Source organism: Saccostrea echinata, unplaced genomic scaffold (genome assembly GCF_033153115.1).
Source record: "Saccostrea echinata isolate AGI-Se365-2 ecotype Australia unplaced genomic scaffold, CSIRO_AGI_Sech_v1 ptg000001l, whole genome shotgun sequence".
NCBI lineage: Eukaryota > Metazoa > Mollusca > Bivalvia > Ostreida > Ostreidae > Saccostrea > Saccostrea echinata.
Window position 1 is genome coordinate 42,430,163 of NW_026889750.1, and position 144,179 is coordinate 42,574,341.

The 144,179-nt window shown below is 32.4% G+C and overlaps 3 protein-coding genes and 1 long non-coding RNA gene across 4 annotated transcripts; 2 read left to right on the top strand and 2 right to left on the bottom strand.

Moving 5' to 3' along the window:
* Window positions 1–6,979: 6,979 nt before the first annotated feature.
* Window positions 6,980–9,882, bottom strand: LOC133179671 (uncharacterized). The gene is made up of 4 exons (XM_061314373.1): window positions 9,782–9,882; window positions 9,093–9,195; window positions 8,101–8,196; window positions 6,980–7,504 (listed from the first exon to the last, which is right to left on the bottom strand). The coding sequence occupies exons 1-4, from the start codon at window positions 9,860–9,862 to the stop codon at window positions 7,149–7,151; spliced, it is 636 nt and encodes a 211-aa protein (XP_061170357.1). The 5' UTR covers window positions 9,863–9,882; the 3' UTR covers window positions 6,980–7,148.
* A 20,258-nt stretch (window positions 9,883–30,140) lies between these two features.
* Window positions 30,141–64,363, top strand: LOC133191995 (prominin-1-A-like). Its single transcript, XM_061327809.1, has 25 exons — window positions 30,141–30,389; window positions 33,838–33,896; window positions 34,108–34,313; window positions 34,598–34,718; window positions 34,913–34,982; window positions 37,840–37,911; window positions 38,153–38,253; window positions 38,370–38,411; window positions 38,674–38,728; window positions 38,816–38,901; window positions 41,707–41,786; window positions 41,968–42,120; window positions 43,352–43,484; window positions 43,663–43,745; window positions 43,880–43,988; window positions 47,035–47,190; window positions 57,238–57,285; window positions 57,627–57,662; window positions 57,904–57,957; window positions 58,089–58,160; window positions 58,261–58,329; window positions 63,123–63,215; window positions 63,720–63,844; window positions 63,970–63,996; window positions 64,117–64,363. The coding sequence occupies exons 1-25, from the start codon at window positions 30,170–30,172 to the stop codon at window positions 64,148–64,150; spliced, it is 2,304 nt and encodes a 767-aa protein (XP_061183793.1). The 5' UTR covers window positions 30,141–30,169; the 3' UTR covers window positions 64,151–64,363.
* On the top strand, window positions 50,412–54,479 carry LOC133192001 (uncharacterized). Its single transcript, XR_009721770.1, has 3 exons — window positions 50,412–50,735; window positions 51,034–51,274; window positions 54,223–54,479. It is a non-coding gene; the product is annotated as an uncharacterized LOC133192001 (long non-coding RNA).
* Window positions 64,364–81,608: 17,245 nt separating the features above from the next.
* Window positions 81,609–92,091, bottom strand: LOC133192007 (hematopoietically-expressed homeobox protein HHEX homolog). The gene is made up of 4 exons (XM_061327831.1): window positions 91,565–92,091; window positions 83,654–83,838; window positions 82,362–82,412; window positions 81,609–82,205 (listed from the first exon to the last, which is right to left on the bottom strand). The coding sequence occupies exons 1-4, from the start codon at window positions 92,040–92,042 to the stop codon at window positions 82,038–82,040; spliced, it is 882 nt and encodes a 293-aa protein (XP_061183815.1). The 5' UTR covers window positions 92,043–92,091; the 3' UTR covers window positions 81,609–82,037.
* Window positions 92,092–144,179: the final 52,088 nt, after the last annotated feature.

Consider the following 144,179-nt stretch of genomic DNA (forward strand, 5'->3'; position numbering starts at 1 on the left):
GGCAGATCCAGCACTCACTCGCGCGCGTCGGTATCCCCCCCCCCCCCCCTCCCCTTGGAATTTTTTTCTTTTTTGGCTTTCGTAAATTATGTTTGCTAAACTTGTATACACTTTTAATTTATCAACACGAAACGATCACGCACATATAGTGTCAGGCCTGATTATGAATCTACCCTCCACGAAACCCCCGATTTTCCAGTTTGGACAATTTTTTCGAAGGAAATTATTTGTGTACTGTCCCCACTACCTCCTTTCTAAAATTTTTGAATCCGCCACTGGTAACGTTACGTTGTAAAATTCTATTCTTAATTCATCTCAAATTTTGAATAAATACTTACAACGCTATCATGCGATTTGATTGATTCTTATGTCTATATCACTTAAAATACGGATTAAGTTTTCCGTCATCGCTAAAAATAAACCGTACTGTATCGTTGATATTTTGCAGATACAGTACAGTTTCTGCTTATTTGCATAAGAAACCCCCACTAAAAGTGTTTTGTATCGCAGTTATTGTACGGCTGACTTCTAAGGAAAACTCGCCGGGTCATGTCACAAGCTTGATTACTGTTCGTTATTTCCATATTTGATTTATTCTCTTTGGCCACTTAAAAAGGCGGAGAAAGGAGTATTGAAAATATGCCCCGACTTCTTTCACCCACTTGGTGGAACGACTTAATCCCAGCCTGAGAATGGTAAATGATAGCCCCATGAACCCCCTTCCTTATCCTCAATCATTCCTTGATGCACTCTTTAAAGATAAGGAGGATACTAGTTATCTCTAACACCTATCTTACTATGCATCGACAAAGTTCGGCTATATAATGTTGACAAGGGACATTTTTCAAAGCTCCATATCCTTCCCTAGTGTTCAGGTCACCTAAGAAAAAGGCTCAAATTAGCTTTTCTAAGCGAAGTTTTTCAGATTTCCTTCTATCGACCGTCGTTTTTGGGTGTCCTCTGTAAACTTTCTATATTTTTACTTCTTCTGTGTAACCACCGAATGAATTTCAAGCAAACTTTCAATAAAGAATCCATGTGAGAAGGCATTTTAATTTTTTTTTTTTCATGAGAAGATCCATGCCTTTCTTCAAGGGGAGATTATGATGAAAATACAAAATATGAGGACGTCGATTATTGGGAGTTGTCTGTGAACATGGAACATTTCAACTTCTTTTACAGAACCACTGAATGAATTTCAAGCAAACTTACAACAAAACATCCTTGTGTGAAGGTTTAAGTTTTATTCATATAAGATCCAAGCTCTCATTCAAGGGGAGATGATTAAAAATATACAAAATATGGTGTCATTTTTAATTTATCTTTCCAAGGACCGTCTAGTCAGAAAATACAAGAATCAATTGAGGCTTCCTCACATAGTGTAAATCCAAAGTTGCTGAAACCATGGTCACCGGATGGAGATGGGGCCACAGAAGTAGTTCAAAGTTTAACATAGAAATAAAGGAAATGATATTTTAAATCATCATAATTATCAGAAGACAATCAAGGCAATAACTAGTCATGTCCATATGCAAGCATCCTAAGGTATTGCACATTTAAGTTTGTTCAAATCATGGCCCCCAAAGGTAGGTTGGGCCACAATATAGGAGATGGTTTTACTAAGAAATTATATTGGAAAAAAATCTTTAAAAATTTTCTCGGGGCCAAGGTTAGTGATATCAAATATGCAGACATCCTCATGTATTGCATATCTATTTTTCTCAATTCATGGCCCCCGGGGATAGGTTAAAGCCACAATAGTGATGGAAATTTTATATTGGAATGTATGGGGAGGCATTTTTGTTTTTAAAAAATCTTTTTAAAAACAATAAGAGTAGTCCTCTTAAAATGTAAAATGCGTAAAGAACAAGTGCAATTATTGACCCGGTAAAGTGTGAAAAAATGAAGATTCAAATTACGCATAATACTCATCTCACATCATCAACTGATTTCTAAACCATAAGATTCAGCAAGTTTTAGCGCTGAAATTCGTGTACATTTGAAAAAAGCAAAGCCATACAATGTGGTGGGAATCAGCTGACATTCGTGATTTTCTATAGTAAATAGAAGACTGGTATTCATTTCAAAGCCTTTATTTATTGTCAGCCGTATGATGTGTAATCTAATGCTAAAGATCAAAGATGAATTAAACATTTGGAAAAGTTGTGTGTGAAATTAGGAAATTTGCACAACATAAGACTGGTCTATAAAATACAAAAATGTATGAAAAGTTCATTATTTTTCCTATAGCAAGCGAGAGCTATTTACCTGTGTGACCCGTATTGAACCCACCTGTGGAATAAATTATTATGAATAATCACGTGAGTTCTACCAAGGTAAACCATTCATCAAAGGTGTTCACCGTAAAACATTGCCACGTTTAATATCGTTCGCCAAAGTCGTATCGCTTTAGAGATGTTTGCACCTATTTAATTTTATTTTTAAAAAAAAACAAAAAACGGGAGGGTAAAGGCTTAGTGTCGTTTTAATTGTCATCATACATAAAGATGGCATTTTACCATTCACATTGAAAGGCGATGATACCGGTATTGAAAGTCATTTTGTTATGCTTCTATAGATAAATACAATAAATTACATACATGTACATGTATTTGATATCATGGTAACCCATCAAAAGCTCAAAAGCTTATTTTCTATGAGTTCTTAAAAATACAGATGGAAAACATAATTAACCAATAATTAATTAAAGTTAATTTTCACAACTCTAAATGAAAATGATTTGCACAAACTTTTTGACCCAATGTTTCATACATATGACGCTTTACTGGTTTTATATAACATTGATAACAGTATGGCAGTGTAAAACACTTTGCCCCTTCTGCATCTAAATACCTTAAGGACATACGCAACGTAGTTTGAACTTTATTGTCTTTTTCCCAGGAGCTGAAGAGTTCCAATATTTAAAGGAACTTTGTGCTACATTTTAATGCCTGTATATGCTGTTGTAAACTTCTTCTAAAAAAGTTTGGATAAACAAAACAACTAGCATATATGTTTAGTAATTTTGGTATATTTTTCTTTGAATTATACAAAAATTTTCATCAACTGATATCTTTCCAAAACCCCTGGTAATGCATGCTGATTTTTTGTCTACGAACATCTGATGACACTATAATCTTAAATTAAGAATATCTTGAAAAATTATCAGTAGGTAAGGTACGTTGCGTATGTCCTTAAAAATTGATAAACTAATATTAATCTTTATTGTATTATTTCGAATGTAAGCGTGCAAAATTCTTAGTTTGGTCATTATTGCTACAGGCAAATACACAGATTTATTCGATTTTTTCATAGATAAACTGGCAAGAAGTATCTTTCGGAAAACGGGCCCATTGATCCACCATCAGATTGTTCAAGTGTCGATTTAAATGCGCCCCCCCCCCCCAATTAAATATAAGTTCGGTACGACTTTTCCAGATTTACCCCGGGGTATGTATAGGATTTTAAAATCTACAAGTATTTAAAATCCTTGATGATTTTGGTGATGTTTAACGTGATTTTAAATTAGAACTATCCACCAGTGTTTAAGTTTTACCGAAGGAGAACGATTTGGTAATATTTTCTGGATTTAAGCGGCAATGAAAAAAGACCCATTCGCTATTGCTTAAGTGCACTTGTCCTTTGATAAAATCGTTAACGCAGTGACTAGAGCGGGGCCAAAATATAGGATCAAAATTTTTCATAGGAAAATTGTGGGGAAAAAAATCTTTCAAAAATATCTTTCTGAAGAACAGCAGGGCTAAAGTGAATCGGGTCAGCGTTGTGACCCATGGGCCGCTGATTATTTCCTTTTGTGGCTCAAAATGGCAAAAATTAAAGGTTTTTGTCCCCTTCCAAATGTACCACTTTGTGGTATATTTACAGCTCCAATCCAGACTGAGAAAAGTAAGCCTTTTGTCTCAGGATAAGGTTGATAAGAAACGACCACTATTACCCTTCTCAGTAAGCAATGTGAAAAAATGACTGCCTTGGGTTAGCCAATTAGCTCGTTAAGCTCTGCTCTGCCCTCTCAGAACTGAAAAGGGATATTTACCAAGAACCTCTACTCTTCTGTAGTATTCTTTATTTAGTTGACTCAAGATGGTGGATATATAAATGGTGAAAAAAAACGGCCCAATTTTTGTAGTATAGTCCACTCTGAGAATGGAGTTGATAGTTCTATGTGCCTATTACCCTGGCCAGGTACTGCGATATCATCATTGTTTTTGGGGGAAAATGTTCGTGCATTTCAAGGATTTTTTTCCTAACCCCCGAATTTACATCCCTACGAAGGATAACTCTTCAAATTATCAGTTTATTTAGTAAACTGCATATGAGTTACAAACGAAATTAAGTCTCCACAAACCATTAGAATTTTGTTTGCCCCCAGATATGACCCCAATGGTTTAAAATGATTCCACAATCATGTCCCCATTTTCTTGTGGAGAAATAAATGTTTGAAATGTTCGCCCGTCCTCTGGCACCACTAGGTGTTACCCCCTACAGTCATAATAGTGGGAAGCGAAAGCCATATAAACTTCATTACCCTTACATGATAATTATTTTATGTACATAACAAAGATAATGGGCATACCCCAATCTCACTCTATATTCTGGAAAAAAATCCCATTGAGGTCATTGGCTATGTCAAGCCTTTTCTAATCCATTTAATGTAATAAAGTATGTAAAAATTTCTGTATCTTTTTTTTATAAAGCTAAAAAATAGTAAAGAAAAAAATTACACTCATTATTAACTGTCTCAATAAAATAACCGTTCTGAATGGCTTTAATTCTTTCATGGATGTGTTTTTTTAAGTTTGTTTTATAGCTTACAATATTTGAATTTTTCAATTAATAATTGTCCTATTTGTGTACCGTTTTGGTGAGTTTGAATTCCTTCAATTTCAGAAACGGTATTTTATTTTAGGATCAATTTCAAAGAAGTTAATTATAAATTATATTTACATGTATTTTATTTTTTCTACATTTATATTACTTTATCTGATAAAATTAAAACCATTTCCTTATCTAATCAAGATTAATTGACTCGAGCGTGTCAATCATCATGCATATTGGTATTACATTCATTATGATGAAATCTAATGTTCCATCTGCATGATCTGAGTACTCTCAGTATTTTTAAGAATGTCCTCATTGACTGTTAACTTCTATATAGCCGCTGTTAGTGCCTGCTTACTTCATCCTCGTAAAATTATTTGAATAAACAGTTATATAAAAAAAAATGAACAGTTCTAATTAAGTCAATTGTATATCTTATTATAACTGGTCATGGTGGCCTAGTGGTGGGGCTTTCGCTTCGTGAACGGGAGACCCAGGTTCGATTCTCGTTCGCCGCGCCGCGTCAAACCAAAGACGTAAACATAGATAGTTACTGTTCCTTCGCCAAGCGTCCGACATTACATGAAAGTCACGGGTCTTTCGGATAAGACCTTAAAATCCAAGTTCCTGTGTCACGGTAGGCGTTGGCACGATAAAGAACCCTCACTACTAAAAGGCCCTGAGTGCCGAATATAGGTCTAAATTTGAAGCCCTTCACAGGTATAAGTTGACGTCTCTATATGATTTATTATCTTGCAATTACATCGCAATAAGGACTTATCTTCAGATTGCTTATTGATACTCTGGATTTTCAGCATTTTAAAAACATTTTCCGATAGGCCTACTTGTAAGGTTAGTGAACATATGCTTATATTATTGTACCATGTAAAAGGCATAGGAAATAAGAGACAGTTTTTATGAATATTGCCGGGACATATAGTGTTTGTCATGTCCGTCTACCGTCCTTCCGTTTTTCTGTCCTTCTGCCCTTAATTCCGTCACACTTTGCGTATAGCTTAGTTTAAAAAAAAACTATTTAAGATATTTTTATCAAACTTCATACGTTGATACACATTGATGAGAGCTATTCAACTGCTTCAACATATTTTGACCTTAACCTTCCTTTTGGTTTTGACCAGTGGTCTGCTCAGTTTCAAAGAAACTCTTCAAGATATTTTTACCAATCCTTATATTAGGGTTCTCCATCGTTTATAATTATACGGTGTCGCAAACTATGCACGATGCACAAATATTCGCGGAATTCACAGCCATTAAATTCGCACAGCTTTTTGTATTGCTACATTGAATCAGAATTGCTATGATTGTGCGTATTAATTAGATATCAATTAATACATATTAAAAAACAATTTGAATGTTACCAATATATAATTGTGAACATACTATTACACAAGCGATCTGATATTCTAGAGATACAAGTGAAACGTAGTGGAAACGTAATAGAACCATGAAAGGGAATAACCTGAAACCTCTTTGGAAATATATTGTTCTAAGGGTATATAAGTCAGTGCAGCTGGCATTTGAGGCGGAATGTCTGTGAAGTCTGCTGAGTGCGGTTGAAAGACGAAAGGTATATTTAATAGCTGAAGAAGTAAGGCTAGGGTAGAATTTGAATTAGCTCACTAGCGGTAGTGGTATTTGGGGAATTAATTTGTGTGTCAGGAGGTAGTAGATCTTATTAGATCGAGGCGCCTGATTCACTATATTAATAGGAACCCTTATATCAAGAATACGCGGTGACGGGTTACCCAGTCACATTTAGTACTTAAAAAATACTGTAGCACCGGTAAAACCTCTGATAGTTTAATTGTCTTCTAATTATATATACAGAATCATTATACTCAGGAAGAGTACGAGGAAAATCAGATCCCTTAAAAAGAACCCTGGTTAAGATATGTTCAGATAAACACGTTACACAAGTAATTCACAATGCGAGCTGTAGCCAGACAATAAGCTCTAGTTAAAACATGATATTTCAGCAAAATACTCAGTCCCTGCAAATTTTACTTCTTCTAACATTCTATAGTTCATTTGATAAAACTTTCACAAGCGAAAGTCTAGAAAAGTATTCAACTTTTAAGAATAAAAGCGAGGGATTGTATCAAAAGTAGTTCCGCGCTGAAGTAAAAATTTTGTTTCATTCAATAGGATTTAATCCACCACTAGAATGAGATAAATATGTTTATCTTCATACAATTTTTTTTCAAAACTTTCTGTTGATGATTTTTTACACTTTGTAGATAATTAAATAACACTGCTTTCAAATTGACTTTATGATTTCCCTTTATTTTTTAACCAATGGAGGCCCAGCTCCCCCATTCTGACCATCCTCTCCATGACTGCAATTCGTCAGAGCATTCCTCCTTTGGAGGCCTCTTCTTGGGTCGTTTTGGTCTCGGTCTTCTAGGTCTCGGTCTCCCAACTCTCGGGTTTTTCCTTGGTTTTTGTTTTGGTCGTCTCGGCATTTTCAAACCAGGGGCTTTCGGTTTCTTTTCTCCTTTGTTGTTTTTTCTTATCCTTCGTTGTCTTCTGTTTTTTCTTTTTCTTCCGAAAAACCGTCTCAACTTCTTTTTAACTTTATATATTTTTTCTTTTATCTTTTTGATGACTTTCTTTAGACCTCGTTTCATCTCTGATCCATCTCCTTCTATCGGTAGTACATACAATATTGAATTAATACAGCAAACAATGGTGTTATTTAATTAAAAGTATGTACATGAACATTACATGATTTTTGATACCTCGGAGTTGAAACTATTGCATCAATTTTTATTATTTTATGTAAATCTAATAGTGTTCCATATTAAAGAGTGTAGCATATTATTAACACTTCTACTCATACATACATAAATTTATACTTTTTTTCTATTCCTTTTATTCTGTACTTGGGTATATATGTTACATAATTCCAGATAGCAATTTTGAGGCATCCAGTCTGTAATTGTACCATGTTTATTTAGCATTTTCAGGTGAAATGAAATTTAATTTTGAAATTATAGACTAGTCGCATTTTTCAGTATAGAATATATGTTATCTTATATATATTTTCCTATAACAGATTAACATTCTTATGCATACTTCGCCTTATCCTCAGGTATTGTAAAATCAAGTTTGTTCAAAACATGACCCTTGGGGATAGGATGGGTCCCAAATGCTCCATCAAGTTTTACATAGGAAGAATGTATTTCCATTAGTACACGTACTTAAATTCTTATTTAACAAACTGATTTAATATTGACCTACTTGTGACACAGACTTCAGCGACTCTTTCCTCAAACGGGCTGTAGACACAATCACAGTCCATTCCCTTGCAGCTTTGACATTCAAAAACTTCCCTCACTGTAAGGTCAAATAAGTGAATGAATATATAATAGATAAATAAATAAATAGATTCAAGGAGTAGAATGATTTTAATTCACAGAATCATTAGACACACACATTGAAAAACAATAAAAATTTCAAAAAGTTAGACAATTATAACAGGAAATCCCAAAAGACAACATAAATGTGACAAACTTGATGACTTCAGCGTTTCAATTGTCAACTTCCCTTATCTATATAGTCATATTCCACTTTCCACTGCATATGGTGTTTATGTATCCCAGCTGATTCGGTTTCCAAGAGCATATGTTCTGAGAAGAGTCAATTTTTAAACCAAAACAGGCTATTAACAAATAAGTTGATGTTACATGACTTTCAACGATCTCTGTTAATGTCAGCATTTTGAAAATTTGCTTGCTAATACAAGCATATCGATGGGTCGTATTTTGAATGAAATGTTTAATTTCCTACCAGTAGGTCATTCTTTTTCTATCAATATCAGCTACATATTACCCGTTTACCAGATCAATAGAGAGGGCTCACGGCGGATATTACAGGGGATGCTTAATCCCTCTAGATAGCCAAGCCCGTCTCTGGTGTTTCCAGGATTTTTACCTCGTACTTGTAGTGAATATATATATATATATATATATATATATATATATATATATATATATATATATATATATATATATATATATATATATATATATATATATATATATATATATATATATATACAAAGAATTTATGAGATACATCGCCATTGACAATGTAAATAAAATACAACTACACGTTTATTTTCCTTTTAATGAAGCATTAAACCTGAATTCCAATAGTTTTATGCCAGTCTGTAGAATCACTTTCTAGTTAGAGGTTATAAACTTGAATTACTAAACAATAAGAATTCTTACCTGAACAAATCTCATCTTCACACTTGCTCTTGATTTGGTTGCATTCTTTATCCGATTTCATGCAAGTACAGTCCATAAGAGACTGCTGAGTCTGTTCAATATTCTGGAAATTAATTTGGTTTCTTTAATAGTTTCACCATTTTTTTCACCAATGAACCAAATTGCCTACTTCATTCATCATTTCTTTAAAATGATCTTAGATTTGAAATTAAACAAGTTATTTAAATCTATCAAATTTTTAAATTTTTATGTGATAATGGTTGACGATAAATTATATTCTCTTCAAGACACAATATATTACTGACTACATGATAATATAGAGACTTGGTAAGGAAGCATCAAAAGATACTGTCTTGAGTTTTTGAAACTTTTTGACCCGTACCATCCTGTCAGGTCATAAGATAGCTATGAAATGAATTAACCCATCGCTGGCTAATTCATCAAAATTATTGAATTTTTGAAAATAATAACAATATAAAGGACATATCGGAGTAAAGTAACATAATTTTGACACCTCAGAAGTGCGCATAAGACGTTACAATTGTTACTCGTTTTCTGGCGCATGTAACCCGAAAAATAATTTGACAGAGACCATGTATAAGATACTCACAGTGTTCCGCGGAAAACAAAGGAAAGAGGAAAGAAGACATTGACTTTGTACCACTACAAGACTGCATACTTTAGCATACCTCATCTCCCTGTGCTTTTGTTTGTGCGATGAAAAGGCAAAGTATCCACAGGAGACCAAAGACTCGGCCGTCCATCTTCATGGAGGATCCAAGTCGTGATGATGCTAAGGCTGTATGTAAGAGTGAAATATATACACCTACAAAAATGACATCTTCCAATCAAAAGTTTACAAATCAACGATCTCTTAATCCCAAGCTTTCTCCTAAGGATGTTGCGCCATAATTAATATTCATGTTTTTTTTTGTTTTTTTGTTTTTTTGCTGGAAATGAAACTTTTTTACTGGTGGATTTTACATAGATCCCTATCAGTAATTCAGAGCGTATCTGAGAATCCTTGAACCACAGCGCTCACCTCTGTTTCTTTGTTTATACTGAAAAATAACAATATATAATTTATATAATCTTATCCTGACTTTTTCCTAAATTTTCGACCGTTATCTCACTTAAAGATCGAGAAGCTATAACACAATTAAATGCTTCTTTTCCTCCGTTTCATTTGTGTCTTTACAAATAAAATGAAATAAAGCTTGTTTAACAATTATGATACTCAACAATCTTACGCACAATTTAATGTTCAGATAGTCAAGCAGGATATTGAGTAGAATCATTTTTGTATATAAACGCTTTCCTCTAATGTTTATTTTTAAACCCGTCATTTTGAAATGCGCGGTTATACTGACATAAAGCCTTAACGATGATTATTATGCTGTTCTTATAAAATAATGAACTAGTATCTTCAATACTCACAAGAATTAAATTTAGGAAAGGGAAAAAATCAGTGGGAATGTTAATTTATATAACATAGAACTTCATAAATGGACTTTAGAAACACCTTTTGTAAGGTAGTGATTGCCCAGTACTCTAGTTAAGTCATATATGAACTCTTATGACAACATATGTATATATTTTAAATTGATTTGTATTATTTGTAGTTTATTTTAGATCGATCACTGTTATCTTCTCCTATTTCATTTGTTACCCTAACTTTCCTCTTATGCCTACCTGTTTGAGAGGACATTTCACTGAATATGATGTCCCTTTACCTGTCGATATATATAGGAGTACAATTAGTGCCCCTCGAAATTCCAACCTATTGTTTGAAGAAATGGTTTCTAAAGACTACATAGATGTTGTCAATGAGGAACTTTAAATATAACCCTCAGAGTACCGGTGTAAAGAATCTTTTTTACGGAACAGGCAGTTGTGTTAACAAAAAGACTAATTTTTACTTTATTGTGATGCTACTGACTTAAGAAAGAAATGTGATCTTTAATTTTCTAAAATTCTCTGACATTTTTTGAGAATTCACGTTTGATTTACAATGCATATTACTATTCTTACAATCACGAGTGACTACTAAACAAAAACTTATATAAAATAGTATTTCGGAGTTTCTTTGCTTTAAATTCTCTATACTAGCTAGTTTAATATTTTTTGTATGTTTTTTGTACAGCAAAAATTCTTTTTCACTTAATTTTAAATGCAAGATTTTAATTTTTTTCCTTGTAAGTTTTCAACTGAATCACTTAGTGCATCTTTATAATGAATGACTTTTATGCTGATAACTTTTTCAACCTTCAGTAATTTTACTATAGATATAATCATGCCCATAATAGGTTATAAGCACTTTCCACAATCTTTAGAAAACTATAATAATTATCTCTATAGGTCAATGACACAGAACCTACCCATCTGGGTGTAGTCTCACTCTACATCCGTCAATCCAACAAGTCCTATATTGCATAATTGCACCATCAAAGAATCAGAGAAAATACAAACATGTATTTAGTGTTTTCGTTATGGTTAAGGCAAAGGAATATCCATTGTCTTATGATTAAATTCAATTCATAATTCAAATATTTATCATTTGTCAAGTATATTTTTATTTCGGTCAAGTACTGTGACAAGGAACACGTGACATAAATGAATAAAAATATGAATTAAAGATTTCAAAGAAATAGTTGAAACTCCTTCATTCAATCGAATATTTTATTTTCTTCATTAACCACGAAGGCAGAACAAAAGGGTACCATTAACCTTATCAATGCAATAAATAAGAAAGTTAAATATCTTCTTCTTTTTTTTTTTTTTTTTAAAAATCTGTGACCCTACACGTAAAAATATGCTTATTTTCCAATAAGTTTTTGTATTGGTTCGAGCACGAGGCACATTATTTATTTCATGATAAATAAAGATACATGAAGATTTATTAACCCATGCAAAATCAAATTCTTTTTTTAAAAGAATATTGAACTATAAATTAGACTTCAGGTTCCCTCTTGTCCGAGTTTTTAAATGTGAAAATGTTAAACAAAGAATTTATTAAAGAAGCAAAGAAAACTATGTTTTAACTGATCAAATCATAGAAAGAAGTAGAATAACTTTAATAACATTACATAAATCTATTTCTCCAAAAATTCTTAGTACAATGAATTTGACAAGTGACCTTGCTTCCATGGATCAATTCTTATTCATTGATTTAATAGATGACTATCGTAACATTATGTTACAAAACCCTTACATATATCAGATAAATACTCTTTCCTTTTTCTAATGTTCATTATCGGGTCTAACACATTATAAAAGAAAGACACTGTAAGTCAAAATATAATTAAAAGCTTTGATACTATCAAAGAGGGGGGAAAAGAGAGAAGGTGTCATGTTTAAAGCATAACTCATCAGGATTTTTTGTCTATCATCATTTACCATCTATACCTATGAAATAAGTTTATAAATAACTCCGAAATGCATGCATCGAATTTCATGCTTATTCCTAAAATATCATACTTAGTAAGATGATGTCCATAAACTATATTTAGATTTTACTCTGAAATTATCGTAAATTTAATTAAAAGTCAAATTTCGTTTTCGATAAACAACTGAGAAATAGCAAGAAAGAAAGCGCGGGTTCTAAGTTACTAGCAATTTTAAAGTATGAGGTCTTGTGAAAGACTTGCGATGGATCTTTCAATACACTACTTAACACGCAAAAACACGTCGTTTTAAATCAGAGCATGAGACATCTCGGACTACGGAATATTCAGTCTACCTGATCAATTCAATACTTAGTGCTCACGGCGAGTTTGACTGGTCTACAGGGGATGCTTACTCCTCCTAGGAACCTGATCCCTTCTCTGGAATTTCCAGGGATCCGTGGTTTATGCCATATTCATAGATCTATATTGTTAGTAGTATATTTTAGATCAAACACCGTTCGCTATCTTCACATTTTTCACTTTATTAATTTGAATCTTTGCTTTTTGATGATACAAAGTAAATTATTTTCATATGGTGTTCTCGCAGTCCATTTAATATCACATCATAGATTTACCTGAAGTACGTATTGGAAATAAAACTTGATTGTGAAGCATGCGTTATGTTTGTACTGTTCATTCTTTAGCTTCTTCTTTTGCTAACTCCAAAAACAATCTATTTATTTGCCTGATAAGTGTCCCATTCTTTTTTGGAGAGAAAAAAAAAAACAGTCCATTCTTTTTAAGAACAGAAAGTTTTTTTTCAAAAAGCATTGGACAGTTATAAGAGACAAAATGGAGAGATAGAGGTATATGTTGAAAACTACCTAAGAACAATATCTAAAACGAGTCAAGTTATTGATGAATAAGTTGATAAAACAAGAATATCAACAGTCCTGTTTAAAGTCAACATTTCGCTAATTCTATGGTCGACACAATGCCCTTATCAGCAAATACAATCTATCATTAAGTCAAATGTTGACTGATGTTTTTCATTCAAAATCTTTATAAATAGTTTATTTTTTTACATTAATTCTATAGGTCATGATTTTTCTCCACTGCAAATCACGACAGAGTTTTAAAGGCATATATCTATGCTTCATATAAATTTGACGACATGAAATGTGAAGATAAAACGGTAATCATTCTCAATATTCAATTTAAACAATACAAAGTAAGAATAAAGCCAACAGACCTCTGGAACAGAGGGATTGGGTACCGCGGAGGAGTAATCATCCCCCAGCAGAAATAATTCAATTCTCAAATAACAATATGCATCAATCCGCGTGTACTGTGTATTAAGAGTTACACTTCATACAAGCTCATCTTCAATGTCATCATGTACATGTAATTTTGATTAAATGCTTAAGCTTGGCATTAGTAATTTAGTTAAATCAAACTGACTTTTGATGGAGTATTAAAATTAAGCCATTTAAGATATTTACTATGCTGAATTTTTTTTCAAGCATAATAATTCTCCCTCTTTACAAAATTCCGTCTTTTTTCCCAAGTTTTGGAAATGTCGTATATATTTTAAAATCAATCACAATTATATAATCTTTCATGTATAAGAAATTCTTTTGCAAGCTAAAATATAACAATAAATAAAACAAAATAATTTGCTCTTACTTTTTCGTCTTCTAGATGCAAAAACAAATTCATTGATTTAACGTTTGCCAGGGAAACATGATACGATCAAGCTAATATATAAGGAAAATAGGGAGAAAATTGTAAAATGTGTTCATTTCAAATGATTTGAAAGAATTTTATTTTGGATTAAACAAGGATATCTAACAGTCTTTTTTTAAATCATCATTTCGTACGTTCTATGATCGATACAACGACCTTGTCAGCAAATACAATCTATCATTAAGTCAATGCTGAATGACGTTTTTCATACTTAGGCCGTTATTTACACACTGAATTGTGTACGGATTTTTCCCTTTGCCCGATCATGAAAATAAGCACACGGTTCGTTTCCATATTTCATATATTCTTTTGATTATGACCTTAGATTGAAATAATTGAAAATGCATTCATTTCTGACAGAAACTTTTGCTTTTAAAAGGAAGTCAATATCTTACCATAAATAATTATGGGAACTTTGTTAGCTCGGAAAATATTTATGTAAGCCTTCATTTAGAGAATGAATTATTTTTAATTCTTAAGAGTTACAAAATTACAATTTCCTGATATTAAACGTTCTATGTACGTGCTTTGTATTTGTTATGCCCACTATATTGTAATCAAATTCTTTGGATAGGTCTCTGATTAACTATCTATATGGTAACAGACCGACAACCATGCCAAAAACCATTATTTCTATGCCAGTCGACGGAAACAGTGAAGCCCTGGAAAGAGTTTTTCGATTTTATAAGAGTTCATATTGTTGACACCCATACTTTGCTCTGTGAGGATACTTCACTTGACTTGTTGCTAAAAATGAAGATTTTTTTCCCTATTGTATATTTATGTATTAAACATTCTGGTAGATTTAATTAATTATGCTTGCGTATTTTTATGATATATTAGCCTTATTTTAGCGGTATATAATTCATGTTGTTGAATTAATCTAATTTCTTCTACACAATTGTGTGGCACATGTAATTATTTTTTTAAATTTCATGTAGGGATAGGACGAATCAAGTTTTAAGAACTTGTACCCAATCGCATTGTATATATTTATTACAATAAAATACAATGTGTGTTAAAATCGATCATTTATAATTTATATAAATTAACAATAATTATGGAAGTAGTCGGCCATGTTATTAAAATCATGAGAGCAAAAAAACGAACTGAGTGTATTGAACTTTTGATTAGCGTTCCTTATTGTCTGTCTGTTTTTTTCTGTTAATCCGTCTGTATATTTGAAGTTAAGAATTGTTCACATTGATAATAAACCTAACACATATATCAATAATGTTGTCTTTTGATTGTACTATTCTGAAATAGCTTTCATCATTGTGACACATGGTGCCTTACACGAAAGGTTGAGGACTTTGGGTCAAAAAGCTGCAGTGCACAAGCAATCACATCATAAATAATATCAAATAATTCAACAAATTCATCACATTCAATATTGCTTTCATATTTATAATACTTTGTTGATTAATCTTTTTTTTTTCTGTGAGTAGAGATGGTAATCTGTTATCTGTATGCTATTTAACCGATAATTTAGCTAGTACATAGCTTATGTGCATGCTAAATTGATGACTTTTTTCCTGATAATACCTAATTTCAAATTTTTATCCTGTGAAATAAAAAATGATAATACTTGTACGGACATTTCAAAATCTCATTTACAAATAAATTCAGCTGAATTCTGAAATTGTAACGTTCAATATTGATCTTTAGAGTACATATTTTAAAGGTGCTTGGACACAGATTTGAAGTTAATATTTTCTCAGATTTTCTGTATAATTTCATGACTTATATGTTGCTATAGCATTTCATACTAAAATATAATAAAAATCTTATTTCATCTCGAAGTTATTAGAACTTCGAATTTCTGGACGCGTTTGATTGACACATCCTTGCACTTTCACAATTTTTAATTTTATTCTTAATACTTAAGAAAAGTGGCAGTTTTGTTGTGTATAAATGAAAAGTATTAAAACTATAATCCAGAAAATTCAGAGTAGAAATGTTCGTAAGCAAAACCCACTCACAGTATTGTCAGTCCGTGCTCAGTGGTGTGTGCAGACTTTAACAATTGAACACACCCGGGAATCGTAAACATTAACAATAACAGAGCTCGTGCCCTGTTTACAGAAACAGTTTACGTTTCACGGGTGTATTCAATTTGTTAAACTTTGTACACAACACTGAGCACGGGCTGGCGATATTAGTGAGGGGGTTTGCTTTCGCACATTTCTATTCTGAATTTTCTGGATTATAGATGCAATGTTTTTCATTAATACAAAACAAAATCGCTTCTTTTCTTAAATATTAAGGATAAAGATAAAATTTGTGAAAGTGCAAGGATGTGTTAATCAAACGCGTCCAGGAATTCGTAGTTCCAATAATTTACAGATAAAATAATTTAATTATATTTTCGTGTGAAATGCTATTGCAATATATAAGTCGTGATATTTACAGAAATTTTGAGAAAATATTAACTTCAAATCTGTGTCTAAGCACCTTTAATACCTTTCTCGTAGAAATTTTAATTTGTTTATTAAATTTAATTACCGAAAATGCCAATCCTTAAAATAGCTTTAATCCTGATATAATTTTCGCAGCATATGTCATACATGGATAAATACCAATATAACCATTACAGTACAAAAAATATAAAAAATATGCTAAATACTCAGATATATAAGCCTCGTCGCTATCAGTGGGATTTCAGCATGAATCACCACAGTACATTTTGATTTCTATCAGGTATGGATCCTATTCAATTAACGGACGAGCGGACTTGGCTGCACTTACGAATTTATTTTTCTTCAATTAAATTTCTCAATAATTTATTTATCATAAAGTTCCCATATTTTACACTAAATCTAGTAGCCTATGCTTATAGAAAGTAGTACATAGGAAAAGAATCTTCTCCTGAGTGTTGGTTGTGTAACATGAAAAAGATAAAGATAGCGAACAGTGATCGATCTCAAAAAATCCACAAACAATACAAATATGTGAAGAGGGCATAAAACACGGAACCCTGGAAATCCCAGAGGTGGAATCAGGTGCCCAGGAGGAGTAATACAAAGAACCATTTTACAAAGTGAAAGAGCTATGGTATCAAAATGCTGTAATTCATGTCTTTCTGTGTTTTGTAATAATTAAAATAATCATTTAGGGCTCGGGTTTGACCGGTCCACTGTTGCTGCTTACTCCTAATGAGCACCTGATCCCACTTCTGGTTTTTTAGGGGGTCCGTGTTTTTGCCCTGGTCGCCATTTGCTTTATTTCGACTGGATTTATGAGATTAATCACTATTTATTATCTTCACTTTTTTACACCTTTTGTTACGGTATTATTTATAAGTACATTATAAAGATTATATAATGTATATAATACAATATTTAGTTATTTATTACAATTGCAAAGCAATATTTACAAACGTCTAAAAACATCATTAAAAGACATAATGATAAGTTAGAACCGTGTCTTTTAAAAGAAATAAAAATATCATGTCCCCCTTTATTAACCTTACTCACTGATTCTGTGTACATGTGTATATTGTATAAAAGGGGGGGGGTAAAGAAATCTTCTGGTAGTTTACTAAGTCCATGATTTCATCATAAAGAGAAGAGAGATTGTAAGGTAAATGATTAAAAACACGTGAATTGAGACATTAGATTTTGTTCACCCCTGTAAAGCATTTGTCGTATCAGGGTAACTTTAGCATAAATTCGATAAATTCTTAATAAAAATACCAAAGAGAAAAAATCGTTTTGGGATAATGTTTGATGTGTATAAATGTTTGATTTGTCAACAGAAAATGTCGATTAGTTCAAATGAAATAAAATAATCAAACAGAGAGAAAACTATATGAAAATACTTGTATTTGAATCATTACAATATCTTATATCTTAGATGTACCTCAAAGGCCATCATAATAGGTAACATTGACATTTGATTAATTTAATAAAAGTAAAAAAAAAAAAAAAAACATTACTTCATTATACGTGTAAGTGTAGGACATTTTCATGGTAGGGTATCTACGAGCTGGATCCGTGACCATTAAACTTAGACGAGCTCACTTTATGATCTCAATCACATTTACAGAGGAATTAATTGTGGGGAAATGAGACTGAGATAAAAAATAAACTAATCTATAGGATTCATGGTCTCAAAATCTCTCGTATGTTGTTTTTTAACCTTAAAGTTAAAAAAAAAACAAAGATATTAATTAGAATTTAAAAAAACTTCTTACTTTTTAATATATTTAAGGTCTTCCGTTTCAGTCGGAAGACCTTATAGTGATTGTACGGTTTATTATTATTAAGGTCTTCCGTTTCAGACGGAAGACCTTTTAGTGATTCTACTGTTTCTTCTTTTTATTATTTTTTTTTTTTTCCCCTTTTCTTTTCTTGGCGATTTCTCAGAGATGGCTGGACGGATTTTCTTGAAATTTTCAGGGATGATAGAGAATGAAAATACGCTCAGACGATTTTTTCACTTTTTCAAAATTCACTTCCGGTCGTCAGATATCTCCGATTTCCGTTTTTTTCAGAAATATTTTGTCCGAGTCATATCTCAGAAACGGTAAGAGATTAAGACACCAAACTTATATGAGTAATAGATCTTGAGGAGTAGGCAAATCCATTTGGGTTAAGAGCGTCAGCCGTCACTTCCGGTCGGCACAGGAAGTGATCAAAGAAATCGAAATTTTCAACTTTTCTTTTTTGATCTTATTCTTTCATCACATTATTGCATCTAAATTGTAGATTCGAAATATGTTGGTCCTACCAGAAACAAAAACGACAACTTCCGGCTATAAGCGAAAAACTGCATAATTTGAGTATTTTACTTTCCCATAAATACTTTTTATAGATAACGTATTTGAACTGATTTTTGAATATGTTATCAAGACTGCAAATGTCTAGAGTAACGTCAAATATCTTGGTAAAATTCACTTCCGGTTGCGCGTTTAAATGTCCGCAAAATGAGAACTTGTCCCAGTGATATCTCAGAAACTGTAAGAGATTTAGACACCAAACTTATAGGAGTAATAGATCTTGAGGAGTAGACAAAACCATTTGGGTTAAGAGCGTCAGCCGTCACTTCCGGTCGTCACAGGAAGTGATCAAAGAAATCAAAAATTTCAACTTTTCACTTTTGGAATAAGACTTGCATCATATAATTGTATATTTTTCACAGTTACGATAGGTGTTGGACTCACCCGAAACAAAAAACTACAACTTCCGGTTATAAGAGAAAAATTACATAATAGGGTTTTTAATTTTCCCATATATATCACCTATAGATAGAGTTCTTTAAATGATTTTTATATATGTTATTAAGACTTCAGATGTCTAGTGTGACGTGAAAAATCTCAGTAAAATTCACTTCCGGTCGCGTGTTTTCTTGTCCTCAAAATGAAAAGTTATTTCAGCGAGATCTCGGAATTGGCATGAGATTAAGACACCAAACTTATAGGAGTAATAAACCTTGATCAGTAGGCAAAACGCATGGGGATAAACGCGTTAGCCGTCACTTCCGGTCGTCACAGGAAGTGATCAAAGAAATCGAAAATTTCAACTTTTCATTTTAAAATTAGAACTTTAATCACTTTATTGCTTCTCTTTCGCTGTTTTGAAATATGTTAGATTCCACCGGAAACAAAAACTTTAAACTTCCGGTTAAAAGAGATAAACTACGTTATTTCGTGGTTTTACTTCCTCATAAATATCACTTATAGATAAGTATTTGAAATGTTTTTTTTACATATGCTGTAGATACTGCAAAAGTCAAGAGATTCTTATTCAGTTCACTTCCGGTCGTGTGTTTTCCTGTCCTCAAAATTAGAATTTGTTCTCACAATTGTTCGGCAACAGTAAAAGACTGAAATCGAAGACTTTCAGGACTTATAGTCAGTCATCAGTTCATTTGCATCGTGTAAAAATCGTGTGTCGTCATTACTTCCGGTCGTGACAGGAAACGAAGCAAAAAAGTAATTTTTAAGTTATTTTGTTTCTACATAAGTTTTAGGCTAATACTGACGTTGGAAAAGACATGTTGATGCAAACAGGAAGTAGTATAACGGAAGACCTTCTCATTGCTCGCAATGAGTTTCTAGTTATTATTATTATTTTTTTCCCCTTTTCGTGTCCCCCTCGATTTCTCAGGGATGGCTGGACGGATTTTCTTGAAATGTTCAGGAATGATAGAGAATGAAAATACCCCCAGGCGTTTTTTTCATTTTTTCAAAATTCACTTCCGGTCGTCAGATATGTCCGATTTCCGTCTTTTTCAAAAATATTTTGTCCCAGTCATATCTCAGAAACGGTAAGAGATTAAGACACCAAACTCTAATGGTTAATAGATCTTGAGGAGTAGGCAAAACCATTTGGGATAAGAGCGTCAGCCGTCACTTCCGGTCGTCACAGGAAGTGATAATAGAAATCGAAAATTTCAACTTTTCTTTTTTGAATCTTTTTTTGCATCACGTTATTGCATTTTATTTGTAGTTTTGAAATATGTCAGTCCCACCGGAAACAAAAACGACAACTTCCGGTTATAAGAGAAAAACTACATAATTTGGGTATTTTTCTTTCCCATAAATATTTTTTATAGATGACGTATTTGAACTGATTTTTACATATGTTATTAAGACTGCAAATGTCTAGAGTAACCTCAAAAATCTTTGTAAAATTCACTTCCGGTCGCGAGTTTAGGTGTCCGTAAAATGAGAAATTGTCGGAGTGAGATCTCAGAAACGGTAAGAGATTTTGACACCAAACTTTTATGAGTAATAGACCTTGAGGAGTAGACAAAAACATTTGGGTTAAGAGCGTCAGTCGTCACTTCCGGTCGTCACAGGAAGTGATCAAAGAAATCGAAAATTTCAACTATTCTCTTTTGGAATAAGACTTGCATCATATAATTGTATCTTTTTCACAGTTTTGATATGTGTTGGTGCCACCCGAAACAAAAAACAACAACTTCCGGTTATAAGAGAAAAACTACATCATAGGGTTTTTGGATTTTCCCATACATATCGCTTATAGATAGAGTTCTTAAAATGATATTTATATATGTTATTGAGACTGCAGATGTCTAAATTGACGTCAAACATCTTAGTATAATTCACTTCCGGTTGCGTATTTTCCTGCCCTCAAATTGAGATTTTATTCACCTAATTGCTCAGCACCAGTAAACGACTGAAGTCTAAAACTTTCAGGACTGATAGTCAGTCACCAGTTTTTCTACATCATGTGAAAATCGTACGTTGCCGTCAGTTTCCGTCGTGACCGGAAGCGATGCAAAAAAAAGTGAATTTTCCAAGTTTTGTTTTCTTTTTACAGAAATGTTTGGCTAATGCAGATGTTAGATAGACTAAAACCATGCAGATCATTTTCACTGGAAGTGCCGGCCTAAAAACCGGACGTTGTTTCAAACATGAGTAGTTTTTCATGGAAACTTTTAGGGATGATCAGTTGTGAATAATTTAGATGTAGAATGAACATTTTATTTGTTTGGAGTAATTTCAGTCTTGATGAAGTAAAAAAAAAAACATAGAAAGTAAATTTATTTCCGGGATTTTCTCATGACCTTGACCTTTGATCTTGACCTTGAACTTTGATGACCTTGACTTTTGACCAAAAGGTCAGAATCAATAATAAATTTACTCCTCTTTCTCCCCTCCCCTTCCCCAAAAAAATAAAAATAAAATAAAAAATAAATCAGATTAATATCAGCCTAGAATATTTCTCTAGAACTCATACAACACTTCGGATCGACATAAAATTTCGGGGTTTTGCAGAAGATACCTGAAAGAAAGTTTCCTGAAAATTTGACAGTGAATCTCTGAAGTATATAGAAATTATGAATGTTAACGGCAAACACTACATCTTTTTTCGTATCTGAAATTTAGGTGCTGATGAACATAAAAATTAATTAAAGCTTTTCTCGCTTATTTCTTCAGTTGTTATGAATAGCACTCGATTCTCTTGATATGATATGATATTTTAACACCAAGCATTCTTGCTTTCTCTAGTATGTGGAATTTATTTCAATTTTATTTAGAATTAATATTAATCGAATGAATGTCGAAAACAGCGATTTCTTCCTAGCAAATAAATTTTCACGCTCTCATTGACACATTTTTCTTTCTAAAATGCATATCTGAAATTTTGATTCATGCTACTTACATTTAATTCAGTCCACACAGAGATGCTTATTTTAATCTTACCTATTATTTCAGGATATTCAGTCACATCCGAACCCGATCCGACATTTTCATATATTTGTAAACAAAGTCTAGATACTGCAGTTCTAATGCATCATAGGCTCTGAATGATTAATTCAATGCATTCCAAATATAGACAAACTCAAATAATTTTTTAAACCGACAATCTGCATTTGCATTATACACCAATCGTGTTTCTCAGTCTATTCAATACTGATCACTACATTCCATAACAAACAAAAGAACACGTGCTTTTATTCCTATTTATTCTTAAACAATTAATTTACTACCTCCATCTTCATCGGAATACGTGGTCTAGTGGTTAACGCACAGGTCTTATAACCCGAAGGTTTTGAGTTCGATCCATGCTGGGAGAACTCTTTTTTTTTTTTTTTTTTTTTTGCATTTTCTGCTTTTTTTCAGAACAGTTGACAAAAGAATCAAGAAAACGGAAGACCTGTTATTGCCTAGGCAATAAGTATCTAGTTAATATATTTCTTATTGCATTATTTCTTTGACTGAAAATATTTTTTGATCAAATTAATGTAAGTAGAAATGCAGGTAAAAAAGAAAAACTGGTATTGATTTCTGGTATAATTTCTTTTTACTTTCAATCACCTCATACCACTGCTCTAGGCATCCATGCATGTACATGTACTGATAAAGAAGCTTTCAAATGACATTCTGAAGGAATTTTACTTGAATCAATTCTTTAAGATAAAACTACAAACGAATTACATGTTTTAGTATTCTCTATTTTTCCTTTAGAGTTTTGTAAAAACATGCACAGAAAGCTCTATCAAATAAATATTTCAGTCTTTTTTTAACTGACCTTTTTATCTAAACCATTTTATGCATCCTCACGATAGGTTAAGTAGATTCAAGTGTGTTCCATTTTTTTTTTAAATAATTATTCCCTATCTTGAAGGAGTATATTTGTCCGAAGTACTGCATACGGGAATTAAGTTGTCCTTTTAGTCATCTTCTCAAGAGTAATAAAATTGAACACCTTCAAATTAATAGAGCATAATTTGTCGATATATTAAGGGAGACACATACTTTTCAATCTCTTTTCGCGGAAAAGAACATATATTTATCTTTTAATATAAATCTGTCTTCCTTTTAATACACTGACGATAACACTGTTTTGTAGGAAGTCAAATTTACTTAATTATACTGTATGTTCATATTAGAGGCTAAAGGATACAGAAAGCAATGAGTATGTTATTCAATGTATAACTGATAAATCTGTCATTAAACGTCAGTGTTAAGCTGAAAACTTTCCTAACATTTTTTTTTCAAACTGAACTAAAAGTACAGGTGTAGATTCTCAATTGTATCGATTCTATACTCATCTAGACATAATAAATTATGTGTAAGTGTTCTGACTAAAATGCACTTTAATTGGGGGGAAAATAACCGCCACAAATCATGCTTTTGAAATCTTATAGTTGAATTGTACTGTAAATAAGACACTACAAATAATACGCTCATTTACAAACATATTTTTCTTCTAAAAATATGTCGGGGGTTTCTTTTACCTCTAATGCAAATTATTGGATAAATAAAATACATGTATATAAAAATATAGTGAACAATACTTTCCTATTTTACTGGATATATTGCAATGAACTTCATACTATTAAGGTAACTTTATTTGTTGAATGAAAAGCAATAAAGCTTATTTTAGATTAGCCCAATGTATCTTAAGGAGCACACATTATTATATAAACCAAACAAAAACATGATGCTGCAAGATTTTCTAATTTTATTGTCAAAACTAATACATTAAAAACCTCTAGTCCTTTTTTCAAATCTTTCGTATCTATCATTTTGTTCATCCGTTGGTGATTTCATTTTCGGACTACTTCTCCAGAACACAGGTCTTAATTCAAATCAAAGAGTCGTAAGCCTTCTATGAATGATTTTCCTTCCATCTGGGTTGTTAAATGCAAGTGTTTTTCACGTTTGACACCGTTTCTTTAATTTGTCACCCTAAGTAAATCAGAGTTTTCTCAATCGAAATCAAGATTTTAAGTGAGATCCTTGATTGTTTCAAAACTCATCAGGTGTGTCTGTCACTTGAGTAGTTTAATTGGCACGTATCGGTTAATGACTAGCCGTGTGCGAACTTGGTGCACTGCAATAAAGAAGCAGAGACTAAAGAATAACTGAAAACTAGTTTGACCTACTTAATTTTGCTTTTGCATTACAAATAAGCTAAGCATGTCATGCTAAAACGGAGGCTAGTGTTACATGAACAGTGGAGGTTAAGTTTCAACTTTCTCAATAACAAAAACAAACACCAGTCATCTTACATCAATAGCACTGTCTCCATTATCCGTAATTTAGGAGATGTTCAGATAAAAGTGTACTAACAACATCAATAAAAGAGAAAAATAGAACAACAGAATGAAAGTCATTCATTTCCAAAAGTATTCAATAAATGACAGTAAGTAGTTCTTTTTATATTATTTTGATTTTTTTTTTTTTTTTTTTTTTTTTTTTTTTTTTTTGGTTCAGTTTCAAAAATTTTGAATAATTGCCAAATGTTATTTATTTACTAATGTTAAAGGGGTCTTTCCTTTTTTTTTTTTTTACCTCGGAAGGGGGGGGGGGTCCGGTGGGGAAGCCTCTGGATTTCTGACATTAAGGGATAGTTACCCTATTATTAATGATGGAAAGTTTTCCGTGATCCAAATTTCGTCTGCTTGAACTTTGTCGGAAAACATTTTGTACTTTCGACTTCTCCAAAATGCAGGGTTTAGAACTAAATCTTTTTGCAAATCTTTTGTTTTACAATGAAATATTTCAAGCGCCTTAATTATCCAAGAGAAGATATGAAATACTATTGGACTAGACAAGGAACGTTTAAGAATCTTCTTAAAACCTTAGGATCAGAGAAGACGGACTTATGCCAATTTTCCTTACGTTAATATATTTATGTTGTTGAGGGTCACTGACCACCAGGCTATATTGTGAGGCGATGGAACAATAGCGGTCCAACTATTGAATAGGGTTGCTTTAGAAAATTATTTATCAAATCTTCGTTTTAAGAGCAGTATGTAGGCACTTTAGCAGCAAACATTTTGCAAATACCATCTCTAATTTTTTTAATAGGAACAATGCTTGAAAATTTTATTTCTTTAGAACAGATGAACAAACGTGAAAATACAAAATTCCAAAAGCATCTCAAAAATAGTGCAGTTACCGGTTAGTCTATTCGTTTCAATGTGGGGATAGCGTTAAACTGATTTATAGGAAAATATCTGATTCCCTTTTTTCTACACTTTTTACAACAATTCCTCACGATAAATTAAAATCTATACTTTTTGAAATCATAGACAACTGCTTTAATAAAAACGGAACTCTGAAATTTTCACATCTTGTGATTGCTAATCAGCAGAATTCGTAAAAAAAACATTCTGATTGTGCAGAAAAGTTCTCTGAAGTTGATATTAAAGACGTACAACACATGGGGGAGGTAACTCTTGCGATTTCACTTAAACGTTTAACGTGACGTCAAATTGACGGTAATAATAAAGCGTCAAAATGACAAGCGATATGATCCCTATGTATTAAAAGTAGAAACAGAAAAATGAGATTAGGGGCTTGATTGTTATTTCTTTATGAGTACCAAATTCTATCATTGATTTTTTTTTTTTATTAAGCCCCTCTACGAAAAGGAGTAAACGAAAGATCACCCCTTAAATTTCTTTAATTTCATATTTTGTAAACCGTATCCATGATCAATGCACAACAATTTTCATCTGAAAAATTTTATGTTACATTGTTTTCCCCCCTTCTAGTTAACTACATAACATTCCAATTACAGGTCTATCGTATAATTATGCATTCACCAAATAAATATTGCTTTGTTCTTCTTATATACATATACATAAAAAACAAACAAACAAATAACGGAAAAATATTTTACAATGTAATTATCGATACCGTTCTCAGAAGCTGACTGGTCAAAGAGAAACAACTCTAAAAATGTGGGATATGTTTGTCCCCCCCCCCCCTTTAGTTGAGTTATTCCTCCTGTTTTCCGAACAATTATGTGGGGTTTTTTTTTCAGATACATTTACAGTCAGACCGACCTGATGAATTCGGGAACTTTAATATATACAAAGTAAGTATCGAAAGTGAAAAGGAATTGTTTTCAGAAATTATTTAAATTCATGAATATCTCATTGCAAGCTGACCGACCTTCTGTCACTGTGAACAGTGTCGGTTCGCATTTCCTCTAATGAAATATGTGGAGATAACAAACAGTATTCGAGCTCAAAAGTCGATTAAACATTACAAAACACGAACAGAGTAAATTCGGACCTCTAAGACATCAGAGGTGGGATCAGGTGCCATGGAGGAGTGAGCATCCCCTGCCGTCCGGCCACACCCGCCTTGTGCTCCTTGTCATGATCGGCAAATATCGGGAAAATCCATCGACAATTTAGTATGTAAATAATAGCCTAACAAATAGTAAAAAAAGTATTCTTGTTTCATCAACTTGTTTATCAGTAATTAACTTACCTCGTTTTAGAAATTGTTCATACGTAGAGCATGCTCTTGCGTATCGAAACAACTGAGAGATGGGTAGATATAAACCCCGTATGCAAGTGATAAGGGTATATTGCTGCATAAGTAAGGGAAATTGGAGATTGAAAAGTTAAAGTCATCACGTTTATCATAAAGCTTTTTGTTAGATTACAATCAACGTCTTTTTCTTATAAAATATCCAAATATGAAACAGATGTGTCAGACTCTGTGGTATCTTTTATCTCAAGCCTACCGGAATATATCGTGTCGACATAAGAATGGAAATAACCATTGTCAATTGACAATACGTCGTCGATATATGTAAATGTCGAGTTTAAGGCCAGAGCAAGTTTTTTCTTCTTTTCACGTAAAAAATTTTGAACGATTTCTGCTGCATATGAATACAAAATATGTCTGCTTATAACGATGCGCAATTGGTACCCATGGGAATCAATGCGAATCAAAACAAAACGTTTTATATCACTGTACACATGAATCATTTTAAAATGAATTAAGAATTTAAAGTTTGATACATTGAAGTTTATATGTATGGAAAAACGAAATTTCCATTTTATCTTAATAAGCAACTGATGTATACATACAATGGGGGGGGGGGGGAGGTAATCCCAAACACTCCGGATCCTTTGTTTGAAAATATAAAGAAACTATAAATATTCCATTTATATCACAGGGCAGTTGATCATTCGTCATTGTGAGTTCACTTTAAAAAAGAAATGACATTAAAATTCATTAAATAAAAGTAAATTTCAATGTCAGTTGAATTTCATATCCAGGTATGCAATATGAATGCATACGTATTGAGTGGACTACATGTATACGGTTACGGGATACGTGGACATAAAATCCTAAGTAAGTTTAACTTAAATCAAAACAAATTAGTGGTCAATATTTAATATGCATACACGAATAAACAAATTAGTACTTCAGGAATTCGATGGACTAAATATATTTGCAATGTATGCGATGCTTCATCAAGCTCGAATAGTCTGTCACCAAAAAAAGTAAGGGGGGAAAATGGGGGTCGTAGTAAAGTAAATCCCTATAAATCAACATTTAAATGTGCTTTACATTTGAAAACTCTGATCAAATTAAATGTAAATATCATTTTTAAAACAAAAGATATTTTCCAACTTGGAATTCTTTATGTGTATTTGTAGATTCATAGCATTTTATCTTCCCAAGTCTGAAAGACGCTTGAGAAACGTGATTTAGGGAGAAAGGCGGACTGGGTGATTTTCCGCTTTAAATTCAAAACGGATCGTTAAAAAAAATTACAAAAAATTATGAAGATTATTTTTGCAACCCGCTACATAAATAAAGTATTTTTTCCAAAATTAACCTATAGGTTTTTTCATAAAAAAAATTTAAATTGAAAAATAGGCATTTTTCAAGGCTAAGATGAACAATAGTTTTTCAGTTTAAGGTCTTCAAAAAAAAAAAAATTGTGTCGATATATACTTCTACAAAATTACTTTATTTGTGTGTTACATGGTCAAACGAATTAGTCGATGAAGTTTAATAGCCTGGCCACCCGACTTTTTTGAAAATCAAGGATTTTATAGTTGGTTGATTGAAAATTTCTTCTCGTGGACAGCTAAAGGGGGGGGGGGGTAACTTTTGGAACTTCCTGTCCAAATACGACGACGATAAAGGCTTATTAACAACTTAATTGTATGACAAACGAGATGAATGAAGTTTTTCTATCGTCAACTTTCCTTATTTATGTAGTAAAATTCCACTATCAACTGCTTATGGTGTTTTTGTCTCCCAACTTATTTGCTACTCAAGAGCGTGGTCTGAGTACGATGAAGCTATAAAGCGAGGCAGGCTACTCACTGATAAGTTGATGTTACAGGGGTTTCAACAGTTTCGTTTAAAGTCAGCATTTCGTAAATTTTATGGTCGTTATAATGACCTTGTTAGCAAATATAACCTATCATTGGGTTGTATTTTGACTGACTTGTTTAATACCAATTGTTAGGCCTTTGTTTTTGTACAGAATTGACCACGGATAGCTCCGTCTACCTGATCAATACAGAGGGCTCACGGCGGGTGTGACCGATCTACAGGGGATTCTTTCTCCCACCTGATCCCACCTCTGGAATTTCCAGGGGTCCGTGTTATACATCCTCTCCACATATTTGTATTGTTTGTGGATTTTTTGAGATCGATCACTATTTGTTATCTTTACCTTTACATTTCAATATTATTAGGGCCACAATAAGTCAAATAAAAATTATAGTACATGCGTATTACCATATTCGGAAGACTGCAGTTCAAATCATGACCGTTCGATTGTGGATAGAATCACAAATACATGTAATTTTTCATATTGACACGTGATTATAATCATTCTCATTAATTTCAGACGCCACTGTGTGTAGATACAGAGTTTCTGAAGCAATATCAGGCCACGCATTATTTGTCGAGAAGGCGCCCACGTGCGTTATGTAGCACATAGGCCTGTTGGATTGGTTGTCAGTTCATAAAAGAAACCAAATGCGTGTAGTCCATACGAAGGTAAGGTCCTGTCTTTTACTGTTGCATCAAAACAGTTGTGATTTGTCAGTTATTATAACATTTAGACAGCGATTTCTTGTGTTAAAATTGTTCAGAATAAGAAATAGATTTTTCTTTTCAGTACTGACCCACTAACCTTACAGATTATACTTTTTTTTGCAATATTTCATCTTATATATGATATAACATGAAAGAACACAAACTGTAATGAATTCAGTTTGTTACATTTTGCTTTAGAATTATTACATTTTGCTTTGCTTTACGATTACAGTTTTATCGCTAGAATGCAATATCTCATGTATAAATCTGTATTGATCTTCTTTCGGAACTGTTTGCACAGACAGAAACAAAACTGATAACCTTGTCACTTTGATAATTCTGATTGAAACTTTAAGCAGCAATCCTACTTTTACAATTTCAAGGGAATGTTTTCTAAAAGCATTTCAACTTTTAAAACGATGTATATCCAAAATTAGTTGTCTTACTCATCAAATGTAATTTTTGTCTTTATTTTTTCGAAAATGATTAAATGTCTTATCCGGAAGTATTCCTTGATCGATTGAGAGGTTTAATCTAATCCAGGGTGTTGACAAAGGGTTTTCAATGTGTCTTATCTCTTCTCTCACTAGGAGAGGATATGAGTTTTGTGCTGTCAAACAAGGGCAGTTTAAACATGGTCTAACCAGAAGATGAAATTGTGTGCTTTCTTATTCGGTTTCTGCATCTGGATTGTGTGTTATTGCACACAAGTGGCGGGAAATGGAGGATTCACCCTCGCGCCAAGTCCCTCCTCACCTGACTACAAGGCCGATGAAGCTAAATATGAGGATGGGGGAATGGCACCTCTTTTTAACTTCGCCCGGAAATTTATAAATATGTGTTTATCTGATATCAAAGATGTGATACAAGGTATATTTTTCATGTTTTAAGAGTAAGTGCAAATATCATTTTAAGGCTATCACGGTTCTCCAGAATATTCGAAAACCGCGGTCCAAGTTGTTCGGTTCGGTTTCCGTTACATTTATCCGGATTGTGGTTCGGGTCTGGTTTGTATATGAGAATCCATTTTTACAAAAATTGGCGTCGAAATCGAAAGAACGATGACGATAACAGTGATAAATAAACATCACAACTGAAATCTACTTCATTCCATGACAAAAGATTTCTTACGAAAGGATTAGATAATTATCAAAACGAGGAAGAGTGGTCATGTTGTATCTAAAAGTCGGCCTAGTATTCCTGAACACTGGTGTCAAGACGTTTACATGCTTAAGACCTGTTTTCAAGGTTAATTTAACGTAACAAATAAAGTTTTTTCAAGTCTATTTCATGAAATTTAGGTTTACAATTCATGTAAATAACCGAACCGAAAACACTTAAACCGAAAATTTACATTAACGACCCGACCCGAAAATTTTGGAACCGTGATAACCCTATCATTTTTTGTTGATGTTTCGACCAAAATTGTTCTAAATTGATATATTTATATAATACATTTATAACAAATCTACTTATATATATAGTTTTTCTGTAAATTTTGAGAATGGAAGAAATTGAGTGATGTTGGTTTCTAATATATCGAATATAACACTTAATGAAATAGGTCAGATGAGGATTTACTTAACAATCATTACAACTTTCTAATTTATGAAATAGAAAAAGGTTAAAAAAAAAAAAAGAAATACAATAAAAACGAAATATTGCACTATGTATAAAGTAAATCTAAATTTCTCTTATTTTAAAATTAATGTATAAATTGATAGGACTTAGTTTTAGCTTTTAAAAACAACATCAGCAAAACTTGATATCTTCCAACGTATACCAGTAAAGACATTACCTTACATACATCTTAGGAATGCTTTTTCTAACATTAAGTGATATTTTTCTTTTCAATTTCAAATCTGTAAATGAAGAGGGATAATTAATGTCAGATTAATGAAAATACGTTTCATCCTGTTAGTATTACTTTTTGGTTGCAAGTTGCTGTTATTCAATTTCATTCACTTCATTTACCTGTGCATAGCAACTGCATTTAACTGAACCATGATTTAACAAGGTTCCATCATATAAGTGTGTTCAAAATACATAGCCATCGATAAATCCTAACACGGAATGGCTGTACGGAGTTTTTCGAAAATATTTTTATAATGTGGTTGCAAAAACATATACGTGTATATAAAACTAACAATTGAAAATATTGAAACATAGTTAATAAAGATATAAGATACTGTAAATCTACTTTTATTTGCGATACATTTTATTCGCAATTTATCGGTTATAAATTTATAAATTTAGTAGTGACTTAATTTTCGCGACTGAGGAAAAAAAAAATAACAATCTACACAGATACACAATAAATTCGAAATAAAATAGATATATTCGTGAAACTCGCTGATATTTTTCGCTCTCGAAATTAAATTTGGTTTTACACTAGATAGTGATGGAATGTGCATTCAGATAGATTTATGACGTCAACAGGTGCTCGAAATTCTTTTATACGTTCTTCTTGTTGTTCTGTTTAGGAAATACACTTAAGATACAAAGCATATTTCTTTTTTAAAAAATCGATTGAATTTAGTTGAATTGTTTGGTCTTTCAATCATTCTTACCAAAAAAATCTATAAAATGAAAATCTCTGAATAAAGAAAGATTACGATGTTGTTTGAAAACTTGTGGGTTTGACGAATATCAATAAAAAGAAATGTTAGAATTATAATTTAGTGCATAGATACAAGTCTATGTACAGCTCAAAGATCATAACATTTTGAGGGGAAGTAACGAGTCATTAATTTTCATAACACTAAATCTAAAAGCTTCATCAAAACTAATATGGGAACAATGTACTGCAATATGGTCATCATGAATATAATTACCCTAAATTACGTTCAGTGGATAAATTCACATTTTGACTACGTAAAGAATTTAAAGGTTTCTCTTCGTAAGATGACTCAATGGTTTTTGCTTTAGAAGGAAACTCTTTCTTCAAAATTTTGTCTCAAAAGAAAAAAAAACTTTTTTTTATTTTGAAAGAAAAGTAATCAGATCAGATCTTTATTCTCTTGTTGACATGTTACATGTGTTGTACGCGGTTATAGAGGATTTACTTGTTAATTTTTGCTCTTGTTGGTGTTGATAGTCGTTGTTATTGCTGAATGAAAAAGGTGAAGATAACGAACAGTGATAGATCTCAAAAAATCTATAAACAATACAATTCTGTGAAGAGGGCATATAATACGGACCCCTGGAAATTGCAGAAATGAGATTAGGTGCCTAGGAGGAGTAAACATCCCCTGTGGAAGTAAATGTTCCGCTTTTGTGTATGTTTTTGTTCTTTTGACATATTTAATGCCGATTTTTTTGTAACCAACAGAGTTCTTGTTTTTATTCGGAAGTAATTGTACAAAAGACAATGAGCCCCAATCTTTCAATTGGCGGTAAAACTACATTACTTATATGAATTCCGTCAAAGATTTCGCCAGACATTGGGAGAAATATGAAGGGGAAGACATAAACACCTGGTCAGAATGGATTAAGTGTTTTACAATTGCATTTAAGAATCATGTTAGAAAGTTAAAAGGCAATATGTGAACCATTTATCCTTTCGTTTTCACTAAACAAAAGGTGATAAAAGCATTAGAAAGACTACATGAACAACATGTTATGGTTCCAGAGACAAGACCTGTTACAATAGTCTTCCAACAAACTGCTGGAATTCTGATGGGCACTAATTGTATTCCTTTATTAACCGACCTGTTTTTATAATCATATGAAACATTTATTCAAAAACTTCTACATCAGAAGGGGAAGAAAACCGGCTGTTGCCTTCAACTCGACATTCAGATATATCGATGACGTTTCATCAATTTAAAATATAGCCTATCATTGGGTCGTATTTTGACATATTTCATACCAAAAGTTAGGCCTTTGTTTAAGTACTAAATTCGACTATGGAATATTCCGCTTACCAGATTAGTACATATGGCTCACAGCGGGCGTGGAAGGTCCAAAGGGGATGCTTAGTCCTTCTAGGAACCTGATCCCATCTCTGAAATTTCCAGGGGTCCGTGTTTTATGTCTGTTCACAGATTTGTATTGTTTGTAGGCTTTTTTGAGATCGTTCACTGTTCATTATCTCCACCTTTTTCATTTTCACCAAAACAATTTTTATCGATTTATTCAGTTTTTCATTTTCTACGTGATAATTTGAAAGTAGATTGACTTCAATGGACACATTTTTTTTGTAAAAACAAAAACAAGAAGAGAAAAAAATCTAGTCGGAATAATCTTATAAATTATATACTATTTATTCTAAGGAAGTAATGATTGATTGATTGATTGATTGATTTATTTATTTTAGTTATCAAAGATGCTATAAAAGGTAATATTGGTCAAAATGTAGAGGATATTCTCCACATGGTAAGTTTCCTCATATGATTCTATATATTTTAATCATCTCTCCTTTACAACTTTTGTATGTAAAATAGAAGACGAAGTTGAATGAATTTCATTTCTCTTTATCTCAAGATATCTTTGAATTTCATAAAGTTACAATATAGATGATGGTTATTCAGAATATCAATGATATTTGTATGTTTAATTTAGCTTTTGATATTTGCTTGTTATTTAGGTAAGGGACAACTTCCTGGGATTCTCCATCTCTGTGGTTGTAGGACTTTTGTTCATTGTCATCTTCCCGATCGTGGGTTGCTGTTTCTGTTGCTGTAGACTGGGTTGCAAGGCGTGTTGTGCACAACCAGAGGAAGAAGACCCTAATGTGTCCTGCAAAAAAGCTATTTATGGAACTATCCTCTTCGTTTTTGTGGCGTTTACGGCGTAAATATTTTTAACTTGACAGCTAATCTCCGGAATTTTTTTGCTATGTATGAAAAACAGAGAAAGCAGTTTTATTTTTGCATACAGAATAAATGTGATTATAACGAGCCAATACAATGTTAATTATGAGGTTCTTTTATTGAAAGAGTTTAGATCTCAGATCAAGTTAAATGTTTTTAGAATGGCTTACAGTGACACTGTTGAAAACAAACAGTTAATTAATACATTTCCTACACATTTTTTACACTGAAATAATCATAAAGCTTCTTTAACGTGTATTGTAGAGCTGGTAATATCTGCGTATATGTATCAAACGACAGAATTTCGTTGGCCCTGACAGAAATCGTAGACAATGTAGACACAAATCTTGACGACTTAAAGTTGTTCATGGACCACACAACAAAGGTACAGAATGTCCTAGAATAATCATTAACTTCATTGTCAGTATCTTTTTTGAGATGGAAATCAGATTTTTTTTTCACTGATCACTGCATAAGAGTTTCTGGTACATGGTTGTTTAATTTTTTTCTGATTTTGTATTTTCATTTCTTATTGCTTAGAAACTTCAGTTAATTAATTCTATTCCCTTTTTACAACAGCAAATAGATTTAATCCGGACAAATTTCCAAGCAGCAAAGAACGAAATCGACAAAAAACTGGACACAACAAGTAATGTTATATTTAAGGCTAAAGTAAATAAAATAGTCTGTACAGGCTTTATTTTTGCTGAAAAACATATTTACAGTGGTGCCTCGTTAATCCGGACGCCTCTGTCCCCAACAAAATCGTCCGGATAAATGAATCGTCCGGATAAGTGAATCACTTCTTAAAAGACGTACCCTCTCAAAGCATGTACATATGAACATAGTGGTATCAAATGTGAAGGCAACGAAAACACCTTTATTTTACCTTGACATTGATTTTATTTTTATAGTTTTAAAAGAAATAATAAATATATATAAAAAAGAAAAAGAATTAAAATGTAATTTACAGGATGAAAAATGGATAGGCAGTTTTATGTTGAGACTTCCTTTTCTAACACAGGAATCTTTACTTGCCTTCTATTTGACGAGTAGTTACATGGGCTGACCAAATTTTGATTTGCTACTGTTTTATTTCGGCACATTTCTTTTATTTATTCAAGCTCATATTAAGAAGGACTGTTAATTATCACCATTGAGAATGTTCAAATGACTAACCGCGTATATTCACTACATAGGGAAGTAAGTTAAACACTGTAATCAGTGTACGTATTGCAAACATTCAACGTAAACACAAGCCATATTCAGGATTGTCTATAAACTCTAAGTTACATACCTAGAAAAAAAAAACGTGATCGGCATTTATAACTAACGCCAGTTACGTATTTCTTAGTGCATCAAATAGAAATATATTTTCTTGAATAATGTATCATAATAAATTTGAGAATTGGAAAATCGTATTTTGATAAACTTACGCAACTCAATACCACAACGAAATCTCGTGATTTATTATTCAGTAAAAAAATTTATTTACAACTCTCCAAAATTCTCATAAATTTATATACCGTTCGCAATTTATTCTATTCTGAACGGATTTATATTTAATTAATGCACAGTATAAGGCTAGCTAAATTCTTCGGGCTTTATAATATAAAAGACGTGTGTTTTATCTGAGGTAAACACGCGCTAATTATAGACGCTTTTGTTTAGAGGTCACAGGTAACCGCCTTCAAACTGACTGCACGGACAATGTTTTTACAATAATTATCACTACTGCAAGAAAGGTGTGATAAGTCGTTCCTCGAAAAATCACCGTCCGGATAAACGAGTCATTTTTCAATGAAATATTACGCTTTGTAGTAGAAATTGACCGTCCGGATCCGGAACGCGAATTTCCGGATTAATGAGACAGAATAACGTGGAAAAATTCGGTTCCCAAAAAATATCGTCCGGAAGGTGAAGCGTCCGGATTATTGGCGTCCGGATTACCGCGGCGCCACTGTATTACGAAATTTTCCTATCCTTATTCTGTGGATAAGAATGTATAGTAAAAGAAAGTACCTGAAACATCATAAATGATGATCTCTTTTTTGTGAATTTCCTAAAATGTGACCATACAAAAATGATGATCATTCATTGATGCATTAAGTAGATATAGTCAGGATTTCAATTTCTCATATTATTGCGTTGAACTTGAAAGATTCAGAAATGAAGATGGCTTTATAGGAAGAGTATGTGATAAATACATGTATGTGTTTTAGATATACTAAAGCCTGCACAAACTGTTTTAAGAATTTCTACTATTACTTATCAAAAGTTTTCAGCATCTTATACATGTACTACGTCCTAATATGTCAAGTTAAAGGTGTAAAAGTATACTTTTTAAAATATTGCTTGTATATTATGATTCAATAAGCTAATTGCCATGATTAGATAATTAATTAATTTACCGTTGCCTACAAAGCTAAAAGAGAAATATATAGAGAATAATACATGGCAAAATCTGTATCACATCCCATATCAACCCGAGACTCCAATATATATCAGCCCGAGGGCCGAAAGCCAGAGGGCTGATATTGGTAGAGGGTGCAAATGTCAACTTTTTATAATATCATTTCTAAGACTTCAAAGAACCTTAAATCATATTGAGATGCATGAAATGAAAATTATTGCAAGAAAATATTTCAATTTCAAGCTTCATTTTGAAACCTTTTTAAATAAATAATAGATTTAAGGGTTTTCATTCCTAGCTGAGGATCGGATATCCTTAAGCATTTTTTTCTCATTTTGATCTAATTAGTAAAAGCATACTTTCCTGGACTGTCAGATCAGAAAATTACAAAAGTTAGGAAATAATGCAAATAATCACTAGAATATTATGCAACAGTCCTTTACATTTTGGTCTAGTTTTAAATATTTTACCTTTTTTTTGGGGGGGGGGGGGTGTTCTTATATTGTTCGAGAATATTATTTGGTTACAACTTTATAACTTTTGATTGAGCAATAAATTCTCTTTTCATGATTTACTATTTATGTCCTTTATGCATAATTATTGAAGAGGAAAAAGATTTGTTTTATACGCTCTAATTAGGCATATCTTTATAGTGATTTTGTTCGTAAATTTTCAATTTTTTGACTTTCCGCATAAAGTTCAAAGTAATTTGCTAAATATCTGTTAAAAATTAATTTCTCAACGAAATTTCAATTAATTTTGTCACGTAAATAGATATGCATGTACGTGTATCACGTATGTTCAGTTGGTAAACGAAAAAATAATGAATGCTACTTGCTAACCAGACATTACACTCAACAAGAAATAGATGAAACTTGCTGAACGACCACTCTTTTATGTCATATGGAATCTGTTTGAAATTCTAGTCATCACGGAATGTTTAATATTCTGCTCGCTATCACTCAATGTTTACGTTTTGGTTTGTTGACGAAATCGCCAACTTCATTCTAATTTTGCCTTTATTTCTATTTTTTCCTGTAAATTATAAAGTTTAAAATTTTGTAATTATCAAAATTCTTTTATTTATGAATAGAACTTTCTGAGGCTTTACAGAACAAGGCCGTATCACTTTTGACAGGGGGCGCTGTACAGGATCTCCAGACAGGTGATAGATGACATCATACGCAATAAACACTAATTTCTTAAAGAGTTGTTAAATAAATGTATATTAAAAATAAATTCTAACTGACATGGACATTATTTTTACAGTTATATTGACTTCTTTAATTTTATATATATTTTTGGCACTGAAGTTCACTTCATTTTCTTAAGAAAAATAACATGCATCAACTGTAACTCGGTATTCTGTCTGATTAAAGTTCTGTTCATGTTCTGTAATTTCACAGATATAGACCATCTAACTTCTGCCATAAACAACATCAACAGCGGAACACAATCATTTCGGACAGCATGCCAAGCACTATCACCAACATGTTCTGTGCCTACGGTTAGTATCCCTACTCACATTATATTTTCAAGACTCAAAATTAAATATACAGTTTTAATTGAATATAAAGATTATTCACATGATATATTTGGATATTTTCCTCTTTGCGCTTTCAGCCATCGCTACCAACAGTTCCAAATATCAATATAGCTGGAAAGGTATTAATTTTTATTGTTTTTACTTCTGAAATACCTGTATATTTGCAGGAAGACGGTATATAAAAAATAAAAGAAGCAAAATTTGTTTTCACTATCATTTTAAAAATATGGAACTTTTAATCTTCTATTTATCCTGTGATTATCATTACATCCTTTATGAATTTTAAATATATTTCTATACAATTCAAGATATGTGTGTTTTGTTTATCACAAGAGACAAGTGCCTTTAAAAAAGACCAACAAACTTTTTTTTTCACTTTAGGCCACAGCGAGTATAAAATCAACAATAGACAATGCTTTAAGTGGATCAACTGCAAGTAATAAAACTTTTTTAAAGGAGCATTTTACTGGAATTAAGTTCATTCAAAATTAAGGAAATTTTAAAGCATTACGTTGATTTTTAGCAATGAACCAAGCAAAAACACAATTAGACAACGCTAACACTGAGATCGACGACTTGGTGACGAACACAAAGAATGCTATACAAAAGGTATTCTATGTATTTATAAACTTTTTAATATAACTCTACTTTTATAACAGTTTTATAGTTATCTAGGAATGCATTAAGTTATATATATGCATTAAATAAATAATTTCTACAAACTGTTTGCAAATAGTAAAACATGTAAATTCAATGCAGAATGCACAAGATGTGTTGTGAAACGCTGATGTCCCCGCATGGAGCTTATGGCAAAGGTTAAAATTTCTCAAATGCACATTAAACTCCAAGGTCAATATCAAGAGATGTGTTACCCAAAGAAAGATCTTGTCTCAATAAATATACTGTGAAATATGAAAGCCCTAGCACTAACTATTGACAAGTTATGGCGAAGGTTAAAGTTTTTTTTTTCAAAAATAAGTCAAACGTCAAGGTCAAAATTAATGGTGCCCAAGGAAGGATCTTGTCACAAGAAATACACATGTGAAATATGAAAGCTCTAGCACCAAACATTCAAAACTTGTGGCCAAGGTTAAAGTTTTTCAAAAGTGGGTGAAATGCCAAGTTCAAAGGGTCATACTTGTTGGTACTTGTCACAAGGAATACACATGTGAAATATGAATGCCAAAGCCTTGTCATCAACTGTTAAAAAATAATGGGTTAAAGTTTTTAAAAAGTTGATCAAACTCCAAGATCAAGTTCAAAATTCAAAATTGTTAAAAGTCAAAGTTTTTTTCAAAAGTGGGTAAAACTCCAAGGTCAGGAAATCAAATATGTTTGTACCCAAAGAAATGTCTTGTCACAAGAAATACACATGTGAAATACGAAAGCCATAGCTCCAACAAATCAAAAGTTATAGACAAGTTTTTGCGAATAAACAAACAAACAGACAGAGATACAGACGGATGGACAGGGTAAAAACTATATGCCCCGAATCTTCGATTACTGAGGCATGAATATTATAAAAGTTTGATTGCTCCGGTTATTTAGCTACCGACTAAAACTGATATTTTTTTGAAGAAAAAAGGCATATATTATTTAAACCATACAGGTTTGCAAGAATATAAAATTAAAAATTACACAGCTTTTTATGCCCCCATAACCGAAGATTAGGGGGCATATAATTTTTGGTCTATCCGTCCGTCTGTCTGTTTGTCTGTTAATCTGTTTGACTATTTGTCCACAAAAACTTTAACCTTACCCATAACTTTTGAACGGTTGGTGCTAGGGCTTTCATATTTCACAAGTTTATTACATGTACTTGTGACAAGACCTTTCTTTCGGTATTAATATCTTTTACCTTTTGACTTTGACCTTGGGGTTTGACCTACTTTTGAAAAACTTGAACCTTGGCCGTAACTTTTGAATAGTTGGACTAGGGCTTTCCTATATTGAGTATCACATGTGTACTTCTTGTGACTAGACATTCTTTTGACCTACTTTTTTTCAAATTTTAGCATTGTCTATAACTTGAGGAGGGTTGGTGCTACATGTAGGGCTTTAATATTTCACTTCTGTATTTCTCGTGACAAGACCTCTCCTTTGAGTACGACCTACTTTTGAAAAACTTTAACCTTGGACATGACTTTTGAATGGTTGGTGCTAGGGTTTTCATATTTCGCACATATATTCCTTTTGACAAGACCTTTCTTTGTGTACCAACATTTTTGAACTCTTTATCTTGACCTTGGAGTTTGATCTTTACCCTTGGCCTTGAGCTGCCCTACGGGAGCATCAGTGTTTCACAAAGTTTGAATTAACTTTCATATGTTTGCTTTCTCTGTAAAAGCTTCCTCGTCTAGTGTGGATTCTAGTTTTCCTAATCATTTCCCAAATTAAGAAAAGGGGCATCAATTTTTCTTATTAATTTTGATTTTTTTAAGAGCAATAGATTAACAGTGAGTTAATTCATGTCTAACAATTCCGTTTCATTTAGTTACAATGTTTTGAAACAACATCCTGGACTAGGGTAGGGCGACAGAAGGGGGTCCATGTTCCGAAACCCTTTTCTGAAAAATACCTTGGTCACTGGAATAGACAAGCACTGCCAAATATGTTCAAAACATGAACCAAGTTTATGGTTTATGCCATAGAGAAATATAAATTGGAACATTTACTACAATCCTTATTCTTTAGAACAATCGACGATAATAAGAGGAAACAGTTTAGATAAGGGTTCAAAGCCTTGTAAACATGTGCCGAAAAAAACAGTATCAAAATGAATAGCAAGGTTACAATAATAAAACTAATATTCGAACATCCAATGTTATGCAAAGTCATTCAACTTGTCTACAGAGTCGAGGTAGATTATAGAAAGAAATTTACAAAGAAAATATTTAAATTTGTAGAATTATAAATTACAAAATATATTTGATAAATGGAAAATAAATAAAAGAAAAATATTCCAGAAATTTTGCTTCATAGGCGAGAGAAGAATTTTTAAACGTGAATTTACTTGCATCTCATATTGTCCTGATTTGGTTTCACGCAAATGAAGATCGTGGATGGGAAGTATTATCTGCGTTGGGGAACACACGGGTGTACTCAGTTAACACAAAAAAATACCAGTATATTGATAATTTTAAGGATGATATGAATACTGTTTGGCTTGTTTCATTGAATATTTGTTCAGAAATTTTGTTTTACGGTTACTAGAACTAGAACATTCAATGAATGTTAGTATATGTATTTCTTATTTTGAAAACGATTCCTTAATTGTTTTCCTTGTTCCTTAAAATCAGAACTCCTTAGTACGAACTTTATTGCTGTGATTTTTTACATGCTGCCTTATATTCCCGTCAAAAGTCTTCGGGTTTTTTTTTACCAAGAATCATATCATTTGTATCATGTATTCAGGGTGATGCAGTTAATATTAAGGGAACAAAAGAAATGGTGAAGGATCACTCTGATTTTATAAAACCATATGATAAATACAGGTATAGTATGCCGTAAGATGATTGGAATTTACAATTGTGATATGATATAGAATATTTGTTGAAAATATATTACAGCTTTTAAAGAAAACATGTTGTCGAAATATATACTTCTTAACTTGTATTGACTATAAAAGGAAACGTAAATACATTAAAATGCTATGCAAGAATTACATCTTACCAGATGGTATGCTGGAATTGGATGTGCTGGAGTTGTCTCCCTTATACTAGCTCTCTACTGTTGTGGATTGTGCTGTGGGTGTTGTGGAGGGAGGTCTGTAAATGACCCTCTGGAGAAAGGCTGTGTGTCTAACTGCGCAGGACGTCTTATGATAGGGTTAGTAAACACATCTTATAATAGGCTCGGTGACATCGTTAAACATATTGTAGTGCCCTGACTTCATATTCTTTCAAAATATGTTGACTTTAATATTTGTCATAAATTCAGGATCAAGGTTTTTTTTTACATCACAGACAACATACTGCTTTTTCTAATAAAAATGAAACTCGGGAATTTTCATATCTTGGTTATCTACAAAATTAGTTTGCTAAATATTATTCAAGTACTCAAAAGTTTATGTAAAAAAGATGCTGAAGTTCCTCACTGACAATATCTGTATGTGTGTAGTCTTCGGAGACAAAGTCTTCCAATAATATTCTGGAAGAAATGAACTTATGATAAAGGTGATGGATTCACTTTTAGATCTTCAGCTACCCTTATCTATGTAGCAATATAGCATAACCGCCTGCATTTGATGCTAATGTCTCCAAGTTGATTCGACACATAAGAGCATATTCTGCATATAATCAATTTTTAAACCTATGCAGACTACTGCAACATTCTCATTTAAAGTCAACATTTCAAAAATTCTATAGTGTCGCCCGCGTGGCGCATTGTTTAGAGCCGCGGCGTAAGGAGTTGATCCTATCAGTACGTAGCTCGAATTCACTGTGCGACAAGACCGGTAGCGTTTCAATGAGTGAAAAATCCTCGAAGGGACGATAACAACCAAATTAATACTGATCCAAAAACCTTTTTTGCAAAAATATCCTTTCGTTAGGTCAAATGTTCACGGACGTTTTTAATAGAAATAATTGTAAGGCCATTTTTTATGCGAGTGTGACCAATGGACAGGGGATGTTTAGTCCTCCATTGATTCCACCTCTGGTGTTTTCAGGATTCCATGTTTGCTCTGCTCTCAATTTTTAATGTTTAATTGGACTTTTGAGCATGACTTTTAATCGTTATCTTCACAATCCGTTTTTACAATTAACCTCAGTATTAACTGTGAATTGAGATCATACTCCAATGGAAAAAAAATAAGCCGATATTGCTCTAAAACTCTAAATTTCAATATCAATTAAACTTACTTTCATATAGTAAACTTTTATCAAACCAGTATTGTTTAATACATGTATGCAAGTGTTCCTTAAATTTCAAGTTTTCTTACATCTAATTTGTCAAAACTAACTAAAATAATAATGACAATTTCCCGTTTGTTTTCAAAATACCTTTCAAGGGGCACTGCTCGAAAAAGTATACTGTAAGACTTTTTTTATGACTGTAGGTCTTTAGTTTTTATATTTGTCTTCTGCCCGCTGCTGATGTTAATAACTACGACACTTTACATTCCTGGAGCACTCCTAGAAAGATACATTTGCCAGCCACTGACGGATCCAAAACTGGAGCTAATAGACGAAGTAAATATATCTATTCTCATATTTTTTTCCCCAACATAGTATGGGTATAATTCATCTTCCAATATTTAATAGTATCTTGAATTGAAAAAAAAACATGTTCTGACGCATTCAAGTTTTTCATGTTTTTTGCAAAATTCGTCTTTATTTTAATGAAATATAATTTTTTATATCTTTGAAGCTCATCGACGGATTTGAATACAGTCTAGAGGGTGTTTTGAAACATGAACAAGGACATGAAATGGATCTTAAAACCTTCTTCGGGTTTTCTTCTACATATTAGATTCACCCTCTAATAGCATGCATTTCACAGAAAGATTCACATTAATATCAATTTATTTTACTTACCTTACTGATCTTAAAATAATTCTTAAGACAAAATTTGTGTTCTTTTTCAGAAACTGTCAGAAAAACCAGGCAATCTACAAGGCATTAGATATAGAACATTTGACATTGTTTAATTTCAAGTTTTCTACTCTTGAACAAAAAGTGCAGGATATCATAAATGTAAGTGTGTCGTTATAATTAAAAGTATTCAAGATATTGTTTTCCTACACTTCTCTACACTATTTCTGTTTTTTGAAAGTACAGTTTATTTTTAAAAATTCCATCCTTATAACATTTACCTTTTAAAAAATATACATAAGATTGTAATTCTGTTTAGAATTCTTCTAAGACTAATTCAGGACAGGACCCCCCCCCCCACCCCCCACCCCCCCGAATATTCAAACCCATGGTCAGGTAAAAGCAACGGAAGTACACCAAGAACGATAACGTCCGAGAGAGTTTTGGCCTGACGTAATAATCTCTCTCGGGTGTTATCATAATTGGTAATATATTCTCTATGCACTTCCGTTGGTTTACCTAAGGATTTTTTAACGCACTGACTGCAATGTTGTTTAAGGATTAATTGTGGGATTCTTACGAGATGCAGAGTTAATCCGATAGCATGAACTAAGACAGAAATATATGTAGAGACAGTGTGAACCGATATTTTAGGTTAAAATAAAAGAAATACATGTTTTTAAACCCAGAAAGACCAGTGGGGGTACAACGTAAACAAACCGGAGTGGCATACCTTTCTCTCTTATAATGTATAGTGGGGTATTTTTGTGTGGAACGATTATTTTGGGGCTTTCACGGTTTTTTTCCTATGGTACACTTGATGAATAAGTGCAATAAATATAATTTGTGAAAAAAATGTCCAACAAGCCCCGGGGTTGAATATTCGGGGGGGGGGGGGGGGGTCCTGTCCATAAGTACCTGTGTACAAGACAACGTGATTTAATAGTCTGGGAATCATGTTTCGTCTTTCATGGGACATTCTTTATTCTATTGTAATCTTTTTGCACAGAATAGTGATGATATTTACAAATAAACACACACAATTTGACCTTACTGAAATAGACATGTTTTCATTTTTGAGTCTATATATATATATATATATATATATATATATATATATATATATATATATATATATATATATATATTAGGGATGGCAATCGAATACAGAATTGCCAATCGGTTAACCGTAAGACGTTCCGACCGATTAACCGGTTAATCGTAACAAAACACACTTTTCCGGACATTGTTTTTTAAAATTAATTTTATTGATACCCCCTTCCTAATAAATTAACATATAAATTAAAAAAAGAAAAGAAATACGCCATTAGTAATATTCTGTTTATGCGTGATCTGTATACTTTACAATGTACGTATTTTAATTCAATTTTGAAAGGAAAACCATATAAAACATCCACGAGATACATGTATGAATGCATTGATAGCTTACTGACGACCCCCAAATATTAAATACGGTCATTTTGTATTGTCAGCATAAACAAAAACAAAGTTTAAGGAGGTTGGATCCTGCTATCAAAAGTATTGAGAATTTTTTTTATCAAGTATATTTTTAGAATCTACACGCATAGCTCAATTAAATCATGGGGTTTTAATTGAATTTTAATTGAATATACTTTATTTTGCATTGTAGAATCCAAATTTATTATAAGAACTAAATAGAGGTCAAGACAAAAATCTTATCAAAAGCTTAGGAACGAACCTCTTTAAACTATTACTTAATTTACAATGTTTGCATAAAAATATAATTTGGCAGACAACTGCAAAAGATACACAATGTAATCAGTTCACAATACTCAACGGTGATTTAATTATTATCATTAAAGAAATATAGGACAAGCTGGGTAACGGCATTTTGTTTAAACGGCAATTAACACTGCACAAATTGACCAATTACCCCAACACCTCAGTCCGAAGAATACTGATAAATTATATCTAAATACATATATGTAAAAACGTTATAACTTATCTACATTCATAGATTTTTTTAAAATTGCAAACTGAATTTTAAGGAAATTTACACATATTTTTATTTTTTTCGACTAACCGATTACAGATTTCCTAACCGATTACCATCGTTCAGACCGATTAATCGGTTAACCGGTTACAAATTGCCATCCCTAATATATATATATATATATATATATATATATATATATATATATATATATATATATATATATATATATATATATATATATATATATATATATATATAGCACATATAACTGCCCTAAGTGAAGAAATATCAATATAGAAAGCACAAAGAAATTCACTTTTACATTGATACCCACTTCCGCCCCATCCCGGGTTTAAACTCTCGGCCTACGGAATCTGTCTCCTAGCAGGAACAGCGTGCTAGAGTGCTTGGGCATCTAGGCAAGTCTATAAAACTTGCTTCCGATGCCGATGGAATTCTCGCAGCGCTGTCCTACACTACTCAGCCATTGAGAATGGAAGTTAGATACAGTTATTTGAACATTAGTTTTATTAGAGGATCGTTACCGATACACATTGCAGGCCTAGGAAGCACTTTCAGTTTGGCGGGGGGGGGGGGGGGGGGGCACAACCAAACATCTTTAGTTGAGGGGGCACTATCAACTCCAAAAATTTCTTGACAAGCAAAAAAAAAAAAGGTCATCAGACGTTTTTTATTGAGGGGGCATTACAATGTAATGAATTAATTTTACTTATAACGCACATTTTACAACAAACTCTTTAACTAACATATAACTACCCTGAGTGAAGAAATATTAATATAGAAAGCACAAAGAAATTCACTGCCTAGATAACCGAGCGGTCTAGCACGCTGTTCCTGTACTGCTAGGAGACAGATTCCGTAGGTCGAGAGTTCAACCCCGGGTTGGGGCGGAAGTGGGTATCAATGAAAAAATGAATTTCTTTTGTGATATATATATATATATATATATATATATATATATATATATATATATATATATATATATATATAAAACTGAAGGAGTAAAATAAAGATTGTGAATTTCCTTATTTCTCTTTCAGTCCTTTATTTCCCTTTACGTTCATCCTTTATTATGATGGAAAAACCAAGGCATGAGTGTATAATTCTAACCACTCTAATCGTCAAAATTATATTTATCTTAAAATGATGACATTTAACTTCATTGTTAAGCATACTTTCATTGTTAACCATACTTTATAATTCATGCAGGAAATGAGAAACAAGGGATCCTCAGGGATGGGGGATATGCTGACAAATACATCAAAATATGGCTCTGCAAATTTACTGCCTACAGACCTGAAGACAAATTTAGACAACGTAAAAAGTCAGATGCAGAGTTTCGATCTAAGTGTTTTTGATGCAGCTGTAAGAGATTTGCAATACTCACAGTTAAACTTTTAACTTTAATGCATTTCTTTATGAAGCGATGTATGAAAAAAGGGATTCATTTTTAAAAATAAAAATGTATTTTATTTTGGTAAGATTATATTCCGATAAAAAGTTGATTAACTGAGAAATTTTAGTGCTATCGTCAGGGTATATGAATAAATATTTTGGTGCACAACATATAATTTAATTTTGTTTGTATTCTAACCTCTGATTGGTTAATATCCAAAAAGGAACACAAATTATTTCTGTATAACCTGGTTTGGTATGGGGACACACCCCCCTGACAACCAGCTGAATCATCTGTATCCATACAATCCTCTCAATTCCAGTCCTCGGGATTCATGGAAAATTCCAGATTTAATGAATGTACCAAACAATAATTCGATCTTACCACATGTAAACAAACAACAAGGCTGCTAGGCCTATGTATCAGTTTTTACCTCCCCTCGCTTCCCATTACTTCCGGTACTTCCGTTACTACGGTTGTATTATTGAGCGGCAAATTTGAACTAATAAAAAGCAACGAAATTTTACACCCATAGTTATTTAATGATTTTAAAATTAAATTATAAGGAATGACTCTAATTCTTGGCCAAATTATTCGCGTATAACCTGGTTTGGGTCAGTTTACGCTGTTTTATAATCCGCTTCGCGGATTATAAAGCGTAAACTGACCCAAACCAGGTTATACGCGAATAATTTCGCCAAGAATTAGAGTCATTCCTAAAATAATCAAAGGGAAGGGAAATACCTATTTCATTTGAATAAAATTAGTTTACTTTATCAAGTCTAATATTTCTCCGGATAATCTAATGGTCGAAAGTATTTTGATTAGATAAATTGTAACTTTAATTCAGAGACTGGGTTTACATAAAATATTTCGGTAAATTATGGATATTTTATGTGACTGATGATGTTATGGTTATGTAACCATTTCCACTTTTCCACTAAGCATAATTTAAAAGGTGCATTATATCTCCTTAAATTGTAATACGAAAAAAAACTCTTCTTTATGACTTCTGAAACTGTGAAGAGGAAATCTTTAATCTGCAATACATTTTTTCTGTTTTTATGCCCAAGCTTAATAAGAATTGATTCAAAATGGCATCAATATTCCATCAAAAGTATCCTTAATGATTTTTATGCCCTCCTTCGAAGAAGGGAGGGCATATTGCTTTGCTGCTGTCTGTCGGTCGGTCGGTTTGTCGATCGGTCTGTACATGTATGTCGGTCCACCAACTGTTTCCGTTCGTTTTCTTCGCAGAGGTTGCACATACTGAAATGAAATTTGGTATACAGATTTATCATAAAATTATCTAGGTCAAGTTCTGTTTTGGGTACGATCGAGCAATGTTTGACAGAGTTATGCCCCTTGGACTTAGGAAAATTAAGGTCTTTTAACTTAAGTGCGGGACAGTTACTCGCACATGCGCACAAACGCTTCCGAGTGGAAAGCTTCATTTGTTTTCATTAGGAACGGAAATGGTAAAATCTTGTTGTGTTTACAAGTGTCGAAACGTGTGTAATGGAGAATCACGGTCGAAGGGTGTCAGTTTCTTTCGGTTTCCCAAGAACAAAAGAAAAAGAAGAGCCTGGATAAAAGCTGTTAATAGGGATAAATGGACGCCAAACGAGCATACCTGGATCTGCTCGCAACATTTTGTTGATGGGTGGCACGGAGATGAACCGAGCGATGACAATTATGCCCCAACAATATTTGCCTACAAACAGAAACGATCGGAAGAAGATTTTAACAGGGAACAGAGACGCCTTGATCGAGAAACAACCAAGGTATCTACCTTTGATTTTCACCAATATATTTTTTGAAATCTTATAAATAAAACGGCCTAAAAATCAAACATAAGTTTTATAGGAGGTACAACGAGAGATCGATGTCAGATTTAAGAAGAAAAAAACACGTTTTACCCAGAGCTACCTTCTTTTAAATCAAAAACATATTTATTCATATAATTTTGCACAGGATTTATAAATTACCCCAATTTCTTTCAAAATACATAAATATACATGTATAAAATATTTTTATTGCTCTACTTTTTTTTTTACAAGGAAAAACTTTGTTCAGAGAGGATAAACAGGGAGAGAGAAAGTGCTAATTTAGAGTTTTCTCTGCTTGCACATGGCTCCTACTGTAGATCAACAGACGAGTCAGGTGATCACAGTACAGAGGGAAATGCTTTAACCAGACTGAGTGATCATGATGAAAATGGACCAACAGATGATGTTGACATTAAGCTGACATGTGATGCAGGTACACCAGGGATGAATTGATTATTTAACTGAATATTTCAATTGCAATATATATCTTTTTAGTAAGATACTAGTATGTCAATTTCAATATCAATATAAGATATTCAGTAGATTTGTAAAATGTAAATAAATTTTTAAAATTCTGCTTGCTATAAATTATTGATGATATAAACACATTTAAAGGTGTACAATGTGAAGAAGACCCCCTCCTGAAAGAAAACAGAAACCTTAAAGAGGAAGTAAGAAGACTTCGAGAGGACCTACGTAAACACAAATGGTCTGCTGAGCGCATTAAAGATGATGATGGCATGACACGTTTTTACACAGGGCTACCTTCTTTTACAATCTTCCTGTGGCTGTACAAGCAAGTGTTGACATTTTTTCTTAACTTTTTATTATCTTCAAATATGTATCTTTATACAAGTTATGATCATAATAAATAATGGAAAAAATTACAGTCATGTATCAAAAAACTGATTCACCTTCTTCAGAGGTATTGTGATTGTTTATGCAAAAATTAAATTATATTTCAGATGTTATTGACTGCTTAAATTTTTAGGTTTTAAAAATTCCTATAACTTAAGTTAGCATCACAGAATGTTAATTCTGTAATTTCATTGATTACAGTTACCTTTCCAGTAAATGTTCAAGGATGACATATTGGAGGGGGGAAGGACAGACATCAACTACAGACAGAGTGAGAATGTCATCATCTTGCTTACATCCAATTGATCAATTATTTGCTGTCCTCATGAGGTTGAAAGTTGGACTCTATGTGCAGGATATATCAGAGAGATTCCAGATCAGCAGTGCTTCATTTTCAATGTATTTTACAACCTGGATCAGTTTAATTCATGCCGAGCTCAAGTTTCTAAACCCATTTCCAAGCAGAGATATTATCAACAGAACTATGCCAGAATCCTTTAAATCTAAGTATCCATCAACCAGAGTGATTATTGATTGTACAGAACTTTTCATTCAATCATCAAGTAGCCTAATAAATCAAAGCCTAACATTTTCTAACTACAAGCATCATACTACTGTTAAATTTCTAGTCGGTATTAGTCCATCTGGAGTAATTACTTTTGTTTCTGATGCATGGCCAGGAAAAACTTCAGACCGTCAGCTAACTGAGGAATGTGGCCTACTTCAGTTACTTGAGCCTAGTGACAGTGTAATGGCAGACAAAGGCTTCACCATAGCTGACTTACTTGAAAAAAGACAATGTTCCTTAAACATTCCACCATTCCGAGGTATTAAATGATGTGTAAAGTTGTAAACATTCAGCTGTTTGTTGTTTATTTTTATCTCACGAGAGTTAAAAAATTAGGATTTCTTTTTGCTGATAAGAATTTTAAGTTAAAATAAAATCTTTTAGTCGTCCTTTAATGCCAGATCTTAACCTCACCCCCTCCCACCCAATCAACTCAATCTATGTGCAAATGGTTAGATTTGTTTGTTTGTTGTTTCTTTTCTTTTTTTTGTAAAGATAAATCAGGAAAACATTGCATGGTAACTAGCTTAAATAATTTTCTTAATATTGTATTCTAGGCACTTCTAACCAGTTTTCAACAGATGAAGTCTTCAAGACCCAGGAGATTGCCCAACTTCGGATTCATGTTGAAAGGAGCATTGGGCGTGTGAAGAACTTTCATGTCTTAGAAGGAGTGATCCCCCTTACAATGGTCCACTTCATCACGAAGATTTTCCAAGTCTGCTGTTGGCTGACCAATCTGGATTATCCGCTTGTTGATGGGAAAAAGATTTCCACTGATGAATCATAACTCTCTAAGTAAGACATTTAAATTCTTGTTTTGATTTTTATGAATTCATTCCATATTGAATATTATTAAGTAATTATGTACTTAAAATATTCCTAGTAATTAATACAGTACACAATATACAAAATACTTAATCAGAGCTGTCGTCTTGCAATTCATATCACATATTATGCTACAAGAATATTTTCACAAATAAAAAAAAATTCTAATGCAATTGTTTTGTAAAACACATTTTGATTGGGTAATACACTGACATCTGAGGCAGTAAAATGAGCATAAATGAGAATGAAAGCTATTCATTGTGGCGTCATAATAGAGTGACACAAAAACACAATGCTCTATGACATATTTTATATAACAAAACTCAACAAAATAAGACATGAACATCAAACAAAATGCATATATTGCATTAGAATGGGAATAACTATCTTTTAATTTGGTATTTGCGAAATACCAAATTAGAAGATAGTTATTCCCTGATTCAACCTTCTGCTTTTAAAAAATAATCACAAATATCCAACACTTTAATTTCCACAGATAAATAATTGTAAATTTGTAGCTGTGTACTTAGACTGATACACTATAAAGTGCAATAGAACTAGAGTCAATTCATCTAATACTGTATGTGTTCTTAAAAAAGCAGGCTTTATATTTAAAGTGGCTTTGGTGCAGACAACGATGCGCTAATTTATGAATACCACTAAGAAATCATTTACAAATACAATATACAATGCTTAAGAGTGTAGCGCTAATTCATGAATATGCCAACAACTCACCTAGTAATTGCGTTAAATTTTGATTACGCCTATTTATGCACACGTACAGCATTAATCTCATACAGCCTTTGCTTCAAAGAACTGCATTGCATCACTAGAGAAATTTCAACACTTGTATAATAATGGATAAATTTGCTCCATGTAAAATTTAACTAATTTTGGCATCATAGATGTAACAAATTGCTCATCAAAAAGAACTCTTTCTATAAAAATGTTGTTTGCTTTAGCTGCAGTCCACACAACAAAATCCACCCAAGGTACACTCTTGATTGCCATTTCTCCCTGCACTTGTGCATAAAATTTGTGAGATTTTCTCAAAGTTGGCCCTGAAGATGACATCTCAAGACAAAAGTGTCGATCATTCAGTTCCAAGATTTCTGATATTTCGCACTGGGTAATATTGTAACCCTTAATCGAAAAGGGACACTTTATTTCCAGTAATCCCATGTCTCCATTTTCAATTACCTTCCCATCGCTTGAGGCTCCAAGGAATGAGTGTGTTGAATACAAGGTGATCCCTGTAGGATGTACATCTGTATTTTCATTTATGGCCCTTTTAATGGTAAGGTAATCTTTTCTGGCCTCTGCTTCATGATCTATCCCCCACTGGACTGGTGGTGGTAGTGCTGTATATCTGAAATATTTTAAATTAAGAGTAATAGAAAGGATAAGGTATCCTGTATATATGTCACAGGGTGAATAAATTATTTTTCTGATAAATATTATATGTATGATTGAATATTTAATGACCTAATCACTAATCATCATCATCATTTTCATCTATAAAGCATAGTAAATTACAGTCCTCTGGAATTTACTATGTGTTCATTCATAAAATATCTCATTCATATTCATGGGGTTGAATGCTCATTGGTGGATTTAGGAGTGTGAAGGTCAAATGTGTTTGTGTCAGAATGGGTGAGGGTTGAAGTTGTGTGATTGGTTGATATTTTAGAGTGAGAAGTGTGTGAGTGGTTTTACTAGTTTGGTATTGTGTGCGCATGCTTGGCGCCAAATACCCTAACTAATTCACTCCACCCTAGGACAGCCAGGAGTAAGGAAGAATTCCTCTCTTACTCCACAAAGTCTATCATTTTATAATGTGGACAATTTAACTGCCTATTCGGTAAGAACTTTTACCACCGTTGCTTTGAATAAATTAAATATCTTATCAAATAATTATCTACTTAAAGATAATTACATTGGAAAAGTTAAAATATATTAAAGTAATTTAATGTGTGAGTGTATAGGTATGAGAGTGTATTCATTTATTTTCATTACTGTTATTGTTACAGGTCACCTTTTCAGTCTTACCATGAAATTGAAAAATATATGCATCGAACCCAACAGCTGTTTTCATTGTTATTATTATTAAAAAGGAGTAACAAATAAAATACAGCTGTGACATATATATTGACTAATCTACATACTAGGTTCATATTACAAAATAACATGTACATAAGGGAAATAACTCCAGCTATTGTAACATTAATGCACTTTCAGTATTCCTACAATCATTCATTGTAATGATTGTTTACATTTAGTAATATTACTATTTACATTTATGAAAAATAATTAATGCAAGATTTATTTGCAAAAAAAAAAACAAAAAAACAAAAAAAACAAAAGGAATATTACTTGTCAAGATTTGATCCATGTAAGATCTGATTGACGAGAGATTTTGCTGGGGTTTCTCTTGCTAGTAGCACATCACCAAACATAGAACTTGTAATTCTCCCAAGGTGGAGAGCTCTCCACATCTCACAAAGTCTCTGTCCTCTTGTCTTCTCCTCTATAAAGTTCACTAGCTCTTCATCTATCATAGGTGGTGGTACTGTTGGAAATGAGAAAAGAGTACATAAAAGATATGTTTTTATTTTATAACAAATAAAAAAAGTTAGTAGAATTATACATGCATTCATTAAAATTATTAAGATACATTACAGTTAATAATCAATCTAATTAAAATTAATTTTCCATCTGCAACATCACAGGGAAGCAATGTATAGATAAAAAGGGGAGTGGATGGAAGATCTAATTAGATTGAGATAATTATAATTGTATTTTATCTCTATTTTTGCTAATTGGTCTATGTTTAGGTTTTAGACATATAGGATCAAAATTCAAAATTTTATTTTCAACTCACAGTTCTCATCTGATAACAGCATCTTTTCCATTTTCAGGTACAATGGGTGCACAGATGTCTCAACTTCCACTTCAACTTCCACAGAACTAGGTACATTGGAGTCTGGAATATTCCAGAGATGAGCCATACCTAGACAACAAAGATTTTATTATTGAATCACTGCATAAAATGCTAAATACTTTACTCCTCTAATCATTTATTTAATTTTAAGATATATTATACATCTTTTACCTATTCAAAAATTATTTAAAATTATATTTGTATCTTTTAATGTATTTACCTCATAATATTATATACACTGCTTTCAGTTTGAGTATGATATTTACTTAAAATTATTTATAATATTAAAAGAAAAATTTTTGTTTCATTGCAGTGAGATATTTTTTTTTTATTCAATTTTCTTTTTTGTACTTCAAAAACATTAAAAAAGGCAATTTACAAATATTTGTAAACCTGTATGAGGGAAACAAGCTCTTAGTTCCCCAAGTTGATCCAGAGACCAAGCAAGGCTATGATGTTTGTCCTCAGAATGACGAGGGTCGAACCTGGCCATTGCTGAACCATGTGATGGTGATGATAACCTGGCTACATCATCATCAGTATCACTGCTTGCCATTGCCTTGGGCCTTGAAAGGTTAAGGTTGCTTATAGGCTTTGGTTTCTGGTTCATTGTTCGTGGCACTTTCCATTGGCAGAGTGTTGATGTACAACTCTGTTCTCCTTGCAAAGGTGCTTTTGTAGTGGATTGCATATTGCATATGGTGAAGAGCAGCCCCCCAATATGACTGCATGCTTGAGCTAACCTGTATATGTAATTTACAGAAAATATGAACACATGTATAACAACATATTATTAGAATAATATAAAATGAAAAATTGGATTTCATCTGTTATTTTGAAGATAAGAACTGTGTAATACTTACCCTATGGGGCATTGACAGTAAGCAAAGTCCACCCTGTTCGTTCCATCAGAATTACTTATGCACAAAAAAACCTGGTAACGCTGTTTTTTCATTGATGCTAAGCAAAATGCTTTAATGTACACTGTAGATTCATCAATCTGAAATTTTAGTAAAAATTTTATTTTAATTATATTGTCATTTTTTGAAAAATGACATCAAGATTCTTTCTGAAAGTTGAGTACGGATATCATTTTTCTTTATTTCCAATTCCTAATTTTTTCTTCTAATTCATAATATTGGTAGTAAATTACTCATGGAAAATGTAAATTTTGTGTCAGAACCACAGGTCTACAGAAGCTTCTACTGATATATTGATGGTTAAATTTTTTTTTTCATTATATACTCCAATATGTCAGTGGGATCAAAGCAATCTGAGGGCTTGTATTCAGAACAAATCAGAAAATGAATTAGTTCATTTAAATGAAATCAAATTTCAAAACTATTTAATAACATGTGTATTATGTATTTCCAATGTTTACATAAGGATAGCCATGTAATCGGGGGGGGGGGGGTTTCAAGTGTTCAATTAGCCAAAGGTTATTTTTTTATGCCTTTACAGGACAAAGTGTTGTATCAATCAAGGTATTTCCTTAACAGTGGAGGACAAATTATTTTTTGGAAATTTTCATATGTAAGAAATATTTCCAAAATTTTTCCTTCTCAGAATCAAATGATCTCATCATTTCGTCACAGGCCGGTAGGAAGCAATTTCAGTTTGGGGGGGGGGGGCACAGCCATACATTTTTAAATGGGGGACACTATCAACTACCAAAAATTCCTTGACAAGCAAAAAAAAAAAATTGTCATCAGACGTTTTTATTGAGGGGGCACAAGCATGTAGTAGCTATGTTTTCTATATATTCTATGTATTGGCAAAATCATTGTGGGAGCAACCCCCCTCCCCCGGTTCCTACGGCCATGCATTAGATTAGAATAAATCAGCTATGTATGTGTGTTTGTCAAATACACTCTCTCTCAAAGTGCTGAATATTTATCTTAACTGACCTAGAAACATCTATATGTAATTCATAAATGTCTGTAGTTAAAATTTCTTTATAAAGACTAGGTTTGCATAATATTATTAACTTACTCGTGCAATACACATATTCTGGACATCCCCGGCATCAAAATGCTTCACGGACTTGTCTAAACCCTTGAAGTTTTGGATGCATTGATCACCTTCCTGCCTTCGCCTTGTTATCATGAATTCATATACCATAGAGAATGATATACTCGGAGGTTTAAGATCCTCCGATATTGACTGATAATGGACTGCATTGAAAGGGGGCAAGTTTTCCTTAAACTGCACGTCAGTTGGATTAATGCAAGATGACAATTGCACAACTGGAGTTATTAAAGCTGCTGGTGTTTGACTAGATAGTATGTCACATATAAGATCATCCTTCTTTCTCTTTGAATTTATCCCCAGATCAGCTGCTATGCTACGCAAAACACTTACGTTTGTTTTCTTTAAGTTTTCGCGGGTCGCCATACTGTTGTAACTCGTTGCCAATGTAAACAAGGTAACGATAAACAGGAAATGTTTGTCACTCGTACATGAATTGAAATAAATAAAATAAAACATATTTCAAACCAATTTTATTCAGTTTAATAAGTAAATATCAATTCAACAAAAATATACGACGATGTTTATAAAACACTTTTGACGAAAATGAAGCGTAGAATGTTGCACAGAACGAGTCGTGATTTTTCCACTCGGAAGTACTTCTGCGCATGTCTGCATATATTATTAAAAAGGTCTATTATAAATTTGAAGTTTCTATTCATTTTCTTGCAGAAGGTTGCACATACTGAAATAAAATTTGGTATACAGATTTATCATAAAAATATCTAGATCCAGTTTTGTTTTGAATACGATCGAGCCATTTTTGACAGAGTTATGCTCCTTGGACTTAGAAAGATTCCAATTATTTTTTTTAGGGGGGGGGGGGGGGGTAAGTCATTCACAAACATCTCTTGTTTTGTTTGGCTTTAGGTTTCAAACTATTACTAGTCACAACAAAAAATATTATTATACACAAATAGATAATAACAATGAAATACATTTGCAATATTTTATCCTTTTTTAGCTGAAAAACATGGAAAATCTAGTCTCAACTTTGGAAATTTCTAATTCGGTATGTGTGCTTTACATTGGCTCTACGGGATGTCTAATGATTAAAAAACTGCAAATTTATTTATAAGATGTTCTTTGACATAAATTTTATCATTATATAACGATAACCTTAATTATAAAAGAGAAACGTAATATCTGTGTTCAGTTTGGATAAATAACATATTACTAGACGCTAGACTAAATGTCCATGAGACTATGACAGGACAATACTCTAGCAGATTACACGCGTGTTAGCTTATGGAGTCAGATAAATATGTGAACTATCAATTTTTTGTTGAGATCCTTAAACAGAAATTATATTTCACCCCTGGTAAATAATAAATACGGCTTTTTTTATTGAAGGGTACGTCGCAACTTAAAGACATGAAAAAGGCAATGGTAATTATATCGATTAAGAAATTATTAACATGATTATATCAAAAAGTTTCGAATATAAAACATGTATGTCAGATCAAAACCTGTGAAGAAATAACCATGAAAATATTGGCCATAAAAAGTAAATTATTATTATCCAATTTGTCTAAACCTGCAACTGATAACAGCTTTGAGTCATTCCATTTCTGCAATATAAAACATCTTTAAAGTGCAGAAATACATACTCTCTTTGTTGATTTCATAGGAAGACATGAAAACAGCAAAGGTGGAACTGTCCAAACAAAAATCAAACATCCCGGTAAGCAGGAATCCAATCAAAAATGAATGATTTGTATCAAAAGATAAAAACATTTAATGCAAAGTTTGTCAATGTAAAATTAGAGCATTTTCATGCAAGCGTTGCTACTTGTTTCAAAAATTATTTTGTAGTCTGCTGTAGACAATGTAAAAAAGGAACTTAATAATGCAACGGCAGTTATGAAGAGGGACGGAATGAAAAATGTAACTATACTCATAAATATTTATCAGTTGTACGAAGATATAATCTATTCATCGAAATGTAAAATTATGTATATGTAATTCAATTTTTAATGATTTGTAGATTGCACAATCATTTATTAATGAAACAGTAAACATCGCTGATATATATTTCAAAGATGTCAAAAACAAGGTAAGTAAACGTATTTATTACACCTAATATAATGTCAGAGTTTGCATAAATTAAATAATAAAAATAACAATCAAATGCAGAAAAATAGAATCTCACCCTATAAGCTGGATAACACTTCATTTCAAGTGAAAGTGACTTTTTAGATGACTGTGTGTGCTATCCATGCATTTTTTAAAGACAACAAATAGATTAACCATAATCTAAGATGCAAAGCATCAAATTGGCCGCAAAAAAATTATTAAGCATTTTTAAGTATTTTCTCAGAAGTGTCCAAAGAAAAAAAATCAAAGAAGAAAAAGCATATTATACACTTTTAGTGCAAATTGTATTTTTGCCTCACTTTTCTGTGCATTTTTTCCTGATCATTTGTTTAAAATTAGTCAAAATGTTCTGTCAAAAACTGTAAAACTTGTGATGTTTTGATAACAAGCTCTTTGTTTACTAGTAATCTTACTGGACAGAGCTTCTATACCGAAACTTGGGAAAATATGAACTGCAAATCTTCTGATGTTGTCTACGGAATAGATTATACCTTTTGTGGGCTTATTTATGTTGGTGAAACCAAGGTACACTTAATAAAAGAATATCGGGGCATAGATTTTAAATTACCAAGGGGGGCTTCGCCCGCGTGGCGCAGTGGTTAGAGCGTCTGCTCTAGAGTCGCGAAGTAAGGAGTTGATCCTTACGTCGCGGGTTCGAATCCCACTGTGGGACGTGGAGACCGGTCCTTCGGATGAGACCGTATAAACCGAGGTCCCGTGTCGCAGTAGGTGCTGGCACGAAAAAGATCCATCACTGCTCAAAGGCCTTAAGTGCCGAGTATAGGACAAAATTTGCAGCTCTCCACCGGCAAGTGGTGGCGTCTCCATATGAGTGAAAAATTTTCGAGAGGGACGTTAAACAACATACAAACAAACAAACCAAGGGGGGCCAGCAGCTTCTCTACAAGCATTTAAATTTACCTGATCATTCTATTTTGTTAATGAAAGTTAGAATTCTAGAAAAGATTTACCATCATACTAATAGCCCATCAATGAGTACACCTTTCCGTAGACAACGAGAAGAATACTGAATTAGAAAACTAGGCACGGCCTTTCCATGTGGTAGCAATGACAATGTCGATAGTGTTGGGAATCTTTCAAGCCCAAAGTGTAGCAATCTGAAAGTGATGGAACTTTTTAACAGTTCACAGTGACGTAAGCGTAGTCATGGACATCGGTCTTACAATAACATATTACACACGACGTTTCCTTTGATTCATTGCTACCTTATGTAAATAAACAGTTAGGCCTTCATCACATTCGCACCAAACTTTACTCTGTCCTTTTGAAAGTTTTAAATAGTCTATTTGTAAAGGTCAAGGAAAGTCCATATTTGGATTCTTCGACAACAGAATACAGGCTCGGATCTGTGATTATGGATATTGCAAATCATAGGCTCTTTAAATCGCCACGTTTCACGGAAGATAATACTGCTCAAACAACCCGTTTGTTCCTTAAACTTCAATATTCCAACAAAAACTTGATACAATTAATGTAAGTAATATTCTTTAGCACAAAAGGGTCCAGTCTTTTATTCCACCATATTTCAAGTTGAAGTCCACACCTTGTATTTTTTACAAATATACATCGACAGTTGCTTCCAAAATTTTTCATTACAAAAAACTCTACAGTATCTAGATATCGAACATCTGAAATAAATCTTCCAACGCGTTCATGTTCTTCTTCACCCTACAACTATAGTCCTGCTGGACACGTCATTACTGGTGACGTTAATATAGTTAATCATGAGGACCTTAATCACTAAATATAAACGGGGCAAAATTTAGGGAACCCCAATCTTTCAACTGGCGTCATAATTTCATACGTATTATGAATTCTGTGGAAGAGTATGCCAAACGATGGACCAAATATTAAAAAAAAGACCTTGACACATTGTCAGAATGGATTTAAAGTATATCAGATGGATGTTGCAATCTCGCATTAAGCGATCGAGGGGCAATATGAAAACCATCTATCCTTCTGTCTTCCACAATGCAGTAGTGAAACAAGAATTACATGTCGATAGATTACACGATCAGTATGTACTGCTGGTCCCAGCTGACAAAGCAGGTAACAACATTGTCTTTGCTTGTAAGGCTCATTATTTGAGTTGTACTTTAGAGGAACTAGAATTTAATTCAGTAAATGGAAATCCAACTTATACCCATAGCTCTCTTTCTGAGGAGGAACCTCTTCAAAACCATATGTCAGTTTTAAAATATTTTAAAGATTCCCAACAATCAAAATGAATTTGTATTATCATACCTATACTGGATTCCTAAACTCAATAAAATCCTTACAAACAAATATACATGTACATAGCGGGTTCCAGTAATTGTTCCACTAAGTCTCTTTCTTTACTTCTCCCTAAAATATTTACAGCAGTGAGGGAAAAACGTCAGAAGTATTGTAAAATAGGATATTTCAGAAGTGGTGTAAATCAGGTGTGGATACTTAAAAACTTAAGGGAACTTTTAGTTAATTTGAAATCGCAAAATTTTACCATAATTTTTCAACACTTTATACAACCATTCCCCACGATAAATTAAAGTTCAGGCTTTTTGACATCAGAAACAGCTGCTTTTTCAATAAAAATGGAACTCGTAAATAAACTTACCTTGTCCTTGGTCATTTGCAAATTTATTTGGTTAAAAAACATTCTGATTATACACACAAGTACTCTGAAGTTGATATTAAAAAGATGCTCGAGTTTCTGATTGACAATGTCTATGTAGTTTTTGGAGATCAGGTCTTCCAACAATCTGTTGGAATTCCCATGGATACAGTTTGTGCCCCATTATTGGCAGACCTATTTTTGTATTCATATGAAGCAGAATTTATTCAAATACTTCTACATGAGAAGAAGAAAACGCTTGCTGTAGCCGACATTTAGATATATTGACGATGTACATGTATCATTAATTATCAATAGTTACTTCCGTTCATATCCCAGTGAATTTGAAATAAGACACAACATAGCCTTACACATCTGTTTCATATTTGGATATTTTACTAGAAAAGGACATTAATTCTTTTCCCGATTTGTATTGTTTAATTGGACTATGAGCTTGAATACTGTTCGTTATCTCCATATTTCAAAATAAATTCATGGAAATGAAAATAAAGGAAAGGAATATATATATTATTATCAAATTATTTGATTCATAGACTAATGCAACAAATGTCTAAAATTATTAATTATGAATGTCTGAATGCTGACAAAAAAGGACATACAAACTTCACGTGCTGATACCCTGAATCTTTGTCACGTGATAATGCCGATGATATGTATCACAATAAATGTATAGTTCAGAAGAAAAAAAAAATCATTGTGTCATTTGCAACTGTAGTGTATTTACAAACAAAATTCTCTTTCTTTTTTTTTTTTTTTTTTTTTTTTTTTTTTTTTTTTTTACAATTTATTAATTATTTTAGGCACTGTAATTCATTCCCTGAAACTTAGTACGTTTTGTTAAAATATCTTATGCACGCCCATGTTGGGGAGCAGTTCATGTAACAACTTTTTTTTATAAAAAGATAAGGGAATAAATATTTGATGGGAAATGAAAAACAAATTGAAACATTATAACAACCATTTAGACTTTTGAAATCACATATTTTCCTGGGGTCTAATTTTGATGGTATGAGGAAAACGTTTGGGTTCGTAGGGATTTGATTTCGTCGATGAAGAATTGTTGAGTAGATATGTACACTATATATATGATATTTTACATTTCGTGGTGGACATGAACTCATGGGTCTCTTCATACCTCGAAAAAAACGCAAATTAATCCCTACGAAAATTTGATTTCACAGTAATTATTAATCATTTTTTAAAACTTTTATTCATAACTTTTATGCATGTTATCAATAAGGAATTATTCCATCAAAGCAATGCAAAATAACGTCTCATAACCCCATGTGCACATTTTAACACAACCACAAATAGATCAACCGCTCCTGCGACCGATAACAACCGAGATTTCTTATTTATTACAGTATCATGGCATATGCAGTAAAAATTTCTACTATGTCATTGCATTTTCATTATGATTGTATACTATTGATGCTATTAAGGTATTTCCAGTCTCCTGTGATGTCATAGGGCTTTGAAAAAAAAACTTTATTAATTTAAATTTATACCCAATGGATATACATCTTTTGGAAGAATGCATTTCAATAGGTGTAATGAAAAATATTGTTAAGTAAAAGATTTTTAAAAATGAAAATTATCTTCTTCTTTTTTTTAATTATTTAATCTTTACGAAATGTTGCTAAGGGCAATAACTCCTTATGTATTTTCATTCAGGCATTTCTTTATTGTACTTCTGATGCAAAATGGTTTCCCTGATATTCACAATCCAGACATATTTTTTATAAAGTAACAAGTATTTTTGACCTCTCATCATCAGAATTATGTATTTGAACCAGTTTTTACTTAATTCTTGTAATATTGTTTACTAAAACTATTTTTTTTTATTCTGACATATACCGCTGCTTATCTATGTCTTATATCTTTTTAAAAAATTGGCAGCCTATTCATTTTTTGCGATTATTCACTGATTTAAACTATTCTCAGTGAAAATAAATGCAGTTTTTTCTACTTTGAACCTATGAAATTGTAATGGTGGAAATACCTTAAGTAAAACATTCTTATGTGCTCTCCTAAATTGGTTATGTTATAGAAGGATGGATTCCCTAATTACATTAACCAAGTCATTATGAATCATGTTTCTCTCTATTTTCAAACAGGTACACAATGAAATAGGTCGCTGTCAGCCTCTGTGGAATCTCTACAACTCTATCATTAAAATATCGCTTTGTGAATACATTGTGGACGCCTTTGTAAGTGTATATATTGCAAAAGATAAACATTAAGCAGACAAAATAGCTATAAAATTGCATATACACTGTAATATTTGTTTTGTTCACCTGAGCCGAAGGCTCAAGTGAGCTTTTCTGATCGAAGAGTGTCCGGGAGAATTAAGAATTCGTGAAAATTTGGTGGTATCTTAAAAATCTTCTCTAGAACTACTGGGCCAGAAAAGATGAAACTTTTGTGAAAGCTTCATTACATACTGTGGATTTAAATTTGTTCAGAGCATGACCCCCGAGATAGGGCGGGGCCACAACAGGGGATCAAAGTTATACATAGGAATGTAAAGGGGAAATCTTTAAAATATCTTTTTCTCAAGAACAGCAAAGCCATGACTAGTCATATTAATATGGAAGCGTCCTCAGGTAGTATAGATTCAATTTTACTAATTATGAGGTATTTTAAGAATTCAACCTTAAACTTTTTTTTCTTTAAAATTAATGTAATAAAATATTTATTTCTTAAATTTCAAGAATGGATTCTGGTTTTCCATTGGCTGGTGTATATTCTTCTTACTTCCGGCGGCAGTTATAGGAACGAAACTCTCCAATTTCCTGCGAGATGTGGAGTATGTCTACGACAATAAACATGATGCAGAGTAAGAAAGAAATCTTAAGGCCTATTCTTACTTATTTTATTAAAATTCTATAATATTGATATCATTAAAACATAGACATGCTTTGTCATTGGTCCTTGTCTTAATGTTGAACTTTATTTCACTAGGAGTGGAAAGACCAAACGCACAAAAAGGTAAGCACAAAGATTCATAACTATGTATAATGTCAAATACCATAATATCAAACAAATGCGTTTATTTAAGCTTATGCCAATGAACTTCTAGCCCTAAGTTAACCTTTTTTTCACTTTTAGGAATCAAGTAGGACACAAAGATGATGAAGAGTAGATCATCAAATTCTGAGGTTATTAGACTTCTAAATTTAGAAACATGTCTATTTGACACCACTGGTCTTTTAATTTATGAAAAATCGGGTTATTTTTCATAACTTCATGACTTTATCAAAGGGATTTTGTTTTTGTTTAAAGAGTAATAAATTCTGTAATTTTCTTTAAATGTGGCAAATGATTATAATATATCTATTTTTGTCAATTATATTTTTAACCCACGTGTCAACTAATTGTTAAAGATGTGTGTTTTAAAATCGATTTTCTGTTTTTTTAATTCATTTCTTTCATTGATTTTTGAAAACAAAATGTATTAAATTACTATAAGTGCTTTATAGTGTGTTCTTACATGAACATATAATCTCACCATATAAACAGAATTGAAGTGATACTGTATAATTTCACTTAAATACGATTTTTCATTAAGAAAATAATATAATGTATAAATGTGTTGTTGAGATAATCCCTTTATGCTGAAATTTCATGCAGACGTTATGTAAATATTAGTATAGAGTAGTATATATTTCTGATAAATTCTTCACGTTTTGAGATATCTATTTTTGAAATGAGACATGAAAAGAACTCACTTATATCTTCATTCTTCTTTTATGTGACTTATGTGTGTCTAGCCAATGTATTATAGAAACACGTGTACGAAGAAACCCATTTTGTGTTATATTCAAATTCATTTGCCTTAAATACATATTAGTTTTAACAAACGCCCATTGAGACTCATTCAGAAACTTCTTTATGAATAATGTTAGTAGATACTCCTCAAGAATTACATGAACATAATAACAGTAATAATGATTTCTTTATACCTTGAACTTTTATTTGAAATTCATTCCAAACACTAAGCAACACCAAACCTTGGCCAAAAATCAGAAATTAGATAACGTAAGCCTACTCCATTCAGTAAGATGAGAATATTAAATATTTTAATCTATTCATGTACGTGTACCTATGATTTCATACATTGCACTATCTTTTTTTTTTTTAAAAGATTCTCTTGCTTGACTTTAGTGTTAGGTTATTCGTGACTATTATTCTAACTGTCAATCAAATAATTGAAACTTTAATAACTTTTTAATTTTTTTGACAAATGATTTTGAAGAAAAATTATGTATTCCATGTATCTAGTGCCTAGCTTAAGTACAAATGAATTTTACTGTTATAATTATTAATATTGAGTGCATTGTTGTTTCTATATATGTTTTTCCCCGTTATTATGAATTATCAAATTATTATATCATTTTGAAGATTTTTATTGTGCTTTTTCAGGAAAAATTATTTTCTGATTTTGACTGTGATTTCAAATTATCATATCGTTGTTGAATTTGGGAAGTTTTAGATGCGTCCTGTGATTTTTATTCTCCCTACCTTTTTATCCATTTTGAATGGTCAGATCATTCTTAATTATTTTTAATTTTTGTGCTGCCCGTAAAACTTTTTCTCTGCTATTTCGGTGATTTAGAATTACGAAATCATTTTTAATTTTTAAGGGGAGTTTATTTTACTTCTTATGACGATTTTTCCAGTGACTTTTGAGGATATTTTTATCCTTCCCACTTTTCGCTTTTACATGTGATTGCTTGTAAAATATCCGTCCATTTTTGAATTTTGAATTAAAATATCAGAAGTTGTCTTTCTTTCCTAGTAAATTTATGAGTTTTTTTCATATTGCTTATGTTGTATTCTGATGATGCAGTTATTTCTCTTTACAATGTTTCATGTTACTAAAACGAAAACAATATTATAATTGTACGTCATTAACAACGCTTTCTTGCTCTTGAGAATACTTGCAAGCATTATTTACTTGTTCAGTGCAGAAAAAAATCATACCTCTCATTTCCCTAAAGCAATGTTTCGTGGCCCCGATCATCTTACCTCCATTGTTTAAGGAACGAAGAGATTATTGACTAACCCCCACCCCACCCCCTTTACAGTTGTAATGGCTGTATCATAAATCCTTATCATTTTTATGGCCTTTATATTGAAATTTAGATTAGAAGTTTTTTATATCACTGCATTTAAATCACCATTGAAAATATCTTCACTAAAAATTATGTTCAAATCAATTTCTAGTATGAAGGTTTGCATATAATATGCGTTACAATGTTGGACTAGAAATCACTTTTTGACAAAAAGGGGATTTTTTTATTATCTTAAATACGAAATTTCAATTCGTCTTTCACAGTTACATAGTATCATCAAATCAGTAATACATATACTAGTTAATTACTACAGATACTACATGAAATATAATTTTATTATACAAATGAATACAAAATCATTGAATAGTTCTACAACATATGTATAGTCTTAATATTGTGAAATGTCATTTTATATTACAAAAAAAATATATAACTATTTACTTTTCATAAGATCAAATCATCAGTACAAAGAAATTAGAATAATTATATAATTGAATTTATCAAGTGTTTAAATTCGATCCCACATCTCTGGTTTACAACTCTGTAACAATTCGATCATAATGATAAAAATTTTCACTCGGTAACTCATAATCATATAACCCAACGCTGATTCTGAAGTTTTGTTCTATATCTGCAGGCATACCTGAAAGAAAAAAAACTTAGTCTAGAAACAACACTTATCTGTTAATCAACACACCATTCACCCATACACGTGTTGTTCATTGAAGAATTTGTAGTTCTGTTTTAGAATAACTTTATTCGATTTAAGGACATTTTTATGTAGATATTGTTATTCAAAAGAAATGCAGTCTAAATATATTATACGTATATGTCTTTATTGATATACAGCTATATATACAGCAATCTAATTCTATTTGTAGCGCGCTAATAGTTGTTTTTTTTTTTTTGTATATTGAACCTTGGCTGCTTACGTCAAAATGATTTGCGTCAAAAACATATCAATCAGCTTGATATTACATTTTACTGCCATTTTTGAGGACAAATCGTTTTATTTTCTTCTTTTTATGTAGACAAATTAATTTATAAGGAATGAATTTAAAAGTTTCCCTCGTTGAACTCATATAACTTGGATTGAAACACTTTAAACAGTTTGATTAAATTCATTGCGGTTTATAAAGCGTGAAATGTCTAAATTCTGCTTTTATACTAGTCTTATATCTTTGAAATTTACTTGTATTCTTTGAATACCGTTTAATTTTACTACTGTAGCACTTCTTGTGTAATAGAATCGGATAAACTGTGTGACATCGATGTTTTGATAAAGTCATTCGTTATCGACGTAATAGAAGAAGTATGACATCATCATGTAAGAATATCGATGTTACAGAGTCAAGCCTACCCTTTTTTGGCATCGTCGATATCACTGACAATAATCGATATATCGGAATTAGGTTACCGGCAAATAACATTATCCATCCTTGATGAAATAAAATCGAATTGTCTTAATGACGTCATCATATAATTGAATCATTACTTGTCAAAGGCTTTTTTTCTGGTATACTTAATAAATCATCCTTATGTCGCTATAAGTAAATGAGAAATTAGTATTCTTTCACACTGAAATTTAATATTCTTTTAAATTAAGGTCAAAATAAATAAAAATGAAATTCCTTGTCATCAACTGTGATTATTTTTCATCCAATCAAGCAGCATTTTTATGTTGCTTACCCATATGTTATGCTATTTATCATCATTATCACGAAGAAAGTTTACAACAAATGTTGAACAGCTCAACATTAGTAATCATTCGAAATGTACAAGGAATTGAGCATGTTTATAAACAAAGTTTGGTGTTAATATCCATTTATCACCAGTTATCTAGATAAAGTTTTACCTTTCTTCGTGACACGTGTTAAAGCGATAGAAAAGTTCAACCCTTAATACTGAGATTAATGAAAACTTTTAACGCTGACAACGAATTTCCTTGTTAAAAGCATATCGCGACATAATCCCATTTAAAAGCAAAAACTAATTTATTACAACTGCCAAGTTAGATGAGCAATGTAATTTCGATACACAGCATTAAATACACCCGAATCCCTTTTGTTAACTGGTCACTTCTTGCTGGGGTACCTCCGTGATGGCTTTATTAAACCAGAAATAATGATAGCGGCTCAATAAACAACAGTCAGCCCACAGCTAACATTAGCATTATGGATCACCGTGTTATCGCGGAGGGGTTTTGGAACAACATTATGTGAGCAATAAACTCCTGCGAATCCTGACAACCGCTTCCAGTCATACACAGAAGCACGCTGATTAGAGATCCTTCTGGAGCCGTCCAGGTAATTACGGCACATTAACCCACCATCAGCAAGGTGCTTGGAACCACTATATTTACTCTCCCTTTTCTTGATTGTGTAATTTATCAGAAATCAGTGAATTGATATTATGTATTTTCTCAGCTATTTGTCCAGATTAGTTATCTTGATTGCGCTAATCCCCATGTAAAAGGCGACAGGTAGTGTATTAGTTAGAACCTTACACGGATCCGGAACCATGGAATGTTATAAATGATACACCAATTATAAAGGGTCTGATTTGCTGGATTCAGATATTGTAATCAATAAGCTGACAACATTAAATTGGCATTATGAACGCTTAATATGTTTGTTCATGTTGGCATGTTTGTGGAACTAATGGAAACTTCTAAAACTTGGATTGTATGATAAAAAGATACTAGTATTGTTAGATTTGCGTTCATCTGTGAACAGTTTTATTCCGTATTTCAAATGGATCTGCCTTGATATATCGTTTTATTTTCAAGCAGTTATATTGATCTTTCTATTATGATACATCTGTAATTTTTCACAAGAAATATATCGACATTTTTGCTATAATTCGGGAACATTTATAAAGACAAGGCCTCTGAATATAGTAGACTGCTGTGATAGTTTGCTTCTAAACGAATGGTTGTTAATAAAAGATAGATTCAAATTTATCATGTAGATAAAAGGGGGAAAACATGAGTTCACATGAATAAGCATCTGCGACTTCAGTATGCCAATATTATGTCGATTGTTCAAGTTCTAAACCCGATTTCAACTAAAATTATTGATAGAAATAACCTCAGAATATTTATGGGCCTGTCAATGAAGTCTTTACTTCTTTAACGTGAGTGAGTACAATTCATTGTTCTGTTTTCAGCTGTTTATATTCTGTTCAGATGAATAATATGAGAGTATCTATTGAAACTTATAGAGTAGTTCTATCGCTTCCTCACTTCTGGGCTAAAACTTCCGAAAACCCTTTTATTTTTTTTTAAAATAAAGAGCTTAAAAGTTGATTTATATGTTAAAATGATTGATCTCAAGTGGGTGTACATAGTCCATTGAGTCACAGGATCCGCTATTTCTTTTTATAAATCATATTCCATCCCGATAAAGTACAATTCCACTTACACTTTTATGCAATAATGTTCAAGAGTCTTTCAAGTTAAAGTATTTTTTAAAATGTACAAATCGCTCCTATATAGCTATTGCTTGTACCCTTTTCATGTAACACAACTGAAGCATATTCTCAGTGTAACAAAATAGGTTTTAATGCAACTATTTCGTAATACTTCAGAGTAGATATATATTACCTTTCTTAATGCTTTAATACCCTAACAAAAATTAACTATAGTTAATACTTTGATACTTTGATTTACTATGAAACTTTACTCCAGAACTTTTTCTGGATATTGTAGCTAAAAATCTCTTAAATTCAATAGCATTGAAGTAAAACTTGGAAATAATATGTGAATTTGCAAATAATATTTCCATTTAATATCAAAAAGGTGCATTTATGAATTGAAGAATAATAAAATATAACAAACTGAAATCCATAGTTGAAAATACTTTGATTAACTATAAAAGTTAAAACTTTGATACTATAGTGAACTATAGTTTGCTATAGTAAACTATAGTGAACTAAAGTATATTTTGTTAGGGTTGTATTGATACGTTGGGCTTTTCATTCTTTATATTCATTTATATTTTTTCATCATACATTTATTATATTTTCACGAAAGAAATATACCAACCTTCGAGTACTAACTTGTCAACTTTGTCACATCACCTTTTAAGTTCACCTATTCAAACTCTTTTTGGGAGTGAAATTCTCTGAAAAACAATTAGAAATGAGACAATAATAAGTCGTATTTGTAATGTTAATAGCCGACACAAGTAGAGATGTCTTTGATAAAGTGTAAAGAGATGGAATCGACTTCAATCGATTAAAAAAAAACAAATAATAAAAAGATTAAAAGTGAGTTTTGACCAGGCCATTATTTCTGTCCCACAGTAGTGATATGCCTTAGATACACGGTTTTGCAATGAATTTGCTTATAATAGTTGAGTGCAGATACACAATTTGCGTAAAGACGGTATATTATAAATTGGTCAGTATAATCATATCTATCAGTCGTTATAAACAAGGAACCTTTGCCACTATCGGTCTTGGATGTATTACTTTTACAACATACATCTGACTCTAACGGAATTGGTTGCATTACTTTTACAAGGAACCTCAGCCACTAATGGACTTGGTTGTATTACTTTTTAAGGTATCTGGGCCATCTCTGGTCAAGGCTGAACGACTTTACAAGGTACTTAGCAACAAATGGAATCGGTACAACGGCAGAAAACATGAAGATACATATTTATTTTGCGATATTTTTGAACCGATTTCAATTATAATTGACAGTACGGGCGTTGTAGAGTAGGACTTCCCCCAAGGGGAAACCTCACACTAGAGCTAAATTTTCCCCTCTTTCTTTCTCAGAGTAGGATTTTTTTCTTTTTTATCAATGCTAAATTCATATTGAAAATATTTTGGCTAAATGTTTATCTGAGAGGAAACTGATTATTAATGGAAATAAGAGTGTTTTCGACTTTCGAAGAATTATTCAAATTTATAGTTTGAAATCTAATATATATATATATATATATATATATATATATATATATATATATATATATATATATATATATATATATATGTAGTTCAAATCATTGAGTATCAACTCAAGTTTTTAACTCATAGTAAATTGTAAAATTAGTCATTCAAAAAAAACATAAGATTCGATATCTCAACACCTCTCTTGATGCAATGGTACCTGTTTGTTCACAAATTTTGAAATGTTTATCAGGCCACCTGTAGAGATTTTTTTTTTCTTTTGCAATCTGCAGGTCCGGAGTGTGTAAGAAAATTTTAAAATGTATATTATTGATAGGTTCCACATACCGTTTTATGAATATTTGAATCGAGTAGTTCTCCAAAGGGAAAAACTAAAAAGATAAAACAAAACAATACAAGAAACACTGCTCTTGAAAGCCGTAGCATAAGTATGTCTCCTCGACCCAGCGGTGTAATATTGGATTTGAAATTTGAAAGCTGAGAACAAATAATCTCTAAAAATATGCAACATTTCAAATATTTAGATACTGGACCATTTTTAGTTCCATGGCAACGGCGGCTATTTTGGATATTTAACCCCTAAAACTTGGAGAGACACTTATTCATCAATATTATGTACATGTAATTTGAAATACAATTAAAGAAAAAAAAAATCAATTAGAATAAAAGTCCTTTTGTTTCCTTGGTTACAATTAAAAATATATCCCGATTATATTGTACCATAATTTATTTTTATCATTTTTTTAATTAAACCAGTTTGACCAGATGCAAGGAATAAGACTTTAATGCTTCAAAAGAATTGGTTGGGTAGTTACTGAGAAAAAAAAGAGAATTAAAATTTTCAATTTTTTTTAAATGTTTTTTTTTAATTAGACTTTTAAAAATTCTACAATCATTAGAAAAACTATGAAGTTTAAAAGTCATAACTTAACTTTTTGTTCATAATTTTTGTGAAGTTTCCTTAAGATTGTCTACTGCGAGAGTACCTCTGGAAAATTATAGAAGGGACATTTGTAACAATGTGATCCCCCACCCCCTCATATAGAAATACAGACCTGATATTTTATTTGGCGGGGGGAGGGGGATTGACTCTGACGGAAATCCATTCTACAATTATTACACAGAGTAGAATTCCCCCCCCCCCGGAAAATTGAATCTGGTGAGGGATTTCTGTAGGGGAGATCTTACTCTAGAGCCTGATTTCCGGGGGGGGGGGGGGGGTGTTCCAGCTCTAGAGCCAGTTTTCGGGTGGAAAGATTTTACAAGGGGAAGCCTATCTACAAGGCCGGTCTTGTAGAGTAGGCTTTCCCTCTAAAATCCCCCGTCGGGAAAACTGGCTCTAGAGTAAGATTACCCCACAGAAAAATGACTCTTAGAATAGGATTTCCCCTATGATAGGAATTCCCCTACGGACATCCCACATCAGACTCGATCTTCCGGAGGGGACATCCTACTCTGTGTAATAGATATAGGGTGCGATTTCCATCAGAGCAAATTTCCCCCCCTATAAAAATATCTTGGCTGTACTTGTATGGGGGGGGGGGGGCAACATACTGTTACAAGCCATGTGTCCTTTTTTTTCCAAAATGGCGACCAGTTCCATTGAAACATACAAAGTATGAAAATGAAAATTTCAAATCTCATTTTTCTTTTGAAGCATTAAAATCGTATTCGTTTGATCGGGTAAAACTGGTTTCTGAAAAAAATATTGGTACATTGTAATCGGTTGGACAAATTTTTAACTGTATCCATGGAAACAAAAAAGAATTTTATTTCAAATGGATTTTTTTCTCCAAATTAATTTGAAACTACATACATAGCATTAATGTCTGAGTGTCTCTCTGATTCTGATGTTTAAATATCCAAATAGCTGCCGTTGCCATGAAACTAAAAATGGCCGGGTCATTTATTTTCTTAAAAAATGAAATTTTGCAGAACTTTGAGATTATTTGCTCTCTGCTTCAATATTACACCGCTGGGGCAGAGAGGATACATGTTTCGGCTTGTAAAAGCAGAGTTTCTTGTATTGTTTTGGTGTTTGTTGCGTTTTTTTTTCTTTTGAAGAACTTCTTGATTCAAATACTCGCAAAATGACATCAAGTCTTACGATTTTTTGAGTAATTAATTTTAAAGTGTCTATGAGTTAACATTTTGGGTTGAAACTAGATGATTTGAACTATACCTTTTCAAATTTCATACTAAATTCGACAATTCTTGGGTCGAAAACACTCATATTTCCATTTCAAAAAAATCAGTTGACTTTCACATAAACTTTTAGCTAAAATAATGTCGATATGATTTAAGCACTGATAAAGAGGGAAAATCCTACTCCGAGAAAGAAAGAGGGTGAAATCTGGCTCTAAAAAGAATATTAAAAATTAAAAACTAAATACCTAGGTGTTTAGTCAAAAGACAAACCTAGGTGTTTGGGCTGAATTTTATTTGTCTTTTTATAAATCCTATTCAATCGAGATAAAGTGCGATTCTGCTTACACTTTTTTTGCAAAAAAAGCAAGAGTCTTACAAGTTAAAGGCGATTTTTATAAATGTACAGAACGCTCCTAACAATCGCTTGGATCCTTACCCTTTACAGTTATCCTTAGTCAGGCGAAAGAAAAAGTTGAAACTGTTTTATAATACATCAGTGTAGATAAATATTGCCTTGTTTATAAGACTTTTAGTCTTCTTTTTTCCTTTTTTTTTAAAATACATGTACATTTACATATATACATTGTATTATAATTTCGCCAAACAAAATGAACTACCACCGAGAAGTGACCTAATTTGCAAGGAAATATCATTAGCTTTTACAAGAGAAAGGAATAAATCGAATACATCGAAGAAATGCATGTAGTAAATATCTCTTTATGTCGAAATAATTATGATCAATTAAGGATTATGAACTCATGTTTAAACGGATCTCTACATATGCAAATATAGTGAAAATTTGTAATGATAATAGCAAGGACAATTGGAGATATCTTTGGTTAACTGTAAATATACGGAATTCAAATACACTTGTGACGTCGGTCACTTGGAAAAATGCTCATAATTTCTTCAGGACCTCAGAACATTGAATCCTTTTCAATGGGAAATATAGAATACCTTGACCAACATGTGAAACACTCACAACAATAAAAAAAGAGGAAAATTATATAATGTCCTATTTACGAGAACATTATTTTCGTCCAACAGTCTCCAATTTTCAAGAAAAATATGTGTTATGTCTCAATCACATTTAAACAGACCGAAACTAGGTTTTCTTTTTCTTTTCTTTTTTTTCAACGGAAAAACACACTTCGGCCGATACAAAAATCGGGAGACACGGGGCAGTCACATTAATTTATATTATACTTTCATATGAATTACTTGAATTGATTCGTCGAGAAACATTTGATAAAAACACTTTTACTCTCTGAATGATGACACCTCGCCTTTCTGTGCGATAGAGCTTGACGACAGGTGATATTCCAAAAAAGTGGCTACGCGCTTCACCTTTCTTCGTATTTGTATAAAACATTCAGTATAATATAATTAACACTGCATGTGGTTGAGGGTAACATTGAAAATTTTGATCCCTCGAAAACCACTGTCAACCTTGGTTGCGCCTTGGTTGACAGCGAAAAAGAAGATAAAAATAAGGAACATACTAGGAAGAACCATCCCAAGAGGTTAAAGAAAAGCACCCTTTTATCCCATTTAAAATGGAAGGAAAGAGCAAGTCTGGAATCATTCCCCCGAAATGCCATTATCAGAGTTAATTCAAGAGTAAATGTTGCTGATGCCATCATGAGTAGATGTAATTTAAAGTTGGTCAGTATACTCGTACCTATCAATCCTTAATAAAAGCAACGAACCTCTGTCAGTACGGCACTTGGCTGTATGTTTTAGAAATTGAAATCACAGGATTTTACCAAGATCAATAGTATCAAACCTTTTCAACACTTTATACAACCATTCATAAATGGCTTTTTCTGCTGCATAGACAAATGCTTCTTTTTTTAAAAAAATAGAACTAGGAAATTTTCATATTTTGTGATTTGTCACATCTATAATCTTGTTTAAAAGCATTCTGATTCCACAATAGACACTCTGAAGCTGATATTAAAAAGATTCTTAAGTTCCTTATTGACAATATCTATGTAGTCTTTGGAGACCAAGAATTCCAAGAACTTGTTGAAATTCTTAATAGTATGTGCGCCCGATTATTAGCAAAGTTTTTCCACACGAAAATAAGACTTTCAAGTCTCTTGCTGTAGCCTTCAATTGGACATTTGGATATATTGACGATGTTTTATCATGTAAAAATATCCATTTTCATTTATACTTTGATTCGATATATCCCACTGAACTCGAAATCAAATACGCATCTACTTCTTATTTTGATATTTAACTAGAGAAAGACAATGATGGCAAAACAACTAAATTCTATGATAAACATGATACTAGTAACTTCAGCTTTTCTATCGTCAGCTTCTCTTTTCTATTTAGTAATATATCTTTATCGCCTGCATATGGTGTTTATGTCTCCCAGTTCATTCGATACACTAGAACATAATCTGCATACGAACAATTTCTAATCCGAGGCAGGATACTGCCTTAATAAATTCATGTTACAAAATCAACATTTTGCAAATTATATGGTCGATACAAAACATTGTTTGCAGTTACAACCTTTTGTTTGGTCGAATGGTGATTAATATGAACAATACAAATCTAATACAAATTGTTAAGCCATTTTGTTCTTACTGAATTCTCCACAGATTACTCTGTTTACCTGAACAACAAAAGGCACCGTAGAGTCTGCCACATCTGTTTCATATTTGGATGTTTTACTGACAATAGACGATAATGGCCAAAAACAGTTTCCATTGTCAACTTCCCTTATTAATGTGGAAATATTCCTCTTTCACTTGCATATGGTTTTTATGTCTCCCAACTTACTCGATACGCGAAAGCATGCTCTGAGAACGATTAATTTTTAAACCGATGCAGGATACTGGCTAATAAGTTGATGTTACAGGAATCTCAACTACCTCGTTTATAGTCAGCATTCCGAAAGTTCTATGGTCGAAATAATGACCTTGTATACAAATACAAGCTATGATCGTTTGGTTGTATTTTGGCTGACTTGTTTCATACCAGTTGTAAGGCCATTGTTTTTATTTTTACGGATTACTCTGTCTACCTGATTATTACATAAGTGTGATCGATCAATAGGGGGTGCTTACTCCTGGGCATCTGATCCCACCTCTGGAGTTTCCAGGGGTCCGTGTTTTATGCCCTATTCACTATTTTGTATTGTTTAAAAGATTTATTAGATCAATCAACGCTCGTTACCTTAACCTTTTTCATGTACCTGATAAAGACAAAGAATCATGACGTTCGACAGGGATGCTTACTCCTTCATGGCAGATAATCCCGCCTCTAATGTTTTCAAAGGTCTGTGTTTTCTCTGCTCTCAATTTGTATTGTTAAATTGGGCTTTTGAGCATGACTACTCTTGCTTATCTTCTCATATTTCATTCTACAAGGTACTTCAGACACTAACGGACTTGGCTGTATCATTCTTATAAGGCACCTCAGCCATAAAGGACTTAGCTGTTTCTTCAGCCACTAACAAACTTCTTTCTATTACTTTCACATGGTACCTCGGTCTCTAACGGACTTGGCTATATTACTTTGACAAGGTATCTCGGCATCTAAGTGACTTGGCTGTTTTAATATTTTGACAAGGTACATCAGCCACCGCCGGACTATGTTGTTTTACTTTTACTAGATACCTAGGCCACCAATGGCTTTTACATTTACAAAGAAGAGGGTGCGTACCTCGACCACTAAGGGACTTGGCTTAAATACTCTGTCATGGTAATTTTGTCACATGTGGACTTGTCTGCACTACTATTGGGCACTCACGGACTTAGTACAAGTATAAACACTATGAATATGATATGTATATGAATCGATTTTAATTACAATTGACGGCATTGGGAATTTTATTAGATATATTTTTTTTCAAATTGGTCATAATGACTATGTCGAAATAAATTAGGTTTGTGTACTGATTTTCAATTCTGGTCAATGGTATATCAATTGTTACTAGACATTTCAACAAAACTAAGCATACACATTCATAAGCACCTTAAAATGTTTAAGGTTAACAATTTTATCAAGTTTATAATAACAATCTGATGTTCCGAATTTAAATCGAAAAAGTTTATTTCCCTCTTCCTACAGCTGTCGCGGTATTTAAGATCCTATCTCTGAACTCACTTTATAGTACATCATAATACGAATAAAATAATTAATTCAGTGTGATTGGTGGACCCATTCACCAATCATTGACTTTTCTCCTCGGCATTTTTTTTAATATATCAGATTAAATTATCAAAATGACTCTAAGTTCAGGTCCATGTTGTCTTTTTGGCATATTTTCTGTTTTAAAAGACTACTCTGATCTTTATTAATAAATAGAAAATATGTCAGAAAGACAATATATAATTTGTAAGAATTGTACGGAAATGAAGCTCATTCATAGATTTTTCTAAGAAAGATAAGCAATGTTATATTCAAATTATAGGAAAACTCACGATGGTTTATATTTGAGACTATGAGGATTTAATCTCTTAAAAAAATTTACCACTTAATAAATGATAGCTATGTCAAAACAAGACAACGTTCGACGTCTTTCCGGAGAACAAAACCTCATTAAACTTATGAGAGTCTGACTGAAGGACAAATTAAAGTTTGTTTAAAACTTTGGATTCATATAAGACTGCTTTTTGTGGATATAAATGGGTACTTTGTAACAATTTACAAGTATTTACCTTTTTCCTTTCATATTTTCCTTACAGTTGTGCTTGAATTTATGACAACACTTGATTTTATAAATTTCTGAAGTGTTCACTTCAGTATGTCAATGCCTACATTATAATCCTTATCTAGGACCGTTTAGAAAATGAATTGAAAGCCAAACAGGTTTAAAAATTTTACTTGTACTATAGACAGAAATTGAATTTTATGGTCATCTTTCGACAATTTTAATGATGTCTATAAAATATGACAAAGACTTGACACGCCCTTGTGAATTGTTGACCTTTGAGAACGACCCTCTTCATCCAGACGGCGCTGACTGCCATTGTCTTTGGCTGGTTCCCCTTGTCTAGTGACGTCCTGGTAGAGCGGATTTGAAATTTGATTTACAGCAATAGTGTTTATGTACTACACTTTACTAACAGTTGGTAAATAAATATAGACACTATGATTTTGAAAGAGTTTGACAAGGGCCATCGTCTTTTATACTGCTTTTTATACCTCTTCAATACGTTTTATGAATTTTATACCATTACAAACATTAAAATCATTGTAGTCATAAAGTTTTCAGGCCTATCTTTTTTTTTAAGAAAAGGAGTAATAAATAATTTCTTGAATATTGAAAATATGATTTGTTAATCGGAACTCCTTGCAGAAAAGCTTAAATAATGATATGTAAGCGTTGTTCTAGTAACAGTAAATTAAATCACCTAGAACTCCTTGCAGAAAAGCTTAAATAATGATATGTAGGCGTTGTTCTAGTAACAGTAAATTAAATCACCTAGTATCGCAAAGTCATCAGAAAACAAGGGAAACTAATCTAGAACGGGAAAACTAATTTCGTCTTTAAGAAAAAAATGTAGTAAATAATTTATGGAGTTTTAAAACCACATACAGTGTAATGGCTATTTATAATCAGTAAGGAATACAGCTATATGTTTCGTTGGACAATCATAATCTTTCTTCCTCATGAAGACAGAACCTTCGTATTTGTCGACAAAAGCCGAGGGTGCAATGTTCATGCATGAACCCAAGCAGGACGGAAATCTAAAAACGACAAGATCTGTGTGGAAAAAGTTTGACGCTCTGTCGCATCCTAGTTCGGGATATCTGATGTTTTCTAGCAAATTTCATTGCAAGAAAAGCGTCAATTATGCCATTTATTGTGAAAGATTACAGATTTCCTTTAACTGAATTAGAAAAATTCAGAAGCAATATCAATACATATGAACAAATTGTTTAATCTTTTACCAAATTCAATATTTTTACTTTCAAATACAAAAATTTTCTTATTCAGTACTATGTTTCTATTCTGTTTAATGAGAGAGACCTCTCTCTCTCTCTCTCTCTCTCTCTCTCTCTCTCTCTCTCTCTCTCTGCTTTTATAAATATTTGTATTTCTATTGGTTGGCTTTCCCTCTCACCATACATTGTAAGTTAAAGTATAGAAATGAGGAAGCCCTAGGTTCAAGCACTGTGACCTCACTGTAAAGGAATCCAATAATTATATTGCTTGTCTCATTGATTTCGTTAAATTTAAGGGAGAACCTAAGCTATATACTTTTCCTCGAACTTAACCTAATGCGAAAATAAGAATGATTTATCAGACTATATTTTATCTCTGATCTACGAAAATAGTAAGAATCTTAGGTCCATTAGTAGCAATCTATGCTTTGTAAACGACAAAAAGGTAAGACATGAATTTATTGTTAAGCATATTTTAAAGAAAATTGATCTACAATAAAACAATAAATCACGATAGTGAACAAAGAACTTAATTTATTCTCGATTATCCGGAATCTCCATATAAAAGGTATACTAATCGACATTCCGCTATTATCAGATTAAGAGAATCAAACCCCTAAAAAGGGGGAATGCTGTCATTTAATTCTAGAGATGCTGAAAATAAATTAAAGTGAATGGTTTTACAGATAAGGTTGTGCAGGAGAAAATTGTAAAACGATGACAACAGTGTCGCCGATATAACTGTCCGCGGAGGCTCACGAGACGGCGGCCATATTGACATTAGTACACTAGATGGCGTTGCTTGTTTACGCATTGTCTATTGGGCCGTCAGCGATAACGACTAGGGGATGTAAAATACCGGTAGTTTTTGTTTACTAACATTTAGTATTGGTTTGTAAAACGACGGATAATGAAGGTAGTTCGTTATAAATTGTCCTGGAGTACTGAATGAGGTGACTTTATCTTCGTAACTGACGCACGCCTAGCTGTACTTCACCATCTCGGAATGTCAAGCGTCCTTGTGCAGCCTTCAAGACATTGGCTTCTAGATGGTTTCAAACGATGAAAGGTTAAATAACCTCAATCATAAGTAAATCTGAGCAGGTTACAAAGCATTTACAGAACACGTGTCATTGATATTGTAATCAACAGATTTAAGAGGAAAAATATTGAAATATTGAAATCAGTTTGAATGCCAACAAGGTATTTTGTTGGAAAAAAAAAGAACGTTTAACTTCAAATTTAACTTCATCGTATTCAAGCAATATTTAAAGTTTTGCCGTCAAAATAAAAAACCTTTTCTTAGAGAAAGACTAGTAAAAATACTGATTTTTCTATATCGTAAAGTAATATAATTTTAGAATTACAGAACAATCATCATAAAGACATGTGTATGAGGCAATAACACGAATACGTCGATAAGAACCCCCAATTAAAATATCAGACATTCTACTTCCGGTCGATACTTCTCGGCGAGAAATGGTCATTCAAGTTACAGCGTTTCTCCTCATGTGAAGCTCCTCTTGTGTGTTTCCTAGATTTCGGATGTTTGGATCACACTTGTATGTATTCAAACGGCAATATTGCTCTCTTAAATGACGATTACGTGCAGAAAAGTAAATATACATACACGATAATCTGAATGCTATTGCCATATTATAAATTTAATGGTTGTGCTTGTGGTTTATTATAGAATTTTGAAGCTTGTACGAGCGATGGCACATAATATCAAAGGCATAGAGAAGAAAACAATTTTTATTGACTTCAGATCACATATATTATCGACACGATACCCATACAAAATAAATGAAAAAACTTTTTCACGACATCTGAGCAATTCGAATTTAACAAAATCAAATTTAATATCTTTAGGCATTTGGGACTCGGTTGCACTTTTAGACCTGTGTGATACATATTAAAACTGATTTCGCAACATGTAATTTAGCATTGTATAAGATGATATTACTTATACATTAAGTATCGTATTTACAATAGCCCAGTCAACAGCTTCCTAAAAACTTCATCAATGTCACATTAAGATGTGTCATAAACCCTCAATGCTGCTTATCCCATTTTTTCCGTCTTCAGACAATTACCATTAAGTTTTCTAACTCTAGTTTTATCATAATAGTCACATGCCATCATTCACATAAGATTTCAGCCACTCTTGGCTACTTTAGTCCGTCATTTGGAATCACTTACAGTAGGACATGGAAATCGGTCCGTTTAAGAGCCTTCCCTGTTTGTTTTTCGCTTCACTTTCCTGATACATCACGAAATATTGAGAAAAATACTCCACAATTAGTATGTTCTATATGTCATATAATACAATGGTCTATTCAAAAATACATGCATGTTGTTAATACTGAAAGAGTCTTCCGCCTTCTGGCGTTTTTATCTGTTTGCAGATTGATGACTCCCTAATTCTTAACGTTTTCAAATACTTATAAGATTTTTTATTGATATTATTTTCTGAAAAGTTTTTAAAAAACAAACAAAAAAGCCACACACAAAAAAGGGAAAAATGAAACAAAACTTCTTCCAAAATATATTTCTTTTGAGTTTTATTTCAATTCACAAATGTATATATGAAATAGCAATATTCCACAGTTCTACATCTTATTTTGCTCATTTATTGCATAGTTTGATGTAGTTATGGAACAGAGGAAGACCAGAAGTGACAATAAATACAAAATCTACCAAATTGCACCATTCGTATCGCCACTCATGCAGTCATATATGGTCATATCAAAATTCTCAATTCACTTCGCTTCAAACATTTGAAACTTAACAATGTGTACAAGGAGAGAACCCTGAACTGCGCATGCTTTTAAGGAACTCTTCTGTGTCTGTTAATATTTGAAAACTCACAGCAGGCAGAATTCACGAGAGTGTTCGTTGATGGCTTTTATGATTTGTGCCCGACACCATTGCACCTCTATTCTGAATTGCTGTTCACACTTTCTACATGTATCGCTATTTTTCCGTGGTTTCACTTTCTACATCAATTTCATCGTCACTGTCCTCCATATCAAAATCTTCCTCGTCTGAAGTACACCTGTTTCTTTCCTCTGAATCGTCTGCTACGTCACTTCCGCTCTTTTCTGCTGAAGTTTCACTTTGTTTCTCGCAAGTGGGTGACTCCTATAGGGAAAAATGAATTATTGAATAACAAAATTTCCATTTTGAAAAGATAACTTGTTGATGTCCTCACTACAGGTTATATACATGTATGTACAGGTTATATACATGCATGTACAGGTTATATACATGTATGTACATTAACTAAGAATGACTTACCTGTTTCAGTCTTCTCCATTTAGCACGTCTGTTTTGGAACCACGTTTTTACCTGAAATGAGCATACAAAAGGAATCTTACAGAAGTAGCAAATAGAATTGTTTAATTTGCAGGTATTATTATTTCGGTTACCTGATTATATAGATTAAGTTTCTTCCTGCAGTGGTTTTTGTTTGTGATTTCTAATATTATGATAGATTCAAAAGTAAGTCTTTCTTCTTCAAATGTTTTAAAATATTTCACGTCCTGTAAGTGATAAACACCTCAAATTTTCTTATCACTGAACTTTCTAACATTGTATATTTTATTCATTAATTTGTTCGCTAGCTTGATACAGGAAAAATGTCCATCGATTAAACGAAATGTATTACCCGAATTATCTTTTATAAATCTTAATTTAACTACAAGTTAAACAAAACTTTTTTCAATAACGTTAGAGTGTCTTTGTTTGTTGACGTTGAAATGTCAGGTCTTTTTATCTTGAATTGGTGCAATTCAAAAGTGTCACCCAATCATATGACTATGCTACAAGTCAATTAAAGACGCACAAAACAGCTCTACCAAGGGAGTCTCTCAATGTACGACATTTCGCGTGTACTTGCGAGATTTCACAGACGATGAAGTTCTACAGAGAGTGATTGAGGGGGTTATTTTGAAAAACAAGTCAATAATGTCATGTTTGTTTAAAATTTCATTATCGAAAGTAAAAGTACTTGGTAAAATATTGTCAATTATAATACACAACAAGAGACACATAATTCAGGCTATGGCGCAAATTAAAAAAGCGATTGAACTTTGACGATATAAAGGGCGTTTTAAATTTCATATATTGCTGTTAATTTTTGCTTTTTTAGGATAAAATTGTTTCTATGTGGATAGGTTTTGAACCTTTTATTTTGTTGAAAATCAATATGTGTATGTGGTGAGAAAAATAAGCATTGAATTCGAAATGTATGGTGTTTTGCTATGTAGGATTTTATTATTTACGAAGTTTACAAATATCTAATATCATTCTGAAACATTTGTCATAAGCCAGTGTCAAGAAATTCTAATGTTAAATGTGGAATAAGAATCTTTAAATAAGAGAATTTAAAAAAAAGATTTTTTATAAGCCTTTTTAATTAAGTTCATTTCTTATAATTTTTACGCATTTTTTTTAAATACTATTGCTTTGTATATTTATTATATTTTATTAAAATAATTCAAAGTTGTGAATTATACAAATTTAATTACGTATTTCATAAGAAAAAAATATAAAATTTGAATTTGGTATAAATGACGTTATATTTTTACCTGCCGTTCTGTTAGTTGAAGGCTTTTGGCCAGTCTTTTTCTTTCAGGCGGAGACAGGTACTTGTGGGATTCAAATTTCTTTTCTAGTTCGACTGTCTGATCGTTAGAAAACCTCACTTGTCCGCCCTTCCTTTTATGTAGAGGTCGCTGCATAAAATGGTTCCACAAGAAAGGTTTGGGCATTACTGAATAATAAAAAAATTATATATGACTTTATAGCTTTTATACTATAGATGTCTCATTGCATGAATCTCAATAGCTACAAATATCTTTAAATGGAAAATAGTATATTTACATGTACATGTACATATACATTGTATAAATATATATATATGTTTAAACATACATGTAAAATTCAACACGAAGAAAAACAAAACCAGCCCTCCCTTTCACCACCCCCACCCCTCAAAAAGGAAAAATAATAAAATGAACATGCAAAAGACAAAGCATAATATATAGTTTTCTTTTTCAGTTTTGGAATACTGCATTACTTCTGGTGAAAAAATCTCTATCGGTAAAATTTTTCCCATTTTATTTTTTTAAGAAAGTACCCACATATCTATTAAGCGAAACAGTTGAAGACAAATTTCACGAAAAAAAAATATAATTGCCATGTTATTTAAAAATCATTTGGTAATAAGTAACTATTTTCACTTTTATAATGTGAAGTTTTCAAACACACGAAGCTTATGAATGATGAAACTATAAAAGGATAATTTAATTCAATTTGTAGTGGATAAATTAGTACTTTGTTCCAAACTTGAGTGTAGAGCATATGATATTATTAATTCAGACAATGCGTGATATTTCTCTTAGTTCGTGGTCACGTGTGCTGTCACGTGGGACTTAACACTTAGACGCCTGCGCATGATGCTGCATAAGCCTGGTTTACCAGAGACATGGATTGAAAGAAGCTTACTCATGTTGAGGGGATACATAATTGACTTAGTGCTCGAGTATACATGATGCATGTGCAAGCCAGCTCTAGACCTATAGAGGGGGAATAAAATGTGGAAGACTTGAAAAAAAACGCGTAAAGTTTACTCGACAGCTTAAATTTATACACTTTGTACTGTCAGAGACCCCAAAAAATTATCGTTCTTCTATATATTCCTACTGATATCTGCAACTTTCATTGGTAAATTACAATAACTCTTTTCATGCAACAAACTTAACACTCAATTTGAAAAAAAGGCAATCGGGTTTTGTAAATGGAGTGATTTTTTTAACAGTTAATTTTTGAAAATGTTTATGGTTTGAAACAAAACCTGTCTGCACTGAATGAAAGCACTGAAAGCGTTACTGTTGTGTGAAGCTCGCGCGACTTCCAGACTATGCCGTGCAGCGACTACGAAACTCTGAATTGTCGAGCCATTCATGTCACACGAGTCTTCAACAGGCTATTATACATTCTTATTCAGAAAACAATAACAGTCCTTCAGAAGGCGACAAAGGGGTTAATTAAAGAAAAACCTCAAGTAGTATCCGCGCAAGTTCTTCCGATTGCTGGGTTTTCGGAAGGCTGACAATGGGGCCATGAGGGGTGCTCAAAGTTCCTCTATCCTGCCACAAGCTCATTTATTTTGGAATATGCTTCCGTCACGATAAAACCACGAAATAAGACATACAATTGTTTGTATAATTATTAAAATGGACACACGACACCACGGCCCTTGCACAGGAAACACGTGTCGCAGCGATTGTCGATTCTTTCTCTTTAATGTGAAGAGTCTACTTACTTTCCCGCCATCTAAATACCGGAAGCAGTATAAGTTAGACAACTGCAACAAGTTCAAGTTAAATTACTGTAATTGCCACATGTGGGACAATTGATAGCAGAAACTAACAAGAAAGTTATGAAAAACAATGGCACTTCAGCTACGAGATCTCGTCTTAGATAAGCGAACCAGTTTTTGAAATCGCCCATGTACAGTTTGTGAAAAGATTTGCTCTGCAAAGTAAAAAGTCCTGATAAGGCTCTTCAAGTTGTTTATCTGTAATTACCATATACTAAGAATAAACAAAAGCTTTTCTTCCATTCTTGAATTAACACGATTAGTGCATTGATCCCATTGTTTAGAGCAAGATCAAAGTGAATTAAACTCGATAGATCAGTCCTTCGCCTTAACACACCTTACATAAACGTTGTCTTGTCTCAACACTAAACAAGGCTATTGTTCATTCCGTAAACGACCATTATAACTCGCTTGTAGCAGATAACGAACAAAACTACAAAGAGAAGTAATCGGAAATGTCCGCAATCTTGTTTACGGAAATACCTCTGCCATTGATACCCCAGTTTACACTATTGCCAGTTATCGAGCACTGGTCTATTTAGTCATTCAGACCTTTGTTTACACCCTTGGAGTACCGCGTCTCTGTTGTACCTCTCGTCAGAGAGAAGAGGACTCAGTCTCCGGACAGATGAGGGTTTACAAGATTACGGTTGGATCAGCCGGACGCCGCGGAGGGATTACTCCGGACATCGGACATCGAGCCCGATTGCAAATACCATTGTTACCTAGAAGGTTCCATAGCAAATTGTAAATAATGACACTGTTTAGAAATTAAGTAGTTTTTAATATGGATTTGTTGCTATTCCTTTGTCGATTGAAAACATTTCTCGTACCCATATTGTTTAGTTCAAATTTTTTACCAATTTTTTTTATGTCATTAGTAGACTTTCCCTAGCGATTCAGTAGTTCTTGAACTGAAAAATATTTTATTGATCAAAGTAAGAACGACCTAAATGGTAAGAAAAATTAAAAATATAGTGAAATAACAACATAAATGGTAAGAATGGTAAGTATATATAATTAATAACATTTTTATTTCCCTCTTTGATGTTGATAAGACTAAATGTCTTGTAGTCATACAGAGTATGAAAAAAAACTTAAGGATATCTGCTCCTTAGCCAGGAATAGTAACTCTTTAAATTACTATTTAATTTATTTAGTCTCGAAATGAAGTTTGAAATTGAAATCTTTTTCTGCAACAATTTTCATTACATGCATGAAAATAAGATTCAAGGTTTTGAAGTCTTGGAATGGGTCTTGTAAAAAGTTTGACATTTTAACCTTATAAAAGTACAAAAAATAAAAACAGCTTTAGAGAAATTAAATTTTCTTGAATCTAGCCTTAGATACCAATGCTTTTTACCATGATATGAAATAAGAAGTAATATGTTATGTCTAGCATTATAGCACAAGCTTTTCACACTTCGTATTATGTAATACATGTAAGTGATGTAAATGGTAAAATTAAAATATATACCGAATAAAAAATTAAAAAAGGAACATGCAATTTTCTTCGAATGCCTGGATACCTGTAGCTTTTTATCCTTATAAATATATTTGCTGCTCAATTTTCAATTAGAAAAGCATAGCTGCTGCTTTTATTTGCGTTTCCTGAAAATATATTTGAGAGTTGTTAATTTTTCCTATATAATATGATTAACTATGGTGATTAAATTTGAAGAAATACCATTGGTAAATACACATTACTTTGTGGATTCAGAAGCATTTTTGTGAGCCATTTCAATTACTTAACCGCTGATTTTAGGAACCTGAGGATCGGACTACCTTAAGTGTTCGCAAAGAATATTGTTTCCATGTTGAAGCGAATAAATAAAAAAAAATGATTTTATGATTAAAAAAAATTACAATATATTTTATCGTTTGACAGGAAGCTGCCTAATCGTGACTGTAATCAGAATGATGATTGGATCGCAGGAACAGCTTTTTGCCTTTGATTCGTCAATTTACAGATTACTTTTAAACCATGCTTCCATAGCCAAGTGTCTTTTCCGATCCTTGAAATATTATCTAAATATACAGAACCGGTCTTTCTTTGGTTCACCACATCAAGAGGCGGAAATACATCAAATCCGATGATATTTAGAAAAATCTCAGAAATATGTGTGCATACAGCAAAATAATTGTAGAACAAAAAAATCCAGATCGATAAGATTACAGAAATTGTACAAATAGAATTTCATTAAGGATTAAAAATAGTAGTTCAAATAATTAAAAATAGATGAAAATGTTTAGGAATTTCTGTTCCTCCGGTACTAGAGGACATCTTATTTAGTGTTATTTACTCACCAAAAGAAAAAAAAATAGCATGTGAACAATATAGTCCCATAATAAATAAAAAGAAATTTATATACTAAAAAGAATGCAATTTTAATGGTGCTATAACTGAGTTTGCGGCAGGGTAGCACTAACTTTTTTTTTTTGGTTATCATCTTCGCTAGCCATAGCGAAGATGTTTGGTTATATGATCACCAGCCTTAAAATGTCCACAGAATAATGTATTTGAAATTAACTTTTAAGCATCATGTAGAACAGTCCACGGCACAATCCTTTATGTGGGTTTTATTATTTAAATAATGCTACGGGTCATAGTAAATACACATATCAAAAATGTACAGGGGGAAAATCGCTCCTTTTAATTTAGCTTTGTCTTTGTTTGAACAATTTTTTTCATAAATGTCAAGCTTCTTTCAATTACGAAGAATACGATCTCTTATTTACAATTCACACAAGATTTTCTACTTTCAAATTCCGTAAGTTCGAAAAATATGTCTCGCGATTTTATTTGAAACAAAAATGGCGCACTTTGATTTAAAACAATAGTATGGTTAAAATAAACAAAAACAGGCTTAAGGGTTGTGTTTGGACAGCCAACTGAGTCTTGAAATCAAACCTTTATTGTTCTATCTCATCTTGATCGATTAAATCTATTGAAAGAGAAAACACTCGACATTTTTCTCTCCTAAGACATCGACTGATTTGGATTATATTTGAATTATGCCAAGCGTCTTGGCGATTTTATGGGTCATATGAATTTGGATATGAACAAACGTTGCAAAGATTGTCTTGGGTCACACGCATGGCAGGAAAAAAAGAATATTAAAGATGTGAATTGTATTTCTAATGCGAGAAAAATGAGAAAAATTCGTTTGTATTTCGATCATCCAGTTCCACCTTGACTGGGAGTGAATGAATATATTAGAAAATATTTAAGTTGGCCGAATGAATAATGGACTTAAAAACTACATATTCCAAACAAAAAGTTAAAGCGATTTGATAATAAGAATAAAAGTTCACTTAATAATGCAACAAAGTATAATTAAATACAATGGTTTGATAATGAGTCGGCAGCAAATAAATTTTCTCATTTAAGTTTTCTAATACGTACATCGACATATTTTTTTCTTTTCTTTTTTTTAATAAATAAATTCTTTTGAGAAAATTTGAATCTAATTATGAATATTACTGATAAGAAAAATAAAATATAACAAACTCTGAAAACATTTTATTAATTTCTTTCAAAAATACAAAAGCGAAAGATGCGCGAATGTAAGTTATAAAATTATTGGAATACCAAATAGAAATACAAGTTTAATTATAATTATATGCACGAGAAATCACTGAGAATTCAGGAAAAAACGGAATCGACAAACTCAGCAGATGTTTTTGGAATTACAAACGACGTATTTACAAACATAAGAGCGATAATATTTAGAGACTCTGAAGACTCTTATGTGGGATATTCTCGTTAGTGATCAAACATATAATACAGTATTTATATATTTCAAAGATCATTATACTTCAAACAGAGGTTGTCATATTCATAAGCGTCAAATGAATGAAGTATTAAGTAAGTTTGTTTGCTCTATTGGGTGTTTCTACCAATATTTAATAGGATATCGAAAAAAAGACCGTATGATCGCCATCTTATTTTAAATCGATTAGCGAGATATTCTTATCTTCTAATCGTCTTAGCACCCTTAAATGAATGTAGCAGATTAACTAACGGGTATCATGTTAACCATATTAATGTCATCTCATGACTTTCACTCCTTTTTGGTCTACAGGGAGTATTCATTATTCCATTAATAAGCTGCCACTTTATCATGTTAAGAAAAATATAATCAGAGAACAGGGCGGTTTTTCTATTCCTCTTCAATTTCAATTCAGGGTTTTTTTTTTTTTTGTTTTTTTTTTTTTTAATTTCATTCATTTTTTTTAATTTCTTGTTATATATTCATAGTTTCTGTTTCATTTTTATTTTGTTGATTGAATTGGAAATTTTAAAACAATTTCTTAAACTTTTCTTGCTGAAACATTCTGTATAGTCGATATGATTTCGGGCACTAGAAACTAATTATAAATGAAAAGGTTTACAAGGAAAACCCTTAAAATTTGGCAGACAAGTCGTTTATGACAATCGAAATAGTAATTGTCAGTAATTATTTCCCTACTTGATGACTTCTGGGCACTTGATCATAAAAGGTTCTGATTTTGCGCTCTTCGACAAGAACAAGAAAAGGTTTTTGGTTATATTTGAGCGACTTCCTTCTGTTTCAAGTCGAATATTAAAACTGATATTTACAATATTATTAAAAATGGCATCCAATTTTTTTTTTTACGATAACTTGAAAATGTACTAATATATTGATTTTTCCAAGGTCTTAAAAAAAAAGAAAATTTTATTTTGAAATGTGACTATTTTTTGATTAATTCTCATAATTCATCCTCGATATTTCTGACGCCTATGGATGTCAATTTCGGGCACTTTTGGTGCGATATGACTGTCTAGTAAGGTATATATTACACCGCTCTGGTGTATTTTCTACAATTTCCAGTCTTCTATCTAATTCTGGATTAACTATGAGCCTCTATATCTGCTCTAGATCCCAAGATATTTTAAGTTTGGCGACAAAGAGCCAATATTCTTTAGAACACGGAATTAACATTATTTGCTTTAACACATCTTTTACTGATTATAGACGCGATGCACGACCTGTGCCTCTTGAACTTACATTCGTTTGTCCCGTGTGCCGATAGTTTCAAAATCGAGGAGTTATTTTGTCTTCGGATATTTTCTCTCTTTTATAAACATATTTTCTATATTTCATATTTTCTAACAATTTTATGTTTGATAGATCTATTTATGTACTTAATTAGATAAATTATTGATAGATGTAGCCTGATTTTAACCAACCATCAGAGCATTTTAGTTTATACATTTGAATAAATATTGTCTCACTTTGAATTTGATAATTACTAAATACATATACTAAGCAAATAAATTAACTTTTTTCAACTCAACAGGTTTTTAGACACAAGAAATATACATGTATTTACATTTATAAATGCCGATATAAAATAATTTTTTGCGGGAAATTTCATTCAAAATATTTTCATTATCAGATAATTTTTCATTTATAAATGCATTTTTCTCCATACACAGAAATGTGTAATTCATTTATCCATCGTGATACATGGATTTCATGAATGGACGACTGGACACAACAGGAAAGCACTAATTGGATCACTATAATGAATTGAGACTCGTTCAAGATTTCCGAATATATATGCAGATTTCCTTCTTAAGTCAAGAATACATAGGTTTGTTAACGGGATTGATCCCGGTTTAGCGGTCTACTTCCGCCGGCGCATATTGGACTAAGCTAATTCGCAACTAATTGGTGAACGTTTGTTTACTTCAATAGGATCCGAGGTGGACGTTATTGCTCCCTTTTTTTAACTTATGATTTTATTTTGTTGAGAGAGAAGAACAAAATATTATACATGTTGTTTGAAGAAAATAATGTTGATTTTAATTTTTAGGTAGAAATCAGCTGCAAAATATTTTTTTTTACAGAATAATATTGCAATAAATAAAAAAAAAACTATGTTTAGAATGCTGTAAATATTTTTTTTTCTTGTAAACCTTTACCTTTTGTTTTTGCAGTATTTTGCTTAAATTTTAATAAGATCTACATTTTTGTCTAAAAGAGTTTGAAGAAAAGTAGAATATAAATGGGAAACGCTAGAAAAGTGTAGCGTTAATTTCCAAATATAGAGAAAATTAGAAAAAAAACAACTTAAAAATAAATACCTTTTGAAAATGCATGATGACGATCTAACAGTGCATACTCTGGTCTCATATAAGGCATAGGGTACATGTGACTCATGAGAGCATTGGTGTACGAGACGTGAGAGGGAAGATAGGGGGACTGAGGAACCAGGGTGTGGTCGTACATAGACATCGGTTTGTATAGTGAAGGGGCAGTCAGTACCCCAGGGGCATGGAGGGCTGCGGGATTGATGGGCGTTGGTTTTGCAAGTCCACTGAGAGGATTGGAAGCACTTGATGTTGAGTTTGGTGATGTCCTCAAAATGTCATCAATACGGAATGATGATGATGGTCCCGTGGGTGAGGCATTGGTCTGTGAGTGAGCGGCAGTTGGTGGGGAAGCGGAGGGGTGCATGTGGGGACCGTACAGTGACGTCATGGCATTAACTAAGGCTGAATGCTGTGGAATCATGATGGAGTCACAACGATTCAAAATGGATTGTCTGTCGTCAACTATCATTCACAAAATTGTTTCTCTTTTAAAATGTTTTAAAACAATGATTTAATTATTAACACAAGATACCAGTGAGTGTTCCAACGACTCATCAAACAATATGTTTCTCCATACGGTCTTAAGTAAAATAGAACGAACAACAAGCAAGGCAAGAACTCCAGAAGAAACTTCCCAATAGTCCTGTAACGGTTGTCACATATCACAGCAGTCAATCAGACGAACAATCGCACAATACACCGTTATAACAATATTGTCCTGTTATACAGAAGTGATACTTTCACTCGTGGTGATGGGGGGCGGAGCTTCAGGTCTATCCATTGCCTGTATTAGAGGGAGGGGGCCTCTTAAAGTAACGTGCTTCCTTCTTTACATTGGTTCTCTCTAATCAGTATGTAAACAAAACAGTGCGGTTCAAGGGTCGATTCATAATGTTTGCCGTTTACATACACAACAAACTCGATAAATGGAATATAAAAGTTTGATTTAAATTGAGTAAATATGCAGATTAGGGACTTTGATGTACGAGGTGGTGTTTTTTCTGTCATTATTTTAAGGTGTACACACACCGACATAATTTTTAGTTTATTTATAAATTATCGGGGCGGGGAAACACTCCAGACTTTGGAGTAGGTAGCGGGGGCCTAGAGAGAAGTGACAAAGAAATTCAATGTTCAGGATGGGTCCAGAGGAAATCATGTACAAGACATACAATCGTTTCCATAAAAACTATTTATCGAAATGAGTCTGTAATACTTCATTAATTATGAACAAAGTCTGTATTATCCAATAATTTTGTAGTGAATTTCATTCCATTATACACGATCGCGATCAAGAGAGCAATTTGCAGTTATAATGTAAGATTCAGAGAGACGTCTGAAAACCACCGAATTTCCTCTGCATTTCATTAACATTAACATCTTTTTATTCTGTTGCCAACTGTAAAATACTCAGATCTAGTCAATAAAGAACTTCTGCAGTGCATCATTAAACAGTTTATAATGGAAACTACAGTATTCAGTTTAATGTTGATTTATAGTCACAAACATACAAATAAATATCAAATTTAAAAGCTAATTTAAATTTAACACATGTAAAATTAATAAAGAATTCATGATTTTTACTTGCTATTTTTACTACGTTTTTCTTTAAAATTAAATCGGACGCTGGACTTCTTTTAATGCTTTAAACCCTCCTTCCATACTTCAGCATATCTGTACAGGAACATATCCGTGTTCTGTATTTTTCAACTGAGATGAAAAACAACCAACAATTTTCTAAATTTCCAAGAAAAATTGTAATTTATTTTATTTTTATTTACAACACCGTGTAATCGACAGGAAATTGCAGCAATATTTGTTTTAAACAGTATATTCAGATTGACATCAACCAAAAGGTTACACTATAAAATGTGCTTCTCTCGAAAACACGGAAAAATGCCGTGGAACGAAACTAAAGTTGATTGTTGATAAAACATAAGTAAACACCTAGAGAAAAATGTATCTGCCCTCAAATATCATTGTGTCCTCACACAAATAAGAGATAAAAATCATCTTTTTTAACACAATCATTCTCTCGATCTGTAAATGCAAAAATAATGTTCATGAAAAGATTTAAAGCTGAAAAATCAACTTTCATCTCAATTATTCTTTTTAAAAAGTGTATTTCAAATCGAGATTTATACATTTTTATTGATATAGATAAATTAAATTTTGCTTTTTGCTTTTTTTTTAAAATAAATTCTTACCAAGGAATAAGATGTTTTTAAATGCTAGCGAATGATAGACCGTTGAAAACAGAAACTTTCTATAAAGAGAGTAAAACGAAACCTCCTCAGAAAGTCTAAACAAAAAAAAAAGCAGTAGCATATTTCTGTTTATTAATTTTTTCCCCGATAAATTTATCACTCTTGAAAATGAGCTCCATTAAAAGATGCACAAGTCACCAGCAGTTACGAAGAATTCTATTTTCATTTTCCTTCCTCACAAAATGCGGAAGAAAATATTTTACTTCGACAGGGTAATTTTTGATTCTACTTCTGAATGTTCAAAATAAAATAATCTTTAATGAAGCTCTGATTTATTTCCTAAATTTCGTGCTTGAGTTTGTTAATTTGAGCACACGCATTCGACTTCTAAATGTTCACTTTTAATATCAACAGGATTATAGATCTTTCGTTTTTGCATTTTTTTCTGCACATACATGTATAACATTTAGCTGTACTATTGGTACGAGAGAAATGCACGCGGTGGAAGTAAAAGGGGAAAATAGTCTATAAAAATGAGGGGATATTCTCATTCGGTTGAATGTTTTAATGAAGCTAATTTTTTCGCTGATAAAAATACAATATTAATGGGGTTTTTTCCTTTTCTTTAGAAAAAAAAAACGTCATTAACATTAACTTTTTTCATTATCAGTATAAAATCACAATAAAAGGGGTGTTTGTAAAAGGTTCATTCTCGACAATAACTTAAATTAATCTAAAGAAAGTGAGAAATAACTCGGTTATGAAGAATATTCCAAGATCAATTTTATATACTTCCTTATGGAAACATTTATGAGTTGTCAGTCTGTCTTCTGATTTTATATTACTTTCTTTGAATTCAATATATTTACTTAAATAGTATGAACAAATTATGTTCTATAATACAATACAGCACTTATGATTTATTGCCAATTATTTACATTTCCAAATACATTGTATTTCTTTGCAAATTAGAAAAAAAGTTCATGTTCTCATGAACTACCGTGGGATGAGTAAGAATATTTCCATTGTAATGTGATTGAAGTCAAAAAATAGTGCAATTTTTTTTTTTCAAAAATGATTGTTGAATGACAAAAATATGTGGCAAGTCATCAGAAAAAAATGTAAATATAAGATATGAATTTAATTTTTGAGAATTCATGAGGTACATGAACTACAACGCTTCACGCCTGCATATTTATCATGAATCGCTAGTTAACGCGCTTCATGAAATATGCAGGCGTGAAGCGTCGTAGTTCATGTCCTCATGAATTTTCAAAAATTAAATTCATCTCTGAAATAATGGCCTCTTGGGGCATAATACAAAACATATATGTATTATAATTTCGCACAACGGTTTAACTACAACTAAAGGTACTAATGGACAATGCATAATATTCATTAACAATATAAGTTTATCCAACTGTTGTAGTATTCTCTCTTTACTTCTATATAATCAAGAATGGAAGTTGGAACTTAACATACACTGAAAAAAAAAAACAAAAATTGTTGTGTTTAGAAATTGTAGGAATGTAAAGATATCTGACACATTTTTGTATGATGGTAAAGAACTGGAAAATTATTGATGAATTTAATTATCTAGGTATGTTGTTCAATTACAGTGGGAAAAAAGGCATGTTGCTGATCAATGTCGGAAAGCATTTTTTGCATTTAACTTAAGAATGAATAATTACTGCCCGAATATTGTTAAAACTAAATGTGCAGTTTTTTGTAAAATGTAAAAAGTGTTTTGTCATATGGAGCTGAAATATGGGGTTTTCACAAGGCCAAAGATGTTGCAAAAATACATACCAACTTTTGTAAAAAGTCCTAGGTGTGAAATTATGTACCCCAAACAACATGGTCTGTTATGAATTAGGTAGATTGCCTCTGCACCTTTCAAGGAAACTTTAAATCTTGAAATATTGGCATAAACTTAAAAGATACAAATAACTGTATATCAAGGGTATGTTATGAAGAAGGAATAAGGAATAATGACAAATGGTTTTCTGAAATTAAGAATTAATGAATTTGATAAACTTGGTTTAAGTTATCTTTTGTTCCAAACCTCTGATACTCCCAGGGAATGGGTCATAGTTAAGCAAAGATTTTTTGGTGTGGATAACCATGAACTTATTACAGTATTCAGTCATCCACTAATGGAAAGTTGTTAAAATATATTGTGGACCATTTTTGTTTACAGTATTATTTATCGAAACCTATTAATCATGCATAAAAAAAATTACATGCTTTACTTAAGACTCTCTAGTCATAAATTACAGGTTGAAGAAGGTAGATATGTTAATGAAAATAAAAACAAGATGTGTTTGTGAAACACTGATGCCCTCGTATGGCAGCTCATGGCGAAGGTTAAAGTTTCTAAATGCAAGCCAAGCTCCAGGTCAAGAAATCAAAAATGTTGGTACCCAAAGAAAGGTCTGGTCTCGAGGAATATACCTGTGAAATATGAAAGCCCTAGTACAAACCGTTGAAAAGTCATGGTGAAGGTTAAAGTTTTTTAAAGTAAGTAAAACGGCAGGGTCAAGGTCAAATGGTGCCCAAGGGAAGTTCTTGTCACAAGTTTTACACATGATCGTGAAATGTGAAAGCCCTAGAACCTAACGTTCAAATGTTATGGCCAACGTAAAAAAAATTAAAGTAGGTCAAACTCCAAGGTCAAGGTCAATGCCAAAATTGTTGGGATCCAAAGGAAGGTCATGTCACAAGGAATATACATGTGAAGTATGAAAGCCCTAACACCGACTGTTCAAAAGTTATGGCCAAGGTTAAAGTTTTTCAAAATTAGGTCAAACTTCAAGGTCAAGGTCAAAGGGTCAGAGTTGGTTGGTATTTAAAGGAAGGTCTTATCACAAGAATTCCATATGTGAAGTATGAAAACCCTAGCACTAACTGTTCAAAAGTTATGGCTAAGGTTAATTTTTTTCAAAATTGAAGTAGGTCTAACTTCAAAGTAAAAAGTTCAATGCTATTGATATGCAAAAAAAGGTCTTATCACCAGGAGTACACATGCGAAGTATGAAAGACCTAGCTAAACTGTTCAAAAGTTATAACCAAGGTTAAAGTTTTTTCAACAGTAGGTCAAACTCCAAGGTCAAGGTCAAAGTGTCAAAGATGTTGGTATACAAAGGAAGGCCTTTTCACAAACAATACACTTGTGAAGTTTGAAAGCCCAAACTTCAAGTGTTCAAAAGTTATGGGCAAGGTTAAAGTCTCATAAAATTTTGCAAAAGTGGGTCAAACTCCAAGGTCAAAAGGTCAAATAAGGTGGTACCCAAAGAAAGGTCTTGTCACAAGAAATACACATGTGAAATATGAAAGCCATAGCTCCAACCAATCAAAAGTAATGGGCAAGGTTAAAGTTTTTGCGGACAAACAGACAGACAGCTAGACAGACAGACGGACGGACAGGGCAAAAACTATATGCCCCCGAATCTTCTATTACGAGGGCATAATAACAGAATATGTTTATTATGTGATTTGAACGATGTAGAAGATGGATTTCATTTTATCTTAAAATGCCCTGTATATCATAATCTCGGAATACAATATAACAAAGAAAACAAGTGTCTTTAAATTAATACACACTTTTTAAGTGTTCAGAATGTCAAAGAAATTTCTAAATTGGGAAGATTTTTGTTTAGCGCTTTACAACAAAGATTAGAACTACTAAACTGTTTGTATAATATATTATGTATGTATATATACATTTAATATATATAACACAGAAAGAATTGAATAGTTTTATATATGTACGTATCCTCGGGGACAGACTGTCCGCGAGCAGAAAATGCATTCACCTACGTCACTCGATAGTTATAATGTGGACGTTTACTACAATGAGTGGATATATTTGTATTACCAGTTTCCAATAATTAACTTGTGACAAGAAATTTTAAAACAGTGAAAACTTTTATAAACATGATTTTTGACAACTGGTAACTAATTTTCACTTTGAACATAACTGTTGAACTTTGTATAATATGTTCATTGCTTTGAATTTAAATCATCCTGTCTTTCGTGAGCCCTTTGGGGAAAATATATTATGATCTGAGAGTAAAATGTTAATGTTCTTGATGTATTTTTAAATACACTGCTTGTTTTAATTTTATATCCAAGATATTGCAACAATGACATTTATAGAGCTAAACCAGAAGAGATGTTATTTTTATAATATTTTCATGAAGTTCCTCAGACATTGTACCCGGTATTGTAACCGGTATTTTATACGTATCTATATTTTCTAACCGATACCAATAATTCAGGATACTACTTCTGCCAAGTTCTGAAAGTTAGTCATAACCAATGTGTTGCTGTGCACACAAAGAAATGGGAGCTTCAGTTTTTTAAATTGTCTTTTCAAAATATCCTTGGACAAAGAATTGTAACAGCTTGGCCATTTCGGTAATCGGTGACAGAAATGTTACCTTTGTTAACTAATTTGTATGTAATTCATGACAAGACTTCGCTGTTCACTGTGGAAATTTTACTTTGTAATCTTTAAGTAGCAAAACATTAATTTGAAACATTACTTTGGGTGTTCTTCTAAATTATAGAACTGAAACTGCAAATTAGAGATTTCAGAAGGAAGTATTTGTTGTGAATTTAAGATAAATTATCACATTTATGATGATGGAGTATTTCGATGTATTTTAGTAAGCTAAAAGGAAAGGGACTCCAGAACTTCCGTGCGTTATCTCCATAACACACCAAGAGGACGCTGATACTGCTGTAGAAGGAACCTAAATATGAACTTATTATTATTGTATATTGGTCCTCCATTGGTTGTATACTTTTATAATTGAATTGTTATGGAACAGCAGTTGTAACATAACCAAATAATGAGCTGAATAATATTGTTCACTGTAGAAGTACTTTTTTCTGAGTGGTATTTACGAATATACGAAAAAAAATTCCAGAAAGAAGATGGGTGAACAAGGCGTGCAGAATGCCTATAGCTTCAGATATTGATAAGATCATATTCAATTTGTGAATTAAGTATTTAAAATAAAGTTCTCATTATTGAAATTTATGAAATTATGAATAACAAAACTTTTCTGAGAAAAAAGATCTCGGGAAAAAATATTCTTTTATTAAAAAAATAAAATGGTATTCGTGGGATTCGAACCCCTAATCAATAAAAATCCGGAATATCGTATTGTTTTGAGACTACCACGTTAACCACTACGCCACGCAGCTCCTGACGAATAATGGCATTTAAATCATGTTTGTGATATGACCCTTGACTTGATGGACTTCAAGTATTTCTCGGAAAGATGCGAATGCTTTGTCATAAAAGTGTACTTTTAAGGTATAGTGAGTCTTTGCTCCATGTTTTTGTAAACCAAAAAATGTATATTTTTATGCAAACTTTTAGGATCAACTTTCAAAAAAATGGAGCGAAGACCCACTCATATCGAAAAATTTTGTTAAAGTGTGAGAAAATGATCCTTTTTGTCCTCTTTAGTGTGTGTATGCTATTTCGTAGGCAAATAATTTCAGTCTTTGTGAGATTTTTGTAAATTGTAGAGATTTAGCATAAAATATATTTTAATGTTAGATGAAATATCAAAGAAAATGTTTATATAATTGAGATTTTATTTTTCACTTCATGTTTGTCGCACTATAGGCACTTCGCCCGCCTTGTTCACCCATCTTCTTTGTTCCAGGATACTTAAAGTTCATGCAAGGAATATAGAGCAATCTAAGAAGTCAGCGTTATTTTCTACCCGCGGATTAAACAGAAATTGTAATTCCGCGAAATTATGACCCCGTGGAAAAATGTACGTTTACAGTAACTCCCTCTCTAATCAACACTCTTAAGGATTGGATAAGGGTAAAATCTTACAAGAATCTCTGTGAAACTGTGTTACATTTCACAAAACAGCAGGTGCATACCTATCTCCGTCTTCATATTAACATATTATGAATTTCAATCGAACGGGAGAAAACCATTACAGGAATTGTGAAAAATTGTGAAAAAGTGAAGAAGATCCTAAAATTAAACTTATTGATAAAGGAACAGAAATAGGAATTGAACACTAGACCAAATTTATATATAAATTGATGAAATTCGATTATTTATAAAAATTTATAGCTTTTGTCACATTACCTTTGGATAACCCTCGTATTTTTATGCTTAATAAAATTGAAAGAAATTACAGCTGAATTTAACAATTTATGAATCTCATTCTAATTGTTGTTTTCTCTAAATAGAACATGAAAGATTTGTCACAAGCTTACATCTCAACCTTATATCGGAAAAAAAAATCATATAGCAGACCTATATCTCTACTTAGTAAAGTGTCTTAAAGGAAAGTGGTGTTTCCTAAAGGATGTAAGAAAAAGGGGGGAAATAGTTTTTAAAGTTTTTCATTAGCTAAATATCCTTCTCAGATATCCTCAAATCTTATCAAATATATCCAAATTAAGATTCTTTGTTCAGATCACAAAATAGGCTGTAGAGAGAACCTCTGACAGCTTTTATATCGGTACATCAAAGATGACTAAATTTTTGTCACAGCATATACTTATAAAGAAATGATTTCATAATTCTACTTTTGTACTTTTGCAGTCACTCGAAAAGATGAACGAACAAAAGCGTATAAATATATTTTTTCTATTTATTATACAATATATATTTTTACAGTTCAAAAGCTTTTTAACCTAACAGTTTTTTGTCAACTTATTAAATGCATATTTTTGGAAATACATGCATGTATATATTGTTACTAGACAAAGGCGCAAACAAAAGAATATGATGAATATTGCAATTTAATTAAAGTTTCAATATTCATCATTGATTACTTTAAAGTTCATACTGGTTCCCTTTATGCACGATTAGCAACCTTTGTACGATTAGGCATGTTATGAACTATGTTTTCACAGAGCCCTTCTTTGGAATCGAGCACCGTTCATGCTATTAAGAGTGCTTTCCAAACATAACACCTTTTAACTTATGAAATTGTTTTGCATGTTTTGAGTAAGGTCCTGTCTTCTTTATTTGATCTAAAATGTTTCTGCTTGGATTTGAATCAGATCAAATTATATATACAAAAGTTTTCTAGAAAATACTACACAAACACATATGCTACTAACATCTTTCAGCATCTTTCGATGAAGAAAAAAGTTTCTCAAACGCAGTGCATTATCTATGCCAAGGCGACCAGGAAAAATACCGAAACAAACTAAATTTGAGACATTTAATGCAAAATTTATGGTGGTAAAAGATGATTCTTTTTGTGAAAACAAGCCACGGGCTAAAAAAAAAAGAAAAAACATATAAAAGACACTTATGTGAGAATGGAATTCCTCAAACGTTCTGTAAAAACTTGATTCATAGAGACCCTAGTGAGAACCTAGTGAAATTAAAGATAAGGGAACAAAGATATTATAGCGGTTGTTACATAACTTTTGGATCCGCCCTCGTATTTTTATGCTAATGAGATGATTAATAAAACTGAAAGAAATTATAGCTGAATTTTACAATTTATGAATCTCAGTTTAACAATTGTTTCTTTAAACAGAACACAAAAGTTTTGTCACAAACTTACATCTCAATCTTATATCAGAAAAAAATTATATATCAGACCTATATCTCTACTTAGAAAAATATCTTAAAGGAAAGTGGTGTTTCCTAAAGGATGTTAAAAAAAGTGAAATATTAATAGTTTTTCAAGTTTTTCATTAGTTAAATATCCTCCTCAGTTATCCTCAAATCTTATCAAATATATCCAAATTAAGATTCTTTATTCAGATCACAAAATAGGCTGAAGAGAGGACATCTGACAGCTTTTATATCGGTACATCAATGGCGACTTAATTTTTGTCACGGTATATACTTAAAAAGAAATGATTTCATAATTATACTTTTATACTTTACAGATAAACAAACTAAAGCTAATTTTTATGCATGGAGATGTATATTTCCAACAAACAATAATAAAAAAGAATACATACATGTATACGTTTCCAGGAAAACTTTGACAAAATATAAAGAAATAAACACTGACTACCTACTTATTATTTAAATATTTAAGTAAATTTTTGGTTGTTTTACACGCATTTCGTAACTCAAAAAGATGAACGAACGAAAGAGTATAATTTTTTAAAATTTATTCCACAATATATATATTTTCACAGCCCGAAACTTTTTAACCTATCAGGGTTTCGTCAACTAATTATATGCATTTTATTGGAAATACATGCATGTATATATTGTTACTAGACAAAGGCGCAAACAAATGAATATGATGAATATTGCAATTTAATTAAAGTTTCAATATTCATCATTGATTATTTATTTTAAAGTTTATATTTGCTCCCCTTTTTGCACGAATAGCAACCTTTGTACGATTAGGCATGTTATGGACTATGTTTTCACAGAGCCCTTCTTTGGAATCGAGTACCGTTCATGCTATTAAGAGTGCTTTAAACATCTTTTAACTTATGAATTGTTTTGCATGTTTTGAGTAAGGTACTGTCTTCTTTATTTGTTTCTGTTTGGATTTGAATCAGAACAAAATATATATTCAAAACGTTTTCTAGGAATACAAAACAAACTTACATCTTTTAGTATCTTTTGATGAAGAAACAAGTTTCTCAAACGCAGCATTATATAAGACGACCAGGAAAAATACCTAAACAAACTCAATTTGAGACATTTAATGCGAAATTTATGGTGGGAAAAGATGAATCTTTTTGTGAAAACAAGCCATTGAAATTAAAGATATTATACGTGCACAAAGGGAACAACAAAAAATAGAAAAGAAAATACCAATTACAAATATGAAAAATTATCAACTTCATCACATCTGTCGTTTGCGCCATTGTTTAGTAGCAATACATGTGTATATTCATTTCCAAAAATGTGCATTTAATTACAATTATTTAGTTCACAAACGCATATTACGTAAAAAAAAGTTTTTGAGCTGTATACTAGTATATATAATATGTGAAATTAATTCAAATACAAAATAGGAAGAATGCAATGTGGTTAAGCATAAACTCTCACTTTTACAACTTTAAGATGTGACACTTTTTCGTGGTGAGCTTCATATAAAATATAATTTTCCTTTTTGTGAACAAAATTAGTTTCAGCATTGATTTTTGTCCTCAAGTTGCAAAAATATGTATGATTATTTATTTCCTGTCTTGATTTCAATTTGAATTGGTTGTAGAGAATGCATAATATGCATAAATTACTGTATTGCATATAATCTGATAAAAGTTTAAGGAAATTTGAATTAATTTTGGCCTATCGGGAAAAATAACAGGAAAAAGATCATTCAATCAGATAATACGTTGGTAAAGTATCCGAAGATTGTAAAGCAAAGCCCTAGTGCTTCGAATTGTTAATTTCTTTGTGTTTTCTATTTAAATTAGTCTCATTATATTGTCCTACAGATCACTGAATTTATGAACTTTATGAATTCTTGCTTCTTAGTTCTTTTTCTCCAATTTCTTCAAAATACAACAAACATTAAACAAATAATATACATTTACAATAACTTATGTCTATATGAGCCTACTATGAAAATAGATTATAAACATGGCAGAAATGGGTAATCATACAATTTTTTTTAGCAGATTTTGAAGGAAGAAAAGCATCAATGATGAAATTTAATTTTAGAAAAAAAAAATGATTCTGATGTAAAACCCACTACAAATACATTGTATCTCGTCATTCATCATTTCGTACGTTCTTTGGTCGATACAAACACTTGTTAGCAAATATACAATCTATCATCAAGTCGAATGCTAACTGACGTTTTTCATACTTATTGTAAGGCCATTATTTACGTGCATTGTCTACGGATTTCCCCGTTATTCTCGATCATGTCCGTGTTTGCTCTGCTCCTGATTCGTGTTTTTTGTATGGACATTTGAGCTTGATTACTGTTCGTTTTCTCCATATATGATTAATTCATACTTAAAGCTATTTTATAGCTATGGTTAGCAACCGATTTCTACAGTTTTATTCATAAAAGCATGTTTAAGAATCATTGCTACTACTAGACATTAGCACTATGTCTATAAAGGAAAAAAAGGACATTAAGGAATACAAATCCTGCTTGCTGAGAATTCTAGCTAAAATGGTATCTAAAAATACATAGACATAATTAGGTGAACATCCTTAATCAAATTAACTACTGGTGTTATTATGCTTGTAGTAATTCAAAACAAGTTTCATGCGACACAAAAGTGTGGTCATAACGAAATTTCTCACATTCGTCAAAACGATGAGACACGTGGCCTCTCTATAATAAACATCTATGAAATCTGTATTAAGAAACTCATTCTTGTAATGAATGATATCTCGATATACATATTGTGATTAAAAAGAAATTCTGGAGTACTTGAGAAATCCACTTTTAACATATAACAGCCAAAAAAAATATTTAACTCAAATTGCAAAGTCAATGTACGATATGACAGATAAAAGCACTTTCAAGTGTGATAAAAGTTAAACATCATCTTAAATTTATATACATGTATACTGGATAACCACGCTTTTGTGTATCTTGCATGAAACATGTATGGACTAAATTTATACTCAAATGTATTTCTATAACCAGTTGTCCTTCATATTCAGAGAAATATGATGATAACGATCAGTATTCAAGCTCACGGTCCATTTAAACAATACAAATCGGGAGCAGAGCAAACACGGACCTCCAAAGACATCAGAGGCGTGATCAAGTGCCATGGAGGAGTAAGCATCCCCTGTCGAACGGTCACACCCGCCGTGTGCTCCTTGTCATGTTCGGGTAAAGGGAAAAATTCGTAGAAATTTCAATGTGTAAATAATGGCCTGACAATTAGTATGAAAAACGTTTGTCAGGCATTGCATTGTTTGGATCATGGAGATCGACGTAAATTTTAGCCTATAACTAAAAATTCATATGTTTGCAGGGTTTTCTATTTGCCCTTTTTTTGAGGGGCGTAATTTGAAGGGGGGGGGTGTCTTTCAGAGAAATTGCTGCGAATTTAAGGACACAGTATTAGAATTTATGTAGATTGTGTACAACTCATGTATTTGGAAAAGAAAGGAATTTCTATCAATTTTGTCAGGGGAATGAAAAGTACGGAGACTTGTGAAGTAACAAATTAATACTTTGAGGTATAAACCAATCAAATAATAAATATAAAAAAAATTATAACCTATTGATCCGTACTGCGCACGTAAACATCGTAAGAAAGTGTGTTAATAGATACTATTTCTTATCTTAGGTAGTTCATGATTGGTGCTTAGTGTAGGGTTTGAACCACAGCATTGTAAGGTAATACTGTGAAATCACTTATTTCCATGGTTTTTTATTTTCGTTGTTTTCGTCGTATGAGGAGACTCACAAATTGTTGAACTCCACAAAATATAAATTTTCACATACATAGCATGTCATACTGCTTCAACCATGAATTCAATTCCTGCGAACAAGTTTTTTTTCTCTAATCACGAAAATTTGACCTCACGAAAGTATGTGGTTTTACCGTATATACTAGAATTTTGTCCAGTATTTTGCACTCTTTTGCCTCTTTTTTTAATAAGAAGAGGATATTTTGTATGGATATTTTATTTTTAAAAACGCCATTTGGATTCGAACTCTGCAACACCAATTCTTATAAAATCCATAGCCTTGGTGTAATATTGCATGTACGCTTCTCATCGATCTTCTTATTTCACAAGGTAGTGTTGCTTATTTTTTTTTTTTACCTGTGTTTAATTTAATTGCACAATGACAAAATAATCACCTGAATGTTTACCTGTGCCTCGCCTGCTCTTCGACGCTTCTCGTTTATTGGTGATTGTTTTCCCCTTATTGCTCTCTTATATCGGCTCCTCACCAGAAAACCCCCTTGTCCAATAATACTCTATACACATTTATCAAACCCTCGTTTATAAGGCTCTAGTAATTCCGTGGCGCCGCGGCGATGGCGGACCCAGCTTAATCAATACGGTTTAGGCACTTTTATAATGTTGAGAGATTTACTTTTCCACTAAAATGCCACTTTGTCAGTATGTTTAATACGTTATGGGGGGATGATGGCTTAAAATGACAGGCCGGTAGAATCGCAACCAAGTGCTCTAATACACGATAACTCAGCTACCCTGTAACTTATGGCCAAGATTCGCAATTATCCAGGTCTCTCTCCATCGTATTTCAATTACACCGCAGTGCTATTGATCGGCCAGGTAATTCATTACCTGGTGAAGATTAATGAAGTAAGTTATTTTGTGTAATGTAGAAGAGCGGATTTTGTTTTAAATCCTTATCATTAGATACAATAAAAGCACTGTGTTTCAAACAAAAGAGAACGAGATATCGTGTCGCCAATATACGCGACTGCGGAACCTATAATTCCAGTATACGGTGTTGCGCAAAGTGAAACGGGGGGCACCGTTCACTGCTTTTCAAATCTAACCGATATGAAATGATCATTATATATATATATATATATATATATATATATATATATATATATATATATATATATATATATATATATATATATGGAATTTTATTTGTGTTTTCATAAATATTCAAGCATTAGGTAGATACATTCTTAATTTAAAGAGATTTTTAGAAACAATTTCAATTTTGCCTCACATATCAACTCTGCATCATGTGGAAACTGTGAATTACAATGATCTATATGTATCTAAAATAAGTAAGCTTAATGACGATGAAATTGTTTATGGCAATTTATTATATTGAAGAATAGTAAAAATGCATCAGAATTATACTGACCAATTATGATAGTTATAGTAAAAACACGCCGTTGCTGATCATGTGTAGATAGTAGGTGATCCTAATTCTAGAGCTCTTCAAAATCTGTGGTCCTATGTTTATTTTTGGTAAATTCTGTCTGTGCCTAACAAAGACAAAGACAGCGGAAGAAAGAGAAATTTATATGATCGCCCTTTCTTCCTATTTTTTTAAAATGAAAATTGGTAAAGTATTATGTTAACAGTATACAATTTATCAAATGTCCAGTGAATTACATGTATTTTCAGGGTAAAGAAATTTGTTTTCCTCACTTACTAATACAGATTATGAGGATAGAAATGTATCATATACTGGAAAAGATGATCACAGCCCATAAACATGTAGATGTAAAAAGAGTTTAGTTCTTTTCTGATTTATAAGAGAAAACCGTTATTCTGTTTCATAAAAAATTGAAGATTCTTATTTGCAAAGAAATGAATTCAGTAAAACTTTGATTTAAATTTAATTCACCATTGAATTATGTATGTGATCCTTAGTTTGATAAGTGTGTGTGTGGGAGGGGGGGGGGGGGTGTTCAATGTTCATAATACTTACAATATTATCCTTAAAAATGTTTTGAAAATATTCAAAAATATAATTTATGAAACATGGATCTGTCACTTTTTCTAATAATTCTTTTAATTTATCCTTTTTAGACTTAATATTCTCAAGTGATACTATCACAAAATCATTGATTGCTTTTCATTGATTTTGTCCATGTTCATCAACTTACCACCACAAATTTGAAAGGGTTCTAGAATTCTGATCACCCACTAACTACACATGAGCATTTAATATATATATATATACATATCATCTGAAAATATTAAGTCTAGAAAAAGAAAAAAATGAAAGAATTATTGGAAAAAGTCACAGTTCACTGTTTCATAAGTACACTAGTAAATTTAACAACATGTATTGTATACCATGATTTTGAGCAGCACTGCTTTGTAAATTTCAAATCCATTTACAAGTTCATTTTGCGATATTAAAATATCAACATGGACAAAATCAATGAAAAGCGAATGCAAAATAAAAAAAACCCAGTAAACGTGATTTTGTGCTTTTTTTAAGTTTCTAAACCTTTTTTAAGCATAGTTTTGCGGAGAAAAGAATTCAAAGCAGATGAAATATAATGCATTTATTACATACAATTTGTATGGTATAATTATTTAAACAACATTTTATTTAATTACATGAAATAACTATTGCAAGATATATGATTACATGTACCCTCAAATAAACTATTTCACGGTTATAGTTGGAGTGCCCCAGAACGATATTTATTTTATTTCATTTTTTTTATCTAATTATATTTTTGTACATGTATTTCATTTCATTTTTTTAAGCTTATTTCATTTCATTTTATTCATATTTATTCATTTTATTTATTATTTATTTATTTATTTATTTATTATTATTATTTTGGCTATTATAATAGTGTGCACAGATAAATTTCTTTTTGATACAGTATTTTTCTTTCAAAAATAACTCCTGATTTTGTTGATAAAATTCAATGTGAGGTTCTACATTATCAACATTTTCCATTTTCCTGTTCAATCCCAGAAGTGTCAAATCAAATACTAGTATCCATAGGGCAGATTTCTATATCCGATAGATAAAGCAAAAAAGCTAACGGATTTTCTGTGGGAAATTTTCCTTGATTATAAAATCAGTTTTAGATTTGATATTAGTGAGCTTTCAACAAGAGCAATTATATATATATATATATATATATATATATATATATATATATATATATATATATATATATATATATATATATATATATATATATATATATATATATATATATATGTCGATTCACTCGTTCAATAGATAAATTTCTTTTCCCATTTTTCCCATTGCAAACCACTGAATTTTGGAATATCTATGGATAAAAACATTTTGTTTAAAGAAATGTTCATGAATTTTATAAAAATCAGATATTCAATCATCGGTAGACAATGCATATTAAACAGAAAAATTTACGCAACTTTTACGTTAGAAACGTATAATTTTTTTTTAAAACAGTTTAATTGTACTACAGCGGTAGATAATGTACAAGTTTATGTAAATACAGCGGTAGATAATGTATATCTAACTGTTTGTGCTATTTTAATTGTAGATCATTTATATTTATATTTAACAATTTATGTTACTACAGTGGTATATTTAATAGCTGTGGCACATAATGTTTATTTAACTGCTTAAGGTACTCCAGTGGTAGATAATGTATATTTAACAGTTTATGCCACTACAGTGGTAGATAGTGTATATTTTAAAACAGTTTATGGCACTATAATAACAGATAATTTATATTTAACAGTTCATATTACTACAGTGGTAGATAGCGTATATTTAATATTTTTTGCTATTACAGTGGTAGATGATGCTTTATGCAAGTGTGTGTTTTATATGTTTTTGTTTTGTTTTGTTTTGCAGAGGAGCAAAGTACATTCTTTCACAACTACGGTATTCAATTTATATTTAACAGTTTATGCTACTACAGTTGTATATACATGTTGTAGTGTATTTAACGGTTTATGCTATTACAGTGGTGGATAGTGTATATTCTTCTGCTGTGGTAGATAACACATATTTAACGGTTTAATCTACTACAGTGGTAGATAGTGTATAATATATATTTTACAGCTCATTCAACTACAATAGTAGAGAATAAATATTTAACAGTTATGTTTCTACAGTGGTAGATAATAAATATTTCACAGTTTATCTTATTACTACGGAAGCTTTTTGTGCCACATAATATTTTTTTTAAAGTTGGTAATTCCAACCTTAAACTTGGCTTTTCCAACTTTAAAGTTGGTAATTCCAACTTTAATCTTGGCTTTACCAAGTTTAAAGTTGGTAATTCCAACTTTAAAGTTGGTAATTCTAACTTTAATCTTGGCTTTTCCATCTTTAGAGTTAGTAATTCCAACTTTAATCTTGGCTTTTCCAACTTTAAAGTTGGTAATTCCAACTTTTAAGTTGGTTTTTGTTTGTTTGTTTTTTAACGTCCTTCTCCTGAATTTTTCACTCATATGGAGACGCCACCACTTGCCGGTTGAGGGCTACAAATTTTGACCTATGCTCGGCACTCAGGGCCATTGAGCAGAAAGGGATCTTTTTCGTGCCAGCACCTACTGCGACACGGGACCTCGGTTTATACGGTCTCGTCCGAAGGACGGGTCTCCACGTCCTGCAGTGGGATTCTAACCTGCGACGAAAGGAGCAACTCCTTACTCCGCGACTCTAGAACAGACGCTCTAACCAATGCGCAACGCGGGCGACTTAAGTTGGTAATTCCAACTTCAATCTTGGCTTTTCCAACTTTAAAGTTGGCTTTTTCCAACATTAATTTGAGCTTTTCTAGACCTTTCCCTTGGCTTTTTTCCTATATTTTAAATTATTACTAATTTTATTAATGCAAAATTAATACACTGAAATCGATTGATGAGCAATTAATCTGTGTCAATTACTTTTTTAACTTGACCTTCCCTATGATATAACTTCCAACTTTGAAAACCCTTATAAAGTTTTTGGTCCATCTTATATAATTATACAGAGAATATCTTCATACAGCTCCGTACATGACAGTATTTCACCCAAACGTATTTAAGAGATCAGATATATATTTTGTTTTGTATGAGAAAATAAGCTTGAAAAAATATTATTTGGTGTTTAATGTATGGGATGAAATATGAAGATAACGAACAGTATTCAATCTCGAAATTCCAATGAAACAATACAAATTTGAAGCAGAGCAAACACGGACCTCAAAATTTAGTGGTGGGATCCGGTACCATGGAGGAGTGAGCATCGCCTGCCGACCGGTTACACCCGCCGTGTGCTACTTGTCATGGTCGGGAAAAAAACACGGAAAAATCCGTAGACAGTTCAGTGTATCAATTAGTGTGAAAAACGCCAGTCAGCATTTGACTCAATGATGGGTTGTATGTGCTTACAAGGTCATTGCATCGACCATAAAACTTGCAAAATGATGACTTCAAACGAGACTGTTGATATTTTTGTTTCATCAACTTGTTTGTCAAAAGCTTGTCTCGTTTTAGAAATTGTTCATACATAGAGTATGCTCTTGCGTATCGAATCAACTGAGAGACATAAACCCTGTATGCAGGTGATACAGGTATATTGCTACATAAGTAAGGGAAGTTGACGATTGAAAAGTTGAAGTCATCACATTTATCATAGAGCAATGTTGTTAGGTTACCATTAACGTCTTTTTCTAGTAAAATATCTAAAAATGAAACAGATGTGTCAGACTCTGTGGTATCTTTTATTTCAAGCTGACTGCGATATATCGAGTCGACATATATGAATGGAAGTAACCAATGTTAATTGATAATACGTCGTCGATATATCGAAAGTCGAGTTGAAGGCCACAACAAGTGCTTTCTTCTTTTCATGTATAAGATTTTGAATAAATTCTGCTTCATATGAATACAAAAATAGGTCTGCTAATAACGGGGTGCAATTGGTACCCATGGGAAATCCAACTTTAAAGTTGGAAAAGCCAAGATTAAAGTTGGATTTGCCAACTTTAAAGTTGGAATTGGTTGCTATCTTTAAAGTTGGATTTTCAACTTTTAAGTTGGAATTCCCAACTTTTAAGTTGGAATTGGTTGCTATCTTTAAAGTTGGATTTCCAACTTTTAAGTTGGAAATACCAACTTTAAAGTTGGTAATTCCAACTTTAAAGTTGGTAATTCCAACTTTAAAGTTGGAAAAGCCAACTTTAATGTTGGAATTACCAATTTTAAAGTTGAAAAAGCCGAGATTTAAGTTTGAATTACCAACTACAGTGGTAGATAGAGTATCTGTAAGTTTTTACTGCTACAGTGGTATACAGTGTACATTTAACAGTTTATACAACTATATTAGTAGATGATGTATATTTATGCCAGTTATATGTTACTGCAGTGGAAGATAACGTATATTTAACAGAATATGTTGCTACAGCGGTACATGTAGATCATGTATCTTATTTAACAGATTAAGTAGACAAAATAAATCTAAAAGTTTATGTTACAGTTAACAATGGAAATATTTTCAGTTTATATACAATGTATGTTTAATTGTTTACTCTAAACGGTAGACATAATAGTTACTACAACGATATACAATGCATATGTAGCAATTTATGTTGCTAATATCTTTGATACTTTGATTAAGATTAGTAAAAAAAATTATGATACATTTATTCACTAGATTAAGATGGTGAAAACTATAATAGAACTTTGATTCGCTAAAGTAAAAATTTTTCATACTTTTCTTTATTTTGGCAAATACTACGGAAGCATCGCTGATTATGATAAACTAGAGTTTATTACTGTAAACTACGGTTCATTGTAGTAAACTCTAAAGTGTCAAAATACTTACTTTGGTTTATTTCGTAAATACTATGAAAATTTGATTTACTAAGGAAAAAAACTTTTGATACTTTTATTCTGCCAAATGCTGTTGAACCTTTTATTCTCCATAACTTACTCTATTAAACTATATTTTGTAGTAAACTACAATTTATTTTATAGTAAATTGTCATTTAGTATTGTATCAGAATACTTTCTTTTGTTAGCTATAGTTTCTACTACAGAACAATAGTTTACTAAAGTAATACATGTACATTGATTAACTACAGTAAAAACTCTGATACTTATATAATAGTGTTGTACTTTGCAGGCATTATACCTAAATAATAGTCAGGGTTTGACACATGGTGCACGAGCCTTAACTATTGTTATTTTTATGCTGACTGTTGTATAAAAACGCTATATAAATCCTTTGAACACTATGCGATAATAGTTGGGTATTGATTATATAGAGACAAATTGACAGGAAGCATAATAATTTACTGTAGTAAAAACTTGGATATTTGACTATAGTAAACTCTAGTATATTTTAGTATGAATGCAGTGTATATTTAACAGTTTATGTTGCCAAAAGTAGACGCGGCATATTTAAGAGTTGATGTAACTACTATAAAAAAAAAAGCACAATTGTATAAATTATAATAGATTATGTTACTGCAATAGAAATATTATATAGATGTTATCATCAGTAGATAATGTATAGGTATATTTCCAAGTGTAACTCCCGCTGTTAAACAATTACATGTTTAACTTTCTATGTTAATTAGCAATATATATGTTTAACGGTTGGTATTAATTCATCGGTAGACAATATGACAAATTGTGTACTTTAGTTAACTAGCGGTATAGAGTATTACTACACCGTATAAATCATCTTAGGAATGACTCTAATTCTTAGCCAAATTATTCGAGTATAACCTGGTTTGGGTCAGTTTACGCTTTATAATCCGCGAAGCGGATTATAAAACAGCGTAAACTGACCCAAACCAGGTTATACTCGAATAATTTGGCTAAGAATTAGAGTCATTCCTTATAATTTAATTTTAAAATCATTAAATAACTAAGGGTGTAAAATTTCGTTGCTTTTTATTAGTTCAAATTTGCCGCTCAATAATACAACCGTAGTAACGGAAGTGATGGGAAGCGAGGGGAGGTAAAAACTGATACATAGGCCTAGCAGCCTTGTTGTTTGTTTACATGTGGTAAGATCGAATTATTGTTTGAAGTTAAAGGTACATTTATTAAATCTGGAATTTTCCATGAGTCCCGAGGACTAGAAATGAGAGGATTGTGTGGATACAGACGATTCAGCTGGTTGTCAGGGGGGGGGGGGGGGTGTCTCCATACCAAACCAGGTTATACAGAAATAATTTGTGTTCCTTTTTGGATATATATTCAATCAGAGGCTAGAATACAAACGAAATTAAATTATTTTAAGATATTTTAATGTTAATGTGTATTTCAGCTTGAATAAAGTGTATAGCTTTTTCCTCTGATTACAGAGTTGTAGCGGTAGACACTGTATATTTCATAGTTGTTATTATTACTACATTGAGAGCTTTTTCTTATAATTGAAAGTACATGTACTATGATTATACATGACCTTTAACTAATGTTTAATTTAATGTCTTCTTTTTATTTGAGCATTTAAAAAAAATATCTTCTATAAACATGTACATGTAACAATAATACAAATGGACAAGTTCTTTTCAGAATAAGACTGCAGTTTATGCACGTATTGACGATAAAATTAAACAAATGCTCTTGTGATATTTTCATTTCATAACACGATAAAAACTCGCACAACAACAAAGAAGATTAAAAAGTTTCCACCTTGTATAACGAAATCTTTTGTGTACATGTAAATAATTAATGATTTGTCCACTAACGTATGATAACGGTTGTCCACTAACTTATGATAACAGTTTACATCACCTACATGTATGTGGCCATATGGAAATAAGAGCAATTTTTTACTGGATGATAATAGATACAACAGCTTAATAAATGACAAGAACATTAAAAGATGATTTTTATTTAATTTCATACCTTTCATTTTCATCCAGAAATTATCTATTTGCAGAATGTACCTTTTGGTTACTGTTAAACGGTTACAACTTTCAAGGTAAAGTGTTAGTTATATGAGGTTACTGCTCTAGTGACGACAGAATGAAAATTTCCTAACCTCACAGGGTCATCAAAGTTCTCGAATAAAACAAGAATATTTCTTCAAATGATACCCAAAATTTTAGCCAGACATCTATGTTCATTTCATTCTCTTAAAAACAAATGAATTTTGAACAAAGTCTTTCTTTGGAATATACCTGTTGTTATCATTTGAGAATTATTAAATTTGAAAAAAAAATATCTTGTTATTACTTCAAAACTTCATTGGATGAAAACGGCATGAAACAACGTATTTATTTTTAATTGCGTTTTCCCTAAAATGAATTCTCATTTTGGCATTTTTGCTGGGATTTTTTTTTTTAGATATTCATTAGAAATTTGTAGGAATCCGGTGATTATTACTTTCACCAAATTCGCTTTCATATCGATTTTTAAAATAAGATCGATGCAGGTTTTTTAAAATATTTTATCAAAAATTCCTTCACCAAACATAGTTGAACGTGAAATAAATATCATAACCTCATATCCCACTGATTGTTCTAATTAATATACAGTTACAAAAAACTGCGCATGTGTGACAATATTAACTTGCAAAACCCAGTGTGCCTGTTTAACTTCTGTTAAAGTAGAATGTGTTTGTATAACACTGATTCCTTTCCGTTTGTCACAGTTTCCGGTGAACAAACTAAGGTTTAATAATAAATATCGATTTGTTTACCGATGTAATAATTCTCTAATTAACTATAAATACAAGCGTTTCGAATTTCGCCCATTCCGCGCTTGACTATTCTTTTTCCACTAAGGGTGGCCAACAAAATCTCATGCGATCCCCCAATCTTGTTAGCGCAATTTCTCAGTAGCAAATTGGCTCGAAAAGGTTCTCTTTTGTTCAGTAAGCGCCAATTATTGACTTAGATTTAGGTACTTATGGTTGTAGTATTTGTAGAAAACTAATAAGCGATTAATCAACGTTAAAGAAAGTTTGCTTTTGTTTGTTGACACTAAGCGCCAAGCAGTCAATATCTAAATGAACACGCTATGGTGGCAATGAATCGGTTACAATTGATTCGTATTGTTCAAATCCGTCTATTTGGTTTGGAGATTTAGAAGAAAAGAATGACTTCCGGTTTTGTCGGCAATCTGACGGTTCTCTTGTTGAGGTCGGTATAAGTCCAGGAAATGCATCCAAATTTTCTTTGTTGACATAAAACAACCCCTATTTTACTTAGAACGTACTCAGTGTATTAACGTCTCTGCCAGATCGGAATTTTAATAATTAAAAATTCAAATTTGATTTTCCTTAAGTTGACGTCTTCATACAATATTTCAAGACAAGAATTATGGCAGAAGAAAAACTCTTGTTTAATTTTTTATTTGTCTTCCTTTTTCAAATACATGTACATGATTTACGTAGACTTTTAGAGATTGGCGATGCAGATACAAGTAACTATAGACACATTTTGATTGTGTCCGCCTCTATAATTAGAAGTTACACTCGTGTTAAATTGGAAAAAAGGGTCAATGATTGGATTTTTAACTGAAACATATTGGGTCTCTATGTTTTCTATAAATGCTAAACCACATCATTCGAAAAAGATTTATTTTGACAATGTTTTGTTAATCAGATATTCAACTCTTAAATTACTTTAAGTAGTTTCTCACGAAGTCAATGTAGAAAATTTGTACACTCAGAAATCAAAAATTCAATTTTTTTTTAATACATTACGAAAGCTTAATATGTAGATTTTATTTTAGCAAAGTGATATGTAAATTGATTATAAAAGAGGAATAAGTAATTTCAGGCATGTATGAATGCAACAGGAACTGGTCAGAATTACTTCTAATTGTGACTCTCAGAAAATGCTCCGTCTTTCCGAATTAAATTTAAACCCACTTGCATGGAAATTCTTGTAAAAATGCTTATATTAAACATGCAATTTTTGTATGAATAAAGTTACTCATGATTAACTGTAAAATTTACAATGCTACATGTTCAAAACATTTTTATTACTTTATTTCCAAAGCCACATATATATTTTAGTTTAAACCACATTTATTTAAAAAAAAAAAGCGAACAGTACATATATTTAGTGTAGATCAAACAGGATTTGAAAACTTATTTTAATCCGTCTCCTAGCGGAAAAAATATATTTCGTGCAGCAGCAAGTCTTTTGTAAGGATCAAAGAACTTTTAATTCTTGGTTAATATTTATTGAAGACAAGCTTATACTGTGGAGTATTAAAGAAAATATCATGACCTCTGTTATACAGAAGTTACGTCAACGTTTTGATTCATGACCAACATTTGTTGACAATTTTCTCGGGATTTCCTGCTAGAAATTAGCAAGATTCAACTTTTAAATGTAAGTCAATAACTCTTAAGTGACTTTCCGGAGAGAAAAACCCACGACAATATGGGAAATACACTGTCCTCTTAGGAAGTCAGTCTCTTTAAAGAGGTCATGTTTGAGGAGATAACAAAAAATAAAATTTATATCAGTCCCTTCCTATCCCGTTAGCTGTAATTCTATATATATCCCCTTCCCCTCCGCTGGAGATGGCTTAGACCCTTTTGGAGATTTTCAATGTTTGTAATCTAAAATTTGATTCAGTATGTATAAACTCATGGAACACCGGCGAGTTGTCTTTGTACTATGCGCGTTTAAACCCTGATAAAAAGCTCTTAACTTCTAAACAGATAAAACAAGTAACGTTACATACACACAATCAGTTCGTCTGGTCGTCTGACCGCTATCAGTTTGCATTCCGGCCGTGTGACCAACAACACATACATCATATCTTACCCATTGACTTGCCTGTACAAATGACCATTAAATTCATAAAAATACAGTAGTACGCATAGCTTACACTGAAAGAGAGTATTTCAATGGTTTGTGCAGTAAAAACTAATCAGTTTTCTAATTAGAGCACAACAATAACGAAAAATGTCTCCTGATGATAAGGAATCGTCAAAGAAAACTTGTTTTTGTGAATGCAAGCTTAACGAGAAAATATAAAGTCACAGAAATATTTTGCAGTGGCTTCCTCTGCTCAGTTACTTATATTAAGCGTATATTCCAAAAAAGAAGTTCTACCTCATGCGCAATGCAATTCCTTTAATCCCGCATATACCTGTAGAATGTACATTAGTTCTTTAAATTAAGAACCTTCTGTTCTTGATATCCATTCCAAGCTTTCTTACCAAACCAGTACTCTTACATCTTTAATGGTGACTATTTCTTCGAAATCTAAATGGATTACACTCAAATACTTGTCTTGAATAAAAACGAAAACAATATAATTAAATTGATTTATTAAAACAGTGGGCAAAACTTAAGTTATTGGCTGTAGGTGTCCATTTTGTTGTGGCAAAGATTTAAAATCTTTGCTAAAACAGAATAATTTTACGAACAAAATTAACTTTCTAATAACAAAAATGACACCCCAACGACATTGTACTAGTAGACAGTCAGCACTTTTTAGTAATTGTCAGAATTGCCGATACATAGTCTGGAATTGGTCGTAGATGGATGTGTTTATCACTGAAGTGAGCCTATCAAGACCTAACAACTCTCTTCACACACGGTCTCGTCAACTGCTATTGACGTCCGAGGACACGAATAGGAGGGGGGAGATCCTCGATCAGTCTAATTCACATTAACTGTAATTCCCTAGTTTACACATTTCGTTCCTCTCGAGTTTCCTACTAGCACGGTAACAAGGCAGGATAGCCCGGGTTACAGGCCTCGATAGAAACCCAGTAGCTCACGGTGATTTCCCAGTTTGACAAGTCAATGCGAAAACACCATTATCTAGTGTACACGTTCGGTGTGTTGGAATAAAAATGTTGTGAAACGATACGGGATGCTTTTTAAAATGTTTACCCTATGTTATAATTAGTTAATGTAATGTTTGCTCGACCTTTCTAAGCCTAAACCCCCGTTTTGTATCTGATACTGTCTACCAAAACATTTACCGAGGCGCCCAATCGCTAAATGATGCTCTATTTGGCATAAATTTTGGCGCAAAAAGCAAATTGGTCGGTATTACAAATTTTAATGTTTGTGTTGTTGCGTGAGAATTTGTTCAAATTGGCTTACAATTCGATTACGAGCTCTGAATGGTATAAGCATCTGTTTGTGACAGATTTTCTGGTATTAATGCAGATTACATTTTAGCACTAACTTTTGTCGCTTTGCAATCAAATTCTCATTGTTTTACATTACTCATTACCGAACTTGCAAAATGCCCCAAACGTTTGGTTTGCGTTTTTGCGTGTTCAACGCTTTGGGTGTCACAGTGTATATGAATTTTTCATCAAACAATGCTTTTAAAACACCCAATCTAAACTTAAGACAATATTTGCTGCTGTTATTCTACGTGTCATTGGATGGATTAACTGCTTGTGAGAATTTAGATTCAGCATTTGAAGAGTTCTCTCTTCGGTGAGAAATTTGATTCAGCATTTCAACAATTATTTTCTCGGTCATATATGAAGTTTCTTCTCGAAATATATTCTCAATGATATTTATATGTATCATGTATTTTATATGTAATTGCTACAATAGAAAATTAAATAATACCTCTGTAGAGATACGTGCATGGCTTGTCTCTAATTCTACGTGCACGTGCATCTTCTGTATATCAGCTGTATCCTGACTTACTCGTTCTCTTCTGTATATAGCCTCAAATTATAAGAAAATATTTATTTCATTTTTAGAGAAACATTTCAAGAATGATGATACATACACAGAATATAATGATTAAAAAGCACAAACCTTTTATCCATATGATAAGAAATTGTGTCACATCTTTGTAGTGATATTGTTGTGACATTCAAATGTGACAATAAAATTTCTTCAATACTGCATTCTTCATTTTTATTTCAAAAAAGTATAAATATATTACGAATAAAATAGAAATAAATACATGTACAAACATATGAATAATAAAAAAAAATTCCAAAATATTGAAAGCATCACCAAATTTTTCTTGATCATCTGAGTCATAGCACATTGTATTATGTCTTTTGAATATAAATGGAAATAGAAGTTTATATTAAATTTCAATGGGTTTATTAATGGTAATTCAACAAGCTTCTAGCCTATTAGGTATCATCATGAATGCTAGAGGTTATTAGCATAGGTAAATTAAAACGTAAACGAGAACAATATACTCAAACATGCTTATTCAAATTTTTCTCTGTTATATACCTTGCAAGCATTTTGCAAACAGTTTGAACAACAAAAAAATTTGTTAAACTGGAAAAAAGAGTGGCTATTCCACTCTGACCACATATGATCCATGCGTAAGTGGACGTGATCTCCGGCCATTTTGTCATTCGATACCACAGAGGAATGCCGCAAATCAGAAAGGTTCACAGAGACAACTTCAACTCAACATCTTACTCCAAATGGATAGAATTGATCAAACAAATCGTTCCTGGATGAATTGGACGTCATATTTACCGAGTAATTAACTCTACAGAAAGAGAAGGTACTTAACGGAGATACGCAGTGTGTATAAATTAGGGCCATTGGAACACCATTTTACCATTTAATTGCTCACTATGGGCAAGTATAAGGGAGATCATCAAACAGCGGACCAAACACAGTGGCTTTGAAGGGAGACCTGAAGTGTTGGCGATACTTATTTAAACCACAAAACGGTCTTGAGATCATCTCAAACAGTCTAATCGGTTAGGTATTCATCTTTGTCAAAAAAGAGCATTACCATTCTTTGTATGCACGTTACAAAAGATAGGGTTGAACGAGAAATTCCCAAAAAGCACAATTTACTTCTTGTGCAGAATATAAAAAGACACATGTACTCCAACCTGATCATGAGGGCCGATTGACTGTTGTCCTAAAACACTTCAAACATTTTCTTTTGGAATTTATAGAGCTACGATTTTCGGTATTGCATTTTATCACTCTTCATAATAAAACTATTTTAAGTAGCATTCAACGAGTCAGCAATGAATTGATAACCCATAGCTGGAATAATTCTATAAGTGCCCCCAAATCTCCCCTCAATTACTGAAATGATGCCCGAGTTAAAACACCATAAACACATCGTTTTTAAGATTTATTGATTCCTTATCTACAAATTATTGGCGTTTTAAATGTTGAGAAAACTGAAAGGAAATTTGACAAGAAGTATTAAGGGTTAATTGGCGTTTTATTCCTCTCCAATTCTATCTGAATGAAACAAGCCTTGGAGGGCCCTTCTCCTAAGGGTTAGGTTTAGATAGCGTTTTAAGGTATTCTTACTATGGCAGTTGTTTGTCGGCGCGCCATTTATCTTGATCATGTCGGTCCTTAGCGGCTAGAGTGTCCATAAATATTCCATCCTTAGGAGGCCTGGAGCCAGACTTGATCCCACTCTTCACGTTGCCAACCCGAATTTTCTCTTCTTTTGTATACTATAGTAGTTTAGTATTGTCATGTTTTATATCAAATTCATTATGCCATTTCTCCGACAATTGTTCATTCAAAATGTGAATAAAGTATTGCACATTCCCTGACCCCTTAAAATAAATGTTATTTGTTTCTTTACATATAAACAAGATAAACTTTATCTCCGAAGTAATTAGGAAGAAATACCTAATCCTTAACAGTTATTCAATATCTGAATTTTTTCGTAGTACCAAGTCTGTTCAAATAAATAGATCACGCTAATAGCACGGAAATCTGCCTAAAACCCCAAAAAAGACTTCAAATCCGGATTTCGACAGATGAATAGATAAATTGTACAATAAAGTTGGAAAGGTAAAAAGGAAAAACGGAGATTTGATGAAGAATGGGACGAGTCAACCCGAAATGCCTCCGCCTCCGGTCGTAATTAAGAATGTAATTTACCTAAAATATTTCTTTATAGTAGTAGTCAATATTAGATAAACATTGAACTGGTGCTTATGGACAGGCGCCTGTGGTGAAAACTTCTCGACAGCGCATCTAAATCGGGTAGATACGAACCGGGAGACAGGAATGTTTGGTTTATCAGGTTTCGAGGACTCACTGCTGAGAAATAAAGGGTTGTTTTGGCCTTCTCTGTATCATTATGATGAATGCTACTAATGGCGTAATGCTTTGGCCGTCTGATAAAAAAGGTAATTAACATACAGTTGTATCCCCAAGAATATATGTTTAATTTTGAAAGAACAAATTAATATTTTAATACATAAAAATCATTTCAATTTAATGAAGAAAAAAACCCAGAATGTTTGCAGGAAAGGATATGGCCATCGACAACTCTGAATTTAAAAAATATTATTTGCAGTAAATGAATGCTGCAAATGTACTTTTCTTAATTTTTTTTTAAAGCAATCAAGGCCTGTTTATTTACATCGCATCAAAACACGGCCAAAATGTAGTTTTAGACAATGTTTTATTAACTGACTTGTCTTAAACAACTGTTTCCACAATATCCAAATTTCAAAACTTGAATTTTAATGATTTAGAAAATGATCGAAAGAACTGTTTCCACAATATCCAAATTTAAAAAAAAAAAAAAAAAAAGAAGAAGAAGAAGAAGAATTTTAATGATTTAGAAAATGATCAAACGAGTAAGTACAATTGATATAAAAGTTAAATTTGGTTCTTCTAAGTATACTAGTAAGCAATTCACGAGAATGTTGTAAAACTATTGACATATATATTACCGAGTTTTATTATTCTGACAGGATCAAGTACACTCAGTTCATCAATTCAGTCCAATGATCACGTTTCTCATATTTTTTTTAAGTCGTAAAAAATATCAGATCAGGTTCGCCCCCATTCTCCAAAGTTAAAAGCTGTTGTTTGGGAATATTGGGAAAAAATAAATGATTTTCATGTCTAAAGCTTGTTATGCTGAATGAATTATTTACTGTAGAAAATTCTATACTTAAACTGTTGAGTAAATTAAAGGCATTTACTTCATAATAATTTTAATATGTACACTTCGAGTTTAAAAAAATTACAAAACTAAAATTGAAATGAAAAAGAGTAATATATCTACATGTACTTTTGTTATATTTGTAAGCGCTAACATTTGGTGTATGCAACTATAAATCTTAATACACTATTTTTGTATTTTTTTTTTTCTCTGATCAAGTACACGTATACTTTTCCTTTGTACTCTGTTTTCATGAGCGTTGCTTGTTTCTACAATAAATTTTATTAGTTTTATTTTTAACTCATAGCCATGTCAAATCTAGTCAAAGATACTTAACAAGAAAACACCAATAGAGTTCTCGAGTATTGTGCATAAAAATAGGTCCATGAAATAAGCAATACATGTCTGAGTTTCCTTGGTTCTCGAGTACTTTACACGCAAATAAAGATAGGTCCGTGAAATAAGTATTTATACTTACCATTTGCAACGTTCCAAAATTTCATTTGCAACAAAGAAGAATTATTAAATCTATCAAAATTAATCATATATCCCATTATTTCCTTTAGTTGCTTCGGTGAAAAAATGTTAAGTGCATGCATGTAAGTTACATTCAGTCGGATTTCAACGTTTTTTGAAAAAATACGAAATAGAACTTTAAAAACAGCATTATCAAACCGACCACAAATAATACAATTACAATTTATAAATTCTAAAGACTCGGGAGAGTGTGTCGATTCTTCATATTATTTCGGATATTGCAGGAATACAGTGTAAGCAATTTGCACTGAAATACTGGGAAAATATGCGTTAAGTGTGATAAAAATTTAAGGATGACGTTTATACTCAGGGTTTAAGTTGGCGGAAATGGATTGCTATAAAGTATAATTATATATTAAATCAAAAATTGTTCTAGATGGACAAAATATCCAAGTAAGAAGTCATTATCTATATCAAAATTAATGTTTTACTATTTTAGGAAAATATGCAAGAACAAAAGTAGATTTATGATGCAGCAGATGAAATTCGGACTTTTTTTTTTTTTTTACCAAAAACAAATAAAACAAAACCAAAAAAAATATTTCTACGAAATTATTCTGAAAATAAAGTTTGCAAATATTGTGATTGTCAAGGCTCATGTGTTATATATTTCAAATAAATGAATGGCATACAATGAAGAATTTTAATAATTCAGGCAAAAACCATTCCAGACAATATATCTTGAGAACTTCATTATTGACCTCATATAATTTTCATGCCAGCAGAGTAAAGGCAATATAAGTTAACCGAGGCTTTGAATAGTTAAGAGTTCTCATCATTCAATATTTTGTAATATTAGATTAAAATGAGTAGAATTTAGAAAATTATCAGAGGAAATTTGGACTAAACAAGGTTTTTTTTAAACATTTTTTAAAAATTATTTTTGTTCAAATGAAAATTAGTTATTCATGTTTAGCAACACTGTTCCATTCTCATTATATTTCATTATCCAAACAGTTTTGTTACTTGTTATATTTAGATAATAAAGGAAATATTGGCATTGTGTAAAAAGGGGTATTTTCCTAGAAATACTCAGGGGCCACCAGCATGAAAAGTGGGTCATTGACCTAGTTATTTGAAAGTGAATGATAGCACTATAACCATAGTTCCATAATGTACAATAGGTGGAATTTTGATATCTGGATTAACGTCATCCTTAACTTGATAATTTATTTGTATCATTTTTTTTTCAATTTAGTCATCATTGCGTTTTCCAAAAAAAAAGTTTTATGAACATGATTTTCCAATGAGTGAATATATATAAGAGCATACCTATTTTTTTATCTTCAAATATTTAGGCGTTTAGGTAGACTAAGCTAATAAAATATGTACACATGACGATGAATCAGCCGAACTCAGTCATACAGTTAGTTATTATTTGACCGCCATCGTCTATAAGCAGTAAGGCACCCAAAATGAAACAGAATTTTGGAGACTCTACAGTGTCTTTCATTATCGAGTCGACATAGCCGTCACGGTAGCCTAGTCGGTAGAGCGCTCGCTCCGTGATCGGAAGGTCGTGTGCTCGAATCACGCCCGTGACTGACTAAAGTCGATAAAAAATAGGAAGCACTGGGGTCCTTCGGATGAGACCTTAAAAACCGAGGCCCCGTGTCGCGGTTGGCGTTGGCACGATGAGGAGCCCTCACTGCTCAGTGGCCCTGGGTGCCGAGTAGATGCACAGGCACTTGGGGTATGGAAGCCCCCCCCCCTTTCCATTTTTTTCTTTTTAAATCTGGGGTCGAGTCACCTTTTTTCTATTTTGTATTCTAATATGCACTGTATGTTATCAATAATGTAAATCTTTTGTCTCTATAAGCTGTTTTTAAATATATCGTTTTCGACTGATACATAAAAAGAGAGAAGGCTTGCAACTCTTTTCTCATCGTCTGCCTCACCTCGCTTAAACTTCGCCTGATTATTTATCGAAAGAATAAGAAAACATGGAATATGCATACATCAATAAATTCGTTATACATTCTTCTTCCTTTTCATATTTCCATTTAATTTTTATGTGCCCCTGATTTGTAAATATTTCGATTAAATCACCCGCATCTAGGGTACATTTTTTGATGTGCACCAGTTTATGGAGACAAAAGAGTTACATTATTCATAACATACAGTGCATATTAGAATACAAAAATAGAAAAAAGGTTACTCGACCCCAGATTTAAAAAGAAAAAAAAATTGAAAGGGGGGGGGGGGTCCATACCCCAAGTGCCTGTGAGTAGATGTATAAATTTGAAGCCCTTCACCGGTATATGGTGACGTCTCTATATGAGTGAACAATTCTCGAATGGGACGTATAACAACATACAATCAATCAATCAATCGAGTGGACATATGAAGTATTTTACAGTCGATTTTGTATTATTTTGCTTTATCCAACTCGTTGAAATGGCGTATATTCGCTCGACAAGCCTCGCGAATATACACCATTTATACACCGTAAAATCACACAATACAGATATCTTCTATTTATCTAATAATTATATGATGGGCTTACTGCATTTTTTGTTTAATTAAACTTTTCTTCTTGTATACGCTTTGATTTATTTACGATTATTGCTACAGTATGAATTGCTGCGACCTTAAATAATATTCAATAATATATCTTTCAAAAGGATGATCTGACAAACGGTAACCAATACTGAGTATACAAAAAAACTGCATGTTAGACAGAGATGCATTGAAAGTTACATGGTATCTCTGATCCTCATATCTACAAACTTATCTCAATTTTCATCTTTAAACAAACAAATATTGTAATGTTCAAATTAATAATTCACTTAAAACAGGTCTTATATGTATATATTAATTTTGTTTATATTTTGTTTATAATATTTCCACCTATATTCCCCTAATTATTCAAAGCCCTATTGAAATTGAAATTATTAGCTATTTCGATAAATCTAGTCTTGACTACAATTAATTTATAAATTTTTAGTAGTGAATATGATCATTGAATAGGTAAAGCCTTGAAAAGACGAGTTTAGTTTATCTAAATCAAAAGATTCTTTGTATATTACTAGAATGTAATGGCAGACTATGGTGAATCGTAAACTTTCCATTTTGATTTATGAAATAAAAAAGTGAAGATAACGAACAGCAATCGATCTCAAAAGACTACAATTAATACAAATCTGTGAATAGGGCATAAAACACGGACCTTTGGAAATTCCGGAGGTGGGATCAGGTGCCTAAGAAGAGTAAGCATTCCCTGTCGACCGGTCACACGTGCTGTGTGTCCTATGTACTGAGAAGGTAGACGGAATAATCCGTAGTCAAATTTAGTATAAAAACAATGGTCTAATAATTGGAATGAAATGTCAGTCGATCAATATACGACCCAGTGAAAAGTTGTATTTTGCACACAAGGTCATTATAACAGCCATATAATTTACGAAATGCTGACTTTGAATGAGGTTGTTGAAATCCCTGTAATGTCAACTTATTTGTCATTAGCCCGTTTCGGTTTAAAATTTGATCATTTTCAGAGCATGCTTTAGAGTATCGAATAAGATGGGAGATATAAACACCATATGCAGTGGAATATTACTAAATAAATAAGGAAAAATGATGATGGAAAAGCTTTAGTCATTTCGTTTGTCACACACTTAATGATGTTAGTTGGCCCTTATCGTCTTTAGTCAGTAAAACATCCAAATATGAAACAGATGTGACTCTCTGGTGTCTTTTATTTCGAGTTCTCTGGGCTATATTGAGTCGACAAATGAATGGAAGTAACTATTGTTAATTGATAGAACGTCGATATGTCTGAATTTCGAGTTGAAGCCCACGACAAGTGTTTTCTTCTCATGTAGAATTGTTTTTAATAAATTCTGCTTCATATGAGTATAAAACAAGTCGGCTAAAAAGCGGCTCAATTAGTGTCCATCGAAATTCTAACAGATTGTTGGAGGACCTGGTCTCCAAAGTCTACAAAGATGTTGTCAATGAGGAACTCCAGCATCCTTTTGATATCAACATCAGAGTGCTTGTGCATATAATTCGAAAGCTTTTTTACAAAGTTATTTTGTAGATTACCAATCACAAGAAAAGAAATTTCCAAGTTTCATTTTTATTGAAGAAGCAGTTTTTATGATATCAAAAAGCCTACAGTTTTTTCTTAATTTATCGTGAGGAATGGTTGTATAAAGTGTAGAAGAGGCAAATGATTTGATGTTGCCGACGTTTGAACAATTTTGAGATTTTAAATTTTCTAAAAGATCATTCATTAGACGTTTTTGAGAGTCCACATTTGATTCAAACCCTTCTCGAATATGCAGTACGTCTGAAGTTTCTCCTATACAGCAGTTAATATTTTTTGTGAGGAGTAAACAGGGGCTTGGTAAAGCATTTGCTGGACCCGTTAATGTATCTTTGTAAGGATTTTTAGAAGTTTAGGAATCCACTATAAATAAGGTAAATCGAATTCACTTTCGTTGACTGGAATTTAAACGTATTAAATAAAAGACTGAAAGACTGATTTTGAAGAATTTCATTCTTGGAAAGTGAACTACATGTATGAGTATAAGCTGGATTTCCAGATGTAGAATTAAAACCCAGGTTCTTCTGAAATACAGTTGTAATAATGCATCCTATAAAGACGATATTGTTCCAAGCCTTGTCAGCTGGAACCATAACATATTGTTCATGTATAGTTTTAAGTTTCTGATTGGTTTATCACTTCCATTTTCGTGAAAACGGAAGGATAGAAAGTTTGCGTTAACTTTCTAACACGATTCTTTAATATATTTTAATGTACTTGATCCATTCTGACCATGCAAAGGTTTCAGGTATCCCCCTCGTATTTCGCCAATCGTCTGGCATAAAGTTTTGTCGCCAATTGAAAGATCGGGGCTCTCTGAATTTAGGACCTTTTAAAATGATTGTTCTTAGGTCGTCATTTTCATCTATATTTACATCAATAGTAATGATGTGTCCAGTGGGACTATAGTCCAAAGAGGATGAGGAGCAAGACCATGCTCTTAGGAGGATTTTGTTTTAGCTCTCTAATATCTAGGCACAGTAAGGTTTGTTTTATAATTGAAAAATTTAGAAGCAACAGTTGGGGAAGATCTGTAGGAAATATGCAGGGTGTAGACTTAGATTTGAAATATGGCGGGATGCAAGGTACGAATTTTGACATCAAACTAAATATACAATTTGGTCCAAGGGAGATGTTGTTAATTGTGGTGTTTTCATGACAGGAAATATAATTTCTAACTAAACGCTTGTGAAATAAAATTATTAATTAGAATTTACGAGTAATGAAAATGAATATGTACATGTGTAAATCTGGTAAATATTATTATTTTGTAATCAAAATAAACATACTTATTGGTATAGCAAATTCTTGGAAAGTTGTTCTAGGGTCCATATTTAAGTTTTTTTAACTGAAGCTGGGAAAGATTTTTTTAGCTGTGCAATATAATAGACGACTTTCACATTTACTGAAGTTATTTCCCTTTGCGGGGTCACTCTGGGGTCAACCGGCGTAAGACACTATTTTCCCTCTATAACTTAACCAATTTCAAGGGGGCAGTTTCTTATAAATGAAATCTGTATGAATTTGTTCGTTATGTTTTTTTATGTTTCCCAATACTATGGCAATACAAGAATGGATCAACATTGTTTGATACCGTTTAAAGCTTGAAAATATTTACAAAGGATATTGTGAGAAAAATAAGTGTTTCGCCGACAACGGTCAGGAGATAACTCTTACGAGTTTTAAAATTTCTATTATTTCCAATTGAATACAGACATCTCTCTTTGTTCCGAGGTAGAATTAAAAAACATGGCAAAATGAATTTTCAAATAAAACGGTTCCGAGGAAGCTCTAAACACTGCTTACTGAAGAGTTCTAATTCCATGTTAGTTTTATGCCTAGAGTGGTCTGCTCTTTGATATTTTAAAAATGAAATAAACGGAAATTTACATCTAACAATACAATTTGAAATAGATCAATTTAAATATTTTTGACTTTATGTTAGACCAAGATAAAGTAGATGAATACATTATAGATTTGCATGGATTTTTTTTCCAATATAAATAAACAACAGTGAATTTTGTGCATTACATGTAATACTTTCATTGTCTGAACATTTTTCCTGGTGAAATATGACAGGTATCCTATACAACATAAAATTCAATATATAGACCTTCGTATGTAGAACTTTTCAAAAATCATGAGTGTCCTTAGAGCTTCCTTAAAATACATATATAAAGAGAGATAACTCTTTCAGATCGAATGTTCAAAGGTTTGCACATGTACACTGTATAACTTAAATTATTAAAGTTATTAAAGCAAAATTAAGAAGTATAGCTTTCATTTAATTTTACAAACATATTAGCTGTAATGCTTAACCAAATTGTATAAGCTATTTAATCTCAATATCATGCACATGTAGGTACTTATGACTAATTCAATCCTATAATAAATTACATTTATTTTTTTCGGTATTTTGTGAAAATATGTGAGTTTGAAGTTATTTTACATTTGTATAAAATTGATATTTTTATGATTAAATTATTTAATTTAAACTGTGTGAATACCCGATTTTGAAAAAAAAAAAAATGGTGCACGGATATGGAAAGAGATTGAAAAGGCGAAGACGGTATCGCGAGGGAGATCACATCTTCGCTAGCCAAGGGTGACGATCCGCTCCTCTCATCTTCGCTAGCCAAGGGTGACGATCCGCTCCTCTCATCTTCGCTAGCCAAGGGTGACGATCCGCTCCTCTCCTCTTGTGAAAAGAGGAGAGGAGCGGATCGTCACCCTTGGCTAGCGAAGATGTGAAAAGAGGAGAGGAGCGGATCGTAAGAGGAGAGGAGCGGATCGTCACCCTTGGCTAGCGAAGATGGGGAGATCAGGGTTCGTCAGCTTCAATGAAACGCATCGAGGCTTACGTCGCTCTCTCGTCCCACTTCCTTTCATTCTCTCACACTGACCTTACATGTGATCCCCCTTCCTCTCTTGACAGCGGTCTCCTCCTGTCTTGTAACAGAGGAAAGAGTGGTCCTATCAGTGAAGTGTAAGCATCTTACTGTGAAGAAAATGCCAGTTAAGAACGGAGAAAATTTTCAAGATACCGGTAGTCAATGTTATTGTATTATAAAAATGTAAAAATGTGGTTGAAGTGTGTTTATTATTCAAAAAAATATTTTTAAAGTAAACATATCTTAATTTTAGTACTGCGGCATAGGTAACCTATTGTGCATTTTGTGATAAAAGCACCATTTTTGGCACAAATGTAGAAATTTACAATATAAAGAAATCTGGATAAAAGTTTGTAAAGTAAGGAGGGCATGACTGTGTGCCAAATTGTAAGAATAAGTGCAAAGTAAAGATGAACAAGATCGTAAGCAAAGTGAATGAGTGTAGGAATGTTGGCAAAATAATGGAAGGCAAGAATGTGGGAAAAGTAAAGAAGCGTAAGAATGTAAAAAGGATGTAAAGTAAAGGAAAGCGAAAATGTGTGTGTGTGTGGGGGGGGGGGGGGGGGGAGGTGAGCTAGGCAAAGGGTTGCAAGAATGTGGACAAGGTAAAAGACAGTGAGAACGGTCAGAGTAAGACTGTGGACAAGATAAAGGAGAACAATGATGTGGGAAAACTAATAAAGGAGTTTAAGAATGTGGGCGTAAAGGAGAACAAGAATATGACTGTTCAAAGTATAATTAATCCCGATCGCGAAAAAGTATTAAAATGTTAAAGTATTCAGTTATAAAATGAAAAAGGTGATGATAACAAACAGTGATCGATATTTAAAAAAACCTACAATAATACAAATCTGTGAATGGGCATAAGAAAAGGACCTCTGGAAATGCCAGAGGTCGGATCAGGTACCCAGGGGGAGTAAGCATCCCCTGTTGATCGGTTACATCCACCGTAGGCCGTATGAATTGATCAGATAGATGGAACATTCCATAGTCAAATTATGTATAAAACAAAGGCCTAACAATTGAGATGAAAACATCAGTCAAAATACGACCCAATGATATTGGGAGTAAGTTATATTTGCTAACAAGGCCATTGTAACGACCACAGCATTTAAGAAATGCTGACTTTAAACGAGGTTTTAGAAATCCCTATAAAATCAACTTATCTGCATGTCGGTAGCCTAGCTGTCTCGGTTTAAGAGCATGCTCTTAAGTATCGAATGAACTGGGAGACGTAAACCACCATATGCAGGTGATAGCGGAATATTTTTACATAAATAAGGAAAGTTGACGATGGAAAAGCTGGTCATCTCGTTTGTCATACAATTTACTAGAACTTAAATCAACATGTGCACCTTACAAATATATGTGTGGGATATCCTTACATATTTACAACCAGTGAATATTATCCATTGAATGTTATGTCCTTTTTTCTTATGAAAACCACGGTCGTTTATCAATACTTTAACGCCGCTAAGCAATCCACCTGTATAGATCCCAAGAGCGGTGACTCTTCCATCAATGAAAACCGGTCGAGGTAGCCTAATGGTAAGGCGCTCGCTTCGTGATCGGGAGGCCCGGGTTCAATTCTCGTTCGCCGCGCCGCGTCAAACCTAAGACGTAAACATAGGTAGTGACTGTTCCTACGCCAAGCGCCCGGCATTAGAAGTGAAAGTCACGGGTCTTTCGGATGAGATCTTAAAAACCGAGGTCCCGTGCCACGGTAGGCGTTGGCACGATAAAGAACCCTCACTGCTCAATGGCCCTGAGTGCAGAGTATAGGTCTAAATTTGAAGCCCTTCACCGGCATACGGTGACGTCTCTAAATGAGTGAAAAATTCTCGAATGGGACGTTAAACAACATACAATCAATCAATCAATCCATCAATGAAACATACATAACATTGATATCAATAATAAAATATTTAACATACCCAATCCTTAGGCTACTTTTATATGATTATTTAAATTTTATTCAAAATTCTGCAAAAATAAAATAAAACGTTCAGCGTACTTGTAATTTGATTTTGAGATATGGATTGGGTTAAATTTTTGTTTTAAATAACGTCAATAAATATCCATGTAAAACCATTTTATTTTATATACATGTACTTTTTCAAGCAATTTAATTAATATAAAAAATGTTCCAACATGGTTTTTAATAAACATATCAATTACTACAATCAGATCACTACTAAAGAGATAATACATTTCATCTCAATGAATAATTTTTAAGTATAAATAATTAATTACTGAAGTTACTTATAAATAAATGAAGCGGAATTAAATCAAATATATATGGGGTACTTCTATCACTTCCTTGACTTTTTATAGTAACAGACACAGACTCTTCAAGCACAGGTTTTAAATAATCCTAATCCTGTCATTCGAACTGAAGGTCCATGATACTGTTATAAAGAATTATATTTAAATGCCAACTTTGCCAAAATACTACTAAACATGTATTCTCCATACTACAAAAATCGCAATAAATAGACAAATTAAGCAAAAACAGATTTCGAGTACACGAATGTTGATTTTTATATTTAAATAATGTCCATTTATTCTGATTACAGAATCAGTTTTCCTATTTGTAGCTAAATCGATAGAGGACTCTAATTCAACATCCGAAAATTCTGCCATGGTATAATCTGCACTCTCAGCTTCCGGCTCTTCAGAGGAAGTGACGTTGGTCTTCTTCAATATACCTTTTGTACTTACTGGTGCCTTCTTCGTTTCCCTGACTTGCCTTCCTTTGAGGAGTTTATGAGGAATTCCTGCTTTCTTGTACAACTTTTCCATACAATACACGTCTGTGAACTTGTCGGTGGAGTAGAACACGATCTTTCCTTCCTTCCCATAGTACACCAGCACCCCTGTGGAATGGTTGTCCGGGTCCAAGTCCATTAAGGCAGCATAGATCAGTACCTGAGTGATCCCGTCTATAAGATACTCGTCCTCATAGGATTTCTGGCTCATAGTGGAGAATTTTAGATCAACGACTGCCGTAAAATCCCCCGTTCTGCTGACACAATCCGCCCTCAGGGATTTCATCAAAATCTTCGACACAGAATTTGGTACCCATTCTTCATAGGCAAAGGTAGTTTTTCCGTTGGGTTTGGTATTCCCTTTGCTCGTTGTCTTAAGGATACTCCACGCCTTACTCCCAGCAGTTTCCATCGCTTTTGTGTAATTTTTGGATGGCTTTTTTCCGAAAATTTCCAGAAAATCCTGAAGGTTTCGAGAGGCTTTTTTCTTTGCTTCGTCACTGTTGCTACCAACAACGGAAATGTTCCGGTTACAATTTTCTATTGTTGTCTTCAAGACCGTGTCTTCAAATATATTTCCATGGAGGCATTTTGCTCTTAACTTCAGGCGAAAATCCTCAGGAGATGGCGGTGTTTCCAATATTAATTCCTCGCTTGTAATTGACTTTTCGTTTTTGATTGATTCTTTAATGCTTTGAAGCAGTTTACAATTTTTTGAATCTTCTTTTAGACTGTTGATAAAAGCATGGACATCCATTTCAGCGCACTCACTTATTTAAGGACATATTATCACTTTATATCATTAGAAATTAAAGGGAACTTTCGGAAGAATTATGGAAATCCGTGAGAGATAAAAAATATATTAAAACTGCATCCCAAGCTGCGTGTGTAAAAGTTTCAGTTTGCTTAATATATGTGTTGCTTAGTATATGCCTTGTTTAGTCTTTTGCAACCATGTTTTTAAATGAAGTGGCACAATAAATAAATGATCAGTTTTAAACTAAGTTTCTGTATCCAACCATCTTGGCCATTTTGTTCATCGTAAGATCATGTACACACTTGTATATTTGTTTATTGGTAACGAGATTTAAATCTATGATGTTCTGACCTATTAAGTCAACAATAAATTTTGGTTTATCGGACAAAACCTTCGATGACCATAATAAAGTTAAATGTATAGCTACAAATATTGGTACTCGGATCAAGGCAGTGAACATTTAAAATGGAGCCCCCCCCCTCCCCTTTTCTGATTTTTTTGCCCCCCCCCCCTATTTTCACTCCAAATGGAAATGTCCTGTAAGTTACAATATGATACATGTACACTGAACACAAAAGAAACTATGAATATAGTATAGGACTCAGAAAACAGCAAGACTTGCCTATCCTTTTAAAATCATATCTTCTTTTTAATTGTTATAAATTAGGTTTCTATTATTCTTCATTTTTTTTCTCTAAATGACACTCTCTCCATCATGTCATTGATGCTTTATTATTGGGGGGGGGGGGGGTCACGGTTTTGTTGGTAGTTGTAATCGAGCTAAGTAAAAATTAACGGTATAAGGTAAGTAGTGCTAAAATGCCATATTTTTTACCGTAACATTGTAATACAATAAACCTTCTGAATGTCTTCTTGCAGATATTTGTAACACAGTTGTTAAATATAGAGTGAATTCACCACGCATCGGATACATACTATAGATCGGGAAATTTTAACAAGTTAGATTATCAATATCGACTTTTTTTCTTACATGAGGGTAATTTTCGAAGAGAAAAGATTCTGGGCCATACAGTGATCAGATTTGGTTGATCTAATGGAAGGGAATCTCAGAGGAAAAATATAATAAAATAGATTTTGAAACAACAATTTAAAGAAAATAATCTTTTGAAACTACTAATAGTCAAAGACGTACTTTATTTTTCATTCTTTTTAAAGTACTTTATATACAAACATCACCTATTTTAATACACTTTCAGATATAAACAAAATATCATTGCCATTTTTAGAAACAGAACTCTTTTAACAGTTATTTTCACCATGCATAGACGGACTACAAAACATACGAACTGGTAATATAGTGTACGATATACATGTACTCTGTATATAGGGTTATTAATTTAAATTCGGGCCATCAATTTTTGTAGATCTAATAAATTATCTGCAAAGAACTATAGAATACTTATTTAATTATTTCTTAATTTTTTCTGAAACTCTCATTGATATTTAACTTGTATTTTTTATACAAAAAAGAAAAAAAAACAAAAACAAAAAAAAACAAAAAAAAAAAAAAAAAACTTGGCTTAATTCTCACCTCTATTTAGATTTTTACATTGTTGTTTGAAAACTGAAATATATCAATTATTTGATTTATGACGTAGTTTTCTAAGGGTGTTGGTAATAATTCCAAGTAATTTTGTTGGCATTAATTTAGGAACCTCTATACAATAAAGCAAAATGTTTTTGGATATTGACTGAGAAAATTATAATGTATAAAGGGGAAAACATTTGATTTATCTTTAATTTTTTATTTTCAACATAGGTTACCTGGGATATCACTGTTGTTTACTGCATGAATTGCGGAAAATACATGCAAAGAAAGTGTTTCATTATTTTTTAATTAATTTATCTTAGCATATTTATTTTAGATCTAAGGGTAAATCATTCTAACTGCAAAAAATTCCATACAAAGAAAACTTTTTAGTGTGCAGTTTACAGAGGATTTTTAATATACATGTAATATGAAACCACATTCAGAACGTCCGATCCAAAGTGCATATACTCTGTCCGATTTATGGTTAAAATTCTGGCTTGTTCAATTTTTCCGTATAATTAAGAGAGCATTGACATTTATTTATAAAAAAAAAATTATGAGTTACCTTTGAATTACTCTAGCTTTTAATTTAACTTCACTAGAATATGTAAAACAACTGTATAAAGTAAATATATACCTCTAATTATACTTTTAAGTAAGAGGGTGTTTGATAAATGGTGAATTCGTGGAAAGCTGATTATCAATAATCACACTTTGAAGTAAATATGAGGGGATATGGTTATAAGAATGAAAAATGTAAACATAACGAACAGATATCGATCAAAAAAAAAACAACAACCCACAAACAATACAAATTTGTGAACAAGGTATAGAGCTCAGGCCCTGGTATAATTCCAGAGGTGGGATCAGGTGCCTAGGAGGTGTAAGCATCCCCTGTCGACCGGTGTCGCATAATATTTGGTCCGCCTCGTTTAAAGGTCCGGGGGGACCTAATACGATAACATATAAGGTCCGGCCTGCCTCTATAATAAAAGGTCCGCCTTCGGTTTAATATGCAGATTTTTCTCCTTTATTGATTCAGAATTAATTTGATTTATTAATCTTTTTAAATTATTTAAGGTATAGTTGTTATAAAAGTGTCCCTCCCAGCAAAATGGAGTTCCAGGGACGTACATGTATGTACATATTGTATATATACTAAAAGGATCAAGTCTTGCGATATCTCGCTAGTTACTGGATTTCGTTAGCCAATTTTAATTAATTATATTTCTAATACTATGATATATCTCGGTACAAAACCTCAAATTATCTATCAAAAATTATTCAAAATTTGATGTTAGCACTGATTAACTGTTAGCTCCTTATCGTAGTACATACCATGCATACCTCACAGATAGTGCACAAAACAAAAAATATAAAGATGCAAAGATCTGTTGATCGAGTTACCTTATGGGAAAATCATGTACGACATGTGTCTTTTATAGTTTAAGTGATATCAATATTATCATTGCAAAATAAAAAAAAAATACATATATATAACGTACGCATACCTTCACTGGCACATTGTTCAGTATATGGTGTTCGTAAGTCCAACAATGATCATTTCATTACAGTCTCTTTCCTAACAACGTTCGACTTCCACTTCCCAAAAAGAATTTTCATATCTTTCGAAAGATATTTCATTATATCATTAATAATAATTATGCGTAATTCTTACAATTCATATTGTACCTAACTATAAAATAATTGGAGGGTCACTGTGACAGGGACTTGTGTTACGGTGTACTAGCCTATCCCGTTGTTGTTAAAACAACATGTCTGTGCTTTGGGGGGTAGGCCTATTGTCTCACCTGACGAAACTTGAAGTCACATATCCCCCGTGTTTTTATGACCATCGTTTCTTATCCAGTTAAAGACTAACGATTATTTCATTCTACTTGATATTACCCCGGGGTTAACACTGGTTAAGGAAGATGTGCGTTAATTGGCAAAATCAAACCAAAGTCAATCGAGTTGAACATTTTAAGCAATAAAACACCCCCCCCCCCCAAATGGAAAAGATTTTAAATGGTGGTATTGTACATTTGGTGGGTGGGGTATAGCAAAATTATGCTTATACATGTCAAATAGTTTAAAAAGTACTGATGTTGTATACTTTCCTCCCGCATTAATATTTTTTCCCGGAAAAACGAGCTTGGGTTTAAAGACCCCTCCCCCTTTTGGAAAATGAGCCTAGCATAGGATTTTATTTCCGGAATTTTTTTTTTAAATATTGTTTATTTCATTCCCTACATTTTTGTAGTTTTCATTTCTGACGTTTTAAAATTTTCATCTCTGACATTTATCATCATAAAGTACTTTTCCGGCAATGAAAACAAAATTGAAATTTCCCTTATAAAAAAAATTAAAGAATAAATCAAGAATAATTCATTGATTTCCAAATAATAAGTTCTGCTTATATTTAAAAGAATCTTATGATGATTTTATCCTCGGACACGTGTAAGTGTAAGTTGTGAATTTTTGTTCATCTTTTCAAATCAAGATAAGCAGACTGAATTTGAGATCAGAAAGGTTAAGACAGAATTTATGACATACAGAAACTATGTTTGAGGGAATAAAGTAATCAAAGTTGAGGGGATTCTGTTTTTCGGCGCTTTCAAACACATATAATTCAGTGGGCATTAAAATTTGGTGATCAAAAATTGATTGTTTTATTATTGAAATTATTGCATTTTATTACTAAACTTTGTATTTTTACTAGACTTAGTGTTGATTGTATTCTAAAATGAAAACAAAAAATGTCGGAAATGCAATGCAAAATTTCGGAAATGACATGCAGCGAGCTTGGAAGAAACAACCCCGGCTTTATTATCCACCATAGGAAATACTCAGTACGCTTCAGTACAGAATTTTCTCCTTTTCCAACTTCTTACTAGGGAGAATCTTATCCACCCATACTATTTAAAGAGGGGTTTTACAGATCGAGCAACTTGACATGTATTTCCCCTAAAATAAAATGGAAAGTGTCTGTTGAGATCGTGACTGATATAAAAATTCATAAAACACCACCAAGTCGTGTTCTTTTGTTAATATTTTTTATATTTATTTTGATTTTGGTTTAAATTAGATTTACTTTTAGCGGCTATTTCTTTTTTATTTATGTGTGTGTGATGGAGGTTATAGTTCTCTTGTTGCACGTCATCAACATTAATAATTAAATAATAATATATATCCTTGGTCCCTTGGTTGCATATAGATATACAATACAGTAGACACATCTCCTGCAAACGTACATAGAGTGGATAATTAATTGTCATTAAAGTTTTGTCTTTTTGTCAGCATATTAAATGAAAAAAAGTACACTACTACATGTAGTATATATGCAATTCTTATATATGCACAATTAGGCCATTCCAACAGTTTTCTAAGTTAATTTAGCGTCCATCCTAAAATTAAAAACCTAATTATCTTTTTACCCTGGAAAAAGACACGAACCAACAAAGAAAAAAAAACAAACAATAGGAACTTACAGCATTTCCATAATTTTTGCTTTGTAAGTGAGATACATGTATGTGGGAAAAAAGAATAACAGAGGGCGGACCTTTTATTATACTGCTTTTTAAGGTCCGCCCTGCCATTTTACCGAGTTTTTTTTTTTCCGCTACGATAACTTTTAATAAACTCTGTTCCAAATATTCGCCTTGTAATAGTAAGATATCTGAAATACAGAGGGCGGACCTTTTATTATACTGCGTTTTAAGGTCCGCCCTGTCTCTTTCTCTAGTTTTTATGCTACGAAAATAAACCCTGTTCAAAATTTTTGCTTTCTAACAGTAAGACATCAGAATTATAGAGGGCGGACCTTTAAATATACTGCGTTTTAAGGTCCGCCCTGCCTCTTTCTCTAGTTTTTATGCTACGAAAATAAACCCTGTTCAAAATTTTCACCTTGTAACAGTAAGATATCTAAAATATAGAGGGCGGACCTTTTATTATAATGCGTTTTAAGGTCCGCCCTGTCTCTTTCTCTAGTTTTTATGCTACGAAAATAAACCCTGTTCAAAATTTTCGCCTTGTAATAGTACGATATCTGAAAAACAGAGGGCGGACCTTTTATTATAATGCGTTTTAAGGTCCGCCCTGTCTTTTTCTCTGGTTTGTATGCTACGAAAATAAACCCTGTTCAAAATTTTCGCCTTGTAATAGTACGATATCTGAAAAACAGAGGGCGGACCTTTTATTATACTGCGTTATAAGGTCCACCCTGCTTCTTTATCTAATTTTTATGCTACGAAAATAAATCCTGTTCAAAATTTTCGCCTTGTAATAGTAAGATATCTGAAATATAGAGGGCGGACCTTTTTATTATAATGCGTTTTAAGGTCCGCCCTGTCTCTTTCTCTAGTTTGTATGCTACGAAAATAAACCCTGTTCAAAATTTTCGCCTTGTAATAGTACGATATCAGAAAAGCAGAGGGCGGACCTTTTATTATACTGCGTTTTAAGGTCCACCCTGCCATTTTGACTAGTATTTATTTTACGGAAATAAACCCTGTCCAAAATGTTTGCTTTCTAACAGTAAGACATCTGAATTATAGAGGGCGGACCTTTAAATATAATGCGTTTTAAGGTCCGCCCTGTCTCTTTCTCTAGTTTGTATGCTACGAAAATAAACCCTGTTCAAAATTTTCGCCTTGTAACAGTAAGATATCTAAAATATAGAGGGCGGACCTTTTATTATAATGCGTTTTAAGGTCCGCCCTGTCTCTTTCTCTAGTTTGTATGCTACGAAAATAAACCCTGTTCAAAATTTTCGCCTTGTAATAGTACGATATCTGAAAAACAGAGGGCGGACCTTTTATTATACTGCGTTTTAAGGTCCGCCCTGCCATTTTGACTAGTTTTTATTTTACGAAAATAAACCCTGTCCAAAATGTTTGCTTTCTAATGGTAAAATATCTGAAAAACAGAGGGCGGACCTTTTATTTTACTGCGTTTTAAGGTCCGCCCTGCCTCTTTCTCTAGTTTTTATGCTACGAAAAAAAAAACTGTTCAAAGTTTTCGCTTTGTAATAGTACGATATCTGAAATACAGAAGGCGGAGCTTTTATTTACTGCGTTTTAAGGTCCACCCTGCCCTTTCTCTATTTTTCATGCTACAGAAAAGAACCCTGTCTATAATTTTCTCTTTGTAATAGATAGATCAAAAGGGGGGATTAAGGTTTTACATAGGAATATCTAGGAAAAAGTCTTCAAAAATCTTCTTCTTAAGAACAACAATGTCATGATTAGTCATATTAATATGGAAGCATCATCAGTTAGTGTAGATGTACGTTTGTTCAAATCATGACCCCCTGGGTAGGGTTGGGTCACAATGGGGGATCAAAGTTTTACATAGGATATATATATATCGAAAAATCTTCTCCACAAGAACAGCAAAGCCATCTTTAGTCAGATTGATATGGAAACATCTTCAGGTATTGTAGATTCAAATTTGTTTAAACCATGATAACCGGTCATATAAAATTAATTTTCCGCCGGAATATGGCTGAAATATAGCCGACTCGGCGTTAAACCCTAATCAATCAATCAATCAAACCATGACTCCTAGGGGTAGGATGGGCCACAATGCACACTATCAGGGTTTAGCATGTGAATGTATAGGGGAAAAAATCTAAAACCTTTTTTTCAGGAACAACAAAGCCATGTTTAGTCACATTGATATAGAAGTATCTTGAGGTAGTGTAAATTCAAGTTTGTTTAAATCATGACCCCGAGGGGTAGGGTGGGGCTAGCGCTATATCTATAAAAATCATGACACCTGGGGTAGGGTGGAGTCACAATAGGGATTAATGTTTTACATTGGAAGATATGTTAGAATAAATTTGCTGATGAAAAACAGCAGGGCCTTATTGACTCAGGTGAGCGTTGTGGCCCATGGGCCTCTTATTTTATATCAAGGTCTTGGAAAATCGTAGGACGATTCTTTTATAAAAGGCAGTGACGAATCTGAATGTATAATGGTATAGTACAATGTATATTTATCTAGAATATATTCACCATATACGATCAAAAGATATGTTCAGATTTATTATCCATGTATATCACAAAAATGTTATGTTAGAATGATCATTAGTTGTACTGTATCCGTATCTATAGACTTTGATTCATATAGCATGAAAAAGAGGGAGTATTTGTTTCTGTATTCATACAATGAATTGGGAAAATAATCACCTTAAAAATAAGAAAGGGGTTCATCAACACTACGTACATAATGTATGTGGTAAATGCCCTGTGTGACAAGTAAAAAGAAATCTGTAATACACCAGATGGTGTTTATTTTCTACGTACTTGATACGCAAGGGGCAGATGGAAATTATTGCCACCCCTCCTCCTCTTCCTCACCTGAGATGCAATGTATTACAGGAAATTTCTCCAGCCAATATCCGAAATTATTCATATAACATGCGCGGATCTGGGGGGGGGGGGAGTTGGGAGGACCCCCATCTGGAATTTGCAGAGTTGTTAAAAGTATATATTGAAGTAAAAAAAAAAATGACTTTGGACCCCCTTAGAAAACGTGGATCCTACCATCACCACCACGATATAGGTGTTTTTCACGTTTTGGAAATGGAATTGGATTTTACGTTTTTTTTTCCTTGTCAAGAAATTTTTGGGTTAGAAATTTTTTTGACTGGCATGGACCCCCACTCCTGGAAAAATTCTTGATCCGCGCCTGTATAATCATTATTCAAAATTGTTAGGTAATATCCAAAACAACATATGTGCAATGTATAGCATTTATGAAAATCGAACTTCAAAATTCTGTCATGACTGCATGAGACCGATTGTATTATTTCCTCCATGGTTACCACGGAGAATGACTGAGGACTTCGAAAAAGATAATTTAAGTACATTGGCAAAGTTCCTAGCTTTCGTAAAGAATTTTTCAAAAACTCTTGAGCAGGTGTAGTGGTACTAAACAATACACTATTGGTTTTCACCGCGTAGAAAATTCTAAACGGAAAATCACTCTCAATCAAGCTCCAGACAGCTCAGTATTACTCCATATCATTATTCGTAGGGAAAGTAGTTCCCGGAGAGTATGACTCTCAGTCATACTCAATACAGTGTCAATTCTCCGGGTCTACTTGGTATGGAGTTGTAGCGTAACGTAATACTGAGCTGTCTGCAGCTTGGACTCTCATGATGGAAAATCCCATGAATTACCTTTTTTTCTCCGGATAACCGTGAGTTGCCACTTTCCATAAATGAATAAAATAAATAATCATAAATAATCAGCGTTTTATAAAAGAAATATAGTTTTGATTTAAAACTAGACTGAAACGCTTCTAGTCGACATCACGAAAATGTACATATCATGTAGCTTGAAATGGGAAATGTGACGCACGCTTGACAACGTCCCCAGAAACAGTCAGTGGGGGGGGGGGGGGTTATTCCACAAATTAATGTAGAAAATAGAAATTCTTTGATACGCAAAAAAAGGAAGAGGATCAACTGATGTTCCCTCCCCCTTCCCCCGTTCATACAGACGTGAGATACATAAATGACTTGTATATAGAACTAGACATTCAACTTTGCCCAAAATGCTTCATGTCAGTAATAAAAGAAAATATTTTACAATAATGATTTCAAATTTTAATCGGTCATGCAATAGAGCCTGCTAGATTATCCCACAGTCTGTCTATTATAGTCACAGTAAAATGTGTAATTTCTTTTTCTTTCTTTTTCTTTTGGCAAAAAAAAAAAAAAAAAAAAAAAAAAAAAAAAAAAATACAAAAATGAAACATTATTTCATATGTAGTTCATTATGACGAGGAAGAGTGATATTTTTATAAGAAAGAATTGAATCCAAACCATGATTATACTTTAAATCTGATGTATATGTCTTCAACATTGAGTTACCTGTTTTAAGCTTTAACATTACATGTATTTTGTTTCTGCAGTAAATATAGATCGAATACAACATTAGGCTATATATTACCCTATCCACAAATAAAGGGCAAAATATTATAAACTGAAAACAAGTTAATTGTTAAAACTAAAGGGAAGCATATACATACTTTTATTTTTTATCGGTCTTGGTATTAAACTCTATACTTGGAATAAGAAATTTCTTTAAATATTGTAATAAAAATAGACTATATATAATTATATAAAACACAATTTTGATGTGTACGCATGAATATCATAACAGTATTATAATTTGTTCTTCAGCATAATTTATTAAAATAGAGAATTCATATCTATTGGTTTAAAGCAAACACATGACCATTACATTGTCATTGCTATCTGCCGCGGGCTCTACCTGCGGGTACCTGTCAGGTATACTTCACACCCCCATTGTTTTATTGCCTATACACACCGGCAGATTTCACACCTTTAATCGTCCTAATTTACATAAAGCAAATGCTGGGGAAAAACAAACACAAATCCAATAAATGCGACATTTTTTTTTAAATCATTGCCCTAAACAGTATTGCTAAAAGCACACTAAACATGGAGTAGCAATTCCTGCCCTAAGAGATACATTGTACAAAAAAATAAACACAACAGCAAGGGTTAATCCTTAATCTTTCTCCATATGATGTAAACAAACTCTCTTTAATTTTATGTGTTTAAGTCAAGATTAAAACATTTTTGCACCACCCGGACCTTTAAACTAAGGCGGACCTTTTCTTATACGGGCCGGACCTTTTCTTATAAAAGGCGGACCTTATATGTTATCGTATTAGGTCCCCCCGGACCTTTAAACGAGGCGGACCAAATATTATGCGACACCGGTCACATCCGCCGTGAGCCCTATGTATTGATCAGGTAGACGGAATAACCCGTTTTCAAATTGAGTGGAAAACAATAGCCTAACATTTGGTATGAAATACGTCACTCAAGACACGACCTAATTATAGAGTGTACTTGAAAGCAAGGGCAGTATAATAACCATAGAATTTTTTAAATGCTTACTTTCAACGTTGTTGTTGAAATTTCTGTAACATTATTTATTTGTCAGTAGGGAAACGCAGAATGTTTCTGATAGGACGGAGGACGAGGAGACCTAGAGAAAACAAAGGAAGAGGGTAATAAAAGGTTAGTGGGAGGAGGAATATACGCATTAAATAAACAAAATATATCAGATTTACTTTTAATATATGAATAAGGAATCTATTTTGTTCCCAAAAAGGAAAGTTTTCGAAGTTATTGTAGGGGATGCAATCGCATCCAACACACACAACTTTCCTTCCCACGACCTTGTGTACTCACTGCCCACATCAATAAATATGTAAAAATAACCACCTTTTTTATCTATTTTATGTACTATGCACTCATAAATCGTATCTGCATGTACTCGTTTTCATGTATTGTTAATAGTTTAAAGACGAAAAATGATCCCCGTAGAAAAAGACCTAGGTCTTTTCGGACGTCGAAAAATGACCCCAAGCCGTAGGAAATTGCAAATGTTTGTAAAAAAAAAAAAAGGAGAAGAGAGAGAGGGGGGGGGACCCAAGGGATCAATTAATTTTCTATATGTGCACCCTATTAGGAATTGACCCCGACTGAAAAATGACCTTATCCTAACAGAGTGATACAAAGTTTAAAAAAAAAGTGATTGATGTCAAGGTTTGGGTCTTAACGTGAAATGTGATACTCAAAGTCTGCTTACCCAATACAAATTGTGAGC

Coding starts and splice junctions, on each gene's coding strand:
- LOC133179671 (XM_061314373.1), bottom strand. CDS start 9,862: ATGAAGATGGACGGCCGAGTCTTTGGTCTCCTGTGGATACTTTGCCTT. Junction 9,196..9,781: donor CAAAAGCACAGGGAGATGAG/GTATGCTAAAGT, acceptor ATTAATTTCCAG/AATATTGAACAGACTCAGCA. Junction 8,197..9,092: donor TGAAGATGAGATTTGTTCAG/GTAAGAATTCTT, acceptor TTGACCTTACAG/TGAGGGAAGTTTTTGAATGT.
- LOC133191995 (XM_061327809.1), top strand. CDS start 30,170: ATGAAATTGTGTGCTTTCTTATTCGGTTTCTGCATCTGGATTGTGTGT. Junction 38,254..38,369: donor CAACATGTTCTGTGCCTACG/GTTAGTATCCCT, acceptor TTGCGCTTTCAG/CCATCGCTACCAACAGTTCC. Junction 63,997..64,116: donor AAGACCAAACGCACAAAAAG/GTAAGCACAAAG, acceptor TTTCACTTTTAG/GAATCAAGTAGGACACAAAG.
- LOC133192007 (XM_061327831.1), bottom strand. CDS start 92,042: ATGATAGTTGACGACAGACAATCCATTTTGAATCGTTGTGACTCCATC. Junction 83,839..91,564: donor TCATCATGCATTTTCAAAAG/GTATTTATTTTT, acceptor TTTATTATTCAG/TAATGCCCAAACCTTTCTTG. Junction 82,206..82,361: donor AATGGAGAAGACTGAAACAG/GTAAGTCATTCT, acceptor TTTTCCCTATAG/GAGTCACCCACTTGCGAGAA.